Consider the following 144,179-nt stretch of genomic DNA (forward strand, 5'->3'; position numbering starts at 1 on the left):
TTTTGTTGAAAGACAGATTTAAAATACATAAATTGTCAATTTTTAAATCACACTGTATATGTACAGGTAACTTCTGACTGAATGGGTTTCAGAACATCAGTGAGATCCTGGATAAGCTTCGGTGCTACTGGTGGCAGTTGATGAACTGATTCATAATGTCAAAGAAGTTCTCAACTGGATCCAGGTATGGAAGTGTGAAGACCATCTAGTGGTATCAATAATTTCATTATCCAGAACCTGTCTGTACCCGTGAGGCACATGAAGCTGGGCAGTGTCCTGCTGCTCAAGTGCAGGCAGATCTATAACAAGCATCCACAACCCAATCAGAAAATGCCCACAGCATTACTTACAATTGAGAACATCCCCATAGCACTGACACCGTATGACTGACACTACACATGCTAACACTATCTCACACACTATTAGGTCAGCCAGTGACACAGACATTAGTTGGATCTTGTACCTTACAAGTGACCTTTTACTCTATCAGGAAAAGGGTTTCATTACGATTTCATTTTACAATTTTAGTATATACATGCAGGTCCCCAACAACATGGTTCTATATACAGACAGGACCCCCATAGATAGCATATACAGGCAGCTCCCCATAGAGAGTATATACAGGCAGGATCCCATAGACAATATATACAGACAGGACCTACATAGCCAGTATATAAAGAGCAGCCGACAACTCCCATAGCTAGTATATACAGGTAGGATTCCCCCATAGACAGTATATATGGGCAGGACCCCATAGATAGTATATACAGACAATACCCTTTAGACAGTATATATAGCTGGCCTGCAGCCCCACAGGTAGTTAATACAGGGAGGACCATCCATAGAAAGTATATATAGGAGGCCCCCCCATAGACAGTATATACAACCAGGCACACTTAGACAGTACATACAGACAGGCTCACCCTAGATATTATATACTGGCACCTTAGAAAAAAAATGAGACCAATACTCACTCCAGCCCTAGTGCTCCTCAACCACTGTGGCCTCTCTTACTCTTCCTATGCTGCACCGCTCTTCTTGTCAATAACATCAGTGTCCTAGAGATGCGGATGTAATAGATTTTTCTAGCAGTACAGACTTTCCAGCATTTCCATACTGTCAATGATCTGCCGCTCCCCTAAGGGCTATGCAAACTGTTGCCTATTCTCATCCCCTCTCATGGTAGATACAGCCCTGTCTCTTCACACCAAGGAGAATATGCTGATTTTGCTACTGGGTTGATGTCCTTCTATGACCTGTTCAGTTTTCCTTGTGTATTGCCATTATACATGTTCCATGCTGGGAGATACATTAACCCTAATTTTGATGACATGTAGATATGGATGGGCTATCCGTACAACCTCAATGTGCTGCATGTAACTCCTCCCACAGGACCTGTTAGGGATCAGTAACCGGGTATCCACACTGGACATCTGGGGGGTGACCCTGCACCTGGGTTCACCTAGTCTAGTACACCCCAAGGGATACTCTCACACTATAGAGATCCCCTTTGTAATTTTGAGCATTTCTACCGTAGTCCCTCTGATGAAACCGAAGCAGGAGGAAACGCATCAGGGAGGGGGGGATTCGGGGTGTTTAAAAGAGGGAAAATTTCTGGTATTGGCCTTGTAATGGCGGGAGCTCTCTTACTATTTTGGGTGATAGGGACAGCAACAGGTATTGATCACATTCCCACATTGTGTGTCCTACCACATTCAGATACATCTGATGACACATGACGGGATCTGCCACATGTAAGACCATATGGTACATTTTTATCCCCTAATTAATGTCATAGGTACTTATTGATGTGGCATCCACTATAGATGCTTGATTACGCATTTATATCACGGGATAGTAGTGTTAAAAGTATTTCTGTAATTTTAACGCATATCAAATAAAGAATATGGGGCTTATTTACTGAGGGCCCCACAGCTGCATTTGTGTCAGGTTTTCCACCTTTCTCGGGGATCGCGCCGCTGGGACAGGTATCTAGTAGGTATCTACCGCAGGATTTAACTTAAAAATTGTGTCACAAGCAATGCACTTTCATGCACTGGGAGGAAGATGGTGAACTCCAGCGGACCTGAGCGGGGATGCGACACATGCAGATTATCGGGCGCATGATCCTCTTGAATCGTGGCACAGTGCATTGTTGTCGGGCAGGATCTCCTCCGGACCGGGTAAGTAAATCTGCCCCTATGAGTTTTAAATGTTCACTGCCATGCTGGGAGATGTCTTTGAATTCCAGTGAACCATAGATAGATGTTGTAATGAGCTTGGTGAGGTTATTCAACATGAGCCTGCGATGGGGAATAGTGCTGACTTTGTGTAAATCGTCAGTTATAATTCCAGTTAACCCCTTAACGCTCTGCGCCGTAGCTCTATGGCGCAGAGGTATAAGGAGTGTATGAAGAGGGCTCACGGGCTGAGTCCTCTTCATACAAAGGTGGGGGTTTTTGCATTTTGCAGAAAACCCCCACCGCTAATAACAGCGGTCGGTGCTTGCACCGATCGCGGCTATTAACCCTCTCAACGCCGCCGGCAAAGTCGACGGCAGCGTTTAAAAGACGCCGGCGCGCGGCGAGCGTCATCGGGGGGCGGCGATCGGTTGCCATTGTAGCCTCGGGTCTTCTTTTGACACGAGGCTACATGGCTTCTGCAGATTCGTTACAACGAGCCAGTGGCTCATTGTAATGAATGACCTGCAAAAATACAGAAGTATTGCAGTCAGGGGCGTCGCTAGGTCAAATGATCCGGGGCCCGTGCCCCGGATCTTTTGACCTGTGCCCCGAATGTCAGCTGTCCGGGGTGTTTTCCCCACTCTCATCGCTATCTACGTCCTCAGGACGTAGATAGCGATGAGCACTGTAGTGGTGAACGGAGCCGTCAGCTCCATTCATCAGTGCAGGAAGCAGGAGACGCGATCAGACAGCGTCTCCTGCTTCTAGCAGCTCACTACAGCTGCCGGGAGCAGGAGACGCCGGGTGATGACATCACCGCGCCTCAGTGCTGTAGTGAATGGAGAGAAGCCGGAGGGAAGACACGGGTGGGTATGTTTTTGTTTTTCATTCTGTGTGTAGGGGGGGGGATTACTTTAGGCTGGAGGCTATGAGGACATGGAGGGGGGGCTGAGGGGAACTTTTTGGAGGCTGTGGAAAACATTGAGGAGACTGTGGGGACTTCTACAGGGGGTTATGAGGACACGGGGGGGGGGGGGGGGCTGTGGGGCACGTTACCTGCGGCTGAGGACATGAAAGGGGGCTATGAGGACATCAAAGGGGGCTGTGGAGGACATCAAAGGGGGCTGTGGAGGACATGAAAGGGGGCTGCGGAGGACATGAAAGGGGGCTAATTGGCTATGAGGAAATGGGGGACTGTGGAGGACATGATAGGGGGCTGCGAAGGACATGAAAGGGAGCTGCGGAGGACATGAAAGGGGGCTGCGGAGGACATGAAAGGGGGCTGCGGAGGTCATGAAAGGGGGCTGCGGAGGTCATGAAAGGGGGCTGCGGAGGACATGAAAGGGGGCTGCGGAGGACATGAAAGGGCCTGCGGAGGACATGAAAGGGGGCTGCGGAGGACAGGCTGTGGGGCACGTTGCCTGCGGCTGAGGGCTAATTGGGCTATGAGGAAATGGGGGACTGTGGAGGACATGATAGGGGGATGCGGAGGTCATGAAAGGGGGCTGAGGACCTTATTTGGGGCTATGAGGACATTACAGGGGGTTGCAAAGGACATTACAGAGGGCAATTTTGGTGGCATACAGCTGCCATTGGAGTATGGCACCACCGTGCCATCGCTGGAAAAAAGATCTTTCCGTAAAGAACAGCCTGGGTGCACAACTTCATATGGAGAGGGGAGGAGTAAGGAACACTCCCACCTCTTATTCAGCAGTCCTAGCTTACATGTGTGTTTGAAAGGGGTCTTACAGTAAAGAAGAGAAAGTGTTTGAACATAAGATTTCTGTGTGGTAAACTCCACAGGGAGAACCGTGGCTGAAGAGGAGACCTGGTGATGCCCGGCCTAATGGAGAAGATCAAGAAACAACTACACGTCACCTTGTGATAGATGTAATAGGTAGGGATATCTCCTGTGTTATCTGTAGCTGCTAGGTACAGTTGTTATTGGCACAACCACATGTGAAGGGGGTTATGTACAAGATACACTACTCAAAATTTGGTACATATGCATTGGGGCCCGTGCCCCGAATCTTTTGCGACCCTAGCAACGCCCCTGATTGCAGTATATGGTAGGAGCGATCTGACCATCTAGGGTTAATGTACCCTAGATGGTCTAAGAAATAGTGGGGAAAAAAAATAAAAAAAAAAGTTAAAAAAATAAAAAAAATTTATAAAATATTAAAAATTCAAATCACCCCCCTTTCCCTAGAACTGATATAAAACATAATAAACAGTAAAAATCACATAATAAAACATATTAGGTATCGCCGCGTCCCAAAATGCCCGATCTTTCAAAATATAAAAACGGTTACGGCCGGCGGTGACCTCCGAGACGGGAAACGGCGCCCAAATGTCCGAAATGCGACTTTTACACCTTTTTACATCACATAAAAAATGAAATAAAGAATGATCAAAATGTTGCACAGACCTCATAATAGTAGCAATGAAAACGTCGGCTCATTTCGCAAAAAATGACACCTCACACAGCTCCGTGCGCCAAAGTATGAAAAAGTTATTAGCTTCAGAATATGACAAAAAATTTTTTTCTTTTTTGTACACATTCGTTTAATTTTTGAAAATGTATTAAAACACAATAAAACCTGTATAAATTTGGTATCACCGCGATCGCACCGAACCAAAGAATAAGGCGTGTTATTTGGAGCGAAGAGTGAAAGTCGTAAAAACTGAGCCCACAAGAACGTGACGCACATGCGTTTTTTAAAAAATTTTTCCACATTTGGAATTTTTTTTCAGCTTCGCGGTACATGGCATGTTAAAATAAATAACAGTACGGGAAAGTAAAATTTGTTACGCACATAATAAGCCCTCACACAGGTCTGTACACGTAAAAATGAAAAAGTTATGGATTTTTGAAGTTGGAGAGCGAGAAATGAGCGGAAAAACCCTGCGTCCTTAAGGGGTTAAAAATGTTCCTCGACCGAAATCATTAAACCACTATAGACCAATCACGCTGACTTCAGTGGCTATGAAAATCTTGGAAAGACTGGTTATACAGCACTTGTCTAGTGTGGTGAAGGATTTCATCGATCCACTACAATTTGCATATCGCCACGGGTTGGGAGTAGAAGATGCGTTGATCAATTTGATACACAGAGTATGTGCTCATTTGGAAGCCCCAAAAACAGAAGTTCGTCCGACGTTTTTCAATTTCAGCAGCGCATTTAATACTTTCATCCTAGCGCTGTTGGAGTCGAAATTACAGGCTATGCAGGTGGAAACGACTATGATCAAATGGTTGATGACATATCTGAGCTTAAGACTGCAGAGGGTCAAGCTAGGAGATACATGGTCTGATGAGGTGGTGTGCAGCATTGGAGCCCTCCCCTCCAAGGTACGGTGTTAGCTCGCTTTCTGTTTATCCTGTACACCTCAGATTTCAGGAAGAATGATCCAGGTTGATTTCTTCAGAAATACACGGATGACTCTGTATTGGTGGGCTGTATTAAGGAGGGGGATGACAGTGAATATAGACAGACGGTGATCTCATTCACTGATTGGTGTAACTCAAATGGGCTTGTGTTAAATGTCAATAAGACGAAGGAATTGGTTATAAATTTTTCGCGGAGAAGGGGGGATACGTCCCAACCACTGAACATAGCCGGGACAGTAGTGGAGCAGGTTGATAGTTACAAATACCTGGGTGTGGTCATAGACAATAAACTAAGCTGGCGTGAGCACATATGATAAATATGATAGTTTTTTATTTTTACTTAACATGTATTTTCTAAAATGTTTTCATAAACTGGAGCTTGTTAAAGGAAACCTACCACTTGTAGTACCGGGCACCAGCTCAGGGTGAGCTGGTGCCGGAGCTTATTTTCGTTAGTGTTTTAAACCGCGGTATCGCGGTTTAAAACACTTTTTAAACTTTTTAAACTTTATAGCCGGCGCAGGCAGGTACGCGCTCGGTGCTTACCGTGCGCGCGGCTACATAGGAAGTGAATGAGAGCCGCGCGCATGGTAAGCGCCGAGGACGTACCTCCCTGCGCCGGCTATAAAGTTTAAAAAGTGTTTTAAACCGCGATACCGCGGTTTAAAACACTAACGAAAATAAGCTCCCGGAAAATAAGCTCCCGGTATTTCCATCAGAAACCTGCCACTACAAGTGGTAGGTTTCCTTTAAAGTCATGAAAGGAGCCACTTCTAACCTGCAATGGCCTGGAGAAGTAATCAGGGCTTGAACAAACAGAAATTCTAAGTTTTGCTTCTGTCTGTTTCTAATTGTTTTATCATTTATTTGACTGAAGTGGGGTTTTTATTAATCTTTTCCATTGGCATATTCTCTAATATCAACTTTCTGGAGTTAAAATTACAGGCGGTCCCCTACTTAAGGACACCCGACTTACAGACAACCCATAGTTACAGACGGACCCCTCTGCCCACTGTGACCTCTGGTGAAGCTCTCTGGATGCTTTAAAATAGTCCCAGATTGCAATAATCAGCTTAAAATTGTCTGCAATGAAGCTTTATTGATAATTCTTGGTCCTATTACAGCAAAAAAATTTGAAACTCCAATTGTCACTGGAGCAAAAAAAAAAAATTGTCGGGAACTACAATTATAAAGTATACAGTTTCGACTTACATACAAATTCAACTTAAGAACAAACCTACAGTCCCTATCTTGTATGTAACCCGGGGACTGCCTGTAGTTTTATTGCTTTCTGTGATGTTGTTTTATGGCACTCAACGAATTTGTACTGGCCACTTCACAATGCTAAGAGCTTCACCATTTCCAGTAGGAAAGTTTCATGTGAAGGAAAATGTATTATAGTGTCATTTGCATTGGGTATAATTGACCTTTCACCACAGATTTTATTTGCAGGGGTATGTATGCAAATAGACCACAAATTACCAAATTATTTTAATAACCTCATATTTTCTTTTATTAAAACCTAAAAACAATCTGATTTTATGTCTTTCATGAATATATAACAGATGTTAGAATAAGTTGCTGGAAAAAAGGAAAGAACATCCCAGGCTTTTTGGATCTTCTTTAGCTGTATTTTCTTTGGCTTTTTTGTCATTTTATATGGAGGCATTGGGAGAATTATTGTGTATTTTATTGTGTGTCATTTTATGTTCCATCAGATATTGTAAGCACAGAAATGTTGTTCCCTAAAAGAATAGCTCCATAAATTCTGAACCCCCATTCATTGCTGTGTATGGCTGTGAAGTGTCTGGGAGTACAAAAGAATTAAAAAAAATAAAAGGAAACAACACTTTAAACAGTGTTCCCGCAAAACAAGCTAGGCCTTATCCACAGGATAGGGCCTAACCTGCTAATTGGTGGGACCAAATCTGTGATGAAACCCCCCTCAGATCATGGGAACACGAGATGAACGGGAAAGCACGGACATGAGTGACCGGCTGCTACACTCATCTCGGGGAGCAAAAAGGGGTCTGATAGAGGTACCTCAAACCACATTGGACACCCCTATTTGTGTGATCTGTGGTGGTCTCATCTGTAGTGGGAAAACCCCTTTAACAATGCATTGCATTTTTTCTTTTTGCACTCCTATAAACAGGTATAAACAGCTATAAACAGCTGTGGGAAAATGAAAACTGAGCTCTGATTGATTGCTATGGGCAACTATAAAAGTTCTGCTCTCTGCTCTACACTACTGATAAATCTCCCCCATAGTACATAGATAAATCTTTAACTTCTTGTATGTACTTTGTTTCTGTAGAGAACATGAGGCATGTCGGCTAAGACATTTGCATGTGGCACACCTCCATATGTTGCTTCCTTGAGTTCAAATTCCATGTAAGACATATTATAAAAGTTTCCTGAAATATTCACCGGAAGCTCGAAGTAGCACTGGAAGGAGACTATCTCCAATGACATGGGTATGGCCCTGTGGTCCAGTGCACCCTCTCTTGCCCAGTTGGTCTTACTTAGACAACTAGTGTCTACTGTGAAACTGGGCAAGAGAGGTAGCTCCAGACTTCGGTATTAAGGAAATCTATCAGCAGATATATAGACTACTATAAACTTCCCGTTTCTCTTGTGCATGAAACCATTTTTATTACATCCCCGAATCTCGGTATTCTTAAAAAATAGAGTTAAAAATTATACTATAGTTGTGATTACTGAATTCTTCTCAAAATCTTGCTGGTTCGGTCTTTGTTGATGTTGGCACATGGAGTTTCCTGTCATAATTTCTAACAGATGGCCTGATGTACGTTACACTGTAGACCACACAATTAACATCAGAAAAGAATTTCCAGAATGTATAACTCTCCGGTGTATCGCTGGTCAGCAGATCTGCAGCCCTTTTATTGCTTATGTTGCATTTCTAATACAGCAGAGATTTGCAATAAGGTGCATTTATCTTTGAAGAGTAAGCAAGAAAGGTTCCAAATATGCACATATACAATACCAGGCAGCCCTATTGTCTAGTTCATTGAATAATACATAGAATACGAGAAGATGCAATTTGAGTTTAGTGCAGTCAGTTAAATACATTATATAGTAAGTATTCAGTGCCGATTCCAGCCTTTATGGTTTGTGAGGTCAAAATTAAAAAAGACAACCAAATGTGACCACACTGTCCCTCATATACAAAACATCCCCTGTGTAACCCCCCAAAGTGTCATAATATGTATACTATATTCCCCATGAATAAATTAACATATCTGATATATAAAGCTGAGTGGGTGTATGTCCGCTAATGAATCTGCACCTTCGCAATTACAATCAACAAATTTTGCTCAATGACTCAGGGAATGTCATTCAATTTTGAACAAAAATTTTCACCGCTTTCCAAAATCCACTAATTAACCACCATATACAGGAACCATTGTCTGCTGCTGCTGTGACAGTTAGAAGCTGAGCTGTGATTGGTTGCTGTTTTGCCACCGGTCATTATTATGAGCTCTGAGCTTTGATTGGTCACTATAGGTAATGAGTATAAGACAGTTTATGTGTGAGGTAATATGGATAAAGGCAGGGAGACAGATAGAGATAGAGAAAGACTGACGAAAGTCAGTTAAAGAGACTCACAGAGACAGTCAGTCAGAGAGACTGACAGAGACAGTCAGTCACAGAGACAGTCAGTGACAGAGACTGACAGAGAGAGGCTGTGACAGAGACTAACAGTCAGTGACAGAGACTGAGAGAGACAGTCAGTGGCAGAGCACCAGATTCATGAAGAACGTACGCCACAATTCATGAATCTGGCACCCTCTCCACACTACACATAGTGCAGTTTGCACTGTTTTTAGTAATTGAGCCCCAATGTTGACAGCAATGTTATCAGGCAAGTCTCCTCTTCTCAGCTGTTGTGATTCGAAAAGTCATACCTGTATGTCACCGAGGAAGTCATAAGGGGAACGGAGAGTGTAACACTGAAGTCAAGCTCTCCTTGCCTTAAAATTCCCCCTTCACTGTAATTGATGGTCCTACATCCAGGGACATTATCGAGCAGATCTCCTGATGTTTGGTGCATGATGTCAATCACATGGGAAGAGGTGTTCAGAGGTGGGGGGGGGGAGCTTGAGTTCAATGTAAAACTCTCCACCTCCCTGACTTTATACATTTAACTTAAATCTAACTTCAAAGTTGAATTTTTGGATGATGCCATTACACTGGTTTATTATGCCAATTTCTGATGACAGGTTCCCTTTAACTGCCTGTATCTCTGGTTCTTAGCTCACAGAACCATAAACCTGCAATCTGAAAATAGAGATTCTCATCTTTAATATGACACCAAAGCATCTTTCAAGGTAATATAGATCCGAAGATAAAGGCTCAATTTCACATGACTTGAATGAAAATTTCTAGAAAGGACATTTTATCTCCTTCCTGTGGGGGCAAGTAGTTTTTGTGTGGTAAAAGCTGGTTATTGGGGTCCTGTAGGGATGGAAGGATCTGTAGCTAATAGATGTGATTCCTAATTGATGGGTCCATTTCTATTTACTTGCTATTATTACAGGATGGTACAATATTTCTTCCTTTTTGTTGTTAAAATATAATTATAAAACATTTGGCAGAGAATTGCTTGAAGCTTTTGAATCAGTATTTGGGAAAATCGTGCTGCATATTTCCAAGTGACCCTAATTGACCAAAGCTTGCTAGATATTTTTTCCAGGAACAGAAATAGTTGGCATCATCTAATTCAACACATGATCTGAAGGAGTAATGCTTAACATCATTATATGAAATATTTGTATTCTCTGTGTCTGTAGGTTTTTTAAATGGAAACTTTTTTTTAAGTTAGTTACTTGATGCTGTACATACAAATTCAGCACTAAATCACAAATAAAGGGACATTTGAAGTGAACCAACGTCCTTACAAATAATGCAGACGGCATGTTGTAGAGAAGGAGCAGAGCACATTAACCTCTTCAAGACCGTTTTTTTAATTTTTACATTTGTTTTACTCTTTCCACATGCCATATCATTAAGATTTTTTCCATTTGTAAAGTTATGTGACAGCTTGTTATCTGGAAGACAAATTAAACTTTCCAATTTCTACCTTTAATATTCTGTGCTATGTATTTTTTTCTTAAATGTAGTGGAATTGGGAAAAACAAATGCAGTTGTGCCATTTTCGGATAAGCTTTGTTTTTATGGATTTTACTGTGCTGTCCAGATGGCGCAAAGCTTTATTCTTTGGGTACGTACAATCTCAGAAATACCAAATTTATAAAGTTCAGTTATGTCTTAATACATAAGAATGGAAAAACTTTGCATAAAAACCTTGTGTCGCCATATAACTATATCATACTTTAGTGTACTTTGGACGTTTGGAATTTGGAAATGTGAAAGTCTATTTCTGTTACCGCATTCACAGCATGAAATAATAGAATTTTTATATTTTGATAAATCTGATATTTTGAAAAATCTAAAATGTTTTGAGGCAGCCTGTAATAAAGTCTGCAAAATGGCAGATATTGGAGACTCTTATAGGCTTGCAAATGTTATGGCAACTGATGATGTTCTCAGGGCACCAATGATCAGCCAAGACAGCGGCAAACAGGTTACCTGCCATGATCACTGCTGGAAGTTAGGGGAAGATTTAAGCTGTATAAAAGATTGGTCATAAAAGATTAAGTAAAGTTTTCAATTTTTAGTCTATGGTATATATATATAGTATATACAGTATATATATAGTATATACATACATAGTATATACAGTATATATACCAAAAAAGAAAGTCCACAGCTGCGCAGTGTCCAAGATAGCCCCACCAAGGGGTTTTGGGCAGGGGGGGGGGTACAAAAACTATCATACTTACCCTGGTAAAGATTCAACATAGTCATTGGGACCAGGACGTCCTGTGACATCCTGTGTCCTACTGGCTTCTGGCTGATGGTGATGTCACAACAGTATACACGCCACCCTCCATGACAACCAATAGTAGTAATTGGAGGGTTTAGCCAAAGACATCCATATGTTCCTCCAATCACTGATTGCTATCATGGAGGGGACATACATAAAGTAATGGCTGCAGGTTCCCTCCATCTGCTGCGATCCCAACAACTACACAAAAACTTGCAAACTAGTAAAGTATTGAATAAGTGACATGTTGGGCCCGAATGCAACATGTGTATGAGCCCCGCAACTGTAATGTATTGTTTATACAGTATTGGTCCCCCCTTATGTAAATGTACTGCACCACCTTCATTTTTTACCTTGTTGGTTGGTGTTAGAATAAGGATGGGATGAACCACGCTATGAATAAGATATGTAAATATGGACACATTTTAATATTTAGGTTACCAATTAGGCACTGACCTACATGAATCTGTGTGGCCATCGTAACTCACCTATACTATCATCACTGTAAAATTTATATGGATCAGATTTACCATATTTTATGTCCTATTTATCAGTATCTGGTTCCTTGTATTTCTATTCTCCGGATGAGCCAGGATAGAAGTAAAACGTACTCAGCAAAAATGCACAAAACCTACACAATATATTTCTTTGTGAATAAGGCTGTAAGATGGGCTATGTGTTAAATGCCAGCTCTGTTAAAGTGCACAGCATGCAGGGAGAAACCTATTTTAGATGTTCTGCCATTAGCCGTAAAATGCTCGCTTCAAAAAGTAATGATCTGCTAACTAAAAATAAATAACAGATGCTCAAAAATGGCCGATGTGCTGAGGTTTATTTTTATTTGATTCTTTCTATGACCTTACATTTCAGCTGTGCTTATGCCACATTTAATTGTCTACAAGAAAGTGTTAAACTACATTGTAACATAAATGGAAACTGTTACCAACAGGTAACAAAGAACCAAATCAATTTTTTTCTAAAAAAAAAAAAAAATGTAACATTTAGTTCATCAATGTAAAAGTCTTTATTGTGAACTTTAACTTTTTGACTTTTTTTTGATCACGGATGCACAAATCCATTCTGAATACAGATGTGTCCATCTTTATCTGTCTTCTTGGTTTACATACAGGGGTTCATCAGCCATTAGGCGAGTTGAGCCTTTTGCCTGAGACAGCACCATTTGCAGCAAGTTAGGGGGGGGAGCAGCATCAGACGTGTGGTCACCTGCTACAAACCATGGCCTGACACTTAAAAATACTCTTTATACCATGTCAGCATGGGTTAAATATGCTGCATGGAAAACCCACTTTCTAAAAAAAATGGGATTAAGGGGGTGCAGTTTTAAACAAAAAAAAACATGGTCTGAAATATTCAGACCCTTTGCACAGCTAAAATAACAAAGCAGAGCAACAACTCTAACAATTCTTGACTGGCCCATCCAGAGCCCTTTCCTAAACTCAATTGAGCATCTCTGGAGAGACTAGATGAAAATGGCTTCCACGAACATTCACCATCCAACCTGAGGGAAAGGGAGAGGATCTGCAAGGAAGAGTGGCAAAGGATCCCCAAATCCAGGGGTGAAAAACTTGTTGCATCATTCCCAAGAAGACTACTGGCTGTACCAGCTCCAAAGCTGCTTCTACTCAACACTGAGCAAAGGGGCTGAATACTTTGAATATTTCATTTTTCTTGATTGCAGTTCCATCAATAAATTTGAATGGGAGCCTCCAATCCAGTGTTCAGTGGGATTCCCTATAGTTGGGCCTTCAAAGATAATATTGAAACCCCATATCATAAAAATATGGCATTATGCCATTAAGGGTGTATAAGGAACACTCACAGGCACAGCATTCCCTCAGCAGGGTAGGTGTTTGCTATATTATACTGATCATGGCAGTCATCCAATTCAGTTTCCATGTACACCTCTCTGAGGCTTCCATGGCTGTCATTCAGCATATGCTATTACAGCCTGCCAGAGGCTTGATATTTTAAACTATAAAAATTATTATTCCATACATTGAACACCATAAGGAAAAAGAAAACAACCAAATATCCAAATGCTGCTTTTTTGCCATAAAAATATTTTTTTATTAAAAGTAATCAAAAGGTTGTAACTCGTAGGAAACCCTGCGTACATTATTCTGATCCGAGTTGTGTTTGAAACTCATTGGGGCAGATTTACTTACCCGGTCCATTCACGATCCAGCGGCGCGTTCTTTGCGGTGGATTCGGGTCCAGCCGAGATTCATTAAGGCAGTTCCTCCGACGTCCACCAGGTGGCGCTGCTGCGCTGAAGAGCATCGGAACGCACTCAAGTTCACCGCCCTATTCCTAGTGAAGGTAAGTGCAAGCTCCGCGGCACTTTTCTTTTTTTAAATGCGGAGGTTTTTCCAAATCTGTCGGGTTTCCGTTTGGCCACGCCCCACGATTTCCGTCATGTGCATGCCAGCGCCGATGCGCCACAATCCGATCGCGTGCGCCAAAATCCCAGGGCAATTCAGGGGAAATCGGCGCAAATCGGAAATATTTGGGTAACACGTCGGGAAAACGCGAATCGGGCCCTTAGTAAATTACCCCCATTGAGGTCAATAATAGTGTGAAAAAATAGTAGGGCACATTTACTTACCATGTCCCCGGAGTTCACCAAAAGTGCATTATCTGACTGCAATGCACTGTGCCACGATTCACTAAGTTGGTGCGCCCGATATCGGTTACCCACTCATATCCGACAGAGTTCACCATCTTTTTAGTGGTCTATCTAAGTGCTTGGGCTTGAGACACAATTTGAAAGTTAAATCCCGCGCTCAGTCCGAATCAGTTGGATGGTCCGACGGTATGTCTCCCAATTTGTGTCACATGGAAGCCAGTGCAGCCACTTGCTAAATACCTGTGCAAGCCGTGTAATCCACGAAAAAGGCTCACAGTCTGACAAAAATGAGCAGCGCAACCCTTAGTAAATGAGCCCCACTGAGTGCACTTGTTTACAATCCTAGTGCAGTAAGTTTTTCACTCACATGGCTGAAGGAAGTAGCTCAGAGAAAATCGGATGTCAAAATTTAATACAACTAGGTTGACGCTATTTAACCAAAATCATACGATTTGACACTCGATATGTGTGAAACTGGCTTAACTGGTTTCAGAAGACATGGCCCCTGCAAGTTTAAATTGGATTATACCAGTTAAGGGGGTGTTACCTTTAATTTACATGAAGCACATGAATGCTGCCCCATTGGCTAATAGGGGCTAATTTGCATACAAACTGCTAACGGGGCCAAGGCATCTGAAGGAGTAGTAGTAGTCAATTTTTTAAAAAACAAACACCCAACATAACTCACTCTGCCCAGATAGTTATAGGGGGGTGTAGTGTACAAATGTGTCAGGTTTTGCTGAATTTTGATCTTCCTATGATGTACACCTACTTTGGCATTTTGGAAACAGTTTCATTGGCTTGCTCATTTAAATTTTTAGGGCAGCATGGTGGCTCAGTGGTTAGCACTACTGGGGTCCTGGGTTCAAGCCTTATCCAGGACAACATCTGCAAAGAGTATGTTCTCTCCGTATTTGCCCATGTTTCCTCCAGGTACTCCGGTTTCCTCCCACACTCTAAAACATACTGGTAAGTTGATTAGATTGTGAGCTCCCATGGGGACAGGGATTGATTTGGCAAGCTCTGCAGAATATGTTGGCGCTATATAAATATATAAATAAAAGAATTATTATTATTTTCTAAAAATGTCAAGTTTAGATAGATGTCTCCAATTGTCTCTCTAAAATTCCCCTGCGTGTGTTACCAAGCAAAACGGTTCACTCACATGGCTGCTATGGGGGCCGTGATCTGGTCACATGATTTGTGACCAAATCACAGCCCCTCTAGATTTCTGTAACTCCAGGTCGCGGTGAGTAAACTATGCATCACCGTCCTGTGAACGTGTTGGGCCACTTTTCAGCCTATGGAGGGAGAGGGGGTAACGAGCACTCCCCCTTACCCCCTCCTCCTCTTGGCCCTGTGCTGGTAACTGGGAAACATTGTCGTTCAGGTACTTTCCTCATCTCTAATTGTGAGTTAATGTAATAATTTAACCCCTCTACAACAATTTAGCGTGTAAAATTCCCCAAACTCTCACTGATGGCATGGCCTAAATGTTATGCTTTATCATAGGACACACACAAATCCATAAAAAGAATCAAACATCACTTCTTACAATATATATTTATTATATTATCTCTAATAGAAAATGCAACACAGAAGCAAGTTTAATTACAAGAATGTGACTAACACAAAGTGTTGTGAAGGTAACAATTATAGTATGTAACCGCACAATTCCAGCTGCAGCATCTTTGACCTTTAGAAGGCAACATTTTCCTCACATAAACACGTTTTATAAGTGACATCTTAATACCAACATGTGGTAATAACATTGAGAATCACCATTTTCCAATGAAAAATGGACAGCGTGTAATAATAAAAGTGAATGCACATTAATTGCATTATAAACTACTTTGCTGTACACTTCCTGGCCTGCAGGAATATTTGCCAGGCTATTAAAAAAAACACCAAAAAGTTCCAAACTTTAAGTAAATTCATCCACCATAAAAAATATAAAAAGTAATAATCCTACTCAAATATGAACAATATTTACAAAATACAAACCCTAAATACCATTTTTCAACAAAATATTGTTTTATATAGAAATAGCAGCAATAAATGATCCACTGCAAATATAAACTATACATGTTAAACCGGGTTGTACAGTCTCGACAATGCATCTTTTTTTTTGTGTTTGTGGTGAGACTTTTTCGGGGATTTCTGAAGTTTTTTCCTGCCACTTATCTGTTGAATAGTGGCATCTGGAAGGGGGATATAGTGTTATACGTCAGTGATCCCAATAAATGGCTGGAACAGGAATAAAAGGATGGTCTGGGAAAAAAAGCTGCTGTTTGTTAGGTCAAAACCTTAAATTTGACCAAAAATGGAAATGATCCTCTTTCCGCAGCAGAGTTCAAGTCCCGTAAATTCCATTGTAAAATGGAAGTTGCAAATTTTGGACTTTCCGGAGGAGATGATATGAGGAGGTCACTTCTTAGAAGCATTGTTATAAGTGTGTGAGAGCAATATTTCAGGGGAAGACATTGAACAGCTTGACTTAGGCTACTTCATGATCCCTGGGAAATATCTTAGACAATGTCATGGAAATGCTGTCACCAAGTCTAAAATTTCAGCTGCCATTTTTTAAGGAGTCAGAGGACCAAAAATTCTGCATAGGAGGCAGCATAATTCCTGGGTTATTTACTACAGATTACCAATGTATAGTAACATTTTTATTTCAAAATGTTTGTGACCAGTATTGGCCGGGTGGAGGTTGGAATGGTGAGTGCTCCTCACACCTCCTATGCTGCTGCACAACAAATCAGGGCAGAAGTAGGACATGCTCTACCCTTTGTGGCCTAGCCATGCACAATAGACTTCAGTGAGAGCTATTTGCCATACAATGCCGGGAGCTATCTGCCGGTTTGCAGTCAGCTCGTGTCTGACATTTATGGCCGTGAGCCCTAACTTCTCCAAAAATCTTTTGCCATGTGACAAACCTATTTTTTCAACATTTAATTTCAGCTTGGAAGTTGTTCTTTCTGTTTTGGATACTAGCTGTGGTTCAAAGTTTAAAGGGAACCTGTCATCAGGAGCCCTTTTTATGGCTTACCCATGACCCAATAGAGTTGAGTCTACACATTGCCAAAGAGTATAAAAAAAACTGTCTTTTTCCGAAAAAGAGATCGATTAGGTGAAAGTTTACCTTTCTGTTTGCAAAGTTGTGTCCCTAGTCCCATGGGAGTGGCCAGTGAAGAGTGGGACAGACATGCATGACCTACTAAGGGGGAAGTGATGGGGGGGCCAAAATATGGGGGGAGGCATGTTTTTCTTTTTTTAATTTGAAATCGATGTATGATGGAGCTGTTTCCGCGAGGGTGTTGCGGAAACCACTCCTCACTGTCCACTCCCAATGGACTAGGGACTGCATAAAGAAAGGTAAAATTTGATCTGACTTATTTTTTATTTTTTCGGAAAAAGGCAGTTTTACTATATAAAAACTCCTTGGCTATGTGTAAACTATTCTCTATGGGAACATGGGGGAGCCAGAAAAATGGCTTCTGATGACATGTGCCCTTTAAAAGTTCTTTATTATTTTGTGAAGAAACACAAAAATATCCAGTAGGCAACATTTTGGAATATTGAAGTTCTAGAAGTCACAAAAAAGTCAGCAAGTCCAACCTAAGACCAATATTCTTAACAAAGATGAATTTGTTCATCTATGTATCATTTTCTAATCTAAAAAAAATGCCATGAAATGTACAATATTAGGTTACTTAATTCTGTATAGAAGCGGAGATATTTTAGGAACAGGTCAACAGCTCTTGGATATGGTATAACTTTGTTAAATATTAATTTTAAATAAAATGTATGTTACTGTACAAACTGACCAAAGAGTTTCATAGACTGAACCCCTTCATTGGTGATCTGTTTGGGATCCCAGCTGGGCAACTTCATTTTCTGCTTACTATCGCAATCAAAGTGACCCTACCTATAAACCCCAGGATCACCCAAGATTTTTAATCTTCCCGATGTGGTTCCTTCAGGTGCCAGTACTTTTTTTAGTTCTGTAAAATGGACATGAGGCTCTTGCCATGACTACTACATGGACACTGTGTTTTGGCATCCTGAGACATTACAAGTTGTTCTTGGATGGACCAATCGAGAACAGAGGGAAATGTTTCAGACCACCAAAGCATAGTGTACACAGAGTAATGTGAGACATAAGCGGCCATTTTTCAGGACTAAAAGGAACCGTAAATCAAAGAAACCGTGTCGGAAAGAAAGGATTGCAGGAATTGCATGCATTACATGTTTTGGGTCCTCCAGAAAGGAAAACTTTTGTAACCCTAATCCATTTGTCCTGAATTGAGGGACAGTTTCTACTAACTCAGGACCACAAAATGGTTAATAGTGTTTTTTCTAAGCCAACCCCCCCCCATTATCCCTATCCTATCCCCTCTCCTACTTGTCGTGTTGTTGTGTTGGGGCAACACTTTTAAAAGAAAAACTAGCATCAAAATCAAGCATAATAAACCAAAGGCACTAATAACGCTAATCAGAATGTGTCAAGGACAATAGTCCCTCAGTGCTGTAGCTTTACAGGCTGTTACACTGTGCAGGAGCACTTCCTCCTACTACTGTGTGAGATTACAGCAGGCAGCAGGCTGGGGAAATGCAGAGGGAGCATGGGGAGGGTGAGACAGTGTAACAGCCTGTGAAGCTACAAAGCTACAGCAAGGAGAGGCTTTTGAGCCCTTAAAGTTCTTTAGCCTAATTATAAAAGTTGACTTTAGAAGGAATGGATAACAAATGTAAGAAGATTACCACAGTCTCACAATGCCTGGATCTATGAGTAAGTGTCCCTGGTTTATCATGATGCATTATTTATTTTTCTATCTCTTTTCAGATCAAATACATGTATATAAAGTGGTTTGAAGTGATCCCAAATGCAGAGAGATCTTCACTTGTTTTTACCATGCAATTGGTGCACCATTTACCATCTCTTGCCAAGTACTTCTTATCATGCCTTATTAATAGTGTTCTGCTGTATTGTTGAAACTAGACCCAAGAGGATGTACTGGACCAGCACCGAAATGCTTACAGACATATAAATAAAAATGAATACATTCCTTAGAAATTCAGTTCTCTTCACCTACACAGCCACATGGTTTGTTTTTATGTGGTTCAGAATCTAAAAGTTTCCCTTTAAGGGCTGACATTACGGAATTCCTCGAAATAGAATTTTCTTTGCTGGGTTAATATTTTCATTTTGTGTTTCCTTTTGCTATTATAAAACTCAATCCAATGCACTGGATGCATTACAATATAAAGAGATGGTTTTGACTATACCAGTGGATCCATATACTATAGCTTGAATGCCAAGAGGGGGTCAGATACAGCAGGAATTAATAAAATTCTAAAGAGTTAATATTCTATAATGAATACAGCCTCATTGTACTATGATCCACAAGTGTTCTTATAATAGATAACATGGACTGTACAATAATACAATTTTATACAAATAGTAAGACATGTTCTTTTGGACTTCTCAACTTTTTTCTCCGATTTCATCTTAGATGACAGCAAATATTCTAAATGCCTTGCTTCCCAGCGGGTTGTGTAAACTGCAAAAGAAAGAAAGCTTACAATTATTCATTATTTTGGAGGAACAGAATAAATATTCAATGTCAGTATGTCAATGGGATTCCTTTACGGATCATTGGGATTCTGGGATTCTTTTGAAGGTGGATCCATTATCTCGGCCACAGGTCAGTAGGACCAGAGCCGAATACGTCATTTACAGTATGTGTGTAATCCACATGGAGAAACAGTAATTACAGAACTACAGAAATAATTGAGTAGTAGCAGAAACTTTGTGGACTTAGGTATGGTGTTTCATCCAAGACCACATCCACTTTGGATAAGCCGCAACACTCTCCAGTTACGACATGATAGTCATAAAAATATCTAAAAAGTGTCTCCATTTGTTGCTAAATATGGTGCAAAGCATTTTTTCTAATGGGGAAATGGGGATTTATGAGTGCAAGTCATGAAATAATCAGAATTCCTAGAGAACCAGGAATTTACCAGGAGTTATGATTATTTTCTCCATTACACAACCTCCACGCAAAGTGGCATAGAAGGGGGGAAGGAGACCAGGGGAGTAGCTAGAAGAGGTAGGGCTCTATAGCAGACTTTTGAAAGTGGCCCCTCTTTAGCCCTGAAAGAATCTGCATATTGTATACTGTATATACTCGCACATTTATGCACTGATGTATACACTTATGCAGTACAATCCCAGTATCTGCTGACCACATGGAAGAAGTAGACTACAGGAAGGATTCGAGATTTCTAGTCCTGCTGTCCCTCTCTCCCAACATTTCGACTCAGCTGCGTATTGTGGATGATATGCACATATACCATATACATATTGGGGCAGATTTACTTACCCACTCCCGTTCGCGATCCCACGATGCCTTGTCCGACGAGGATTCAGGTCCGGCGCAATTCACTAAGATTGTGCGTCCGAGTTCCTGCATGTGTCGCTGCTGCGCCGAAGTCCGCCGGAGTTCACCTGCTTCTTCCTGGTGCATTTAAGTGCTTGATCTTGTGACACATTTCCTTTTTTAAATGCAGCGGTTTGTCCAAATCGGTCGGGTAGTCCGATGACCACGACCCCCGATTTCTGTCGCATGCAAGCCGACGCCGATGCGCCACAATCCAATCGCATGCGCCAAAAACCCGGGGCAATTCAGGGCAAAAGAGAAATATTTGGGAAACCCGATGAAAGTGCGGCGCTCAGACCCTTAGTAAATGAGCCCCATTATGTTGTAGTGTACACTATGTCAGGTTGGGCCCCAGATGGACACTGTTGGCCACATAGCAGCTGCTATGGCTGCTACCCCTGTAGTTACACCCTGAAGGAGACCTTGGTGAGCAGTGGAGTGGGCTATAGCCTGCCCCTTCAGGCACAGGCTATAGCGCAATTCTACGCCACCTCTACGTGTTTCATCGCATATCCATAATACATGCTCAGAATCAAAAGGGGTGGCCACTTTAATTTTGTTTTTTTTTGTAATGTCCGGGAGTAAGTATATTAGTTAATTTAACAATATATGTATATTAAAATGTCTGCATCACTGATATGTAAAGCCCCTGGTTCAGAAATGTATTTTATCTCATCAGCTGTCATTTCTGTCCATAAATTTGCCCAATTTACCTTCCAGGACCTTAAAGAGAACCTGTCACCAGGAGACCCATTGGTAGCACTCCCCCAGTCCCCACAGAGCATAGTACATACACTGCCAAAGAGTTTTTGTATTAAAAATTGGTTTTACAGGAAAAAAGATATGTTATATTGTACCCTTCATTAGCATCTGCTGTGTGACTAGGCAGTTGCCAATTGGGAGGGGCTGGAAAGGAGCAGTTCCCCCCACCCTTGGGAAACATGTGACCTTTTCAAATATATGAATAACTCCCCACACTCGGGATTGGCTGTAGAGGAGCAGGGGGCGTCGCTAAACCCAGTGATAGGTGTTTTCATATATTTGAAAAGGTCACATGGAGAAGCTGTTCCCCAAGGGTGTGGGGGGGGACAGCTCCTTTCCAGACCCTCCCAAAAGGCAACTGCCTAGTCACACAGCAGATGCTAATGAAAGGTACAATATAACATATCTTTTATTCTGTAAAACCAATTTTTTATTAAAAAAAAACACTTTGGCAGTGTATGTACTATGCTCTGTGGGGACTGGGGGAGTGCTAAAAATGGGTCTCCTGGTGACAGGTTCCCTTTAAGATTCTATTCATACTTGCATAAGATCCTGGTAGGGAGATTGGTAGTGAACAGTTATGATCACATGATCCGCCATTTGTAGCAAATTAATGGAGAGGAATGGCAGCTGGTGAGGTAAATAATAAGTAAGTATATATAGTAAGTAAATAATAAGGAGGCTTCAATTTATATATCAATAAAGCAGAGGAGAACTATTAATAGACATATACTGGTAAGTTACCTAATATGTGCTCGTCCCCACACATTAAAGAAAATCTAAAATAAGTCCTTTAAGGTTTTAGTTATAAATGGGTTTTCTGCCCATATTTAGTATATGAACTATTTCAATATAAATTCTAAGTCTTTTAGTGAAACAAACCTCTTAGGGGAGATTTATCAGAAGTGTCTGAAAGCAGAACTGTTCTAGTTGCCCATCTCAATCAATCAGAGCTCAGCTTTTATTTTCCCACAGTTGTTTGTAAAATTAAATCTGAGCTCTGATTGGTTTCCATGGGCAACTAGAACAGTTTTACCTCAGAAACTTCTGATAAATCTCCCCCAACTCCTATGGCTGATTAAGCCTTGAAAAATTTAGGCCTCCAGATTTTACTTGCATTATGAAACCATAATATAACATTTGCTCATTATGGGTAAACGGGAAGATGGCTCACATCCAAGAAACCCTGGATGGAAAAGGGCATGACCTCACAAAAAATAGGCTTTGTGCCAGAAAATTCAGTCTATGCACCAGAATATTCAATAGTGTGGTGCAGCAAACTAGCCCAACTAATGGAAGGTGCAAAGTAGAACTCGCCAGTCTTATACTGCACCAGATGAATCATCAAGCATCAGGCACAGGGATCAAGCTGGAGAAGCAGAGACCTGTCTAGTCCTACTCCGCACTGGACTAATGACCAACACATTAATACATCTCCCTCCAATGTCATCTTTTCACCTTCATAGAGCAAAAAATGTGTGTATATAAGGTATTATACAAATACATGGTGTGTGCACCAAGTAGAATAAGCCGGTCATTGTTATTTCTTAAATTGTGTAACTGATGGTATTTAGTGAACCCAGTAGAAGCTGTGGTACCACAACTGCTTGTCTCCCGTAATCCCATAAATCATACACGAACAAGCTGCTTACAGGTCAGACAAGCTCTGTTATTTATTCCTCCGCTGCGTATAATGTAATATTTGATTCAATACTTTCTACTAAGAATCTAAAACTGCTTCACCATAGGCACGCAATGGGTGAAAATGTGATTATAGACTGCAGCTCAGAGTCTCTGCTTACTGCAAGATTCCTAAAATGACTATAAGCGGATCGGATAAGCCGTAATTCCTGATATTTATAAACTTGCTCTTTAGAATATGTTGACAATCAATGTAGCATTCGCTTCTAAGCGTTAAAGAGAAAGTACCAGACAAAGAAAGAACATTTTATATGTTAGTTTTCCAATCCCAGTCCTAAGTCGCCAAACTGTCTAAAAATGGTCTAAAACTTCCAATAAATTTGCTGCATGACCATTGCTTCAGCAATATAAATTAAGATGATTATTAAAGTGATATGAAAGCATTGTACAATTGCAACATTTATTAAAGGAAACCTACCACTTTAAAATGGCCCTTCTGACCCACAAATACCTTAAGCTAGCTCAGGATGAGCTGATGCCGGACCATATTTTCAATTAAACCAGAAACCGCTGTATTTGTAGAAAAATGATTTTCTTGTGGTAGTAAAATCTCTCTTCGGCGCTTCTGTAAGCGTCATACGGCGCGCACCCCGGACCCTGCTCCGCGGTCACGCTCTCGTCAGCGCCGCTCCCGTCACTAATTTTGCTGTGCCCGAGAGCCGGTGACGTCACCGAGCTCTCGGGCACACTAGCGCATGTGCACCACCTCCTCCCGGCGCGTCGCGGCCGGATCCCATTGCGCATGCGCGAAGTCCCGAAGCCTCGTAGTATCGCGAGGCTTCGGAGAGAAGACCGTGGGGGTGAGAGAACACTATGCTCGCCGCTCCCACCAACGAAAGGGGGGGCTCCCTCCACTGCCACTACGAGGCTTCGGGACTTCGCCCATGCGCAATGGGATCCGGCCGCGACGCGCCAGGAGGAGGTGGTGCGCATGCGCTAGTGTGCCCGAGAGCTCGGTGACGTCACCGGCTCTCGGGCACAGCGAAATTAGTGACGGGAGCGGCGCTGACGAGAGCGTGACCGCGGAGCAGGGTCCGGGGTGCGCGCTGTATGACGCTTATAGAAGCGCCGAAGAGAGATTTTACTACCACAAGAAAATCATTTTTCTACAAATACAGCGGTTTCTGGTTTAATTGAAAATATGGTCCGGCATCAGCTCATCCTGAGCTAGCTTAAGGTATTTGTGGGTCAGAAGGGTCATTTTAAAGTGGTAGGTTTCCTTTAAATACTAATATAAAAATAATATTAAAAAGAACCTGCCAGGATTATTTGTGACACTAAACTTCCCAGAGGTCCTCAAGGATTTCGTTCCCCAAATTACTCTGGTCCACATTTATTAAAGCTCCTGCACCAGTTTTTTGTCTGACTTTGCACGTTCTTTCCAGTGCAATCTGCTTGAACTAACTTGATAAAATTCCTTTATTTGCCAAATCAGTCCCTGTCCCCAATGGTGATAACAATCTAATCAACCTACCAGTATGTTTTGGAGTGTGGGAAGAAACCCACAAAAACATGGAGAGAACATACAAACTTTTGGAATGAAGCTGGGTTGCACTACACTGGCTACTTTTAAGCATTGTGCAGCCACTGGGAGCACCGGAGATGAGTCAGGCACAAGTGGCCTGTGCATACAATGTGCACTCTTCACAGTACAGTGCACACTGATGTTATAACCCATTGCAGGGAGAGGACTGTGCATGCAGCAGCCTGGAGAATTTCCAAACCTTAGCAGAACACCCGACCTATCAATCACTACCAAGGGGCGCATAAGAGTTTTCTGACAATAGTCAGACCCAGGCTGGGGACCACCCTTGGAGTAATTGTAAGTATATCTGCATGTGGAATTACAACTCTTTTTCCCAACAGCGCTAACTATATCTGTGACGATGAAGGTATTTTGTACATGTGCTCAAGTTCCCTACTGGACATTTCACAACAGCCAATGTCATTGATGGCCTAACCATGTAGCGCATCAGCATGCTGAGTCCTCCATAGTTATCTATAAGACCAGTCTGAGACCAGTCTCCGCTTTGGTTAGTAGCTGGGGAATTTTCTAAAAAGACTTAACTGCTAAACAGAATTTTAAATATACCTTTCGGAAGAAATTCCATTCTGGGTTGATCCAAAATAGTGTCTCTTTTTATCAATCGGCATTATGTCCACATAGCCTCCTTGGAGATTACGGACCACTCCAGCGTGAAGAGCTGCTTTGCAGATACTTGATATCTTTGAAAGTAATCAGACAAAAAAAAGAAACACATTAGATACAATTCTTACATGTAATTACAATGACATAAATGCCAAATGTATGAATTTCTTCCAATACTGTAAATCCCGAATAATCTTATAACCTCATTTTGCATGGTCCGTTTACAAACCAATAGGACGCAAATGATCTGGAAATTCATTGTCCTAGTTAAGCTAAAAAGTTGTGAATTGTGGTGAAAGCCATATGGAAAGTATACTTTGCAACTTTTTGCTCTGCTCAATATTTAAGAAACAGGAGAAGTAGGAATATTTTATCAGGAGGGAGTATGGACAAGAGTTTAAAGAGTTTAAAGCTAGATGATAGCTTTATTATATATAACCAAAAATTTTACAGATTTTCAAAACTGTAAACTGATGAGGTCTTGGTTTACACTATTGCAATAAAATGTGCATTTTTGTCCGTAAGTGGCTGGGTAAATTTTCAAATATGTATTATTACATAAATTTTATGCTTTCAGACCCACATATCTTAGATCTCGTATCAGCTGTATGTCAAAGGTCAACGTGTCTCCGACTTTGGGGCATTAAGGGAAAGCTTTAACATGCATTGACCTGAAATCCTTGGTGGAATACCAGATTCAGACTGGGACACGTATCAAATATCATTAGACTGCACTTTTGCTTGGACAGTCTGTTATTAGAGCACAGCAGGTGTTTTAGACAGTAATCTCTTATAAAGCTGTCAAAGATATTCTAAGACCACTGCACTTAACTGTCAAAACAGACCTTTACAGTATGTGCCAGGAACACATTCACCCACCAGTTCTCCAGCAAAACCTAAATATTTTAATTTATCCAATTATGGGTTATAAATAGAGATGAGCGAACATGCTCGTCCGAGCTTGATGCTCGGTCGAGCATTAGGGTACTCGAAACTGCTCGTTACTCGGACAAATACTTCGCCCGCTCGAGAAAATGGCAGCTCCCGCCGTTTTGCTTTTTGGCGGCCAGAAACAGAGCCAATCACAAGCCAGGAGACTCTGCACTCCACCCAGCATGACGTGGTACCCTTACACGTCGATAGCAGTGGTTGGCTGGCCAGATCAGGTGACCCTGGGATAGACTAGCCGCTGGCCGCGCTGCTCGGATCATTCTGTCTCTGGATGCCGCTAGGGAGAGAGCTGCTGCTGGTCAGGGAAAGCGTTAGGGTGTTCTATTAGCTTACTGTTAGGCAGGAGTGATTCTCAAAGAACCCAACAGCCCTTCTTAGGGCTACAATAACGTTCTACTTTTTTTATTTTAATTTGCATCTTTTACCATTTTGTGAGGAATTAGCAGGGGGACTTGCTACCGTTGTGTTTAGCTCTTAGTGGCACACATATCCATAGCAAAGGCCGAAGTGGCAAAATTCAGTAGGGGTTGGATTTCTATTAGGCAATAACTCAGTGTCATCTCATCTGGCATAGTAGTGTGCTTCCTTTGATACTTGGCTAGAAAATAGCCATAGGAGAATACAAACAGCTTCTTGAAGCCTACAGTAGCGTTCTATATATTTGATTTCTGGTTGATCTGCTGGTGGCTGTAGTTTCTGCAGTGCATGTACTTGCCAATTCTGAGCAATTTGTAGTGAGACTTGCGACCGCTGTGTTCTGCGCTTAGTGGCGCACATATCCATAGCAAAGGCCGAAGTGGCAAAATTCAGTAGGGGTTGGATTTCTATTAGGCAATAACTCAGTGTCATCTCATCTGGCATAGTAGTGTGCTTCCTTTGATACTTGGCTAGAAAATAGCCATAGGAGAATACAAACAGCTTCTTGAAGCCTACAGTAGCGTTCTATATATTTGATTTCTGGTTGATCTGCTGGTGGCTGTAGTTTCTGCAGTGCATGTACTTGCCAATTCTGAGCAATTTGTAGTGAGACTTGCGACCACTGTGTTCTGCGCTTAGTGGCGCACATATCCATAGCAAAGGCCGAAGTGGCAAAATTCAGTAGGGGTTGGATTTCTATTAGGCAATAACTCAGTGTCATCTCATCTGGCATAGTAGTGTGCTTCCTTTGATACTTGGCTAGAAAATAGCCATAGGAGAATACAAACAGCTTCTTGAAGCCTACAGTAGCGTTCTATATATTTGATTTCTGGTTGATCTGCTGGTGGCTGTAGTTTCTGCAGTGCATGTACTTGCCAATTCTGAGCAATTTGTAGTGAGACTTGCGACCGCTGTGTTCTGCGCTTAGTGGCGCACATATCCATAGCAAAGGCCGAAGTGGCAAAATTCAGTAGGGGTTGGATTTCTATTAGGCAATAACTCAGTGTCATCTCATCTGGCATAGTAGTGTGCTTCCTTTGATACTTGGCTAGAAAATAGCCATAGGAGAATACAAACAGCTTCTTGAAGCCTACAGTAGCGTTCTATATATTTGATTTCTGGTTGATCTGCTGGTGGCTGTAGTTTCTGCAGTGCATGTACTTGCCAATTCTGAGCAATTTGTAGTGAGACTTGCGACCGCTGTGTTCTGCGCTTAGTGGCGCACATATCCATAGCAAAGGCCGAAGTGGCAAAATTCAGTAGGGGTTGGATTTCTATTAGGCAATAACTCAGTGTCATCTCATCTGGCATAGTAGTGTGCTTCCTTTGATACTTGGCTAGAAAATAGCCATAGGAGAATACAAACAGCTTCTTGAAGCCTACAGTAGCGTTCTATATATTTGATTTCTGGTTGATCTGCTGGTGGCTGTAGTTTCTGCAGTGCATGTACTTGCCAATTCTGAGCAATTTGTAGTGAGACTTGCGACCGCTGTGTTCTGCGCTTAGTGGCGCACATATCCATAGCAAAGGCCGAAGTGGCAAAATTCAGTAGGGGTTGGATTTCTATTAGGCAATAACTCAGTGTCATCTCATCTGGCATAGTAGTGTGCTTCCTTTGATACTTGGCTAGAAAATAGCCATAGGAGAATACAAACAGCTTCTTGAAGCCTACAGTAGCGTTCTATATATTTGATTTCTGGTTGATCTGCTGGTGGCTGTAGTTTCTGCAGTGCATGTACTTGCCAATTCTGAGCAATTTGTAGTGAGACTTGCGACCGCTGTGTTCTGCGCTTAGTGGCGCACATATCCATAGCAAAGGCCGAAGTGGCAAAATTCAGTAGGGGTTGGATTTCTATTAGGCAATAACTCAGTGTCATCTCATCTGGCATAGTAGTGTGCTTCCTTTGATACTTGGCTAGAAAATAGCCATAGGAGAATACAAACAGCTTCTTGAAGCCTACAGTAGCGTTCTATATATTTGATTTCTGGTTGATCTGCTGGTGGCTGTAGTTTCTGCAGTGCATGTACTTGCCAATTCTGAGCAATTTGTAGTGAGACTTGCGACCGCTGTGTTCTGCGCTTAGTGGCGCACATATCCATAGCAAAGGCCGAAGTGGCAAAATTCAGTAGGGGTTGGATTTCTATTAGGCAATAACTCAGTGTCATCTCATCTGGCATAGTAGTGTGCTTCCTTTGATACTTGGCTAGAAAATAGCCATAGCAATAGGATAGGATTGTTTGGTTTTAAAAACTCAAAAAAAAACAAAAAACACAAAAAAAAAAAAAACACAAAAAAACACCAAAAAAAACAAAAAGAAGTAAAAAAAAAAAAAAAGTTATAACTCTCATTTTAAAAATGTTTAACCCGAGGGCTAGGGGTAGAGGACGAGGGCGGGGACGTGGGCGTCCAACTACTGCAGGGGTCAGAGGCCGTGGTCCTGGGCGGGGTGAGACACCACCTGCTGATGAGGGAGCAGGGGAACGCCGCAGAGCTACACTCCCTAGGTTCATGTCTGAAGTTACTGGGACTCGTGGTAGAGCACTGTTGAGGCCAGAACAGTGCGAACAGGTGATGTCGTGGATTGCTGACAATGCTTCGAGCAATTTGTCCACCACCAGTCAGTCTTCCACGCAGTCCACCCATGTCACCGAAATCCCCACTCCTCCAGCTCCTGCACCTCAGCCTCCTCCCCCCCAGTCTGCCCCCTCCCAGGAAAATTTGGCATTTGAACCGGCATACTCTGAGGAACTGTTTTCTGGACCCTTCCCACAGTCACAAACCACTTGTCCGGTTGCTGCTGAGCAATTTTCCGATGCCCAGGTTTTCCACCAGTCACAGTCTGTGGGTGATGATGACCTTCTTGACGTAGTGGAAGTGTGTAAAGAGGTGTCCGACGATGAGGAGACACGGTTGTCAGACAGTGGGGAAGTTGTTGTCAGGGCAGGAAGTCCGAGGGGGGAGCAGACTGAGGGATCGGAGGATGATGAGGTGACAGACCCAAGCTGGGTTGAGAGGCCGGGTGAACACAGTGCTTCTGAGACGGAGGAGAGTCCTCGACCTGAACAGGTTGGAAGAGGCAGTGGTGGGGCCAGACGGAGAGGCAGGGCCAGAGCTGGTGCATCAGCGCCACTGTCAACTAGTGAAGCTCCCGTGGTGAGGGCTCTTGCGGCGAGGGCTAGATCTTCAGAAGTGTGGAGGTTCTTTAAGGAAACACCGGATGACCGACGGACTGTGGTGTGCAACATTTGCCAAACCAGGCTCAGCAGGGGTTCCACCACTACTAGCTTAACTACCACCAGTATGCGCAGGCATATGAATGCTAAGCACCCCACTCAGTGGCAACAAGCCCGTTCACCTCCGGCCGTGCACACCACTGCTCCTTCCCCTGTGTCAGCTGCTAGTCAGCCCCCTGCCCAGGACCCTGGCACAAAAACCCCATCGTCGCCTCCACGATCCTCCACAGCATCCACCAGCGTTCAGCTCTCCATACCCCAGACGCTGGAGCGGAAACGCAAATATAGTGCAACCCACCCGCACGCCCAAGCCCTTAATGTGCACATCTCCAGATTGCTTAGCCTGGAGATGCTGCCCTATAGGCTAGTAGAGACCGAGGCCTTTCGCAACCTCATGGCGGCGGCCGCCCCTCGGTATTCGGTCCCCAGCCGCCACTACTTTTCCCGATGTGCCGTCCCAGCCCTGCACCAGCACGTGTCAGACAACATCATCCGTGCCCTGACCAACGCCGTTTCTGACAAGGTCCACCTGACCACGGACACGTGGACGAGTGCTGCCGGGCAGGGCCACTATATATCGCTGACGGCACATTGGGTTAACTTGGTGGAGGCTGGGACCGAGTCTGACCCTGGGGCTGCTCATATACTGCCGACGCCGAGGATTGCGGGGCCTACCTCGGTCCAGGTGTTTCAGGCCTACTATGCCTCCTCCTCCTCCCACCCCTCCTCCACCTCCTCCTCCGAACTACCATCCGTGGGCACGGCGCCATCAGTCGGTAGCTCTAGGCACAGCAGCAGTGCCGTCGCTAAGCGACAGCAGGCGGTGCTCAAACTGCTGAGCCTAGGCGACAAAAGGCACACCGCCCAAGAGCTATTACAGGGCATCACGGCGCAGACTGATCTGTGGCTGGCACCGCTGAACCTCAAGCCGGGAATGGTTGTGTGTGACAACGGCCGTAACCTGGTGGCGGCTCTGCAACTCGGCAGACTGACACATGTGCCATGCCTGGCCCATGTGTTAAATCTGATAGTGCAGCGTTTCCTCAAGACATACCCCAATCTGTCTGATTTGCTCACGAAGGTGCGCCGCATCTGTGCGCATTTCAGGAAGTCCAGCCCAGATGCTGCCACTCTCAGGGCAGCGCAGCGCCGCCTCCAACTGCCCGCTCACCGACTGTTGTGCGACGTGCCCACGAGGTGGAATTCAACACTGACCATGTTATCCAGAGTTTACCAGCAGCGCAGAGCGATTGTAGACTGCCAGATGTCAACTTCCACCAGAACTGGTAGTCAGGTCAGTCAGCTTCCTCAAGTCTACAATGAGGAGTGGACGTGGATGTCTGATATCTGTCAGGTGCTGAGTAACTTTGAGGAGTCAACACAGATGGTCAGTGGCGATGCCGCCATCATCAGCCTCACCATCCCGCTGCTTGGCCTGTTGAAAAACTCTCTGGTCAGCATGAAGTCGGAAGCTTTGCGCTCGTCACAAGAGACGGGGGAAGAAGATTCCCTTGTTGATAGCCAAAGCACCCTGAGGTCTGTTTCTCAGCGCATATCGGAGGAGGTGGAGGTGGAGGAGGATGAGGAGGAAGAGGAGGAGAATGTTGGCGAGACACAAGAGGGGACCATTGTTGAGTCCTTCACTGTTCAGCGTGTATGGGCAGAAGAAGAGGAGTTGGAGGAGTTGGAGGAGGAGGAAATGGACAGTCAGGCCAGTGAGGGGAGTGAATTCTTACGCGTTGGTACTCTGGCGCATATGGCAGATTTCATGCTAGGCTGCCTATCCCGTGACCCTCGCGTTCAAAGAATTTATTCCAGCACCGATTACTGGGTGTTCACTCTCCTGGACCCACGGTACAAGCAAAATCTTCCCACTCTCATCCCTGGAGAGGAAAGGAGTGTGAGAATGCATGAATACCAGCAGGCCCTGGTGCACAAGCTGAAACAGTATTTCCCTTCTGACAGCGCTAGCGGCAGAGTGCGTAGTTCTGCGGGACAAGTAGCGAGGGAGAGTAGGCGAGCAGGCAGCTTGTCCAGCACTGGCAAGGGTACGCTTTACAAGGCTTTTGCCAGCTTTATGTCACCCCAGCAAGACACTGTCACCTGTCCCCAGTCTCGGCAGAGTAGGGCTGATCTTTACAGAAAGATGGTGAGGGAGTACGTAGCTGACCATACCATCGTCCTAAATGATCACACAGCTCCCTACAACTACTGGGTTTCAAAGCTGGACATGTGGCACGAACTGGCGCTGTACGCCTTGGAGGTTCTTGCCTGCCCTGCCGCTAGCGTCTTGTCCGAGCGGGTTTTCAGTGCAGCTGGTGGCATCATCACCGATAAGCGTACACGCCTGTCGACTGACAGCGCTGACAGGCTGACGCTTATTAAAATGAATAAAGGCTGGATTTCTCAGAATTTCCAATCTCCACCAGGTGAAGGAAGCTCAACCTGAATAATTGATCCACTCCTCCTCCTCCTCCTCATTTTCCTCCTTCTCCTCCTCTTTGTACAGTAAAGCAGAGGAAAATGGCTATTTTTTGACAGGGCCCACTGGCTCTTGCTATAGTACTTCATGCATTTAATTTTTCTGGAGGGCCACCTACCCGGTCCTCTGTTTGAAACAATTTTTGTGAGTGCCACATACAGGCACTCAATCTATTCCATTTTTCTGGAGGGCCACCTACCCGGTCCTCTGTTTTAAAAAATTTTTGGGACTGCCACATACAGGCACTCAATCTATTCCATTTTACTGCAGGGCCACCTACCTGCTCCTCTGGTTTGAACAATTTTTGGGACTGCCACATACAGGCACTCAATCTATTCCATTTTACTGGAGGGCCACCTACCTGCTCCTCTGGTTTGAAACATTTTTGGGACTGCCACATACAGGCACTCAATCTATTCCATTTTACTGCAGGGCCACCTACCTGCTCCTCTGGTTTGAACAATTTTTGGGACTGCCACATACAGGCACTCAATCTATTCCATTTTACTGCAGGGCCACCTACCTGCTCCTCTGGTTTGAACAATTTTTGGGACTGCCACATACAGGCACTCAATCTATTCCATTTTACTGGAGGGCCACCTACCTGCTCCTCTGGTTTGAAACATTTTTGGGACTGCCACATACAGGCACTCAATCTATCCCATTTTACTGGAGGGCCACCTACCTGCTCCTCTGGTTTGAAAAATGTTTGGGACTGCCACATACAGGCACTATCCAAATTAAATTGTCTCCATAGCAGCCTCCACACGTTGTCTCCATTGCTACCTCCAAAAGTCGTCCATATAGCTGCCTCCATACATCGTCCCTTTATCAAACGAGGTGTGTCAGGCAGAAATTTGGGTTGTTTTCATGGATTCCACATCAAAGTTGTTAACTTTGTCGCCACCCTGCTGTGTTATCCACAAAATATACTGGCAAACTTTTACCATTTAGGGATATTATTTCAGCGCTTCTTGCGCATCTGTTTACATTCCCCTCACCCGGCATATCCTAAACTTATAAGAACGCTACTACACTTGATCTTATACAAAAGGTTCTTAGAAGTGCTGTTTGGGGAGTAGCCTAGAGACAGGGGCTTGGATTGGCGAAAGCTCGCCTGGCAGCGGAACGCCAGCTCCATGCGCATCATGCGCTTCTTGCGCATCTGTTTACATTCCCCTCACCCGCCATATCCCAAACTTATAAGAACGCTACTACACTTAACTTGGTGCAGGCTGGGACCGAGTCTGACCCTGGGGCTGGTCATATACTGCCGACGCAGAGAATTGTGGGGCCTACCTCGGTCCAGGTCTCAAAGGCCTACTATACCTCCTCCCACCCCTCCTCCACCTCCTCCTCCTCCGAATTACCATCCGTGGGCATGGCGCCATCAGTCGGTAGCTCTAGGCACAGCAGCAGTGCCGTCGCTAAGCGACAGCAGGCGGTGCTGAAACTGCTGAGCCTAGGCGATAAAAGGCACACCGCCCAAGAGCTATTACAGGGCATTCCACATCAAAGTTGTTAACTTTGTCGCCACCCTGCTGTGTAATCCCCAAAATATACTTGCAAACTTTTACCATTTAGGGATATTATTTCAGCGCTTCTTGCGCATCTGTTTACATTCCCCTCACCCGCCATATCCTAAACTTATAAGAACGCTACTACACTTGATCTTATACAAAAGGTTCTTAGAAGTGCTGTTTGGGGAGTAGCCTATAGACAGGGGCTTGGATTGGCGAAAGCTCGCCTGGCAGCGGAGCGCCAGCTCCATGCCAAGATCCAACTAACATAGTTTTAACTGCAGCACCTTTAATCTACTACTAGTTCACTGCCTCCATACATGGTCCCCTTATCAAACGAGCTGTGTCAGGCAGAATTTTGGGTTGTTTTCATGGCTTCCATGTTAACTTTGTCGCCACCCTGCTGTGTAATCCACAAAATATACTGGCAAACTTTTATCATGTACCGATATTATTTGAGCGCTTCTTGCTCACCTCCTTTGGTTCCTCTCTGCCACCCATTGGTTTGAAGCCTGAGTCCATTTAGGGTATGTCGCCATGACACTCTCTAGCCTGCTGCCGCTGCCTCTGCATGCCGTCCCCTATAGTGTCAGGGTCAATTATTGGATGTTTTAGATGCTATCTAGCTTCATTCTGTCACTCTGTCATGGCCATGCTGTTGCCCATAATTTTGGCATAATGGTGCGATTATGCAGCCTCAGAGGCATCCATGCATGCTGCCCCTGCTGTTTCCTGTCCATTTCCGTGGTGTTTCCATCCTTTTCTGAGGTTCCCAGGTGTTTGGCCAAGCTTCCCTGTGCAGAGCCTTGGTCCCCTTGAAAAATGCTCGAGTCTCCCATTGACTTCAATGGGGTTCCTTATTCGAGACGAGCACTCGAGCATCGGGAAAAGTTCGTCTCGAATAACGAGTACCCGAGCATTTTAGTGTTCGCTCATCTCTAGTTATAAACCTGGCTCTAAAAAAGTGTAATGGACAAAACAGTGCTAAGTATTCAGTTCCATCCTTTGATGCATTGTAGTTTCCATGAACATACGTAATTCTTACGGAAATATGGTTATATCACCGAGGTATAAAAACAGGTTAGCAAATGGCGTCATATTCTGCTACAACATATTGACTCTGTGGGTTATCTACGTGCTGTGTTACACATGCTAATATTATTAAGTCATGTACCAGATGTATCATTTCTAGATACCCCAGAGAGTAAATTCTAGGGTCTTTACTTTGCAATACTGGAAAGAATTTGATTAGAACAACTTAGTAGCATATACAAAAGAGATGACCTAATATATATTTTAGATTCGATACAAATCTCACAATTTTCAGGAAGGAAATCCAAATATTTTCTGCTTTACTTTGAACACATTTTTAAAATGGCAGCTAGCTAATACTGTCATTCATGCCAGAGTTAAGGTTACCTTACCGAGTATTGTTTGCGTCAGTGTAGTATTACACTTTGTACTGTTTGTATCAGTGTTACTATTCTAAGTACTGTTTGTTTTTACAGCAACATACAGTGTTCCTTACAATATCATCTGCATTTGCATCAGTGTTACCTTACAGTAATAGTCTTAGTACTATTTTCATTTATAGCATCATACAGTGTCCAATTACACTACCAGTCCTAGTGGCATTTGCATCAGTGTTACCTTACTGTGCCATTCTTTTTAATGTTTGCATCAGTGTTACCTTACAGTAACATTCATTTTTCTATGTGCATCAGGGTTCCTTTACAGTACCAATCTCTGTACAGTTTGCATCAGTGTTACCTTACAGTACTAGTCTTGGTACATTTGCATTTACAGAATCATACAATGTTCCATTACAATTTGCAAGAAGGAGCCAGGTTGTGCAGCGTATACTTGTCGGCCCCAGTAGGCCACATCAAGGTAAGGGTTTGGTCAGACAGTGCCTCAACTTCCATGTTGGTATCTTCGCCATGCTCAACCTCTGTTAGAAGTATAGGACTCACGCCCTCAAAGTCATGGAGCAGTCACTCATGCTGTATGATCACTCTCCTAACTGGGATTCTGTAGCCCAACCACCTTTCCCTGCCCCAATTGCAGACATAGAGTTCCAAGATTCCCAAGAACTTGTGTTGGAGGATGAGGGTAAGAGCAGCGGACCATCACAAGAGATCTACAATGATGACTTTTTGCCTTGTGTTGTGCAGAAGAAGAAGGAGGGCAGCTGTGTGGACACAGCGGTAAAAGATGCCAGAGATGATATAGAGGTCCGAGACTAAACATGGATTGAAGGGAGTGATAGTTTGGATGAAGAGGTGGTGGTCATGAAACCCCAGTCAGTCAGCAAAAAATGCAAGAGGTTGTCAAGGAGTAGCGGTCGGCCAGTAGCCAATACTTTGTGTGCTACTATCCAGTGCACCCAAGTACTCAGCACACAATGGCCGTGCCACAGTGTCTGTAGGAATCTTTTCATGGATTGGGCTATGTCACACACAAGCTCTAGTCCTGAATAAGATCAAATTGATGGCCTTTGAAATATTCCCATTCAGGCTTCTGGAGACAGACAGCTTTAATGTTCTTTTGTTGGAGGCTGTCACAAAGTATGTTACTCCCAGCCACCACTACCATTCTCTGTAGGCCACATCCTGCACCAACAGATTGTGGATAAAATTAAGCATGCACAGCACAATGCCATAAGTCCAAAGGGGCACCGCACAACTGACACGTGGAAAGTAAACATGGGCAGGACATTACATCTCCTTAGCTGTCCACTGGGTTACTTTACTAGTGGCTGGGCCAATGCCGGAAGTGCTTTGGATCACATTCTGCCCCCACCCAGTCATCACTGCTTGGCTCTAGTTACCGCCTCCTACTTTGCTTCATCCTCTCCTGCTTTCTTATACAGTCAGAGCAGCACCTGCACCACCAGTTTTACCAAAGGGAAACCATAGCAGACCATGGCAAATGGCTAACCACTACCCATGAGCTGTGGACTGGGATCCAGTAGCAGATAGATGAGTGGTTGCTGTTGCTGAACCTCAAGCCTGGCAAGTTGATGTGCAACAACAGCTGGAACCTTATAGTGGCTGTGGGTCTAGCCAGGATGACATGCATCCTTTGCTTGCGCCTGTGCTGAACTTGGTGGTGCAAAGTTTCCTCACTGGTTAGACATGCCGGAGCAGCAGAATAAAGTATGTGGCTCGAGTTGCTTATTTATCCTTGCCCAAATGAGCCAAAACATGTTACCTACACAAGATACAAGTTGCCCGGATACTCAATAGTTCCGAATAGTGGGAGGCCACCCTGCCTAGAACCAAGCTTTATTGATTGCTTAGCATCCTTGATTCAACCAATATAGCATGACAAAACTATTGGGTTTTCATCCAAAGTTGAGAGCTCACTTGCAGCATGAAGAGGTGGAAGTCTCTAGTGCAGCAGGGAAACCAGAACCATCTTTGGAGAGACAGTTAGTATTGCCACTATGTGAAACGCCATGTTTAATTCTCTTCCCCTTCCATCACCAACGCATATAGCAAAAACTGACTTGGTGGAAGACTATCTGTCCACACATCTCTGTACTGATGGATGGGTCCTTCCTCTTCAATTTCTGGGTGAGAAAATTGGACACATGGACAGAGCTTGCCTTCTATGCCTTGGAGGTGCTGCCCTGCCCTGCAGCAAGTGTGCTGTCAGAGCTTGTGTTTATCACTGACAAGAGGATTCCCCCTATCCACAGTAAATGTGGACATCCTCACTTTCATTAAGATAAAATAGTAATGGATCCAAAGAAACTTGCAGTAGCTGTGGCAGCACCTGTGTGAGTCTTTAGAGAGTCCAAATTACCGTATATACTCGAATATAAGCCGACCCGAGTATAAGCTGAGACCCCTAATTTTACCACCAAAATCTGGGAAAACCTATTGACTCGAGTATAAGCCGAGGGTGGGAAATGCATTGGTCACAGACTCCCCCAGTATATAGGCAACTATCCCCCTATAGTATACAGCTGCCCCCTGTAGTACACAGCCAGCCCAGCTTGCCCCCAGCAGTATACAACCAGCCTAGCTTACTCCCAGCAGTATACAGCAAGCCCAGCCTGCCCCCAGTAGTATACAGCTTGCCCCCAGTAGTATACAGCCTGCCCCCAGTAGTATAAAGTTTGCCCCCAGTAGTATACAGCACTGCCCCCAGTAGTATACAGCCTGCCCCCAGTAGTATACAGCTTGCCCCCAGTAGTATACAGCCTGCCCCCAGTAGTATAAAGTTTGCCCCCAGTAGTATACAGCCTGCCCCCAGGAGTATACAGCCTGCCCCATGTAATATACAGCCTGCCCCATGTAGTTTACAGCTTGCCCCAAGTAAAATACAGCCCAGCCCAGCATAAAAAAAAATAAACTTATATACTCACCCTCCGGTGGCCCCGATGTGCAGCGCTGCTCCCCCGATGTCCGCGCGGCGTGTCTTCAGGTTTCCGTGCCGTCTTCTTTCTTCTGCAGGGCGCCGACATCGATCTCCCCCGGCCGGCAGGCGCATAGTATGACGCGCCACTGCTCACCTCATACTAGGCGCCGCCCGGGGGAAAAACATGGCGGCACCCAGCAGAAGAAAGAAGACGGCGCAGAAGCAAGAAGACGAGCTGCGCGGACATCAGGGGAGCAGCGCTGCACATCGGGGCCACCGGAGGGTGAGTATATAATTTTATTATTTTTTAACTATTTTTTACTCTTCTTATATTGACTCGTGTATAAGCCGTGGGGACGTTTTTCAGCACATTTTTTGTGCTGAATATACGGTAAGTCAAAATTCACATTCGCTGGATTCAACATTGAAATCCATCAAATACTGCAAAATACTGCAGTAGCTGGATTTTGACCACAGTGAGAGAAGGGTATATGTGTAAATTTGTGTTATTACCACAATTTTTCAGCCCTCTACCCCTTATGTTTTCCATTTTAAAGCCATTTTATTGGGTCCCTATTAAATTCAATGGTATTTTGGGTCAAGCCTGTGTCTTAAACCAAATAGTTTCACAGTGTTTGGATGAAACTGACAAACTCGAATTTCGAACAAGGAATTTGCACAAGGGCAAATCTAGAGATGTCGACTCTGTCGCCATGTTGGACTGCATATGAATTTCCCTTAATGGACCCAGTACCTTCATCTATCCAGATTATATATGTATGGGTGTGATTCATACAGATTAAAATGTGTATGACTGTGTTGACTCAAGAACTGTTCAACCATCAAACTACTTCATAATGAACATGGTCACCTTTAGAGCAAACATAAAGAAAGTCAAGTTGTGCAATGTTAAGTCTCTGTAAGGTCTATCTGGGGAGTTTATCAAACACTTTAGGCCATTGTTATAATAAAAAAAAACATTGTAAATTATGACCTTTGTTATTGAGTAAGTGAGGCTTAGCAGGAGTAGGGGGGCTCTTACAAGAATCAGAGAGACAAGAATCAGAAAGAAAACTCAAAAATTGTCAAATTATACTGATCAACAATTACTTTTTAGATCCACACCGGGAGCGGACAGCATGTTATAATTATTTAGCTGTGAAATTTTGCAGTATTTATATATGAATTTACTTTTTTACCCTAGGCGACCCCTCCTGATTTAGAACACATCCTGTAGTACTATTTGCAGGTACTACTGCTTATTTGCTTGTCAAGGATGAATAAAACTAGATACTTACATCAGAGTAAATACGAGTCCCAAAAACTCGAGCATAATGTGGACTTGCTTGGGCACAGTTACGAGGACAGTACACCCTAAACAAAGAAAACAGATTATTATTAGATCATTCTTTTGGCATACTTATTTTATTTATGACAAAATGTTTATTTGTAGACTACAGGCAATTGGCTATATCAAAATTGCATCCATCTTACATATGGAACAAAGTCAAATTTTGCAGCAAGGCCAGGACACTTTGTGCAACATGAGCTGATCCAGGTGCTAACTTTTGTCAGTGCAATGCAGAGTTTCAACCTTATGTTAGTATTCATGAATACAAGCTTAAAGCAAACCTGTCACCAGGAATCTCATTTTTAGCTGGTGCCTGGTGCCAGTAGCCTATGCTATGCTGATTTTAAAAATGCCTTTATCCACATCCAGAATACTTCCACTACTTTATAAAACTTTATTTAACATTACCTGGCCTCAAGCCAACAGCATCTTGTGAGTTCTGGGGGAAGGGGTTTCAGCTGCTTGTGTCTTAGTCTCCTTATGCATTCCTACTCTCCTTCATACTTATCCAGCTCCCTCCTCACTCCCCTCTTCCTATCATGTATATTGAGCAAGAAGGAGAGGGAGGGGGATGGTATGGAGAGAGGAAGAATTTATCAAGGAGAGCTGCCAGGGGCTGAACAGACGCTGATGGTGAGGAACCAGGTAATGTGAAATAAAGTTTTATAAAGCAGTGGCAGCATTTAGAATGCTGACAAAGCTATTTGTAAAATCAGCATTACATAGGCTATTGGAACTTATCACCAGCTTAAAATTACTTTCTTGGTGACAGGTTGAATTTTAAGGTCCTGGAACAGTGGTGGCGAACCTATGGCATGGGTGCCAGAGGTGGCACTCAGAGCACTTTCTGTGGGCACTCGGCCATCACCAGAGAGGACTCCAGGTATCTTACTGCAGTCCCAGACAGCCCAGGACTTGCTGTGCACAGAGCTATTTTAAAGTGACAGCGCTACCCAGGACTACTAGAGGAGTGGAAGGTGTGGATGGATCTGGATTATCATTGTAGCTCCTGCTCTGGTCCTGACAATTCTTCCACTTTATGGGACCCTGGAGTGAAGGTACAATGGTCATCCAAATTTCTCCTATTTTCTGCATTATTGGTGTTCCCAGGGTGCTGATATAAATAAAAGCTGTAACAGAGTAGGGAGTATAAATCACAAATTAAATTTCTGTGTTGGCACTTTGTGATAAATAAGTACGGTAGATCTTGGTTGTAGTTTGGGCACTCGGTCTCCAAAGGTTTGCCATCACTGTCCTAGAAGGTAGAATGACCATGGACAGTTAGGGATCACATGACCCTCCATCTTCAGTTGTTTTATGGACAGGAATGACTGTAAAAGCCATGTCTGAACCAGGGGCTTTACTTTACATTTCAAGAAAACTGCACAGAACTAATAATATATGAATATCGGCAAATTACCTAGTATCATGTCCCTCACACTTACAAAAAAATTTAAAATTAGTTGGCCAACCCCTTTAAAAACTTGCTTCAATTATAAGAATTATTTTACGCGCAACATTTTTAAAATGAAATTGACCTAAAGTTCCCCACCGGCTGACAATCTTTTCCTAGAGAGTAGAGATAATTGTTTTTAAATTTAGTAACTTATCTAAACCAGGTAATATTTTGTAGGATAACATTTTATTGTATTTTATTTGCATTTAAAATGATTAATTTGTATTTCATTAAAACCCAAATATAACTTTTTTTTATTTTACTGCTAAACACAGCAGTCCCTGTAAGCAGTCTGAACAAGATTTTAAACTACTTGGCGTACAACTTTAGATTCCTTTAGTCTTTAATACAAAATGATATTGGCTTTTATATCTTAATTATATATGCTATTATTACAGGAGCACAGTCTGCTCAGGGCAACCCTAAATCTCCAATTACTTGTCTAGATTTATGGATCATTTCCTTTGAGGCTTGTTTTTTTCCTTCATATAAGCCACAGCCGGCATGTTCACACTCATGTCCCGCACAATCTGTAGGGGAAGGAGGAAAACGCTGGAAATTACAAAGAGCAAAATAAAAATGTCTCCGGATTTCCACTGTTAAGGCAAAACCATTCTTAGATTGCAAGTGTGTATTTAAGCCTGTTCTAATTCAAAAAGCAACATGTCAATTTACTATGGGAAGATCTGAGGCTTGAACCGCTAATGTGCTTCCTAGTTCCTACATGGCGGAGCGCAGGAGAGGAGCAGCACGGATCACGTTGCTTAATTTGAAACTTCATTCAATAGAGAACAGGAAGGCCGAGCACATAAAATAACCTGTGCGTAGGAGGGGATTTCAGCAGACGTATAATCATAACAAATAACATAGTTTCAGATTCCATTTTGCAGAGATTTTGGATCTACTCCACTTTGCCACAAAGGCATTCATGGATTTCTTTTTTACACATTTTGCTAGAGATAAAAGAGCAAATTGTTTCTAAGCATGAAAGTTTGGCTTTAATGTTATTTTCACATCCAGTTATCTGTAAAGTTGCACAAACCCTAAAAAGAACAAAGGCAAACATCTAGACAATTTAAACAACACATGTCCAAATCCTCCGATAATCAATTGTGTAGAGGGATTGGGGCTCTAGTAATTCTTCTGTATAATTTTTAACTTTCACCTTATGCAGGACTTCTAGGCTACCTCGAATACACTACCTCAAATACACTACCTCAAATACACTACCTCAAATACACTACCTCGAATACACTACCTCGAATACACTACCTCAAATACATTACCACAAATACACTACCTCGAATACACTACCTCGAATACACTACCCCGAAAACACTACCTCAAATACACTACCTCAAATACACTACCTCGAATACATCACCTCGAATACACTACCTCGAATACACTACGCTACCTTAAATTCACTACCTCAAAAACACTACCTCGAATACACTACGCTACCTTAAATTCACTACATTGAATACACTACCTCAAATACACTACCTCGAATACACTACCTCGAATACACTACCTCAAATACACTACCTCAAATACACTACCTCGAATACACTACGCTACCTTAAATACACTACCTCAAATACATGACCTTGAATACACTACCTCGAATACACTACCTCGAATACAATACCTCGAATACACTACCTCAAATACACTACCTCAAATACACTACCTCAAATACACTACCTCGAGTACACTGCCTCGAATACACTACCTCAAATACACTGCCTCAAATACACTACCTCGAATACACTACGCTACCTTAAATACACTACCTCAAATACATGACCTTGAATACACTACCTCGAATACACTACCTCGAATACAATACCTCGAATACACTACCTCAAATACACTACCTCAAATACACTACCTCAAATACACTACCTCGAGTACACTGCCTCGAATACACTACCTCAAATACACTGGCTCGAATACACTACTCTACCGTAAATTGACTACCTCGAATACACTACCTCAAATACACTGCCTCGAATACACTACCTCGAATACACTACCTCAAATACACTGCCTCGAATACACTACCTCGAATACACTACCTCAAATACACTACCTTAAATAAACTACCTCGAATACACTACCTCAAATACACTACCTGGAATACACTACCTTGAATACACTACCTTGAATACACTACCTTGAATACACTACCTTAAATACACTACCTCGAACTATAATACTAATACCTAACTACTGAATTTTCCCCTAAAAACCCATATTTTCGGTCAGGTCCATCCCATTTTTGTACTGCATGTCTTTTTCACTTTTATTTTTCTACACCTCCACTGATTTCTCCACCTGTCTCCCCAAAACGTCGGCACACACTTGCCAGATCACCTTCAATGTTGCAGGCGACTTTGCTGACAACATTTTAAGGGAACCTGCCATGAACCACTAATAGTATATAAATAAACAGAGTAACACCTTCTAGTTTTTGTTTCTGTCATGGTCCAGTGTGGTGAAAGGAGCTCTGGAAGCCTCCCCCTCTGTGATTGACATCATGCATCAGAATTCAGGAAATATGGTTAGTGATGTCTCTGGATGCAGAACCATCAGTGAAAAGAGCTGTCTGAAGAAGAGAGAGCTTGACTTCAGTGTTATAATTCCCTCCTCCTTGTCTTTATACAACCAGTTTACATCTCACTTCAAAGTAGATTTTCTGGATGATGCCACCACACTGGACCATGAAAGAAACATGATCTGGAAGGTGTTAAGCTGCTTGCTAACACACTGGTTGTGATTTGTTAGGTCAATATATGCTGACAGGTTCCCTTTAAACAGTGATTTGTGCCAGCAGCAAAGTTCGGATCTGAATCCACGTCTACCTCCCTGTCGTTACCAAACCTAGACCCAGACTTCTAATGAAGTCCAGGGTTGGGTCCAAGAGGACCTGAACTTTTCCATTTAGGTCTGCTCATCCCTAACTGTAAGCTCTTGTGAGCAGGACTCTTATTCCTATTGTTTCATTTGGTTATGTTATTACTCTGTAATGTCTTTGTGTAACCCATGATCTGTAAAGCTCTGAAGAATATGATGCTGCTATAGAAATAAAGCTTTATTATCATTATTATTTCATAGATGTCAAGAACTGGAAAACATGCTTGGCCAGCTGGTCCAAGGACACGTACTTATGGTGAGCCATGCATGTGTCTGGCCACCTTAAAAGAGATTTTCCAAGTTCACACATCCATAGGATAGGTCATCAATATAAGATTGGAGGCAACATCCGTCAACCCCACTGTAAGAAACCCCCTCTATTACTAGTGCTTTTAGCAGTGCTTCTAAAGCATTTATCGCTGTGACCTGAGGCTACAAAGTCTTGGGAAAGATAAAATTTCCAAATATATTGTAATAATAATAAAGTTTTGAGTCAGGATAAGGTGAGGTTTAACAGTAATTATAATTACAGCATTGAATGTGACAACTGCTTGTAAATTTGTAGGCTGAAATAGTTCACTCATAGTATTCCAGCTGTCCCTGAACTCTTACAGTAAGCTAAGAATTCTGGGAAATTGATCTCATAAATTGCACTCCCAGGGGCTCCAAATTGTAAATCTCATCCTCCTTTTCAGCCTTCATCATTTCCTTTCTTGATTGACTAATGACGCAGGTCATTAATTTCTTGTCTATTCTGCCATAGACCACCCTTCCCAAAAGTATTCCCCGGTGTTACTGTAAATGACTCAAAAACATCATTTTCTACTGGCATAAAAATCTGCAACTTGAGGTCATAATAAATTAGGCTACATTACAAATGTGAATTCAAGGAATGTGAAAATCCACCTTGTAATTTTTTTTTCACTAGGAAAAAGATTGGACCTACCACCCTTGGACCTACAACCATGCATGAAGGTTAATCATGAAGGTTACATGAAGGCATAAGGAGGTTTATTGTCCATGCATTGTTTTTCTGGGAGGCTGACAAAAAATTGTTTATGATATTGTATTGTTATATTATATTGTATTGCTATTGTACTGTTATTACTGTTACTACTGTAATTACTGAAAAAATACTCCACTGAAATTTCTTCTAACAAATTGATGGGTCAGTTCATCCATATTTTTCAAACCTAATTATTTTTGTTCTTCTTTGCTGGTTTCAGCATCAAGCATTGTAATTTGCTGAACAAGTATTATCTCCCCGCCACTATATTATACTAACTTACCACATCACATATTTTTGAGGTGCAGCATTCACCAAGAAATCATTATTTGCATTTGTGCCCAAATATACATATGCACAAGGTGAGCAAATTTTATTTTAATGAAAAAATCCATTACTGCAATCAAATTTTCACATATGCCACCGTTGTCTTCTTCTTTCTTTCATTTTAACAATTTTTAACTAGTGCTGAGATGACCCAGCTCAAACCCCCCTGCAATGGGCATCAACCGCTGTTGCAAAGTAGCCAGAGGCATTTAAATGGCTAAACCCTGACAATCCTCCCCAAAATGGCAGCAAACAGCGCTGTCAAAATGTCAGCTCCTAAATGCTGCTCATGACTTTGCCAGCAGCATTTAAAAAGTTAACACCAGTGAATGATGTTGGCATTGATCACAGGTACATTGGTGGGGGGGCCAGACTGAACCCAAATTTTGACAGGTCTGCTCATCACTATTTGTACCCTTTGGACACCTGGTTGATGGGGATGCAGAGAGCTGGGCCACCACTGATTGATTTTGGAGAGGCCATCAATATTAAAGTCCCTGAAAACCCCTCTAGGGATTCCTACAGTGCCCATGAATGAGCCTTTGAATTAATGCCATATGGGCATCAGTGTGCTCGACACATTTAAGATAATTCAAGAGAATGACATCAACACATGAGATATCTTACCTTGGACAATGTGAAGTTGGAGGCTGAAATGGACATAATTGCTCCACTGTAGTCTCACATGTCACAGCCTGAACTACATAAAGAAAAGAAAAGACATGTAATTATTGTATCAAATTTTAAAGAAAACCATCAGTATCCATTCAACAAACTTTGAAGGAAACAGTAACCTCTCTAAGCACTATGCCGGGCTTTATCATTTCTGTAGTCTGCATTTTTAGTTTGCAGTCCACTTGTACTGAGACCTAGCTGCTGTGACTCATTGCTGCCCCTCCCCTATAGTCTGCATTGAACATCTATGTAATTGGACAGCTGAGCAAGCTTCTGTAAATTAGCAAAGTGAAAAGTTGAATTTTAAGATAGCAGGGAAAGTGATAAGAACTACAGTTAGTGGAAGAAGATGGGTTTTATTCTAAAGAAAATATGTTTCTTGTGTTTACTAGTTTGATTGATTTGTTGAAAGTTTCTTGAAAAGTTTCTTGAAAAGTGACCATTTAAGGGACACCTGTCTGGGAAAAAAACAGGATATAGTCCTCTTCCATTAATGCCACTGTCAAAATCATTCTGGTAGCAGAACATACCGATAAGCGCTGCCACACTGCAGCATTTCAGAGTATTCATGAGGGGGCCGTCTAGGGGGCGGTGACTGCAGCATCAAGCCTAGCGAAATGCTGCAGTCACCGCTGGCATCTACCGTGGGAGGGGCGGAGAGACAGAAGAGAGGGGAGTGCCTGGATGTCCCCCTCATGAATACGCCAGAGCACTGCAAGTTATGGCCGGCGATAAGACATAAGGGCCACAGTGTGACGGAGCTTATCGGTATGTTCTGATACTTCCAGGATTTTGACAGTGGCATTAATGAAAGAGGGCTAGGGACAGTTTTTCTTTAGTATGTAAAGCTTGTCTTGTTTTTTTAGCTGACAGGTTCCTTTTAGCTGCAAACAAAATGACTTCACACCAAGATACTCACATGTTACTTTAGACATCGTAAAAGAATTAGCAGATTGGTATTTGCTGTTGGGGAAAAAAAAATATGTTTAGAAATTACAGGTATTTTCATGACCAAAAACATCTCATTTTTGTGTATGGCAAATCTATGTAAAATACGATGAGTTTCTCAGATGTCCCCTGACATTTATTTATGTCTAGGATCTTCTATTTCTTCAGGCTTCTCCACATGATCCAGATGGAGCTTTAGAGCATTCTTTATGGCAGGAACTAGAAGCTTCTGAGCTCCTTTTTTGAAGCTCGGAAGTGCCTATACATTTGCAAGCATTGTTGTTTAGTTTTATTTTACAATTTGTGCATTTTGTGCTTGATTTTCAGTCTTTTTTTATACTCTATGCATTACTGTGCCTTGACTACACAAGACTTTGTTATATGTAGCAGCCCTGATGCCCACCTGATGTCAGTCCATGCTGTGCCCCCTGGTTTATGGCTTTCACTGCTTTTACCTCCACATTCCCACTTCAACCTGAAAGCTCCCCTTCCCTCCATCATTTCACATTTCTTCCCCATACTGCAACCAACTCAGACAATGGACTCTTTTTTGTCTATGACTCTATCAGTTTTCTGAATTATATTAAAATGACATCAGTGACATGCTTCTAGGTGCTATAGAACAGAAGATAGGGGCACCTGAAATGACCTTCACTTGTAGCCTCTAATCTTTACTCATTGCAGGTAAAATAGGACTCTTCTCTGCTCATTGTCAATTAACTTTGGAGGAGAGGTAAATGGATGAGATTTTACATAAAAGAGGGAATTCTAGAAAAGAACATTTCATTCCTGACCTGATAATTTAGTGGGGTAAAAGATGGAGGCATGTTGCCTTTAAGCTAAAGTTTCTATGCAACAATTGTTTAATATTACTGTTTTTGTGCACTACCTTCAGGGTACATCATAGTCTTAATCTTAAATATGTGATGTGGTATAGTAGTATAAGATTGGAAAACATGAAATTTATTCAGGGGCCCTGAAATTCCAAGTGGCGGCCCTGTGTATGAGTAAGGGCAATGATAGTATATGTATACAGGAGACCTTAGCAAGAGAATTATCCGAGAATATTAACGCTATGGTATGTAACAATGCTTTAATAGCCATTTTCCAATGAATAGTAGGTTAAAATTCCCTGAATGCATCCCTCAAATATCATGAGCTATTTATAAAACTACTGCCTGCTTACGTGGCAGAGGGGCTTCTGAGCCCAGGTTATCTATGAAGTCTACTTTCCCACATCGCATATACTGTATAACATTGAAGTCCATGGCAGAGAATCTGTGGATCCTACATAACCACATGGTAGAAAGACTCCTACGGAAATCACCGGTACTTTTACAATTGCCAATGAATTACTCGCATATCTGAAAACATCCATAAAAGTGAATTATTTGCCAAATAAGGCATGATTTCTACGTAATCGTACAACCCCTAGTCACATGAAGACTACAACAATGCTATAAAACTTGACAAGCCTTTTATTAATTTGAAATGAAAGTCTATAGGATACATTACAGACAGAAAAAAAGTTATTTGTAGGTAAAACTCACCCAATTGACTGGACTCCATTTCTGTAAGACTTGATGAAGTAGTTTCTTCTCCCTTGTCGCGTGACATCTACCCATCCACCTTCATTATCTATCACTCCAGAATGTATGGCTGCTCTACAGATACTTGATTGCTGATAATAAAAGAATATTCTCAGTGAACTACATAACAATCTCTAAATATATGACGCATACTACAAAAACAGCATGGATATACAATAGATCTTATGTGTTATGTCAGTCCTTAAAGGAAACCTACAAACTGGAATCTACCTATTAAGTTAGATCTGATGGTAGGGTTTTCCTTTTGTGTTCTGCCCTAAACTGTTTCTTTAATCCTTGGTTGTTGCCATGTCAGTCCTGAAAGGAAACCTACCATCAGGTCTATCTATTAAGTTAAATCTGATGGTAGGGTTTTCCTTTTGTGTTCTGCCCTAAACTGTTTCTTTAATCCTTGGTTGTTGCTATGTCATTCCTGAAAGGAAACCTACCATCAGGTCTATCTATTAAGTTAGATCTGATGGTAGGGTCTTCCTTTTGTGTTCTGCCCTAAACTGTACAAAGCTTGCTAAGTTGGTCCCTGTCCCCATGGGGCTCACAATCTGATCAACCTATTAGTATGTGTTGGCGTGTGTGAGAAAACCAGAGGACCCAGAGGAAGGCCACGCAAACACGGAGAGAACATACAAACTCTTTGCAGATGTTGACCTGGGTGGGACTTGAACCCAGGGTTTTTTGGTTTCTTAAAGGCTTGTACTATTGGCCTCAGTGTCTCAAAATAATAAAAAAGCCCTGGTTCTCTGGTTCTCTGGTCCAGTGATGCATCTAACATTACCACTGGTCTCTGTTAGAATATGTAGTAGACAGCTGTGGCCGTAGGAGAACGTAGTGGATGTGGGATGTTGACATGACACCACCACTGAGCTTCTGTACACCAACACACTCTTGACCTGAGATATGGCCAGAGATAAGTATTACTTTTTTAATATTTTTAAATTATCACCAAGCTATTTATTGTGTCAGTCATTGGGGGAGATTTTTCATCAAGTTAAGGTAAAACTGTTCTATTTGCCCATGGAAACCAATCAGAGCTCAGCTTTAACTTTATAAACAGCTGTAGGAAAATGAAAGCTGAGCTCTGATTGGTTACCATGGGCAACTAGAACAGTTCTGCTGTAGGAGACTTATGATAAATCTTCCCCAATGAATCATTTCCCAATCTATGCTGATTAGCAGTAAATTAGTCATCTCCATGTGATCTCAGTCCATTAAATAGCCAGCATGAGGTTATAGTTGAAGAAAGTCTATTGATGAGAAAGTCTATTGATGAGAAGTACTGAATGAGAAAGGGGTTATCCAAATATGGAAACCCTCTAATGACCTCTAATGGCTATATATTGTGAAAAAGAAACAAATAGTCATGAAGTTTGTCTTACAAAAGAAAAATAAACATTCCATGTTGTAGATTTTCCAGCGTCAAAACTACAGCTGTCATTAGAAATCCAAGACCCCTAGACAATCAGCTGACCATGGAAATGAGAAGACTTTTTGGCTGAGACGGATGATTTCATAATCAATCTGCCCTTAACTGCTAAACATGCCGAGGAGATAGTATGAATAGGAGTATCTTGCTGATACTAAAGAAAAAGTTCAGAATTTAGCAAAAAAATTAAAAATAAAGTCTAATAAAGTGATGTTCTACATCAGTGAACTCCTCCTTCTCCTTTTTCAAAGCTGTGATTCTATAGGAAGTTTCATTGTTTACTTCCTGTGGATAAAAAACAGTTCCTGGTCATGTGACGTCACACAGGTGTGCTTTTATCCACAGGAAGTAAACAATGAAGATCCCTATAGAATGTCAACAAGCAAAGATGTAGTAAACCATGAGCAATTAATACAGAAAGTTTATTGAAATCTTGGATAACTTTTTTTTATATATACACAGTAACATTTATTTGTTAAAAGTGGACAACCAGATGAAGACATTGGCATCAGGATGACTGCTGGTCATGAATCAGTATCACATTTTATAATATTTGTTTCAAATAAAGATCAACCAGAAAACCCTTGAATGGAGACATTACTGCTAACGTCCCTTTTTTACATTACTGGAAAACTTTAGCGAGATAGAGGCTGATGTAAAGGTCTGAAATAAACGCAACTTCTTGTGCTACACCAAAAATTTGATTATTTTTCCATTTATGCCAAATCCACACCAAGGAGGCATGGAGCTGAGGCGTGGTCAGTGGGGGAGTGGGCCAATGCAAGGAAAGGGCTCAGGATAAAGCACAACTCTACGCCAGGCAGGGCATGGATTACATCATATGCTGTGTACCTAGCGCCAGGAAAATGATAAATACCCCCCGGTGACTTTAAAATGACGATTTGGGACACTAAACCACTCGCAGGTCCTTATGGATTAGTGTCCTATATTCTCCTGTTTGAATTTTTGGCATGTAGTAAAAAAATAAAAACCTTAATACTCACCTCGTCCTTTGCCTTCTCCACGCCTGTGCGTTTCAGTAAGTTCCCGAGAAGAGGCGCCGGCACAGGACCTGCTAATGTGAGTCCGATATGTCTCATCGGGCTCACATATGGCTAATTATAAAAATGTATTTTACTTGCATATGAAAACTTCAAAAAGGCAGATTTGGGACCCTAAAGCCCAGGTCCATAAGGACTTGTAGTTGTTTAAGGGTCCTAAATCAACCGGACAGGTCCACTTTAAGGTGATAAATTAAAATATGATACTGAGTTGTATAAAAAGTTGTATAAAAAGAGTTCCTTACCATTTCATAAAATACACTTCCAATAACTTTGCCACTGCTCTCTAAACAGCCAGCTGAACATTCATATCTAAAAAGAAGTAAAATGTAATATAATTCTCCAAAGTAAATGTATAAAAGTGCCATTTTTCCAAAACAAGTAAAGTTATTTATTTAAAGATTGATTAAATTTATGCATAATTTTCCTACTAATAAGTGATGCATTTTCAGTAAGCCGATACATGTACATGTGTAGCATCAACTAGGTCTTTACAACACTTTCCTGCATCCTAAAATGGCTTTATCCACAAAACTGATATGAACAGATCCAATGTTTTTGAAAGTTTCCAGTGAAATAAAAAGCCATTTACTGGTAAATGAGCAATTTTTAACATTGTCTATTTACCAGGCCTGGATATTATATAATAAAAGTAATGCTTTAAACGTGGCCATAACAACTTAGTATTTGTATGTATTTGTAGGTGTTCAATTACCTGTTGCATGTTGTCCCTTTACATTGATCCCTCAGTCTGACTTCACAAGTCACAATCTGAGCTGCAAATGTAACAAAAACAATAACTGTCAAATGTCACATGGTAAACAACCGAATGACAGTATAGCTCAATGTAAACATAACATAAACTTTATAACTTTATTAAACAGTATATAAATGAACTAAGAATAAAACTATAATGAGAATGGAGCCTGTATAAAAGAAGGCTAAAGCGCACCTGTAATAAGATCCCCCAGAATGTATTTGTTTAGAGTTTTTTTCCATAAATCCAAGAGAAACCCCTGAGGATCAAGACAAGGTTGTCCAAAAACAGCATTGGTGGAGTCATCGGCACTGATGACTCCACCTTAAGTGTCAGGGATCACAGGACCAGTTTATACCGATCAGTGCTCTTAGTCTACAGGATGTTACTTGTAACTTAAAGGGAACCTGTCAAGGCTAAACCACCAACAAGTCTCAAATCCCCCTCAATTATTTTTTTTAATTGTGTTTACTTTGAAAAAGAACTCTTTGAAGCAAGTTGCAGATGCCAGGAGCACTAGTGATTAGTCTGATGCATCTTATCTCTATGTTTGTATTAGCACTTGTGTTTTATAGTGGCCAAAGACTTATACTTAAAGGGCGATTTGGGACACTAAACTCGAGGTCCACGAAGACCTGTATTTAGTTTTGTGTCCCCATTTATCCTAAAAGATTCCCTCGATCAACTGATTGGCTAAAGCTCTGCCACTGACCCTTGCCAGTATAGGAAGAAGGACTCGTAAGTTCTTTTTCTTTTTGGTCACTTCTCCCACTAGGGTTTTTTTCCTGAATAAGGTCTTTAAAGGATATCTACCACCAGGATGAATAATTGTACACCAAGCACACTGACATACTGGTGTGTGGCCCCTCTGGCAGGATCAGCTCTTCCTTTAGCTTTTTTTTTTGCCCGTTTTTTTTAAAGCTCTAAATATCAATCAAATGAGCCTGAGGGGTCCGGGTTCCATAGCTGTTAATTGAGCCTGTAGTCCATCAGGGTCATTTGCTTTATTATAAAGCCTTTAGAAAGGGCATAAGAAACTAAAAGATGAGTAAATCCTGCCAGAGAGGGCACACACCAGCATGTAAGTGTGATTGGTTTACAATCTTTGACCGTGGTGGTAGATCAAACTGATCCTGCCTATGGCTAACTATCCCACTGAAATACTAGGGGTCTCTCTATTGGCCTAGTTATGATACAATAATGGTAACAATAAGTGGTAACATAAAAAATAATTTTGATAAACTTGTAACAGACAGAATTATCAGAATATGTGAAATGAACGTAGAGGTAAAGTTAAGATGTTTAACTCACACATTTGTTCAGTACTGATGACTTCATTGCTATCATAACTGTCAGTCCGGGTAGAACTCGTTGGGGAGTGAGTTCGCGCTCTACTCTGTGAGGTTGTGTCAAGTGCCTTTGAACGTTGTCTCTCAATCTCGTTGGTTTCTTCCTCAGGTTCGGGCATTGGATAGTGCAAATCTGTACCATCTGCTGAGAGCAAAACAACCATGTGGACATGTACCCGACACATACAACTTCTATATATTTAGATAAACATAAACACAATATTGGTTAGGGTTAAATCCCACTTTATGGTGTATTTTAAGAAGATGTTATAGCTGAGGTTGTGTGAAGAAATGTATGTTGGGTTTCGTCCCAGAAGTACATTCGACACACTCAAGTGACCTTGTTTGATCTCTAGGAACAAGCATGGCCAGACCAGTAATAAGCATCTTCCCTACACGACTGCCAACTGTGTAAATCTCAACCTAATTACTAGTTGTGGTTTAAAAAAAGAAGACTCTGGTTCACTGGAGACTGAGGTGAGACCACCAAACTATTTCTCCAGGGGACATCAAGATGGCCATTAATCCTCATGTCAGGAGGCATGACTCCAGTGCTGAAATGTCTTACAAACTACGGCTTATACTGTATGAATACACAGCGACCCCAGATACATGGGCCTTTCACAGCAATCGGTAAATATTATTAGCCAGAAGGAAGAGCCAAGTGAGTCGACAAACAATACAGGTACAGGTTATTTTTACCTTTTGCATATTTAATAAAATGATGTACACAGTGGCCAACATTTATCAAAACTAGTGCAGTCTGTACTATGTGCAATTGCCTGTGTAGTGTGCAGGGTGCAGAAGATTCATCAAAACTGGCGCACGTTCTTCATTGATCTGGCGCCACCTGCACTGCTCGGGAAGTCTGCACCATTTCTCCATGCAGAATGTGGTGCAAAGAGAATTGTGGCACACGTCAGTAATAAATGTGACGCCAAATCCAACGTGCCCCTTTTGGTGCAATTTTTTCTGTCTTGTCAGACACAGAGCAGCCGAGACACAAAACTGGAGCAGACACTTTATAAATACATGTGAAAGCAGTTTGCACATTCTTTCTAGTGAAAAGTCAGACAGAAAACTGGTACAAACACTTTAATAAATGGGGGCCATTGCCCCATGTAGTGTGCAGAGTGCAACAGATTTGTAGATTTGTGAATTCTTCAAATCTGGCGCTCCTTGCACTGCTCTGACAGAGTGCACTTTTTTGGTGCACCTTTAACATAGGGAACAGGCACAGTCCGACTGAGCACCAGAACAGCCCTTTCAGTTGCAGAATTTTGTGTTGCGTCAGGTGTGGTGCAGCCACGACACAAATGTGTTGCGGACACTTTATAAATACATGTGAAAGCAGCTTGCACTAAAAAGAATGTGCATAAAAATATAAGAAATTAATACACATGTATGATATTGTGCATATTACATATGTGTTATTAGAAATGTATCAATGTATAAAACTAATGCTATAATAGGATATTTTTTGTACGTATTCATAAACAGTATTTACACCAGTTCTCTGAATGTCACTGCCAGAAAATGTCTTGACTCAAACAGTTTTTTTCCCTCAATAACAGAAACAATATGGCTACCACTACAATTTATACTACTTTTGTAAGAGGAGGGTATCTTTGGAGCATTGTACCTACAGTAAAGTTACGACAATAGAAAGACCATCTATTACAGATGTAAAGTCAAGTCTTTGAATAATCATACTCTTTTTATATAAAATCACTATACTGTACCTCGGAAACAAAGATTTTCCCTGCAACCTCCGCCATAGCTGGGTGGACATGCTGAACAAGGGCGGCCATGTTTATAGGGAGCATGGCCCCACCAATTTCCCCTTTAAAAAGAAATATCAGTATTAATTTACTGCTTAGATTGTAAATGTTTTGAATGTGAACCACTATACTATACTGTGAATTTATTCCATACTTTAAAGGGGTATTCTGGTCATATAAGATTATCCTCTATTTATAGATAGGTGATAACTTGCTTCTCAGTATTGGTATCCTTGCTGACCATGAAAACAGTGCTCTTTTATACCCCCAAATGAATGGCGGCTTTAATAGAAATGCAGGAGATATCCAAGCACTTGACATTTTTGACTCTCCGATAAATAAATCCAAGGTACAAGGACCCCTCCTACCATGAACAATGGGGCCAATGTGATTATTGTACATCTCAACCAATTACCAAATTATGGATATCAGAATACCCCTTTGTGTAACATTTTTACCTCCATAATATATGTACATTGTACAAAATTACAATTAGTTATAAATTTACTTACTTTGGAGAGTAATTGCACACTAGATAAATTGCCTTTGCCCATATTTGACCCCAAACATTCATGTTATGGCACAGATTTATGGCACAACCAATTCTGCTGCTTGTTGCCCAAACCACCTGAGCAAAAAAAAAAACAATAACACAAAGATCATTTCCAACATCATGATAACTATATGAATAAAACTTCAATATGGTATGTCTGGAGTAAAGACTAGGGATGAGCAGACCTGTTCAGGTTTGGTTACCAAACCCAAACTCTCACCTGGCAAAGTCATTTAAATAATGTCATCAGGGAGTAATGATCCATGGGATCCATTGATCATTGAGTTGACACCCATGATCGGTACCAGCACCAATCTAGTGTTACCATGGGGGAAGTAGGTCATATGATGAACCCGAACTGGTTGATGTCCAGGTTTGGGTACCAGCACCTGCAATGTTCAGCACGGACCCAAACATTGCGGTTCGGGTCTGATCATCACTATTAAATGTTAGAGATTATGGCTTACTGCTGGCCCACACTTGTACTTTTCATGGTTTTAAAGGGACGTACAGTATGATTTGTAAGACTAACTACCAGAAAGTCTTTAAGCAGTTTTCTGCCGCAGCAGCTGATCACTTGTTTTCCTTGTTAATTACAGTCAAAGACGTAATGTATACTTAAAGATGAAATTGCATCCTTTCGATGAAAGAGAATCCAATCCCATTCCCACAGTATACACAGTATTCCCAAAGACAATGTCAATTAAAATAGTTTTGGAACAAGGCAGTTTTGACAGAAATTACAGCTTGGATATAGTTGGAATGTACATGTAGCTTTCTACTCACATCTACTCATAATGTACAACTGTTAAGTTTTTTTTCCCCACAAATCAATAGCTCTTGGGGTGTAAAACAACTTTGCCTCTATCTTTGTTACCTATATGCAGCAGTTTCTTTGCTCAAATTACTTCAGCGATTCCTGTCTGTGCTGACCAGTGCCGGTTCTAGACAAAGTGGGGCCCTGGGCAAAACTAAAAGTGGGGCCCCAAAATAAAACTATTTTATGACCAGTCACAGTCAGCAAGAGGCTCCCTTTAGTATGGTAAAACAAACTGTAATTTTGGAGAATTTTATAGAAGATAGCTGATTTTCAAAATAGCATCAAAGAGTTTATAGACATAGGCGCCTTCATGCAACTTTGATTAGAAATGAAACATTTTACAAAAAAATACTTAAAATTTGACTTTGATGGCAAAAAATGTGCTCCAAACAGAAACTATTTACCTTCACATCTCCTAAATGTAATACATGGACATGTGTAGAGTTCACAAATGTCCCATATTGATATGTTCGAGTCATCATAATATCACTAACACTGTAATAACTAGATATCTATCTGCTTTTCAGCTAGAAAATTCACACAAATCTATCATTGTATGTTCCTTACACAATGGTCACCCAAATAAATAACTATATATCCATAAACCAAGCTAATGAGATAATAAAGTCACTTTTAGATGTCGCCAATGTATTATCCGCACAATAACAGAACCCTCCCCGCTTCATAAGAATGAGAGTAAAAACATCATAACATAGGTGTAAATAATGGAGGATGGTGGGAAATAAAAACTTTATTCCAGAACATGTGTGTGTTTTTGGTGTTACATATAGCTTTATGGACATGTTCTGGGTTTGAATGTTCATCGTATCAGTCAATTTTCCCAACAACAAAAAACTATCACAAAATAAAAGGGAATAAGAGAGAAAGTGTGTTCTTAGATAGTTCTGCATAGAGAAGGGTTAAAAACATGAATATTAGTTGATATTATCCCTTCTCAAAATGTAGTAACATATAAAGTGAATATTTCCATTATCTGTGAGGTGCAGCAGCTCCTGTGTCCAGCAAATGCTCCCTGTAGCCGCTGGCTAAGAATCTGGAGGGGGGGGGGGGACAATTCAGAGGGCTATATCTCCCGCTCTGTGACACATAGAACCTTAATTTTTTTTCCTATGAAAGAAGAGAGTCTCCTCTTTTATATGAATCTAAATTTGTGTTTCTAAGTTTTAGGAAAATGGAGATGTTGAACTGCCGTTGGGAGTGATTTTTATATATAAAAATGGCACCTGATATTCTCACTTTAAACCTGAATATCTCTGGATCCCTGGCACCTAGAAACAAAATTCAAGATTCATTTGAAAGAAGAGATTCTCCCCTTTCAGGGGGCCCTGGGCAATTGCCACCTTTGCCTACCCATAGCGCCGGCCCTGGTGCTGACAAGCCCTGGAGTCAGTCTTATAAACAAATCTATGGTCTCATAAGAGATCAGGGGCTGCTGTTCCCTGCTCACAGAGGAAGAGGTCATGTGACAGAGTGAGAAAAGAACTGTGGATGCAGATATCTCCTACACAGAATAGTGGGGTACAATATCTCCCCTGTTCCCTATCAGTCCCTCCATCCCAATCTATGGTTCTACAGAACTTTCTCTGTCTCTCTTTTTACATCATGCTGCTGCCTTCCCCCACCTTGTACTCTGCATTATGAGCTCTGTGCAGGAAAGCTACTAACCCTTAGTACTCACACAGCACAGATTATACACTTCATGTAACTGGTTGACTTATGATTTCTACCACTTATTACATGTTCCCTGCTTCTCTATTTGATGGAAGCTGCTAGGCTAGTCACTATATACATCCTGTATGTACACTATGCAGTTTCCAGTGGATTTACTTGTGGGAAGATAAATGGATTTAATGCTAAATTACTTTTAGAGAGAACACAAGGCACCATGGGATCTGTGGGCAACTTGAATTAGACTCAGCTTTAGGGCAAGTAAAGGAAGACGTTAGTCTCTGCCCACTTCACCTCTGGTGAGAAAGATTTTTGTCAAATACTTTCAGAACAGAAAATACCATATGAGAATTTAGAAAAATCATTATAAGCGTACAGTTCCAACCACTGGGATTCACACCAGCTGCTGGGAGAGGAGTGCTTGGCATCTTTCTGTATTTCCTTGTATCAATATATGAATTGGGATCACACCCTTACCCATTAACATTTTATGGACATGTTATACTCATTTAAAATATGTTTTTATTAAGTAAAATATAATACTTTATTCACCAAATGTTTTCTTACTTATTATTTGATGGCTATTATTATATAAAACATACCTGTGTGTAATGAGTACATACAGGGCCCGAACATCTGAATGGACAGTAAGGGTTACACTCTTGTGGATATGGAAATGTATAATCTCTGACTTCATCATACCAAGCCTGGACATGGTAAGTGGGTGGCCTGTATCTTTATAGGAAGTACAAACAAAAGTCTTAATTTTTAATACATTTCAGATTCTTTTAACGTTCATAGATAATTGTCTTACCTTCCCCAATGGGCACCCAAATTCTGTCCAATTGATGGAAGCAAATTTGCAGGACCATGTTCCCATAGACAAGTCTCAGCCCATGCTTCAGCAGATCGCTCCAATTCTGTATCCCAGACCTTTAGAAAAAAAAGAGATTCTAGCTGAATGAAATAAAACACTGACAAGATTCAAGTTGGTTCTGCCATAGACGGGTTTATAAATCAAAAGAATTTGTAGAATGTATTTTTACTAAATGTAGTCTAGTACCATGAACCAAGGCTGAAATGGACCACCATAGAGATTGCATAGAAAATACTGCACATGCCACTAATTGCTAGCACTGGTAACACCTGTGGGAACTGTATTGTGGTCCATATTGGTTGCCACCTGGATACAAAAACATCTATTCACATTTTGGTTTTCATTTCCAATTTATTTCAGGTTTTATTATTTATATTATTATTATTATTTCAGGTTTAAATTTACGCTACAGAACCCTCTGCATTATTGAAAAGGCAAAGATTGAGGGGTTTTCGAAGACTAATCTACATCCTATCTTAGGTCATTGCTATGATGGAGGTGTGAAACTGGCAAGACCACTGTTGACGTGAAATGACTACAGAAATCGGACGAGAGCTTTGGCCTGTTTGCTGATTACTTATCACTCACAGCGCACTACAGTTCACATTGGCTGAGTTTGTTACTGCAGCTTACCCTCATTCATCTGTATTCATCCAAATAGGCCATGTAACCAATAGATGTGACGTCACTCGCTTGGAGTGCTGTTGCCACTGCAGCTAATTATTGTTAGTGCCCCAACTGATCTATAGCAGTGGAGGTGAACGGTACGGGTGCAAGAGGTGGCACTCGGAGCACTATCTGGGGGCACACAGGCCAATACCCCAACACATAGTTCACCAGACAGAAACTAAGACTCCTCCTACAGTGCCAGACCCCCCTGCACTCACCCCTCACCATTGGAAATAGCATTGCAGGGCCATTTTTACGGACAAAGATAGAGTCTGCTCTATCTTTTTTGTTGCAATGGCCTGATATGGTGAGCACACATTGGGGCTCATTTACTAAGGGTCGCGGATCACACTTTCATCAGACTGTTTGCTGTTTTGGGGGATTGCACGGCTTGGACAGATATTAAAAAGGTGTCTGCACTGAGATTTTGTCGCACACGATCGTTTTTGGGCGCAGGTGCGCTACTTCCATGGGACAGAAATGGGGGGGGCGGCGCAATCGGACGATCCAACTGATTCGGAGTGAGCGCGGGATTTAACTTTCAAAATGTGTCGCAAGACAATGCACTTACATGCGCCAGGAAGAAGGTGAACTCTGGCAGACCTGAGAGGATAAGCAACACATGCAGTATGGGGCGCACAATCTTAGTGAATCGTGGCACAGTGTACTATCATTGGACAATGCACTTTCGGTGAACTCCACGGACATGGTAAGTAAATGTGCCCCATTGTGCTCACGTACCAAACCCGAGCGTCATAGCCATCTGAGGGGACGTAAATCCAGCCACAAACAATGGCCCAGTATCGCCACCCGGAGCCCTTATAGCTCATTAACATAATTGTCACATTGATTTTAGAAGGAAGGAAGCCATGGATTACAAATATAGGAAGATTACCACAGTCACGGTGCCTGGATCTATATTCCCTTATGACAATGAATTCAAACAGTAAAATAAGTAACAACATGTAAACTCTGAACCCCTGAATAAGAAGCAGAAACCTCTAGTATTTCAAAATTTGCTACTAATGTTATTAGATACACCAGGTCACATATGAATAAAAGCTATGGCGTTTGAGTGTGTTCTACATCATTACCATGCCTTTATACCAAAAATATCCATTATCATATGCAAATTAGAAGTTCTGTTGCACCTCGGGGTGTGAATTCTTACAATTCAGTACCTATCATTTAGTCTTGACCTAGCAGGCATTTTTAGTGGTGCACCAAAAAAGTTTTCTCAGAAATCAGGCCGGTTTTATCACGAAAGACGTTTTTTACAATGCAGAACAATCCAGCTATTGGGCCACATACCTAGTTGTGACCCGGAGGTGATAGAGAGCCTCTTACAAGTTTGAGATTGAGAAGTAATTGTTTGTATTACTTTCTACCAGGGCTGTAGTATTTTACTGCTGCGTATAGGTAAAGGATGTTGTTCTTTGGATGTGATTTTAGTTTTTATTTTACAATTCATCTTTCATTAACAAGGCAAGTCTGACAACAAGGTCTATAAGCAGTTCAAAAAATGTTTTAAAATTTATTTAATTTAGTGCTGAGCTTGTCAATTCCTGACACTCCAATTCTATTGAATGGAGCAGCAGGAGTTATGCTGGTCCTACCACTGCACCCTCCATTATCCAGATTGCCAGGAGTCCTGGTTCTCTTGATTGCGTGGGTCCAATTAGTCAGACCCTTCTTATCACCTTGTTAACCAGCAGGGGCGTAACTAAAAGAGGCAGGACCTCATAGCAGGCTTCAAATGCCGAATACAGTTCACATACAGTTCTTCACTCATACACACACATTTATACACTAATTCATGCACGTATAGAGCATATACACTTCAAATATACACACAAATGTAGTGCCATATACAGACTACTGCTGTGGAAGTTGGAAGCTGAGCCGTGATTGGTTGCTATTCTGCCACAGGTCATTAATATGAGCTCAGAGCTTTGATTGGTTGCTATCAGTAATCAGTATAAGATGCTTTTGTGTGAGGTAAGATGGATAGAGACAGAAAGACATGCAGGGAGAGTTAATGACAGACAGGGAGAGTAAGTGACAGAGAGACAGACAGGGAGAGTAAATGACAGAGAGACAGACAGGGAGAGTGAGTGACAGAATTATTATTTTTGTTTTGTTAACTAATTCTATTTTGTCTGGTGATTGGGCCCTCTGACACTGCGGACCCCACTACCCTGTAGTTATGCTCCTGTTAACCGGTATCCTTTGGTTAGGTGATAAAATAAAAAGTTGGGACAACACCTTTAAGTTGGCTATAGTTAACATGCAAATTAATATGTCTGTCACTATTGCAGGATCATTGACACCTTCACCATATGGTGCCAATTTATCCTCCTTGTGTCTGGTTTCCAAATATTAAGAAGCATATGCACTGAAATATCTTTTATGTTCTCTGAAACATCTGCTTTATAAAAAGGACTTTGTGAGGGTCCTGGGCAAGCCATTAAATATACTGTATGTAGTGTTCCCTCTCTGCTCGTAGAGGCAGCATCTAATAAAGGTATACTCTCTTGTTCTTTCATCAATGTCTTTTACTTATGCAATTTCCCGCTCGTTGATTTTTTTCTCCCCCCTAGATCCAGGAAGAGGGTTTTATATTTTGTTTTATACTTATTTTGGCCCTTGTTCCTCACACCAGACCTGTCCTCTTGGCCTCAGAGAAACTTTTCTCACCTCTTCAGCAGTTTCTCTAACTTGAAAAAGTATCTGTCCACTGTTAAATTGCATTAAATCAGAGGAGGAAAAACAAGGGATCAGATTTGGTAGAACTTTACAGCTTGGCTTGCAATTGCTCCCCAATAATATATTTATCACAAAAGTTAAAAAAACTAAACTCATTTTCCCATGGTAAGTCAGCCTCAAATGATATATTTGCACTTAATGGCCCATGTTTATTAAGTGTTTGCACCTGTTTTCTGTCTGACTTGCACTGGAAAGAATATGCAAACTGCTTGGACATATATTTATGACGTGTTTGCACCAGTTTTGTGTTGCGGCTGCAGTGCGCCACAAAATTCTGTACCTAAAGGGGGGTTCCGGTGCCATTTTGGACTGTACCTCACATATATAACTTGTACTCAACAGAATTGAGTCGCACACTCTATGTTAAAGGTGCACCAAAAAAAGTTGGTTCACACTTCGCAAGCAGTGCAAGGGACACCTGATTAATGATGAGCCACATTCAATAACCTTGTACACTTTTCACTTTACTGAGGCAAACTGCAAAATTCTGCCTCCCTATTGATAAAGCCAGGCCAATGGCTTCCAAATACCACACCAGTCCATTTTACAATGGGTATATATACCAACAATACCCCATAGATCTCATTTATGGGGAGTGAATTAAAAAAACAACAAATGGCAAAAAAAACTAAAAATAAAATGCAAAAAAATATAAATTCTTAAAGAAATACTATATAGGTTTGATCTTTCTCATATTAGCTAATGAGCTACTTATGCTTAAAGACCTAATGTAACGAGATTTAACCGATTTAAAGAGAACCAGTCATGCAAAATAACCCCCATAAACTAAATATATTTTCATAAACTGCCATTAGAGAGCATTGCCCCTATCCCTTCATTATCCCTCTACATGCCTGTAACCTTAAGCAACGAGGTCCTAAAGCTGTATGCAAATGACCTGTGAAATGTCCAATGAAGCATTAGCATATTCAAGCTGTCCACTCTATTCATGAGTGGGAGGTACAGCCACACCCCCAGTGCATGACTGACAGCCTGTATAATGATGTGAGGCTGTATAATGTGTGTGTTTAGCAGAGGTACAGCAGCTCCAGGCTGCAGCCATGTTATAGCAGAACATGTCAGAGTCATGTGTAGCTCATGTCTGTGTCTCTCTCCTGTATATTAGGAGGATGCAGCATGTCAGCAGATGCAGCACACACACTAGCAATGCTTTACTATACATTACACACAGACATGAGCAGGGGGAGGAGAGGGGAGGGGTAACAGGGGTGACATCACTGCCTCTGACCATGTGACCAGCCTCATTTACATGATAAAGAATAGATGATTTTACAATGAATAATGTATGAAATAACTAGATAAAGGCTGGGATGGGATCCTTGTGAGCTGCTCCAACAGGTAGAGGTGACAGGACTAGTGGCAGAGACCTGATGATAGGTGTCCTTTAAGCACACGTTTGAAGCTTTGCCCTTCACCTCGCTAAACAGGTCTATTTCACTAATATCCTCTCTCTCTAACAATCCCACAAGGCCCTTTCATAATCTTCACTCCTTACTAACACCAAATGTGCAGCCATCTACTTTAATTCTTCTCGGACCGGAGGTCCAGAGTCTGCAGCGACGTCTTTAGATGTGGCTGCAGTTTTCTACGGGTTCATGGGAGCAGGATCCGGTCTCCGGGTGTCAGAGTCATGGAGACCCTAAGGAGAAGGGAGATGCAGTTTGTTATCGCTTCTCCCTTCTCTGCTCCTCACAGCATCATGCTGAATGAGCGCAATTCATAGAGGAGCAGAGGCAGCGTGCCCGCCGGCTCTATAGACTCGGGGGTCACGTGAACGTCCGATCTAAAGAGCTGCTGGGTTTAATTAGACCCAGTCCAACTCTGATCAGAATCCCCAGTGACAGGGTCTGCTGCTGCAGTGGAACGTGGTAAGCCACGTACCCCGCACCAACACATCAGCTGCTCAACAGATAAGGGACTATGGTACAGTCCAGCACAACTCCTGTATCCTGCATATGTGTCTAATACCCATACAGTATATTGGGAATGTATCAATATATAGTGGAAACATATCAACACGTAGAACTCATATGTGTTTGTCTTAGATATTTATCTTACATGCATATATTATTTCTTTCTCTCTGGTGATTCAATTTACTTGTACTGGTCACTAATTCAGAAACATATGACCTGTTTAAAAATATGATGTGTTTAATATAATATGAATATATTTTTTATACATCTTTTATTTATACAGGCAGTCCCTGGGTTACATACAAGATAGGGTCTGTAGGTTTGTTCTTAAGTTGAATTTGTATGTAAGTCGGAACTGTATATTTTATCATTGTAATCCCAGCCAGAACTTTTTTGGTCTCTGTGACAATTGGATGTTAAAAATGTTGAGTTGTCATAAGAACCAGGAGTAACACTAAAGCTTCATTACAGACGCCTGTGATAACTGTTATAGCTGTTTATTGTAGCCTAGGACTAAAGTACAATAAATTACCAATATCCAGTGGTCCGTTTGTATCTAGGGGTCGTATGTAAGTCGAGTGTTCTTAAGTAGGGGACCGCCTGTATATTGTTTCTATTTATCTGGCAACCTCCACATATTAATTTACTTTTATTGGTCACTAACGATTTCCTCTTAGATTACAGCTGCAATATTCTCCTCCAACTAGATCCCGGTAAGGACAAAAAACGATGTACATCACATAACCAATGTCATATCTGGGGAATTCCATATATGTGATATGTACACACCAAACGGTACACATATGTACACACGATTAGAATGCAGTGATACACAACAAGTCATTGACATTTTAACTGCTAATATCTTATATATTGGTGTGCCTATATGTGTTTAGATTTATTAGTTAGCTATATTTATTAGTTATTAGTTATCACTTAGTTAAGTTCTAGACACACCACTACCTTATTCCAATTCATTTTTATCTGTTTTTACTTTTTAGCACAGTTTTTATTGCCATTTTCTTATTATGTATTTGTAGAATATTTAAGAGCCTGACGAAGGGAGCGGTCCACCCCCAAAACGCGTTGTTCATTAATTGATACTTTGTGAATAAAATTAATTTGTGATCAAACATTGGTTGAGCCTGAAATTGATATAGCAGCACTGAGGAAGCTCAATTTTTTTCTCTTTAATTCACTGTCAGTTGCAAAACGGTCCTTCCAGGAGGAACCGGTAGGAGCAGTGCAGCGCTACATCATCTCTTGACACACTCAGAGTAGTTATGCCTTGAACCAACGGGTGTTTGCCCTATGAGCACCTTTGTGTTCTTTTATTTTTCGTTCCAGTCTACTAACAGATCCTGTGTCCTCTTCCCATCTGTTATCCGGCAAACACCAGATACCAAGAAACAGGCTTCTCTACAGTCCTATTGACTTTGAACTCTGTATATAAGATAGTGGCTAATGGCTGGCTCTAGCAACAGCATCTTTATTTATTAAATTATTTTATTATGTTCCTTGCGAACAGGGCCCTCACTCCTATTGTTCCATCTGACTGTTTGCACTCTGTAATGTTTTATTTTATTTATATATGTCCCCTATGAGTTGTAGAGCATTATGGAATATGATGGTGCCATATAAATAAAGATTATTATTATTATTATTATTATTATTATTATGGACGGTTGGCTAGGGTAGAGCATTCCACTGAATTGGTGACGCTCTGGAGAAGTCCTGAAGACATGAGCAGGAGATTTAAATTAAGAGAATAATCTAAGATCACTGGCAGCTTGGGTGATATACAAAAATGAGAGAGGAGAGATAGGGAGGTGCAGCATTGTGTGCAGCTTTTCGGATGAGGGTGACAATTTTAAACTGTATTCGGAAGGCAGAGAGTGCAGTGAATGACACAGACTGGAGGCATCCATGTAGTGTTTGGTCTGAAAGAAAAGTCTGACTGCGTTTTAGAGGTTTTAATAAATAGAAATAGGCAGATTCTTTAGATGTTTTGAGATGCACTTGGAAAGAGTGTGCAAGTGATTGAATATTTGGTGCAAAGGAGATATAGGACCTGCTGTCTCGGGTTTATAGTGATGCTACAGACAGAAATGGAGAGGTCGGGGTCGGTTACAAAAAGGTGGAAAGACGAGAAGTTCAGTCTAAGAAAGATTAAGTTTCAAGAAGAGAGAAGGCATGATATTAGAGAAAGCAGAGAGAAATCACTTGTTCTCTGAATAAGGCAGGGGTGATGTTACATGCAGAAGTATATAGCTGGGTATTGTCAGCACAAATATGATACTGAAAAGGGAAAAGAGCATAGGAGCTATGACTGAGCCCTGAGGAACCCTGACAGTGAGAAGAAGAGGAGAAGAGAGGCATTTAGAAAATCAGACATTGAAAGTGTGGTCAGAGAGATATAGGAAACCAAGAGAGTGCAGTGTCCTTCAGGCCACTGGAGCAAAGCATCTTTAGGAGGAGCATGTGGTCCACAGTATCAAACACTCCTGAGAGATACAGAAAAAATGAGGAGTGAATAGTCACCTTTGGATTTAGCAGTGAGGAAGTCATTGGAGACTTTGTAAAGAGCAGTGTCGGTGGAATGCAAAGTACGAAAATCAGATTGTAGGGGGTCAAGGAGGGAGTTAGCTGAGATTTAGCGGGTCAGTTGAGAATAGATTGGAAATAAAAAGGGAGATAAATTATCAGCAGAACCAGTCACCCACCTGTCCACACCTATGCTTCTCAGAGAGGAACATGTACCAGAAATTACCAATATGTGGTAGAAATCATAAGCAAACCAGTTACATGAAGTCTAGAGCCTGTGCTGTGTGAGCACTAAGGGTTAATAGCTTATCTGCACAGAGCTGATACTGCCTATGACAAGGTGGGGGAGGGGAGCAGCATGAGGTGCAGAGAGAGACAGAGAAAGGTCTGTAGAATCACAGACTGGGATGGAGGAACTGATAGAGAACAGGGGAGATCTTATATCTCACTATTCTGTGCAGGAGACATCTGTATCCACTGTCTTGGAACACATCCAGCTCTGCTACATACACAGAGAGAGCCCTGCCACATGACCTCCACATCTTTGAGCAGGGAGCAGCAGCATGAAACTGACTGATAAACAAACTATAAACAAAGAACAAATTAATAGGACTTATCAGCATAGGGGGAGGAAGCAGCCGTTGCAGTGCAAAGAAACTACTGGATATAGGTAACAAAGATACAAAGTTGTTTTACATCCCAAGAGTTATTGATTTGTGGGAAAGAAACCTTTACAGTTACTCTTTAACTTTTTAGTCTCTGCTGAATTCTATGTTGCTAGTAAGACAGACAGAAGGTTACAAAGACATAAAATTACATAGAAGTCTAATATGTGCTGGGGGAGGAGTGAGCAGGAACCATGATGAAGAGTAGAAAGACTTGAAATGCATAGCTGCTATATATAGGCTACAGATATTCTATGTAATATTTTAACATGATGTAGAAATAAAACATTTTTCAAAAAGTGCTGGATTTTTGCAGTGGTTTGCCCATGAAAGAAAGCTCTCAAATTCTAACCCCCTAGCGATGCTGTGTCCTGACAATGTGCTTAGATTATCAGGGATCAGGGTTTATTTACACTTGTATTTAGCTTCTAAACATACTACTATCTGACTCATAGAAAAAGAGATGAGACAGATCAGAGATGGGAGAAGGTGAGATCCATGAGACCAATATAAAACCCAATGACCCTCTCAGCTTTTCTCCCTCACCTGTTTATACCTCCCTCATTCTCCCTTGGATAAAGGCATTATCTGTCTGTCATACTGCTTGCTTGCAGGAAGTGCCTGTGTCTGACCTGGTCTTGTAATGCAGGGGGAGGGGCAGTAAGTAGAAAGCACTGTAGTGTGCAGACAAGAGAAGCTATTCATGAGAAGCATCCAACAATAAGATCAGAAGATTTACAGTCGGATCCTGGGGTAACCAAAATTGTAAACAAAATTTGGAATTATATCTGTGAAATGCTGTATTTTGTTAATAACAGTGAATTAGAGAATATGTAATCATTAGTATATTTAAGAATCTTGGCTTCATAGGAATACCCCTTTAACAATTTTTGGAAGCATGTAATTCGCCCTTCAGCCAGAGGACATTTCCTTTTGCACTTAGACTAATGTGGGTCAGAACACAAATACTCACAGGGGTGGCTACCTTCAAGAAGCACAAGACTCCTTCTCTCCTATTGCTCTTAGGAGTGAACAGGAGCTGAGTTCTCCAACCACCAGCTCAGGGTGAGTTGAAAATTGGTAACAAACTGCTAAATATGTATAATACAAGTGAAAATAGCCAGAAACAGTGCAAGCAGACATACAGAGTTTTCACATATTAGTTATATTTTAACCATCTGCTTCGAATGACCTGCATATTGTGGCTGTTATATGTATATCGTATTTGGTCACCTATATTACAAGGATGAGATCAGGGCAAAGTCTTAATAGTACATGCACAGCAGATGTTGCAAGGTATTTATCATAATAGAAAAGTAGATTTTCAAGTGGACTTAGGGTTAAGGGTGTATTCATGTATTCCCACGTTTCCTGCCATCACTATGCACATGTTGCTCTTTCAAGTGCCACATTATGACTGCCACAGTATATGATTGTCCCTTTAATTTTCACTCTGGACCCAGTAAAGCAAATAAAGACAAAAATAATGAACAAAAGCTATGAATACTTAATCAAGCCAAAGTCTTTCAAAGGGAGGACTGTATCCTTTCCAAACAAGTACTGTAGAACGCTCTGTCTGTGCAAGTGAGATTGGAAGTGAATTTAGTATCCTTAAATGTATTCAGCCACAAGTAATAGACTGACAGATAGAAATATAAAAGCTGCAGGATAAGACATCCAAAACAATGACATGCTATTACCATGAATGGGATCCTGTCTGAAAGCATCTCCTGCATCTACCCCGCAGGAAGGAAGTCTTATTTCAAATTTCTAGAATCCTACTTATCTGAATTTATTGGAAGGATCAACTTATTTCTCAGAAGCTTTAGCTGTTTATTCTAATACTTATAAATGTCTTCTAACCTCAAATGTTTCTTTACTTAGCCAAGTCCAGGACAAACAACTCGAATTGAGATTTGTGGCTTCATTTTATTTATTTGCAATGATTTATGAGCAAAGTCAAGGTTGTGTCTTCTGCTCTGAAGGTCCTTTGTGGTCACTGAATGAGACTACGTCATAGTTATTTGTCCAGATAAGTTACTACTAACATTGTTTTCAGATATAATAAACATAATGAATGGTAAAAAAGAAAGAAACTACTGCTACCGGTCTTAGGTTAGTGGTCTTCATTCATTTGGCTGTAGTCAGTGTCGGACTGGTGTACCTTGGGCCAACCAGATAAATTCTGCTGGGGCCCATCCTCCATCCTCCATCAACTTGTAGAAAACACTATGGGGGTCATTTACTAAGGGCCCAATTCGCGTTTTCCCGACGTGTTACCCGAATATTTCCGATTTGCGCCGATTGTACCTGAATTGCCCCGGGATTTTGGCGCACGCGATCAGATTGTGGCGCATCGGCGCATTCCGACGTATTCAGAAAAAACGCCGCATTTAAAAAAATGAAAATGTGTCGCTTGGGAAGCGCTTACCTTCACCTGGTCCAGCTCGGTGTATTCCGGTGTGTTCAGATGATTTTCAGCGCAGCAGCGCCACCTGGTGGACGGTGGAGGAACTACCTTCCTAAATCCCGTCCGGACCCGAATCCTGTGCAGAGAACGCGCCGCTGGATCGCGAATGGGCCGGGTAAGTAAATCTGCCCCTATAAGTCTCAAATTGGGTTGTCTTCTACTGTTCCTCTTGTGCTCTCAGTGGCTAGTCCGACACTGGCGGCAGCAATGTCTACCCTTTCCACTTCCACTGCTCTCAGCTGTCTTGTCTTTAAAAGCAGAGGAATGAGGGTAACCTGAAATGACCTGAACTTATTGGAAAATACTAAAAGTTGAGCACGGTTTGTTGACAGTGGTAAAATACACCAACTATTCTCTACAAATTGGCCTTGAGAGCTCCGACTGCACCTCCCAGCTTCTCTCATATCAGAAGTGCTGGCATTGTGTTCATTCCGCACTTGAGGGTGGAACAAATAATGGCCTCAGCAAGTACATGTGAATAAGGATAAAGTGAAAACCACAAAACCACAGGGTCACAGAATGCAGGAGAAATCAGCATTTGTGGTCCAACAGGTCCAAAAAACATTGGAAACCAAGAGCTTGTGCTGGATACCTCTCCCACAAAAGGTAAATTGCATCTGAAAGACACAAAAACCAGTCTTTTTGGCTGGTGACCAGGAATAACGCAACATTTATCTGTCTCTTTGGAAATGCCTTTCACAATATAAATCTGGTCTGCATGTGCCCAGTTGTTCTGTTCGACTTTTACTTTCAAAAGCATTAAATATAATTTTTACTCAAAGAGAACCTAGGGAGACCTTGGTGCATAGTTTGGAGAATATATAGTTTCATCCAAGTTCTCTGCAACAAGAAACAACTTTCACCAAGAATGAGGAGGTATTTCTTACTATCAGTTCCAATAAATAAAGCCTCCTTTCTTACAACAATGCTCCACTGTCCTTCTTTATCCCTGGTGTTGTTTCAGTGACAGGACTTGACTTTACTTCCGTAACTCCATTAAGGAAAGGAAGAAGTGGCTCTGATTTCACTTCAAGGACAGAGAATCGGTTTTGGAGTTGAAAGCAGGATTGTTTTCTTACAACCTGTATTTGCACTCTTCAAAGCCAGCATTCTGCTTGAGGACTGCTCCATCATGAATCCTAGACGTTAAAGATATTCTCTACTTTAAGCAAAAGAGAAATCTTTAGATTCCAGGTTTTAAAATTAAAATGTTTCCCAATGATTAATGAATTTATCAATTGATCAAAGTGAAGATGTAGCTAATAATGAGTAAAATCAAATAATTTTTTGTAGTCCCTGCACCAGAGGTACAAATCTACACCATTTTTGTCAAGTAGTGATAAGCGAACCCAAACCACAATGTTTGAGTCCCCTGCACCCCACCCGGAACTTCACTAGAACTGTTGCGCCGGGTCTGTTTTTTGTCTTAAACCTCACCCACTCTTAACTATCGTAATGGCACTGATCGTGGGTGGCAACTCCACAATGCCGCTGGCAAAGTCATCAATGGCATTTAAATTTCTAAACCCAGCATGCCATGCCAACATGCCCCTCCAAAATGGCTTAGTCAGCGTTTAAAGGATGTTAGTGTGTGTGTCGCTGCAGTAATATAAATGCCATTGATGACTTTACTAGCAGTATTTAAACAGTTAACACTTACCGGGTAAGTATATGTGCCCCATAATCTTAGATTGTGTGTTGGGAATTGGCATAAAAGGAACTTCCCCCAAGATAGTTGATGTACAGTATACTGCTGTTACAGAATACATTTACTCACTGTCCAAAGGGAAAGTTACAGAAAAATGGGGAGAATATTCAAAAATTTTGTACTAAACAGCCAGTAAAACGTTTTGTGACTTTTTGTGCCGATTTGTAAAATTTTGGAATATTTTGGTTTTTTTACATCGCTCACTGCTATTTTGGAAAGTAGAAGGAAAAGTAGGCATGCCTTCCCTGTTTTGTTGTAGACTATATTTAACAATGTGTTGCAACATAAGTGATTTTTGAAATCTTTTCCATGATAAATCCTTCTACATTTCTCACTAACCTACTGGAACATCTTAAAGAACATTTGCTTAACCGGTCACCGGAGTTCACAGAAATTGCATTGTCCGACACTGTGCCGCGATTCACTAAGATCGTGCCCCCAAAGTAATGCATGTGTTGCTTCCCTGCTCAGGTCCGACAGAGTTCACCATCTGTTTAGTGGTGCATCTAAGTGCTTGGGCTTGAGACACAATTTGAATCCAAGTTAAATCCTACACTCAGTCCGAATCAGTCAGACTGTCCAAAGGCACGCCCCCCCAATTTGTGTCGTATGGAAGCCAGCGCAGCTGCGCCACAAAAAGGGTCGGGTGCAACACAATCCCAGCGCACACACTTATTAAATACCCGTGCAAGCTTTTTTAGAACCGAAAACAGTGCACAGTCTGCCATAGGTGCGCGTGTGACCCTTAGTAAATGATCCCCAATGTCTTTCCTGGTATCTTTACCAAACTCTTCCATCTGAGTGGGATTTAACAATTCAAAGGAAAACATGGCAAACTAAATAGTTAATATATGTCTCACGGGGAGGTGGGGGATTATGACTAGAGATGAGCGAGCACTAAAATGCTCGGGTACTCGTTATTCGAGACGAACTTTTCCCGATGCTCGAGTGCTCGTCTCGAATAACGAGCCCCATTGAAGTCAATGGGAGACTCGAGCATTTTTCAAGGGGACCAAGGCTCTGCACAGGGAAGCTTGGCCAAACACCTGGGAACCTCAGAAAAGGATGGAAACACCACGGAAATGGACAGGAAACAGCAGGGGCAGCATGCATGGATGCCTCTGAGGCTGCTTAAATGCACCATTATGCCAAAATTATGGGCAACAGCATGGCCATGACAGAGTGACAGAATGAAGCTAGATAGCATGTAAAACATCCAATAATTGACCCTGACACTATAGGGGACGGCATGCAGAGGCAGCGGCAGCAGCGGAAGGCTAGAGAGTGGCATGGCGACATACCCTAAATGGACTCAGGCTTCAAACCAATGGGTAGCAGAGAGGAACCAAAGGAGGTGAGCAAGAAGCGCTCAAATAATATTGGTACATGATAAAAGTTTGCCAGTATATTTTGTGGATTACACAGCAGGGTGGCGACAAAGTTAACATGGAAGCCATGAAAACAATCCAAAATTCTGCCTGACACAGCTCGTTTGATAAGGGGACGATGTATGGAGGCAGTGAACTAGTAGTAGATTAAAGGTGCTGCAGTTAAAACTATGTTAGTTGGTTCTTGGCATGGAGCTGGCGCTCCGCTGCCAGGCGAGCTTTCGCCAATCCAAGCCCCTGTCTCTAGGCTACTCCCCAAACAGCACTTCTAAAAACCTTTCGGATAAGATCAAGTGTAGTAGCGTTCTTATAAGTTTGGGATATGGCGGGTGAGGGGAATGTAAACATCTGCGCAAGAAGCGCTGAAATAATATCCGTAAATGAAAAAAGTTTTCCAGTATATTTTGTGGCTTACACAGCAGGGTGGCGACAAAGTTAACAAGTTTGATGTGGAATGCCCTGCAATAGCTCTTGGGCGGTGTGCCTTTTATCACCTAGGCTCAGCAGTTTGAGCACCGCCTGCTGTCGCTTAGCAACGGCACTGCTGCTGTGCCTAGAGCTACCGACTGATGGCGCCATGCCCACGGATGGTAATTCGGAGGAGGAGGAGGTGGAGGAGGGGTGGGAGGATTTGGAGGTATAGTAGGCCTTTGAGACCTGGACCGAGGTAGGCCCCGCAATCCTCTGCGTCGGCAGTATATGACCAGCCCCAGGGTCAGACTCGGTCCCAGCCTGCACCAAGTTAAGTGTAGTAGCGTTCTTATAAGTTTGGGATATGGCGGGTGAGGGGAATGTAAACAGATGCGCAAGAAGCGCATGATGCGCATGGAGCTGGCGCTCCGCTGCTAGGCGAGCTTTCGTCAATCCAAGCCCCTGTCTCTAGGCTACTCCCCAAACAGCACTTCTAAGAACCTTTTGTATAAGATCAAGTGTAGTAGCGTTCTTATAAGTTTAGGATATGGCGGGTGAGGGGAATGTAAACAGATGCGCAAGAAGCGCATGATGCGCATGGAGCTGGTGCTCCGCTGCTAGGCGAGCTTTCGCCAATCCAAGCCCCTGTCTCTAGGCTACTCCCCAAACAGCACTTCTAAGAACCTTTTGTATAAGATCAAGTGTAGTAGCGTTCTTATAAGTTTAGGATATGGCGGGTGAGGGGAATGTAAACAGATGCGCAAGAAGCGCATGATGCGCATGGAGCTGGCGCTCCGCTGCTAGGCGAGCTTTCGCCAATCCAAGCCCCTGTCTCTAGGCTACTCCCCAAACAGCACTTCTAAGAACCTTTTGTATAAGATCAAGTGTAGTAGCGTTCTTATAAGTTTAGGATATGGCGGGTGAGGGGAATGTAAACAGATGCACAAGAAGCGCATGATGCGCATGGAGCTGGCGCTCCGCTGCTAGGCGAGCTTTCGCCAATCCAAGCCCCTGTCTCTAGGCTACTCCCCAAACAGCACTTCTAAGAACCTTTTGTATAAGATCAAGTGTAGTAGCGTTCTTATAAGTTTAGGATATGGCGGGTGAGGGGAATGTAAACAGATGCGCAAGAAGCGCTGAAATAATATCCGTAAATGGTAAAAGTTTACCAGTGTATTTTGTGGATAACACAGCAGGGTGGCGACAAAGTTAACAACTTTGATGTGGAATCCATGAAAACAACCCAAATTTCGGCCTGACAAACCTCGTTTGATAAAGGGACGATGTATGGAGGCAGCTATATGGACGACTTTTGGAGGTAGCAATGGAGACAACGTGTGGAGGCTGCTATGGAGACAATTCAATTTGGATAGTGCCTGTATGTGGCAGTCCAAAAAATTTTTCAAACCAGAGGAGCAGGTAGGTGGCCCTCCAGAAAAATGGAATAGATTGAGTGCCTGTATGTGGCAGTCCAAAAAAGTTTTTAAACCAGAGGAGCAGGTAGGTGGCCCTCCAGAAAAATGGAATAGATTGAGTGCCTGTATGTGGCAGTCCCAAAAAATTGTTTAAAACAGAGGACCGGAAAGGTGGCCCTCCAGAAAAATTGAATAGATTGAGTGCCTGTATGTGGCACTCCCAAAAATTGTTTAAAACAGAGGACCGTGTCGGTGGCCCTCCAGAAAAATTAAATGCATAAAGTACTATACCTAGAGCCAGTGGGCCCTGTCAAAAAACAGCCAGTTTCCTCTGCTTTACTGTAGAAAGAGGAGGAGAAGGAGGAAAATGAGGAGGAGGAGGAGTGGATAAATTATTCAGGTTGAGCTTCCTTCACCTGCTGGAGATTTGAAATTAGGAGAAATCCATGCTTTATTCATCTTGATAAGCGTCAGCCTGTCAGCGCTGTCAGTCGACAGGCGTGTACGCTTATCGGTGATGATGCCACCAGCTGCACTGAAAACCCGCTCTGACAAGACGCTAGCGGCAGGGCAGGCAAGAACCTCCAAGGCGTAGAGCGCCAGTTCGTGCCACATGTCCAGCTTTGAAACCCAGTAGTTGTAGGGAGCTGTGTGATCATTTAGGACGATGGTATGGTCAGCTACGTACTCCCTCACCATCTTTCTGTAAAGATCAGCCCTACTCTGCCGAGACTGGGGACAGGTGACAGTGTCTTGCTGGGGTGACATAAAGCTGGCAAAAGCCTTGTAAAGCGTACCCTTGCCAGTGCTGGACAAGCTGCCTGCTCGCCTACTCTCCCTCGCTACTTGTCCCGCAGAACTACGCACTCTGCCGCTAGCGCTGTCAGAAGGGAAATACTGTTTCAGCTTGTGCACCAGGGCCTGCTGGTATTCATGCATTCTCACACTCCTTTCCTCTCCAGGGATGAGAGTGGAAAGATTTTGCTTGTACCGTGGGTCCAGGAGAGTGAACACCCAGTAATCGGTGCTGGAATAAATTCTTTGAACGCGAGGGTCACGGGATAGGCAGCCTAGCATGAAATCTGCCATATGCGCCAGAGTACCAACGCGTAAGAATTCACTCCCCTCACTGGCCTGACTGTCCATTTCCTCCTCCTCCAACTCCTCCAACTCCTCTTCTTCTGCCCATACACGCTCAACAGTGTAGGACTCAACAATGGTCCCCTCTTGTGTCTCGCCAACATTCTCCTCCTCTTCCTCCTCATCCTCGTCCACCTCCACCTCCTCCGATATGCGCTGAGAAACAGACCTAAGGGTGCTTTGGCTATCAACAAGGGAATCTTCTTCCCCTGTCTCTTGTGAGGAGCGCAAAGCTTCCGACTTCATGCTGACCAGAGAGTTTTTCAACAGGCCAAGCAGCGGGATGGTGAGGCTGATGATGGCGGCATCGCCACTGACCATCTGTGTTGACTCCTCAAAGTTACTCAGCACCTGACAGATATCAGACATCCACGTCCACTCCTCATTGTAGACTTGAGGAAGCTGACTGACCTGACTACCAGTTCTGGTGGAAGTTGACATCTAGCAGTCTACAATCGCTCGGCGCTGCTGGTAAACTCTGGATAACATGGTCAGTGTTGAATTCCACCTCGTGGGCACGTCGCACAACAGTCGGTGAGCGGGCAGTTGGAGGCGGCGCTGCGCTGCCCTGAGAGTGGCAGCATCTGTGCTGGACTTCCTGAAATGCGCACAGATGCGGCGCACCTTCGTGAGCAAATCAGACAGATTGGGGTATGTCTTGAGGAAACGCTGAACTATCAGATTTAACACATGGGCCAGGCATGGCACATGTGTCAGTCTGCCGAGTTGCAGAGCCGCCACCAGGTTACGGCCGTTGTCACACACAACCATGCCTGGCTTCAGGTTCAGCGGTGCCAGCCACAGATCAGTCTGCGCCGTGATGCCCTGTAATAGTTCTTGGGCGGTGTGCCTTTTATCGCCTAGGCTCAGCAGTTTGAGCACCGCCTGCTGTCGCTTAGCGACGGCACTGCTGCTGTGCCTAGAGCTACCGACTGATGGCGCCATGCCCACGGATGGTAATTCGGAGGAGGAGGAGGTGGAGGAGGGGTGGGAGGAGGAGGAGGCATAGTAGGCCTCAAACACCTGGACCGAGGTAGGCCCCGCAATCCTCGGCGTCGGCAGTATATGACCAGCCGCAGGGTCACACTCGGTCCCAGCCTCCACCAAGTTAACCCAATGTGCCGTCAGAGATATATAGTGGCCCTGCCCGGCAGCACTCGTCCACGTGTCCGTGGTCAGGTGGACCTTGTCAGAAACGGCGTTGGTCAGGGCACGGATTATGTTGTCTGACACGTGCTGGTGCAGGGCTGGGACGGCACATCGGGAAAAGTAGTGGCGGCTGGGGACCGAATACCGAGGGGCGGCCGCCGCCATGAGGCTGCGAAAGGCCTCGGTCTCTACTAGCCTATAGGGCAGCATCTCCAGGCTAAGCAATCTGGAAATGTGCACATTAAGGGCTTGGGCGTGCGGGTGGGTTGCACTATATTTGCGTTTCCGCTCCAGCGTCTGGGGTATGGAGAGCTGAACGCTGGTGGATGCTGTGGAGGATCGTGGAGGTGACGATGGGGTTTTTGTGGCAGGGTCCTGGGCAGGGGGCTGACTATCAGCTGACACAGGGGAAGGAGCAGTGGTGTGCATGGCCGGAGGTGAACGCGCTTGTTTCCACTGAGTGGGGTGTTTAGCATTCATATGCCTGCGCATACTGGTGGTAGTTAAGCTAGTAGTGGTGGAACCCCTGCTGATCCTGGTTTGGCAAATGTGGCACACCACAGTCCGTCGGTCATCCGGTGTTTCCTTAAAGAACCTCCAGACTTCTGAAAATCTAGCCCTCGCCGCAGGAGCCCTCGCCACGGGAGCTTCACTAGTTGACACATTTGGCGCTGATGCACCAGCTCTGGCCCTGCCTCTCCGTCTGGCCCCACCACTGCCTCTTCCAACCTGTTCTGGTCGAGGACTCTCCTCCGTCTCAGAAGCACTGTGTTCACCCGGCCTCTCAACCCAGCTTGGGTCTGTCACCTCATCATCCTCCGATCCCTCAGTCTGCTCCCCCCTCGGACTTCCTGCCCTGACAACAACTTCCCCACTGTCTGACAACCGTGTCTCCTCATCGTCGGACACCTCTTTACACACTTCTTCCACTACGTCAACAAGGTCATCATCACCCACAGACTGCGACTGGTGGAAAACCTGGGCATCGGAAAATTGCTCATCAGCAACCGGACAAGTGGTTTGTGACTGTGGGAAGGGTCCAGAAAAAAGTTCCTCAGAGTATGCCGGTTCAAATGGCAAATTTTGCTGGGAGGGGGCAGACTGGGGGGGAGGAGGCTGAGGTGCAGGAGCTGGAGGAGTGCCGATTTCGGTGACATGGGTGGACTGCGTGGAAGACTGACTGGTGGACAAATTGCTCGAAGCATTGTCGGCAATCCACGACATCACCTGTTCGCACTGTTCTGGCCTCAACAGTGCTCTACCACGAGTCCCAGTAACTTCAGACATGAACCTAGGGAGTGTAGCTCTGCGGCGTTCCCCTGCTCCCTCATAAGCAGGTGGTGTCTCACCCCGCCCAGGACCACGGCCTCTGACCCCTGCAGTAGTTGGACGCCCACGTCCCCGCCCTCGTCCTCTACCCCTAGCCCTCGGGTTAAACATTTTGAAAATGAGAGTTATAACTTGTATTTTTTTTTTTACTTTTTTTTTTGTTTGTTTTTTTGTTTTTTTGTGTTTTTTAGTTTTTAAAACCAAACGATGCTATCCTATTGCTATGGCTATTTTCTAGCCAAGTATTACAGCACACTACTATGCCAGATGAGATGACGCTGAGTTATGAAAAAAATAAACGTAAAATAAAAAAGGAAATGGCAGACTGTGCCTAGTTGAAATACAACCCCGGGCCCTAATAAATTTTCCCACTTCGGTCTTTGCGATGGATATGTGCGTCACTAAAACACAGTGGTCGCAAGTCTGACTCCAAATTGCTCCCAATTTGATAGTAGATGCACTGCAGCAAGTACAGCCACCAGCAGATCAACCAGAAATCAAATATATCTAACGCTACTGTAGGCGTAATTAAGACGTTTGTATTCTCCTATGGCTATTTTCTAGCCAAGTATTACAGCACACTACTATGCCAGATGAGATGACGCTGAGTTATGAAAAAAATAAACGTAAAATAAAAAGAAACTGGCAGACTGTGCCTAATTGAAATACAACCCCGGGCCCTAATAAATTTTCCCACTTCGGTCTTTGCGATGGATATGTGCGTCACTAAAACACAGTGGTCGCAAGTCTGACTCCAAATTGCTCCCAATTTGATAGTAGATGCACTGCAGCAAGTACAGCCACCAGCAGATCAACCAGAAATCAAATATATATAACGCTACTGTAGGCGTAATTAAGACGTTTGTATTCTCCTATGGCTATTTTCTAGCCAAGTATTACAGCACACTACTATGCCAGATGAGATGACGCTGAGTTATGAAAAAAATAAACGTAAAATAAAAAGAAACTGGCAGACTCTGCCTAATTGAAATACAACCCCGGGCCCTAATAAATTTTCCCACTTCGGTCTTTGCGATGGATATGTGCGTCACTAAAACACAGTGGTCGCAAGTCTGACTCCAAATTGCTCCCAATTTGATAGTAGATGCACTGCAGCAAGTACAGCCACCAGCAGATCAACCAGAAATCAAATATATATAACGCTACTGTAGGCGCAATTAAGACGTTTGTATTCTCCTATGGCTATTTTCTAGCCAAGTATTACAGCACACTACTATGCCAGATGAGATGACGCTGAGTTATGAAAAAAATAAACGTAAAATAAAAAGAAAATGGCAGACTCTGCCTAATTGAAATACAACCCCGGGCCCTAATAAATTTTCCCACTTCGGTCTTTGCGATGGATATGTGCGTCACTAAAACACAGTGGTCGCAAGTCTGACTCCAAATTGCTCCCAATTTGATAGTAGATGCACTGCAGCAAGTACAGCCACCAGCAGATCAACCAGAAATCAAATATATATAACGCTACTGTAGGCGTAATTAAGACGTTTGTATTCTCCTATGGCTATTTTCTAGCCAAGTATTACAGCACACTACTATGCCAGATGAGATGACGCTGAGTTATGAAAAAAATAAACGTAAAATAAAGAGAAACTGGCAGACTCTGCCTAATTGAAATACAACCCCGGGCCCTAATAAATTTTCCCACTTCGGTCTTTGCGATGGATATGTGCGTCACTAAAACACAGTGGTCGCAAGTCTGACTCCAAATTGCTCCCAATTTGATAGTAGATGCACTGCAGCAAGTACAGCCACCAGCAGATCAACCAGAAATCAAATATATATAACGCTACTGTAGGCGTAATTAAGACGTTTGTATTCTCCTATGGCTATTTTCTAGCCAAGTATTACAGCACACTACTATGCCAGATGAGATGACGCTGAGTTATGAAAAAAATAAACGTAAAATAAAAAGAAACTGGCAGACTCTGCCTAATTGAAATACAACCCCGGGCCCTAATAAATTTTCCCACTTCGGTCTTTGCGATGGATATGTGCGTCACTAAAACACAGTGGTCGCAAGTCTGACTCCAAATTGCTCCCAATTTGATAGTAGATGCACTGCAGCAAGTACAGCCACCAGCAGATCAACCAGAAATCAAATATATATAACGCTACTGTAGGCGTAATTAAGACGTTTGTATTCTCCTATGGCTATTTTCTAGCCAAGTATTACAGCACACTACTATGCCAGATGAGATGACGCTGAGTTATGAAAAAAATAAACGTAAAATAAAAAGAAACTGGCAGACTCTGCCTAATTGAAATACAACCCCGGGCCCTAATAAATTTTCCCACTTCGGTCTTTGCGATGGATATGTGCGTCACTAAAACACAGTGGTCGCAAGTCTGACTCCAAATTGCTCCCAATTTGATAGTAGATGCACTGCAGCAAGTACAGCCACCAGCAGATCAACCAGAAATCAAATATATATAACGCTACTGTAGGCGTAATTAAGACGTTTGTATTCTCCTATGGCTATTTTCTAGCCAAGTATTACAGCACACTACTATGCCAGATGAGATGACGCTGAGTTATGAAAAAAATAAACGTAAAATAAAAAGAAAATGGCAGACTCTGCCTAATTGAAATACAACCCCGGGCCCTAAAAAATTTTCCCACTTCGGTCTTTGCGATGGATATGTGCGTCACTAAAACACAGTGGTCGCAAGTCTGACTCCAAATTGCTCCCAATTTGATAGTAGATGCACTGCAGCAAGTACAGCCACCAGCAGATCAACCAGAAATCAAATATATATAACGCTACTGTAGGCGTAATTAAGACGTTTGTATTCTCATATGGCTATTTTCTAGCCAAGTATTACAGCACACTACTATGCCAGATGAGATGACGCTGAGTTATGAAAAAAATAAATGTAAAATAAAAAGAAACTGGCAGACTCTGCCTAATTCTACTCAAACCCCTAATAAATTTTCCCACTTTGGTGTTTGAGGTGGATATGTGTGTCACTAAGAGCTAAACACAACGGTAGCAAGTCCCCCTGCTAATTCCTCACAATATGGTACTAGCTGCAAATAAAAAAAAAAAAAAATTATAACGTTATTTTAGCCCCAAGAAGGGCTGTTGGGTTCTTTAAGAATCACTCCTGCCTAACAGTAAGCTAATAGAACACCCTAACGCTTTCCCTGAGCAGCAGCAGCTCTCTCCCTAGCGGCATCCAGACAGAGAATGATCCGAGCAGCGCGGGCAGCGGCTAGTCTATCCCAGGGTCACCTGATCTGGCCAGCCAACCACTGCTATCTACGTGTAAGGGTACCACGTCATGCTGGGTGGAGTGCAGAGTCTCCTGGCTTGTGATTGGCTCTGTTTCTGGCCGCCAAAAAGCAAAACGGCGGGAGCTGCCATTTTCTCGAGCGGGCGAAATACTCGTCCGAGCAACGAGCAGTTACGAGTACGCTAATGCTCGATCGAGCATCAAGCTCGGACGAGTATGTTCGCTCATCTCTAATTATGACCCTACCACATTTTTAACTTAAAATTAAAATGTTCAGCTCTGCTTCCATGAACAATTTGATGGGTAAATACTACCATGGACACTGGGTTGTATAAAAATTGTGAGCCCCCTAAAAGTCCAATGTTTTCAATGGTTTGACATTTACTGTCTACATACTGCCTGCCAAAATCAAGCAGGGAATGTAGGGGGAATGTAGGATAGGTTCCTTCAATAATCTTTCAATTCTGCAGTTTAAAGGGCATGTACCATCAGATTCCCCGGTAGGTCATAACCTTTGCAGCAATCTCATTCCAGCATAGATAGGATTTGGCAAAATATTCAAATGAGCCTGAGGTACTCTGCAGAGCACCTCCAAGCTTGTCCATCTTTTAATTTATTCGCTGCTTTCGTCTTTCCTCCAGCCCTCACTCCATGCAGAGAGCTAGTGACGTTATCTAAGCACTGGTGTGGGTGAGATGAGGCACAAGGCAAGTTGAGTAGTGAATAAATGTAAAGACAGACAAGCTCGGAGGTGATCTGCAGGTTCATTTGAAAATTTTAACAGGTCTTCTAAATGCGTCCGTTCCTGTCTATACTGAAATCAGATTACTATAAAGTGAGACGGGACAGGGAGGTGAGTTGTAATCTTCTACCATGGGCTTCTGATGGTAGATATCCTTTAAAGGACTCCTACCACCGGGATGAAGGATGAAAACCCAGCACACTGACATACTAGTGTGTGCCCCCTCTTGCAGGATCTGTCCTTCTTTTAGCTTCTTATGGCCTGGTTCTTTCAAAAAAGCTTTTCAAAATTATGCAAATGTGTCTGAGGGGCTCAAGGCTCCATTGATGTTAATGGAGCTGGAGCCCAACATGCTCATTTGCATATATTTTAAAGCCTATTTTTCTTAAAGCCAAGGGCATATGAAGCTTAAAGAAGAGCAGATTCTGCTAGAGGAACTGCACACTAGTATGTCAGTGTGCTTGGTCTACAATCCTTCATCGTGGTGGTAAATACCCTTGGAAGTCCTGCAAGGCATCTTGTATACATACTGGCACACTTGTATGAGGAATACAGGGCTGGGGGTCTCTTTATTTATTATCTCCATAGGACATTATACAAATTGATATGATGTGGGTGGCAGCCTGAGACCCAAGGCTTCAATGAGGCAAGAGGCCTACCCCCCATGCTGACCATGTTATAATCCATTGCTACTTCCGCATATGTAAAACTTACCTCCTAGACTGTGAGAAAATCTAGGAAGACCTCCTGTATATGTTAGCAGCTAACATACTGATGAAATGTTTTTATTGAATCTGGTCCACCATACAGTTGTGTCAATCCATGGAAAAACATCACCAGGTCAGTAGCTCAGATATCTTTCTTGAGCATAAATTCCAAGGTAGAGCAGATGCTAAGGCACCGATGAGCTAATTTTTACTCAGTGGTGAACTAATTATACTGAACTCTGTGAGTAATGGAAGGAATTGAATAGTATATGAAAATTGAAGGCACATTGCTGGGAGACAAATGAAAAGAAAAAAGACACAGGCGACTGTAGATTCCAAAATTATCACACGCTTCCCATGTCCAAAATATAACTTGTTGATGGATGCAGCCATGGGACCTCTTCCCAACCTTCACTATGCAATATAATAATCACTGTTACTCCTCTGTCCGGTTAAAGAAAGTTAGAATGAATTTAATAGCAAATTGGAAAGACGCATATGTATATTTGGGTTTGTCTGTCGTCACTCATCCAAGGTGAGGATTATTTAGGAGATTTTAGGGGTTGTCTTGTCTTCTTTAGACAAGACATTTTTGAGTTCTTGACCTGTAAGACTGCAGAGCATTAAAGGAAACCTACCACTTGAAGTTGCAGGTTTCAGATGGAAATACCGAGCACCAGCTCAGGGTGAGCTGGTGCCGGAGCTTATTTTCGTTAGTGTTTTAAACCGCGGTATCGCGGTTTAAAACACTTTTTAAACTTTATAGCCGGCGCAGGGAGGTACGCGCTCGGTGCTTACCATGCGCGCGGCTCTCCTTCACTTCCTATGTAGCCGCGCGTACGGTAAGCGCCGAGCGCGTACCTGCCTGCGCCGGCTATAAAGTTTAAAAAGTGTTTTAAACCGCGATACCGTGGTTTAAAACACTAACGAAAATAAGCTCCGGCACCAGCTCACCCTGAGCTGGTGCCCGGTATTTCCATCAGAAACCTGCCACTACAAGTGGTAGGTTTCCTTTAAAGGTTTTTCTTAGGAAAAAAGAAAACTCTCGGTCATAAATGTGAGATTTGGGCACCTAAATTCATGAATGGGATTCCTAGATGTCAACTGGTTCAACCATATAAATAAAGATGAGTCAAAACAAATATACTGAGTTATGGAAGTGATTTTGGATTTCAATCATTCCTCTAACAGAGGATCCCAGATGGGTTTGGTATTGACATTCTATGACTACTGGCAAATATGACATCCACTATGTATGTATTTTGTTCTCCTATCCTTTGTCCATAATAATAATAATAATAATAATAATTCCTTTATTTATATAGCGTACACAGATTATGCAGCGCTACACAGAGCTTCCCAAATCAGTCCCTGTCCCCATGGGGCTCACAATCTACTCAACCTACCAGTATGTTTTGGAGTGTGGGAGGAAATCCACGCAAATGGAGAGAACATACTAGCCATGTTTTTATGACATATTTAGGATCACTACTCCTTGCAAGGTAGGATCCCCATTGAATACTGCTCTCTGGAGTCTAATGATGGAACAGCTTATTTTCAGTGCTGAACGGATGGATGCTTCTTACTAAAGCTTTGTAATAAACAGTCACTGAACTACACCAGCTGTTCTCCAGACTTTTGGGTGGGCCTCACTTATGAGTTCTCGACTTTTATTTAGTGAGATGGTGTGCCCTTCCCCAGGAGTCTGACAGTGGAATGCATACTCCACAGACAGCAGTACATCATGGCTTTACTCGTTACTCATTCAGCTGATCAAACTTGTCTAAGTGACTTCATTAGGTGGACAGTTCTCTCAAATTGATGTTCAGAAGGTTGCGTGTGTCTTTAAAACCACCGAAAGTTTTGGCTAAATTAGTTGCTTCTTTTTCTTAGAAAGTTATCTTAGAAATTACTTAATCCCTGGAAGTTTACACTTGGCAAAAAAAATGGAAAATGGAAAAAAATTAAAGGGTAACTATGTTATGCATATCAAGACTCTCTTCTTTCAAAAGAAGGGTTAAGGAACAAAAGATCCTCTCTTTCTTGGGTGACCATATGACTTATAGGGGGAAGGGTTGTTCCTTACCCATCCTTTTGGCTGGGCTAAGATACATTTATCACAAGAAAAACTGCTTTAAGAAACACAATTTTCCACAGCTAAAACAAACATAGATTCTAATAGTGTCTAATATAATACCACTCATAACTTTGTTGCACTAGTCTCCTGCAGCAGATTTATGGGCACCTTCAAAACCTAGACCCTCAGCTAGTTATAGTCCAACTCAGTGCACCCCCTTCCTCGTCATCAGTACCATCCCAACAAGTTGTAGCAGCCCATTTTGGCCCCCGTTATACATAGGGGTCTTGACTGAGTAATAAGGCCTCTCCCTATCTCACTTAATAATCTACCCATAAAACAGTACCATACCCTTTGAGACATCAAGATAGCCAAAACAATGTGGAAAACCCAGTTAAACATCTGTGACTTAAAAGTAACCTGTCAGGAGAAATTCACCTAATTAACCACTCCCAGTATGTTGTCAGGTAAATACAGATTATTTCAGATCATATGGCACAGCAAAGTAGCAACATCCATCATCAACTTTGAGATGTTCATTTATTGTGCAAAGTCAGGGAACGGAGAGCTCAGCACTGAAGTCAAGTTCTCCCTGCCTCAGAATGTCCCCTCTGCTTTGATTGGCTTAATGCACCTAGCTTCAGGAGAACCGATTAGTGATAACCCTGACCATAAGGGCTTGATTTTAGTGGTAAACTTTACACATCCATAACTTTATATGGCCAGTCAGGGCCGGATTAAGGGTGGTGGGGGCCCCTGGGCGCAAAATCTGGTGGAGGCCCCCACTGAGTGTAGCGTACATACACGTCCTCCTGCTTCCTTTCCACTATCCCAGCAGTAACACAGCTACATACAGCAGCTTCATCCCCAGTAACACAGCTACATACAGCCGCCTCACCCCCAGTAACACAGCTACATACAGCCGCCTCGCCCCCAGTAACACAGCTACATACAGCCGCCTCGCCCCCAGTAACACAGCTACATACAGCCGCCTCGCCCCCAGTAACACAGCTACATACAGCCACCTCGCCACCAGTAACACAGCTACATACAGCCGCCTCGCCCCCAGTAACACAGCTACATACAGCCGCCTCGCCCCCAGTAACACAGCTACATACAGCCGCCTCGCCCCCAGTAACACAGCTACATACAGCCGCCTCGCCCCCAGTAACACAGCTACATACAGCCGCCTCGCCCCCAGTAACACAGCTACATACAGCCGCCTCGCCCCCAGTAACACAGCTACATACAGCCGCCTCACCCCCAGTAACACAGCTACATACAGCCGCCTCGCCCCCCAGTAACACAGCTACATACAGCCCCAGTCACTCATCTTTACATCCTTCACACGTACCAGATATACAGTCCCATATAACATACACCTCAGCCTGCACAGCCACGAGTCCCATTTAACAAACATCTCAGCCTGCATCAGACAAGCAGCCACACCAGCCATGCAGGCCCATGTAACATACACCTCAGCCTGCACAGCCATGCAGTCCCAAGCAGTGGTGTAACTAGGAGAGATTGGGCCCCATAGCAGATTTCTGCATGGGGCCCCCCTTCCCCTTAAAAAAAAAATATATATATATATATACGTCCCCCATACTTTCTTGTGCATGTACCCTGATACAATTACACACCTTTATATACTTATATACACACAAATAAAGTTCTACACACATATACTTGCACCCATATATACACACACAAGTATACACTTACACACACACTATATACACTTCAGTATACAGAGCATATACATACATACCATATACACAGCATATACAAAAACCACATCATTCATATATATAAATGTGCACATATATATGCTTATGTAAATATATGCGTATATAAATATAGTATATGCATCTATACACTGTATATACATATACACACACAGTATATATACATATACACTGTATATACATATACACACACAGTACATATACATATACACTGTATATACATATACACACACAGTATATATACATATACACTGTATATACATATACACACACAGTATATATACATATACACTGTATATACATATACACACACAGTATATATACATATACACTGTATATACATATACACACACAGTATATATACATATACACTGTATATACATATACACACACAGTATATATACATATACACACACTACATATACATATACACTGTATATACATATACACACACTATATATACATATATACACAGTATATACATATGCACACAGTATATACATATGCACACAGTATATATATATATATACACAGTATTTATACATATACACTGTATATACATATACACACAGTATAAATACATATATACACAGTATATATACATATACACTGTATATACATAAATATACACACAGCATATACACATATATACACTGTAAATACATAAATATACACAGACAAATACATATGTATATACTTACCCCCGGTGACCGGCCATGGCGTCAAGGTAGCATTCGGGCGGGTGCTTGTACGGGCAGGCGGGGGGTAGGTCGGTTGCTTGTACGGCCGGGGGGGGGGGAGGGGTTTGCTCGCTCGGCCGGGGAGGAGGGGGGCCATGTGAGCTTGTTCGAGCGCGGGGGTCAGGGACAGGTCGAGCGGGGTTGCTTGTTCGGGCGAGCCGGCTCGGGCATGGCGGGGGATGGGTGGGCCAGGACGCGGTTACCTGTGCCGGTGGGGGGAGGCGGAGTCACATGGGTCGTGCGGCTCCGCCAAGCAGCGGTATGGACGGGCGGGGAGGCCATGCAGGGGGATGGGCGAGCTTGGAAGCAGTTACCTGTGCTGGGGAGGGTGGTTCCGGAGGCGGAGTCACCTGTGCCGTGCGGGGCGGGCGGCGATGTGCGGGGCGGGCGGCGATGGGCGGGCGGCTGAGCCATGCAGCTGTATGGACGGGCGGGGAGGCCATGCAGGGGGATGGGCAAGCTGGAGGGCCGTCACCTGTGCAGGGAGATGGGCAGGGAGGCGGTCCCCTGTGTCTGGGGGCGGCGGGCGGCTCAGAAAGGAGTGCGGGGGAGGAGCGGGGGGTGCGATCTGGTGGGGGCCTCTAGGAGGAGCAAGATGGTGGGGACCCCGGGGCTCTAGCCCCGTGAGCCCCGCCTGTAATCCGGCCCTGTGGCCAGTTGACATCTAACTTCAAAGTTGACTTTCTGGATGATGCCACCACACTGCAAATGAAAGATGCATGACCTTGAGGTTGTTAAGTTGCTTGACAACATACTGCAAAGGGTTTATGAGATCAATTTTTACTTACGGGCCAAATGGAGATCTAAGATCTATGTCACTGTATGGTCTACTGTACTGCTGCACGTATACATGTTGGAAAAAATATGTACACCAAATCCATATCTGAATCAGAATGCTTCATGTGGGTTTGTTACAGATTTTGGTATAAACTCAACTACGCCGCGGTCTTACCACTGTGCGCTGGAGAGGAGGTGACCCCTCCATAGAGAAAAGCAGCACACGGCTCACACACACAGGGAAAGATAGAGCATGTTCTATATTTTCCCCGTGTACGGGGCCATACAAGTGCCATTGCCGTCTATGGGGACGTATAAGCGGCCACAAATTTGCTGCCGCATATACATCCCCGCAGATGGCCGTCTAAATGTACCCTAATTTTGTGTGGTCAATTATAGAGGTGGTCCTATTCCTGCCCAAATATTTGGCACGGGCTCTCATTTTTTGTGTAGATTGGAGAGCTGTAATTACTTCCCGCTTTTCACTCCTCATCTCTACCTGGCTGAGACAGACCCCAAACTCCCCTGTTTGCTTCCCAATTGTGTACACGGGCCTTAGAGGTACAGTTTAGCTTCCACTATAAAAATTGACCTCATGAATTTTGAGTAGGGGATTAACAATGTGAACATTTTTAGAATTTCATAAACCCAATCATTGATTGTCATGACATAAAAAAGGGTAAGAATGATAAAAATTACAGGTAAAAATGGTAAAAACTGTTGTCACACCAGTTATAATAGATGATGGCAATAAGAAAATTTCAGCAGAGGCGTTATTTTTTTCAGTCATTTCATGGAAATACCACCACAATATTTTGTTCCGCAGCCGATTCATGGAAATACCACCATAATATTTTTACTTCAATTTATTATAAAGCCAGAAACCGTAGGAAAAAAAATGGATCTAGAATTACACAAATCCAAGGCTGAAAGTCCTCAAGACCATTTTTTAAGGAAATGAAATTCTATCCACACTGCACATATTTGTTCTTTTTGAGCTCACTTTAAACAAGTGAGCAGAAGTACAATTTTTTTTCCCCCTCAATATTGCCATAAACAAGTCTAAAATGCTGAACATATGTCCCACACACGCACCTACTGGAAAATGTAAGTGCATGAGGAAGATGACAAATAAATGGATAGTAACCGGTGTATATGGAACGGCACATTCATCGATATGTGCGCCTTCTCTCATTCATTAACAGCTCGGAGTGGGATTTGAAAGCCTCAAAACTTTAAGAGGAATTGGATTCTTGTCACGAACATGTTAGCTGGAAGAAATCCAAATGTAATCAGTGGAATTTCCTTTTATAGTTTAACTTAAAAGGGAAGAGCAAATTTTATATTATTTCCTTTCAGGACAAACTCCCTTATTCTATAGGAGAATTAGACTTCATAGACGTGAAACTTTGGGTACCAACGTGCACATCCCACATAGGGATACTGGGACACATTTACTAAGGGTCCGCGGGCCGTACTAGGTGTGACGATTTCCGCTGTACGCCGCATTTAGAATGGGTTTTTGGCGCACGCGACCGGATTTTGGCACATCGGCGCTGGCTTTCACGCAACACAAATCGGGCGGCGGGCCGCCGGACGATCCGACGGATTTGGACAATGCACTGGATTTAACAAAGCAATTTGTGTCGCAAGACACACACTTACAAGTACCGGGAAGAAGGTGAACTCCAGCGGATCTCAGCAGGGGAAGCAACAGATGCAGGAAATCGGGCACACGAGCTACGTGAATTGTGCCGGACTTTATCTTTGTCAGACCACCCAGATTGGGGATCGCGACAGGACCGGGTAAGTAAATTTGCCCCACTATTTTTTTCCCATTTTAAAGGAAATTTGTCAGCAGTTTTGACCATGGAAAATTTGAGAGCAGCCATGGAGAGCTGTTCATTTTTAATTTAAATAGATTTATTTAGCAGGATTTCATTTTTTTCTAATTCATTATGAGCATGTCCTAACACTGCTGTGCTCCAGTTTCTCAGCATTTTTACTTAACCCCAGCCTTTCTCCTCTGCTATCAGTACACGCTGTAATGTTCAACCGGAATCCTGCTGCAGAGACAAAGGGTTGTAAATTAGCTTAAAGAAAAACTGTCACCAGCTTATACTTCACTAAACTTAAACCCACAGGTGAGCACTAGAACAGTTTTACCTTAGACACTTCTGATAATTATTGTTAAAGTGTCTTATTTATCAGCTGTTTTGTTGAAACCCCCAAGCTGTTTTTGTACCCCCAAGCTGAAACTGAACCCTTTGTTTCTGCAGCCTGAGCTGGAACCTTGTCTAGCCTGAACTTGTCCAAACTATGTGTTTTATGAACCTGTTCATAACCCAGTGTACCCTGAACCTGTCCAGAACCCTGTGTAAGCTGTACTTTAGCTACAACCTGTTCTGGAGATACCTTGACCCTATGTCTGTTCCCCAAAGGCAGAGTAAAGATTGTCGACAGAAGCCCCTGACCTTTAGGAATTACAAGGCTTGTTAGGTAGGTGACAGGGATTGTGGGCAAAGTGGCCAACCCCTTTAAGCATAATCAGTAGTCTAAGTTTCATTCGCTTAGTCCCCAGTAAAAAATTTTGACATATAAGATCAAAGCAGTTCTGTCCCTTTCAACTAAACCACACCCCCTTTGTCAAACAAGGATCAAACATTTTCTGAAATAATTTTAAAAATGTGATAAAACACATGTAGTGCAGCTTTTTCCCATGATAAAATTCTCCTTGTTTGCCATATTTCCATTCCTAAAACTTCCCCATTAAAAGGAACCTGTCATCAGAAGCACTTTTTCTGGCTCCCCCATGTCTGCATAGAAAACATTGCCAAAGAGTTTTTATAGTAAAACTGTCTTTGCCCGAAAAAAGATAAATTAGTGAGGAGTGGTTCCCCCCCCCCCCCCCCTCTCGGGAAACGGCTCCATTGTGCATCAAATTCAAATTTTAAAAAAAAACACCCATGTCCCCCATATCTCCTCCCTTCTTCACTTCCCCTATCAGGACAATAAACAGGTCTGCCCAATTCCTCACTGGCCACTCCAAGGGGACTAGGGGCACAGCTAGGTGGACTTTCATCTAACTCATTTTTTTTCGGAAAAAGACAGACAAAAAACTCTTTGGCAATATGTACATTAATCTCCATGGGGAGACAGGTTCCCTTTAAGGAAACATTAAGTTGACTCTCTAATCTAAAAAATGGTATAACCCAGTTGTCAATTCAATTATATAATTCTAGGAGAATGAAGAAAAAATCGGCCATAATTAAAAAGTGAGAAGTTGTCTGTTATTGGAGGAGTAGCAAGTAATTACCAGAAGAAAGGATGAAGCTATGCTTTTCCACATTTCTAGATTAACATGATCCTCACAAGGTTCTCCAACTCTTGTTAGTACTTCACTCTACCTAACACTTGTCGGTGACCTGGACCTGCCGGTATACTTTAAGTTCTCAGTATACTGTTGGTTTTACCGAGGTTCTGCACGTTGTACCTCCACACTATAAACAGCCCTAATGAAGTACTAATATAAGATGGTAATGGAGAGACGTGAATAGTATATTAAATATATACCTGTAATATGATACACCATCAACTACAATATATCTATACATATATAACACTTCTCAATAAAGGAAACTATAAGATTACGTTTCCAACCAAGTTTTTATGTTAAACGATATTTAGGAATTCTTGATAGCTTTTAAACAAGTTCCAATCCAAAATATGTTATTGATAACATGGGCTAAACTAGTGCTAAAAGTGCTATTTTGAGGTGAAAATAAATTTGCACAACCTACTCTGTTAGTGTTTTCTATACAACAGTCAACTGATTTACAGCACAGATAGAGTTACAATATAATATAAAACCTGACTATCGTTATATCACTACTGACAATAGATGATGTCACAGCTTATCTCCTGCCCCTCCCTGTACAATGACCTCTATATAGATAACACTGACCCATCATTACATCACTACTGACAATAGATGATGTCACAGCTTATCTCCTCCCCCTCCCTGTACAATGACCTCCGTATAGATAACACTGACCCATCATCACATAAATACTGACAATAGATGATGTCACAGCTTATCTCCTCCCCCTCCCTGTACAATGACCTCTATATAGATAACACTGACCCATCATTACATCACTACTGACAATAGATGATGTCACAGCTTATCTCCTCCCCCTTCCTGTACAATGACCTCTATATAGATAACACTGACCCATCATTACATCACTACTGACAATAGATGATGTCACAGCTTATCTCCTCCCCTCCATGTACAATGACCTCTATATAGATAACACTGACCCATCATTACATCACTATTGACAATAGATGATGTCACAGCTTATCTCCTCCCCCTCCCTGTACAATGACCTCTATATAGACAACACTGACCCATCATTACATCACTACTGACAATAGATGATGTCACAGCTTATCTCCTCCCTCTCCCTGTACAATGTGCCCTATATAGATAATACTGACCCATCATCACTATTGATAATAGATGATGTCACAGCTTATCTCCTCCCTTCCCTGTGCTATTACCTCTATATAGATAACACTGACCCATCATTACATCACTACTGCCAATAGATGATGTCACAGTTTATCTCCTCCTCCCAGTACAGTGTCCTCTATAATGATAACACTGACCCATCATTACATTACTAATGACAATAGATGATGTCACAGCTTATCTTCCCCTCCCTGCACAATGACCTCTACGTAGATAACACTGAGCCATCATTACATCACTACTGACAATAGATGATGTCACAGCTTATCTCCTCCCCCTCCCTGTACAATGACCTCTGTATAGATAACACTGACCCATCATTACATCACTACTGACAATAGATGATGTCACAGCTTATCTCCTCCTCCTCCCTGTACAATGACCTCTATATAGATAACACTGATCCATCATTACATCACTACTGACAATAGATGATGTCACAGCTTATCTCCTCCCCATCCCTGTACAATGACCTCTATATAGATAACACTGACTCATCATTACATCACTACTGACAATAGATGATGTCACAGTTTATCTCCTCCTCCTCCCTTTACAGTGTCCTCTATATAGATAACACTGACCCATCATTACATCACTACTGACAGTAGATGATGTCACAGCTTATCTCCTCCCCTCCCTGTACAATGAGCTGTCACAGCTTATCTCCTCGTCCTCCATGTACAATGCCTCTATATAGATAACACTGACCCATCATTACATCACTACTGACAATAGATGATGTCACAGCTTATCTCCTCCCCCTCCCTGTACAATAGATGATGTCACAGCTTATCTCCTCCTCCTCCCTGTACAATGACCTCTATATAGATAGCACTGACCCATCATTACATCACTGCTGACAATAGGTTATGTCACAACTTATCTCCTCCCCCTCCCTGTACAATGACCTCTATATAGATAACACTGACCCATCATTACATCACTACTGACAATAGATGATGTCACAGCTAATCTCCTCCCCTCCCTGTACAATGACCTCTCTATAGATAACACTGACCCATCATTACATCACTACTGACAATAGATGATGTCACAGCTTATCTCCTCGTCCTCCATGTACAATGCCTCTATATAGATAACACTGACTCATCATTACATCACTACTGACAATAGATGATGTCACAGCTTATCTCCTCCCCCTCCCTGTACAATAGATGATGTCACAGCTTATCTCCTCCTCCTCCCTGTACAATGACCTCTATATAGATAGCACTGACCCATCATTACATCACTGCTGACAATAGGTTATGTCACAACTTATCTCCTCCCCCTCCCTGTACAATGACCTCTATATAGATAACACTGACCCATCATTACATCACTACTGACAATAGATGATGTCACAGCTAATCTCCTCCCCTCCCTGTACAATGACCTCTCTATAGATAACACTGACCCATCATTACATCACTACTGACAATAGATGATGTCACAGCTTATCTCCTCGTCCTCCATGTACAATGCCTCTATATAGATAACACTGACTCATCATTACATCACTACTGACAATAGATGATGTCACAGCTTATCTCCTCCCTCTCCCTGTACAATGTGCTCTATATAGATAATACTGACCCATCATCACTACTGATAATAGATGATGTCACAGCTTATCTCCTCCCTTCCCTGTGCTATTACCTCTATATAGATAACACTGACCCATCATTACATCACTACTGACAATAGATGATGTCACAGTTTATCTCCTCCTCCTCCCTGTACAGTGTCCTCTATAATGATAACACTGACCCATCATTACATTACTAATGACAATAGATGATGTCACAGCTTATCTTCCCCTCCCTGCACAATGACCTCTACATAGATAACACTGAGCCATCATTACATCACTACTGACAATAGATGATGTCACAGCTTATCACCTCCTCCTCCCTGTACATTGACCTCTATATAGATAATACTGATCCATCATTACATCACTACTGACAATAGTTGATGCCACAGCTTATCTCATCCCCCTCCCTGTACAATGACCTCTATATAGATAACACTGACATATCATTACATCACTACTGACAATAGATGATGTCACAGCTTATCTCCTCCCCCTCCCTGTACAATGACCTCTATATAGATAACACTGACCCATCATTACATCACTACTGACAATAGATGATGTCACAGCTTATCTCCTCCCCTCCCTGTACAATGACCTTTCTATAGATAACACTGACCCATCATTACATCACTACTGACAATAGATGATGTCACAGCAAACCCCCCCCTGTACAATGACCTCTCTATAGATAACACTGACCCATCATTACATCACTACTGACAATAGATGATGTCACAGCTTATCTCCTCGTCCTCCATGTACAATGCCTCTATATAGATAACACTGATCCATCATTACATCACTACTGACAATAGATGATGTCACAGCTTATCTCCTCCCTCTCCCTGTACAATGTGCTCTATATAGATAATACTGACCCATCATCACTACTGATAATAGATGATGTCACAGCTTATCTCCTCCCTTCCCTGTGCTATTACCTCTATATAGATAACACTGACCCATCATTACATCACTACTGACAATAGATGATGTCACAGCTTATCTCCACCCCCTCCCTGTACAATGACCTCTATATAGATAACACTGGCCCATCATTACATCACTACTGACAATAGATGATGTCACAGCTTATCTCCTCCTCCTCCCTGTACAATGACCTCTATATAGATAACACTGACCCATCATTACATCACTACTGACAATAGATGATGTCACAGCTTATCTCCTCCTCCTCCCTGTACAATGACCTCTATATAGGTAACACTGACCCATCATTACATCACTACTGACAATAGATGATGTCACAGTCTATCTTCTCCTCTCTCTATCACAACCACTGGACTTTAGGAGCATGGCATCAATAAAGGTAATCTAAATTATAAACTGAACAAAAAGTTTTTTACACAAGAATCTTAGAAAGATTTTTCCACTGTAGGGTACGCTGTAGGGTATGCTGTGTGAAACCCTCATGATATTTCTTACAGGAACAACTTACACCCAACTTCAGATGTAATGGGACAGACAGTTACATACTAGAGGGCCAACAATGTAAAAACCGTATGTGTAGCTAGTTTTTATCTACCGTATACAATTTTATAATTTAACATATATAAGACAGAGCCATGCTCCATTTAACTCAACAGGTGAAAAACAATTGTTTACGAGAGGACAATACTCTAAAACGTCTAGGCACTGCCATTCAGACTCAAGATAAAATCCCTCCAGGGTCCGACTCCAGATCTATGTCCCCTACCTCTGCACCCTTCTGCAACACCCAAGGTCAATTCTGACCAGCCTTGCCTCGATGGCATCACTCTTCTTGCTATATCCTCTCACCTACAGATCAGATCTAACACCCTGATGGCTTTTGCTTTCCATGGCTTTTTAGGGATAGGTTCATGTTGCACATGTGCAATAGACACCAGACGCCATCACAGTCGTAAATCTGTGTAGGCCTGGAATCTGGCGATAGCGAGGTGACATCAGCGAGCAAAGGCAGACCAGAACTGGCGGTGGGTATTTCTGAAGTGCGGCAGTGGGCTCAGATTTTGCGCTGGAGGCAGTACCCAGAGGGGCTCCAGTAACACCCATGCAGCACTTGAGTCTATTTAGCTTTTTTTTTTTCTCGACTACTTACAGAACTGAGAGATTTAAAAAAACATGAGGCAATCACGAGCTATTGGACTATAGTCTTCATTTTGGGGCTTAAATACCATGAAATATTCCCTTTAAAAGGAGAAACATGTCTTACCATATACTCCATATTGGAGGCAGGAGGATAGACTTCACCTCTTAATTTATTGTGTAAATCCAGGATGAGCTTCATGTCACTGTCAGTGATTGCTCTTTTACCTCTCTGCTTGGCGACCCACCACTCTCCATCCTCGTCCATGTATTTTTCCAAGAGGCCCTCTAATTGGGTGGCATTAGGAATGAGCATTGTAGCAACTGTTTGGACTATGAATAGCAGGACGGTCAGCCGGAGACCTTCTTGTGCTGCACAATTCATGATGAGGGACTTGCAAACTTTGGACTTTAATCTAAAGTTGTATGTATTTGCCCCTAAAATGTTACCTGGATAAAAAATGTAAAAAAAAAAATATTACTAAATAAACTCCATTACAATACAGAAATTATAGAATTTTGATGCTTTCCAGGAAACAACTCATTACAAACAGAGAAAATAACACAGGAACAACTAAAGCTACAAAAACAAGCAACTAAACAAGCAAAGAATAATAAAAAAGCATAATAGTGCGCAAACCTAAATATGAAATACAATATTGTATATGAGCTCAGCTCTTAAGACGTGACCAGGACAGCTTTGCTCGTCTTTGCTGCTCACCTAAATGTAAAATAATAGCACCAGATGAGATTTGAATCTTATTCCCCTAGTGTCACACTGCTTCTATTAGTGGTGAAAGTCCAGACACACCTCTACACTGTCAAGACCCTGGGCACTCCCCCATAGCCACGTGGTTAGGATGTCAATCAGATATTCCTAGTTATTACTCCGGCGCTCCACAGGATCTCACAGCAGCTCATTAAATACTCTGCACTGCAGGAAATGCAAACAAGGAGCAATCTTCAAGGTCCAGATTTATTAACTCAATGAAATACTTTACAGGATACAATTAAAATAAGAAATTTGAATCTGTCCATGTATGACTATTGCATATCTGGCTGGATGCAGAAAACATAAGATAGATAGATAGATAGATAGATATCCAAAAAAGAAGGCAGCACTCCCAATGAAAGGGAAAAAAGTGAGAAGTTTATTACATTTATTGGGAGTGCTCCCTTCTTATTTTTGGATTTCTTGAATTCAGTACTTATTTTTTTGGGTAAGGCTTAAAGATAGCACCCTATCTCCCTGATTTTTCAATTTACTATGCTGCTGTTGCCCAATTATTTTTTAGATAGATAGGTAATTGATATATAGATAAGATACATGATAGATGATAGACCATTTCACACTTTGAATCCCAACTACCTATATACCCTAGAAGAAGACTCTACATCCCATTCTTTAGTAAGTAGTAACTCCGCATCAAGGACGTATTATCTACAATATAGATAACAATAAGACAAACACTTCCAACTATTGAATATGTTGTATCAACTATCACACATCTGATAAACACATGATTGATTCTTACACAATTCTTCACTTACAGAACAATTCATCATTCATGGATTGGATACATTTTACATTCTTTGTATCAGATACATTGCTGGTTCAGCTTTCTGGGATATTCACACTTTAAAACATACTGATAGGTTGATTAGATTGGGAGCCCCATGGGGACAGGGACTGATCTGACAATCTCTGTGCAGCGCTGCATTATATGTGTGCGCTATATAAACAAAGGAGTTATTATTATATTCTTAACATCCAGATTTGCTGCCGAAATTTCTGAATGACTGAAAATTCAATTCCATTTGTCTAAACCGGGTGTTTTGTCCCGTATTCATAACTTGTGCTGTATAGAATAATACTATAATAACATATAACGCGCTGTACTATATCACATATTGTATAGACATTGCTTTGTGGCAAATCTTGATTGTCAGCTTTAGGTGGACATAACTTTCTGTAGTTGGAAGTCTTAGGACTACGGTGCCAAATGCTGCACTGAACAACCCGACCACAAAGTGCTGACTGCATGGATTCAGCTGCTCGGAGGAGAACAGATGAGAGCAGAAATGTTTATATACAACTTTCAAGAATTCAATGAATTCCGTCTGCATATTTCCGTGCGCCTTTCGGAGAAAATCGCCTATGACTATGGCACGGTTCACACATGCAATTCAGAAATAATACAGAATAATATAGAAGTGGAAATCCACAGGAACAGACAAGCACCATATATTCCTCAGTACAGAACAATCCCCTAGACGTGGATAGAGAATAGGAGAATCTAGGAGAATATCTATGTGTTAGTGGATACTTACTACTGTGGAGGGAGCAAGTGCAGGGCTGTGCAGCGGCTTGGTAGTAGGGGGCTCTCTGCCGGGTTCTGGGACTAGCAGCAGAGCCTGTCACTCAGTAATCGCCGGATCAGAGAGCGGGGCTTTCAAAGCAGATCCCAGCTATGGAGGAGGAGTTTGGGGAAAGTGCATTGAGCTCTACCCCCTCTCTCTCTCCTGTCCTGATTGTCATGTGCTTTATGTGCAAGTGTTCAGGTGGGTGGTCGAATATGCTCTAAGCACTGGATTAAAACTTGGAGTTACTTCTCAGTCTCCCTGAGCTTTGGTATGCAGGATTGTAGTGGTGAGAGTGGAGGCACGAATTTTCCTTTTTTTAAACATTAATAAAAAATTAAATTGAAATAATACGTACATATTCCGCTCCGTAAAAACAAATTTTTTTACTTTTCAACTATGCTTTGTGTATTGATTCTACACCCTTTTCAAGATCTCTGTTTGCTGTCAGTGAATGAGAATGCACTGGATTACATAATGACATTAACAACCTGTACAAAGTCATCGGGCTCTTAGTTGATTCCGCATAGATTGTAAGCTCTTGGGAGCAAAATATTCTGACCATGTCTTATTTTGGTTGTACAAGTAGTCCCCGGGTTACTTACAAGATAGGGTCTGTAGGTTTGTTCTTAAGTTGAATTTGTATGTAAGTCGGAACTGTATATATTATAATTATAACCCCAGCCAATTTTTTTTTGGTCTCTGTGACAATTGGATTTAAAAAAATGTTGGATTGTCATCAGAACCAGGATTAACACTAAAACTTAATTGCAGGCACCTTTGATAGCTGTTATAGCTGTTTATTGTAGCCTAGGACTAAAGTACAGTAAATTACCAACTACTAGAGGTCCGTTTGTAACAAGGGGTTGTCTGTAAGTCGGGTGTTCTTAAGTAGGGGACTGTCTGTATATGTACCTCGTGATTGTAAAGCACTGCAGAATATGTTGGTGCTATATAAAGATATATTATTTATACAGATGGTACTAGTTTAGGAAACGATCTGTGACTCTGCGCTGATACATTGTAGCAAACTACCAAAAATGTTTTTGCAGCTTTGCATTGCCCAGACTGGGAATTTCACTTTTGGAATATCCGGCTTCGTCTTCTGTATATACAGTAGAGTGTTCTCATTCCCTGACAGCTAACAGTCCTATTGTAAAGGAAATCACATAAGAAGTTTGTAGAACTTTTCATTCAAATATGGCTTAACTCCTTAATGCCTCAAATCACTTGTATGGTCTAAAAATAACCAGCAGGATTGTGGGGAATTCCAAATTCCCTGAGCTTTGCCCTGCTAAAAACGGATCAGTCAAAACTTGGAGCTTGTTGGAAATGTGAACTGAGGTTTAAAGAATTAGCAAGATACTGGTTACTAAGCACAGTGGTCACTGTATAAAGTAGAACACTACCTCCTATCAGAGAGGGGCACTCAGGCAAGTCAGAATCCATGTGGTCTTCAGCTACTGGGCCGCAGGATAAGAAGACTTGCTGACTGTATACATATGTGTGTATATACATTTATGGCTGTGTGTATGTGATGTGTATATGCTTTATATATGTTTATATGTGATGTGCATAGGCTTTAAATGTGGGCGTATGTTGTTTATATGTTTAATGTGTGTATATGGTGTATGGTTTGTATATACTCTATGTTTCTGTATATGTAATGTGTATATTCTCTGTATGTATGTGTATATGTGATGTGTATATAATGTATGCATTTGTAAATGTGAGGCATTTATGTTCTATATGTGATGTGTAGATGCTGTATGTGTGTATATATTGTATGTGTATAGGCTGTGTGTATATGTGTATAGTATATGTGTATGTGTTTGTATATGTGATTTGTGCAGGGGCGGACTAGGAATTTAAAGTGGCCCTGGAAAAAAATGTAAAAGTGGCCCCATTCTGTGGGTGGTGTCAAAACAAGTAGACGTGGCCATGTGATGTGGGTGGAGTTACTAAACTCCACACAAACTGTGTATAGATGGTCTAAATCAACATGTACAGCCCAGCGAAAGAGACTCATACTGCCTCCCTTATACAGGAATAAAGCTTCTTTTTATAAGAGCTCAACTTAATACTGACTCCCTAAGTAAAATATATTATAATAATGCATTTTATGTACAATAATATAACTACTATAATACTGCCCCCTATGTACAGGAATATAACTACTATAATACTGTCCCCTATGTACAATAATATAACTACTATAATACTGCCCCCCATGTACAGGAATATAACTACTATAATACTGCCCAATATGTACAAGAATATAACTACTATAATACTGTCCCCTATGTACAGGAATATAACTACTATAATACTGCCCCCTATGTACAAGAATATAACTACTATAATACTGCCCCCCATGTACAGGAATATAACCACTATAATACTGCCACGTATGTACAAGAATATAACTACTATAATACTGCCCCCTATGTACAGGAATATAACTACTATAATACTGCCCCCCATGTACAGGAATATAACTACTATAATACTGCCCCATATGTACAAGAATATAACTACAATAATACTGTCCCCTATGTACAGGAATATAACTACTATAATACTGCCCCCTATGTACAAGAATATAACTACTATAATACTGCCCCCCATGTACAGGAATATAACTACTATAATACTGCCCCCTATGTACAAGAATATAACTACTATAATACTGCCCCCTATGTACAAGAATATAACTACTATAATACTGCCCCCCATGTACAGGAATATAACTACTATAATACTGCCCCCTATGTACAAGAATATAACTACTATAATACTGCCCCCTATGTACAAGAATATAACTACTATAATACTGTCCCCTACGTACAGGAATATAACTACTATAATACTGCCCCCTATGTACAAGTATATAACTACTATAATACTGCCCCCTATGTACAAGAATATAACTACTATAATACTGCCCCTATGTACAAGAATATAACTACTATAATACTGCTCCCTTGACAAAAATATAACTGCTAAAATACTGTCCCCTATGTACCAGAATATAACTACTACAATACTGTTCCCTAGGTATGGGAATAGTTACTATAATACTGCCCCATTTATATTGCCAGTCCCCCCAGTATACAGCCAGCCCCCCTGTATATAGCCAGCCAGTCCCCCCAGTATACAGCCGGCTCGCCCTGTATATTGCCAGCCAGTCACCCCAGTAAACAGCCTACCCCCCTGTATATAACCAAACAGCCCCCTCTAGTATACATCCAGCCCCCCTGAATATTGCCAACAAGTACCCCCAGTATACAGCCAGCCCCCCTGTATATAGCCAAACAGCCCCCCCCCACCATACAGCCAGCCCCCTGTATATTGCCTGCCACTACCCCCAGTATACAGCCAACCCCCTGTATATAGCCAAACAGCCCCCCAGTATACAGCCAGCCACCATGTACATAGCCAGACCCCCCAGTATTTAGTCAGAAAGCCCCCCCTCCCTAGTATATAGTCAGAAATCCCCCCGCTCCAGTATACAGCCTGGCGGTCCCCCCATTATACAGCCTGGTGGCCCCCCACCCTCCCTGTGTACATCCAGCCGCCTCCCCCTCTATACCCCTCCCTCCCCCTCCCTGCCCAGCACATTAAATTAATAAAACATCTCAAAAACATCTACTCACCTTCCCAGCATTCCACTGAAGCTCCGTTGCTACAGTCCGGCCAGCGGTGATAGCTCAATGAGCGCTTGCGGCTCACAGAATATGATGTCAGGACCTTGCCGACGTCATATTCTCTGCGACGACGGCACACACGGAGCTTTCACCATCGGCCGGACTATAGCAGTGGTGCTTTGGGGGAACGCCGGAAAGGTAAGTAGATGTTTTTTTTTCTAACCGGCCCACCAGCCCCGGACCGGGATTTTACCCGGTAGGTCATGCGGCCAGTCCGCCCCTGGACATGTGTATGCTCTATATGTGTGTAAATGCTGTATGTGTGAATATGCTGCATGGTGTGTATATACTGTATGTTTGTGTATATAATATATGTTGTGAACATGCTGTAGGTGTGTATATAATGTATGTTTGTTTGTATATGCTGTATGTTTGTGTATATGATGTATGGTATGAAAATTCTGTATGTGTGGTGCATGGTGTGTGTTTATACTGTATGTTTGTGTATAGATTATGTATGCGTGTATACGATGTATAGTGTGAATAAGCTGTATGTGTGTGTATATGGTGTATGAAGTATATACTTGACCTGTGTATGTGGTGTATGCTGTATATACTGCATGTGTGTATATGCTATTTGTCCTTATATGGTACTGTATGTATATATGGTGCATATCAATGTGTGTTTATGCTATATGTGTGTATATGGTGTGTTAATATATAACATATAATATATATATATATATATATATATATATATATATAATATCTATATTAGTATATACATGTGTACAGTAGATACGGAAAGCATTCAGAACCCTTTAAATTTTTCTCTTTGTTTCATTGCAGCCAATTGGAAAGATCAAAAAAGCTCTTTTTTTGTGCATTAATGTACACTCTGCCCCCATCTCGACAGAAGAAAAACAGAAATGTAGATTTTGCTAATTTATTAAACACGAAAAATTGTATCACATGGTTATAAGTATTCAGACCGTTTGCTCCATATTGAGTAGAAGCACCTACTGAGCTAATACAGACAGGAGTCTTCTTGGGAATAATGCAACAAGTTTTTTACACCTGGATCTGGGGATCCTCTGTCACTACTCTGTTTTTTTAGCTGGGTGCTTTTTAGCTGGTCCTTGTCTTGTTGGAAGGTGAACCTTCAGCCCAGTCTGAGGTCCAGAGCACTCTAGGGGAGGTTTTCATCCAGGATATCTATGTACTGGCGACATTCATCTTTCCCATTTCCCTACTGCATCTCTGAAACTCAGCCACAGTGGTCATGGGGTTTTTCTTCTCTCTCACCGTGGCACTTTTCCCATGATTGCTTAGTTTGGCTGGATGGCCAAGTCGAGGAAGAGTTGTGGTCGTCTCAAACCTCTTCTATTTAAGAATTGTGAAGGCTACAGTGCTCTTAGGCATCCTTAGTGCTGCAGAAATTATTTTGCAACCTTGTCCAGATCTGTTCCTTGCTACAATTCTGTCTTGGAGCTCCTTGGGCAGTTCCTTAGACCTCATGATTCATGTGTGCTCTGACATGCACTGTGAGGTCTTATAGACAGGTGTGTGCCTTTCCTAATCAAGGCCAATCGGTTTAATTAAACACAGATGGACTCAAATTAAGGAGTAGGGGCATTTAAAGGAGAATCAGAATCAAATCAAAGAGTTAAATATGAATGTCACAGCAAAGGGTCTGAATACTTATGACCATGTGATATTTCAGTTTTTATCAAAAAATTATCAAAAATATCTACAATTCTGTTTTTTATGTTACCAATTAGGTGCATAAAAGATGTGCATAGTGTATGTATATATGTATATATGAGTGCATAATGTGTGGGAATGGGTGTATAAATGTGTGTATATGCATAATGTATGTATAAATGTATATATATAAGTGCATAAATGTGTGGGAATGGGTGTATAAATGTGGTTATGTGTGTAAGAGTATATACAAATGTGTGCATGAGAGTATAGAAATGTTTAAGAATGTAAAAATGTGTGAGTTCATAAATTTGTACATTTTTTAAGGGGAAGGTGGGACACATGCACAAGTCTATGCTATGGGGTCCAGCTTTTCCTAGTTACGCCCCTGATCTAGGTGTTTTACCATTAACCTAGGAAAGTGATCAATATGAGATTGTTGTGCATTCTCGCCAATTGGTGTGTAGTAAGCAGACAAGTATATTAACCTCTTTGCAATCTACTAGCTACAATTTCAAACATAGAATAGTGTCACTGGTATTGCAGTTTAGCTTCATTCACTTCAGTAAAAGACCATTAGAGAGATCATTTGATTGGACGTTGCAACAGCTTCAAACGATAATATGGGGGTGGCCAAGTGTTGGATCCCTCACCAATCTGATATTGATCACCTTATGTTTCCTAAGGTTAGTACTCATTTATAATGGATGACTTGTGACTGCAGAACAGGTTTTCTTTTAGCCTCTACACTGAACAGGAAAAGGATAATAAGGTTATTACGGGAATCTGCCCGCTATTAGACCATTTCCTACAATCAAAAAATATAAGTGGTCTCCTAGAGGAAATAATCATCAGAATAAACCAAAACTGAAAAGTGCTCTAATACTGCAGAGCTGAGCACAACTAGTAAGGCTTAAAGGAGTTTCTATCTTATTTATATTGAAGAATAACTCCCTAGGTCATCACCATATGTCCACACCTCTCCTCCTCCAGTATAAGATCCTCCACAGACACGGCCCACTAATTCCTATAGTAAAACTACCCAGCACATTCCTCAAAGCCTCTGAGCACCAATGCTCTCAGTGTTCAGACTCCAATAGTAACACAACTGCCCAGAAGCCATAAAACACCTAGAAATAGGGGGGAGGGGGGGGGGGGAAGGACAAAACTAACTGCAGGCTAAGATTATTTAAAGGGCACCTACCACCACAAATCTACCTATAAAGGTAGATCGGCTGGTAGGTGGATCAATGGGACGTGAGGATAGCCCTTTTAAGGGCTAATCCTCACGTCCCCGCACTTCTTTAGTAACTTTTATTTAACTTTTATAGTAATTTTATTATGCGGCTACTGGGGCGTGGAGTAGGCGCATCTGATATTACAAGGGGTCGGCTACTCCACGCCTCGGTAGCCACTTTACCCCTCCTACTCACCATCTTCACCCTCGTCCGACGATCCTGCTGTCTGCGCAGAACAGCAGGCCCGCGCCTGTGCAGCCCCGGCTTCGGAGCAGTGACTGAGCAGGCGCACGTCCCATTGATCCACCTACCACCCGATCTACCTTTATAGGTAGATTTGTGGTGGTAGGTTCCCTTTAAAGGGAATATGTATGCAGTTTTGACTATACAAAACTGCAGACAGTGCTGGGTAATAGCCCAGGAGATCTGTGTAACATAACATTATGTTGTTAGTAGTAAAAGGATTGTGACATTATAATACAGCTCTGCAGCTCTTGCAAGGGCTCTGGGTGGGTCTTTCAGCCTGAAGAGCTTTCAGCTCTCTACAGTGTTCTGATCCAGAGGCACTCCCCTCTGCTAAAGAGTAGGAGCTGTATCAGGATTTGTTTGCTCAGATAATTTGGCAGATGGAGGGGCTGTGGAACAGTTCAATGCAAAGAGCAGAAAGCTCTTCAGGTTGAAACATCTCACCAGAGAACTGGCAGCAGCTGAAAAACCTGGATTTAAAGTTGACTTTTCCCAGACCTGCTGCTGCTTACTACACACACAAAGGTATGGTTATACAGCTCTCCAGGGCCTATACCTGTCTGTAGTTTATTATGGTCAAAGTGATGATGTATTACATTTAAAAAAAATAAAATGAGGGGTTTAGTTATATACTTTTATGTAAAGTCCACCAATGATCCTCCTAATTTTCATGAAATTAGTTATGTATATATCTCAGAGAGCCTCAACTTTCAATATCCACTAAAGAGGGCATAGCTTCAACCTTTCTTTCCTTAGACACACATCAATAATCAGTGACGCATTTGTGGTGTCAATGCAGCATCTCACAACACTTACAATGTAAAAAAGTCAGTGTAAATTTGGTGTGCACAAAAAATAACTCAACGCACAGTCATAAATATCTAAACTGCCTCCAACAAAAGTAAGTACAGTGAAAATTGGTGAAATTGTGCGCTAAGTGTGAATATTTTGCGTGGCCACCATTATTTTCCGTCACTGCCTGAACTCGCTTGGACATGGAGTTCACTAGAGCTTCACAGATTATAGCCAGGGGAATCCTCTTCCATTCCTCTATAACGACATCACAGAGCTGGAGAAAGTTAGAGACCTTGTGCTCCTCCAACTTGTGACACCACTGCACCACAGTGTGTGCATAGGCAGAGGGGCATAGGCTGCCCAATCATCATTAACTACCTTGGGCACTTTACCTATGTGTAAAACTAGGAAATATAATTTCACCTTTAAATAACATAAATAACCACTGGGGCTTCTTGTTGGGTATAAAAGGTCACAGTTTATCTCTTTTTCTCCATAACAGTTGTTGCTTGTTAAATCCCCCAATGAAAAACGTAAGACATATAATAACCTCCGTTTTTTAAACCAAACGCCAAGAGCTGTAAAACATCATCCGAAAACATACACAATAAGGAGGGAGGATGTGGACAGCTTGGCGTGGTGAAGGATCCAAAGAAGAAGTGAACAGGAAACAAGGGATTATGAGGTATTGGAGAGAAATACCAGCCAGTGCAATTTGAGAATTAACACTCTCCCCCACCATCTAGGATTTAAATTGCCCAGAGCCCCACTATTACCCCTTTACTCCAGAGGAGTAACTCTGCCGGCATTGCTGGGAAGCCGGAAGAGCTGAAAAGAGAAGTAGAAGCCGGTGCACGAGGAGAAGAGGAGCTGCAGGGAGTGCCGGAGGTGAATACAGAAAAATTTTTTGTACTCTGGCCTTTTTCAGCATAAATATTGTATAAAATTTAGACTCGCATATATGGTAATATATATTAATGTCCTAAAAACTACTCAGCAAACATAAAGACTTTAATAATAGGGAATATTATTAATTTGCCCAGCACCACCATTGTGATTGTTGGTGTAGTAACCTGTACAGGCTTCTAGTTCCTTTGAACATCACTTTGTGGCTATTTAAGATATAAAATACCAGGATACTTTTCGGCATGCTATTTATATACTATTATATGCCTCTTTACCACAGGTTAACTCTTGTTTGTTTTTTTAGTTGTCAACTCAATTTTTCTACTATGGGATTTTACAGCCTGTGTCTCATAAAGATGAATTTATACTATATTTTGTGGCATATATGTGTGTGTGTGTGTGTTTGTGAACTGTCCATGAGCAATCACCCTGCCAGGACCTTAAGATAGTTTTCATGAATATGAGATTAAGGTCCTGGCAGGGTGATTGTTAATGGACAGATAAGATCAGCTGACCCTCCATCTGCAGCCATTTTATGCCCAGGAATGTCTGACAGGGGGTTTCACTTTACATATGGAGAAATCGTTGCAGAACTTTTAATAGATGTATATTGGTAAATTATCCAACATCCTGCCTCCCACACTTACACACACACACAACTGATTTAAGGTGGTCAACAATAGACTTCAATTGCAAATAGCTAAAAGTAAAATCTGTCCTTTTATCGAAGATCTTCTAAGAGATGTGGTCCACTAGAGGGGTTTCGCTGTGAAAAGAGACAGCTACTTACAATTTTATTGTCTAGATAAGGGAACTAAGAGTTCCAAATTCCCAGCCCCCAAAAAAATTATTGCACTGAACATTTGTAGTTAACACAGTTCCTACAGCTGTGCTCATTTTTTGAGATATTGAGCAGAATGTCAGGACCAGATCCAAGTATTTCAAAGACACTGAGCAGATCTTCTAGCAGCCTTGGGTATAAGCCTACACTGACCACTGACCATCTGTTCTGTGATGCTTGATATACACACAATATTGAAGCGAGACGCTCCAGACCTCCAGACCTCCATTAGCAAGAGGTATAGCCCTACATATGTTACCTAAAAAAAATTGTTCTGTGTGTTTTTGTGTTACGTGATACATTTGAGAAAACACATGAGAAAAAGTATGAAAATTTTTTTCCAAAACATTTGTAATCCATTTCAAAATGCAAAAAAAAACAAAAGCAGATAAAAACCAAGAATAAGCTAAGTGAATCATGTGTGAATAATATCTCATTGGTTACAAATCATTGAAAGGCAACATAACAGTCATTTTGTTCACATGATCAGAACGAAAGAAGGAAGATTGTTAAGCATCAGCAATTAGTACAGAACTGGATCACAGAATCTCAGAATTTCTGAAATGTCCTCAAGATCAGCATCTGTTGGACATGGCGGAAAAAGCCTCACCTGTAGAACTACAGGACTGAGGATGCATTAAGATCATACAGAGGATGATGTTGTCTCCAGTGTAGAAATTGCAGGTTTTTAGTGCTAATGGTACCATCTTTATACACCCTTAAGCTAGATGCACATGGCTGTAGTCTCTATTGTCCTGTGTAGGAGATAAATTCCTTGGTTGCAAATTATTGAGAAGGTCTTATTCCTGGCTAAGTTTGCAGCTTGGGCCATCTCTTATGTATTGTCATCAGTGTCGGACCACTGATGACACACGGGAGACAAACAGTGGACCACCGGACAATGTTTGCAGCCCGTGAAAAACACATGTACACATGTAGGAAAGCTTAAATGAAATCAGTCACCACATTTTCACAAATACAGCTAGTGACAGGTTCCCATAGAGTGCTATTAACTAACCCTGCACCTCCAGTGTGTTCACAACCTGCTGCTTGTTACAATATTCCCTGGCATCATAGGAGGCGTATTCAGCACTTCATGTTATATGACCAAGGTAATGTCATCTTAGGTCCTGTTACATCTGCAACGTCTACCCCATTTATGTATCTGATCATATGAAATCACAGCATGCATGCATCACAGCTGGATATAAGTATAAAAACTTATTATTTAAACATTGCAGCCCTGGATTTAGGGGGGATTGCAGCACTTTTTAATCATTGAGAATATTTAATTTAGATTTGGGTGGGTTAATTTCATTGACCGGTTCTCTGTAAAGGGGTTTGATAGACCCTTGCCCGTATTTCATTGTAAGAGATTTGTAACTCATCTCTCCAGACTTCCCTTTTTAGGGCCAGACCAGAGATACACCTACTGGAGAACTCCATTTCCAGCTTCCGCTTCCCACCAATCCCAGCCTTTTGCTAGGGTGCTCCAGGGTCTGTAATCTTAAAAAGGCTGTCACTGAAGGTCCAATCTATAAACAATATGATCACATAGCAATGTATTTGACATCCCCAACTAGGAATATTATGACTTGGTTTGATATACTTTGTTGAGGCCATGTGATTCACATGTTTTAGATACAGGGCAAAATCCAAATTCCAAAACCAAAAAACTGCAAGTAGTTTAAAGTTCAATTTACCGTCACACGGCAAAACACAATACATTTGCCAACAGCTTTATTATCTGTAAAAATGTAAGTTTTTGCTAATTTAGACAATATATTACTCAATTATCAATATCTATTAATCAAATTCAATTCAAATTAGATGCAGCAGATTGAGTGCAACTCACTTTGATGAGTGTCACTTATACCCAATCATTTCTGGCCACAACCTATCTGTACAGTTTATGCAACTCTTACTATGATTTCCCACAGCAAATTCATGTCCTGATGGAAAACTAGTACATACATATATAGTCCTGTGTCCCCCCATATAAGTAGATTACCTGAAAATAATATGAATTAAGCCACTGGAGTGTAAGTATACTAGCACATTTACATTAACTCCACTGATTCAGAACTAAAGTCCTTCTTTGCAGTGGTAACATAGGGGTATATAGTTAGAGCAGGGTCGGCTCCAGGTTTCTGTAGACCCCTGGGCGACAGAGCCTTAGTGGGCCCCATTGCAGTGAACTCACGTACTGGCACTAAAACTTTGGAAAACAGTCTCCTGTTCCTTAAAATATTCCCCAGTTTATCATCCCAAACAGCCCCCTCATGGTTATTTTATACAACCCTTGATAGTTCTTTATATACAGCCCCCCTTAATCCCTATGGATTCATTATATAAAGCCTTATGTACCCCAGCAGCTCTGGGCCCAAACAATCACCCAGGTATGCCCAATGCTGGCACTGGCCCTGGGTTATAGTATAAGGATACGCTCTTTCATATATGTTTTACAAATGAAACATATTCTGTAATCAAATTAAGGTGCAAAGTAGACAAAACAGGTTTTTTTAAAAGTTGGCATATATCAGACTGGCAAGGGCTGAGTAATCTCTAAAGCTCTAGTATTTCACTGAACCACAAGGAACCGGGCTCATGTAGCCTCAGCTAAGGTCATTGTTTATGATTCCAGCAAAATAACCAGATTGGAATTCATTGGAAAGTAGAAAGGCATAAACCCCCCGACTGTCCTAGAGTAACATCAATGATCATCGAAAACGTGCAAAATAAACCACCTGAATGATTCCAAAGCCCTTTGGATAAAACTCTATGGAAAGATGAGTCAAATGTGAAACTCTTTGGACAATTCAGGTCCTATTATGTCTGGCCTAAAGCAAATAAAACATTCCAGGGGGAGAAGATCATCGTAACGTATGATAATGTCGTGGTGTGAGCATTGTGAAAGAAGAAGCTATAAATGGTCCAGCTGAAACTAAAATGTTATGGAGTAACGTGATACCGTATAGCAAACCCAACATGAATGATCATTTTTTTTCAACAAAATTTGCAGAAATGAATGCTACAAGAGTAAACAAAAAACTACATATTATCTTATAAGAAAATATATCTTATCAAAGAAGAAAGCTTCTTTATCCACTTATTTATCATCTTCCCTTTTTCCCATCTCATCTGCTCACTCTGAAATCTTGCTAGCAAGAGGGACTGAAGCTCACTGAGGTATCACATTACCTAGAGGTTCTATGGAGGAGAGAGGGGGAAGCAGTGATTATCCACCGCAGAGCTCAGAGGGTTGCAAAGTTGCAGACTGAGACTGAAGAAAGGTGTTACACAATGAAGACTACAAGTCATATAATGCCTAGAAATAGTGTTATTTATTTCGTACACAATGGGGCTCATTTACTAAGGGTTTAACTGCGCACTTTTGTGGGACTGTGCACCTTTTTCGTGGCTAAAACGGCATACACAGGTATCTAATTAATGTGTGTGAATGGATTGTGGTGCATGTGACCCTTTTTGGGCGCAGCTGCGCTGGCTTCCATGCAACTCAAATTAGGGGGCGTGCCGTCAGACGATCCAACTGATTCGGACAGAGCGTGGTATTTAACTTTTACATTTTATCGCACACCCTATATGAAAGATGCACCTAAAAAAGATGGTGAATTGTGTCGGAGCGGGGAAGCGACACATTAATAATTTCAGGTGCGCAATCTTAGTGAATCGTCGCACCCAGCATTATAGACGAACAATGTACTTTCAGTGAACTTGGTGGACCCTGTAAGTAAATGTGCCCCACTGTGTTTTAAAAGATAAGGTACATTTCGAAGCAACTAGTCATGGCAGGACCTAAAATAAAGAGTTTCAAAAAGAAACATGGTGCTTTACATGAACATGTCTGTAAACACTATTGAACATAACAAATGTTAGAAAGAACCATAAATAGCATATGGCCTGGCATGGAAGAGGTTAACCGGTTATCAGAGGTATTCGGAGACTAGGACATATCTATGTGGCAGACATTGGATTTAAGAGAAAGAGGAGGAGAAGAAGACATCCTCCACATTCCTGTCTGATAGCTGAGGATGAATCCTGTAGTGGGAGACAAGAGATGGATTTTATCTGTTCTAGTATTTATCATATTAATAAAGATTAAAATATTTCTAGACACACTGGATATTAGATATTAAAGCCTATTTAAAGTGCAACAAATAAATTATCTGAATTCCATCCTCTAGTTTAAGAATTTCTCCTTTCATCTCCATCCAGAAGTGAGAGTCATCTTCCATCACTGTGTTTGGCTTTATACGTAACATGGAGACCTACGCCGCTATATTCTCCCAGACCCCTATTTAAATCATTGCCTGTGACCACATTGGTCTAGACTTGAAATGATGTCGTGTGAGAGCGGAAGCTATTTTTTGGAGCATAGTCGGTCATTACAAGGAAAAAGTCTGCAGTCATGTTTCATTCCATTTGATAATTGTTCACATTGTTCACATAATAATTCATGTTGTGATTCCACAACAGGAAATCACAATAACAGTGCAGGGCTTTCTCTGAGGCACAAGGCACAAAGATCTGGCAGGGTGTGCAGAGGCAGAGAGGCAGGCTTATATAGAATCCTGGGAAAAGTCCAGCGCCAATTAACTGTGCGCTGGCCGTTTAGATTTTCTGAAGCCGATAGCATGTTCAGAGGGGCAAAGGTGAGGCCGAGACCAGAGATATGGGTCGTGGGAGCACCGGTGACAATGTTCTTGTGCCCTTCTTTTTCCTCTGCCTTTCTTCCTTATTTTGTTTGTGTAAATCAGATGTCTCTCCTGTATCCACAGCTGAGAGATAAAGGAACCTAAAGTGTCTAAAGACTTAACGCTTTACAGACAGTCCCTGAAAAGTTACTCTTTAGTCTCCTTATATGTCTAAAATAGATGATTTTCAGATACACTGGCCCCTAATGGAGAAAGAAGGAGAAAAAAGGCACAGAGAAGCTGCATTACTAAATTAAGCATATTACAAAAGTTTACAAATATCACCTGCTTTATGTATAACTGCTGGAGAAACAATTTGCTTCAAGGTTTTAATTATGCTTTAAGTCTTTAAGGTGCCAAATAATTAATTTCTTAAATGGCTTGGAATAGACATTGCAATGTTTGAATTTGAATATCTGACCAGTGGAATCCACCAACGATTGAAGCACATCTACCGCCAGATCAAGGATTGTAAATCAAGCACACTTGTATGCTGGTGTATGCCCCCTTTGGCAGGATCCACTCTTCTTTAACCCCTTACAAACATATGACTTAGTATTACGTCACATGCCGGGTGCGGGTGAATGGAGAGGGCTCGCGGGTGTGCTCTCGCTGATCGCTGCCAGCGCATCAGCGCCGCCATCTTTCCAGGGATCGTCGCTCCCCGTGACGTAATCGGGGAGCGGCAATCCGTCGCCATGGTATCCTCGGGTCTTGTGAAGACCCGAGGCTACTTTGGGTTAACCCATGCATTACAGTGTGCTATCAGCACATTGTAATGTATGAGGAGTAAAATCCCAATATACTGCAATACTGTAGTATGGCAGTATATGATAGGATGGTACAGACAACCTAGGGTTAAAGTACCCTAGGGAGTCTAAAAAATAGTAAAAAAAAAAAATTATAATAAAAAAACCTAAAACCTCAAATCACCCCCCTTTCCCTATAACTGATAAAAATAAACAGTAAAAATCATGAGCACATTAGGTATTGCCACATCCGAAAATGCCCGATCTATAAAAATATGATAAAGGTTTTTCACTTCATTTAACCCCGTAACGGAAAATCGCACCCAAGTCGAAAATGGCTCTATCTATCTTGATAGCTACAGGGCCAGTACCAGCACTAGCTATACCCGGGCAAATGCTGGGTCCAGAGCTGCTGGTGGGCTCACATAAGGCTGTACATAATGAATCCATGGTGGGGAGTGGGGCTGTATCTAATGAATCCATAGGTGGTGAGAAGGCCTTTATATCAAATAACCTAGTGGGGGCTGTTTGTTATGATAAACTAGGGAATATTGAATTTTTAATGCCTCCACATGAGTTCACTGCAAAGGGGCCCACTGAGGCTCTGTCGCCCAGGGGCCTACTGAAACCTGGAGCCGGCCCTAGATAGATAGATAGATAGATAGATAGATAGATAGATAGATAGGTCATAACTTCCTTTGATAATTTTCTACAATCATAACTTCAATACGGTGAAGGTTTTTGTTAGTGTTAGCATTAGAGATAATCCCAGTCCTAATTCTAAACCCTTAACCTAAACCTAACAAATAAAGTTTTAGAAATGGAAAGGAACAATATGGGACCTTTTTATATGAAAACAGGGATATATACACCAGTTTCCACAACAATCACAGCAACATGTGTTCAGACCAATTCAAAACCAAATTCGGCAAAGCTTCAGCGAATCAAATGATTACCAAGAACTATTGAACGTTTATGGGAACCATTATGGCATGCAATTTATGGAAGCAAAATGATCCAGACTTTTGACATATCAGGAATGGATTTAGCCTAAATTATTGTTCTTTATAAGGTGACACACAAGGAACACATGTTCTTGGAATGAAATCCACTAATGAGCAACTATTAATGGATTTGCTAAGTAGTTGTGGAAGTTACATAAACAGTATGTACGTCTCACTCACAGTCAGATACTGAGCACCCAGTCATGACGAGCGGAGTCCCCTCATCCATCTCCTTTCACTTTGATATGCTATTATTTAAATAGCACAAGCCCTCTAATAATAGTTTAATTCTATTATTCCTCCCACAATTTTTCTGATTCCCTCGCTCGACATGGTAGACGGTTGCAAACCTAGATTTATTGTGCATATGGAGCTAGTTTCTTTTTGTGGTAGCTACGTGACAGCACCTTGGCCACGGCAGCAGAGAAACAAGCTAGAGGCTTCAAAATAAACAAGAACATAATTACTATTCTTCCATATAGTGATGGCAGCCATAGACTGAATGGTATTGTGGTTGGAAAGTATGAAAAACCAAGGACTTTCACAAACACTTCTTTGAAGAAAACCAGAGAAACACATGGATGGATTTTTCAAGGACATCAATGAAGTTTGGCAGCGTATCTACAGTGTATCTACAGCATCAGTGATACAGTATCTGCTTGCATGGTTTTACTAGTGCATTTGATGTCTCATAGATTTTAGCTATATTAAAACTAAACTTAAAATATTGCTCATCAATCTACAGGATCAGAAAAAAATGTATTATCACTGGAACCTCTAACTTTTATGGGAACAGGACTCCAATGCTTTTCATTCTAGTGGAACAGAGGTCACCCATACTAACCACCACTCCATACAGTCTATATAGGACTGATGAGATAGCACTTGGCTCTTTGTATGTGTCTGTAACAAACTTATCCATTGCCCCATTCAAATGAAGGACAAAGGGGCACATTTACTTAGGGCTGTAAGACAGTTTTCTGTCGGACTTTGCACATTATTTTTAGTGCAAACTGCTGGCACAGGTATTGCACGAATACACTAGGCATCAAACAACACAAATTAGGGGCCATTCCACTGCACAGTCGGACCGTGCACCAGATTGTTAAAGGAGCACACTCCATGTTAAAGGCTCACCCAAAAAAAAGTGGTGCGGTCTGTCGGGGGGCACCAGATTCATGAAGAACGTGTGCCAGAATTCCTGAATCTGGAGCCCTCTGCACTATACACAGGCAAACTACATATAGTACAGCTTGCACTGGTGTAAGTAAATGTGCCCCAAAGAGTCCCTATTTTCACTTTCTAGGCTGGTTCCAGTGATAGGACAAAGGATCTGTCCTATGGGTTACTGATCATGACTTTTATGGGCTAGCCCCTTAAATTTTTACATTTGTTGTATTTGCTGAACCCAACACCCACTATAACAGAATTCTGCGTGGCAACCTGATACTTTTTCTCCTTCCAGAAATAGCTTCCTCTCTGAAATACTACCAAGGGTACTGTATGTCTGCTAGATCTATCATGAAGTCCAAAAGTTGACCTACTTACTCTGAGTGTAACTACTGTGTTAAAGAGCGTCGTGACTATCCTTTGGCATTAAGAAGAATAATGTTGTCTTATGCTGTGCCCCCCCCCCCCCTGCCGCTTAGATTGCAAGTTATTCATTTCTGTTTGGCTACATATATCCAGATTATGTGTGCAAAGGATCTTTCTTGTAATACTGAGTCTTTAACTTTTAAACCTAGCCTGCATAGTCATTAACCCTGTATGGATAGAGCTCACTGGCTGTGCCTTGCATATACAGAGTGACTATCTCATCTATTAAACGGTAGACCTCCATGATCAACTGTTTAAGTGCCTGCCTTTTAAGAGGGCATCACCATCTTGTCACCGATTGTCACGGCCTGTGATGTTATCAAGGGTCGCTGATTAGTTGCTTTGATACTAGTTGTCAATCAAGTGACAGATTGCGAAACATGTCGGAGCTCCCCTGCCTCCTTTACTGGATATTTAGTAACTGAGGACATCAATAAAAGTAATTTTTAGAATAATGGGTAGAGGGATCAATGATGTATAAAGACATCTTAAAGGTGCTGTGAATGGTTTGAACCTACTCTTTGAACCTGTGATGTTGTTCCACTTCTTATATCTTCTTATAACGATACTCGCATTAAAAAAAAATTTATATTTACTTCTGATCATTAAAATTTCACATACCACCCAGACGTCTAGCAAAACAAGATGAGTCCCAATATTAACTTGTCCCCCCATGTTTGATAGACCTGGGGAACTACAATGCCGGTCGACAGCCATTAGTTTCTTTTTCATATCTTAGCTCTCCCTGAAGATGAAGGGCTGAGGGAGTTATACCGCTAAATCCCCTGAGGAGTCAAAATATTGACGAAACGCGTAGGGAGGGTGGGTATATGTGCATTAAGGGCCAGAATAGCCACCTACAGGGACAGATCCTGGGTACTTTCCTTGTAAGGGACAGATAATAAGAAGGGATAGAGACAAAGCTCCTCGGTACACACCTTCTCCCTGACACTCCTGACCAGGTGGCTTTATGAGGCTGTGGTAAGACCAATCCTTTTTTATTGTGCACAGGTGTAAAGGGTACAAAGACTTTTTACACATATTTTTGTTTGTATGCAAAATTTTAACGATCAGAAGTAAACATTTAGTTTTATTAATGGACGTACCGTGCTTCAGGTATATTTGATTACCCCCGTATTATTTGCTCCATTTGTATCTGTCAAGCAATTGTTGGGCTTTTTCCTTGTTCTTCTTCTTACACTAAGAGCAAGAGAAAAATAGTAAAATTGAAATTTAATAGTCTTCATATTTTTCATGTTTACCTAAATAAAGCACAAGTTATCAAACAACTTAATGCCCCCTACTCTCCCACGTATGACAGTGCTGAACATGTGTACTTTATTTAGCCCCATCACTGTAATAACCAGGTCTGGTTAGAGTGGTAATTTAGAGGATGGATCTCTAGTGATATAATGAAAATACGTTGTATATGTAGAAGAATCTGAATTTTGATGATGGCCTCTTAAGTTACAAATAGGAGATTTAAAGTAACTAGTAACTAGAAGACAATATAAATAAGATGGGTGATATGCCACAAGATGACCTTCAAAACTTAAAATATTTAGTGATATGTTTAATATAAGTTACGCTATACAGTATAAGGCTAACAGGCTGCCTCAAAAGACTTATGTTGGAGCGTGCCTCACTAGCGTTTAGCATCTGCTTCCTGTTTCTCCTTTGGGAGCCCCATCATTGCTTTTCCAACCTTAGTTTAAGAAAAACAACGGACAATTTCAGCATAAAGTTTGTTCAAGTTGGAGATCAGCCGCTCCGTACAATATTTATTATTATTGAGTTGAGTGAATTGCACCAAAATATTACAAGACTCATAAAACATATCGATACAAAACCTTAAAGATCAACCAACTCTGGGCATCCTTTACAAGACATTGGTCCACATTTGTTAAAGTTCCTGCACCAGTTTTTTTCTGACTTTGCACGTTCTTTTTGATGCAAACTGTTTGTATATGTATTAACATTGGTGTCGCAGCTGCACTTTACCCGACACAACACAAAATTCTGCAAGGGGCGTTCCAGTGCACAGTCGGACCGTGTGCCACATTTATCACACAGAGTCCGACAGAAGTGTGTTGCATGCTCTAGTTTAAGGGTGCATTCTTGAAGAACAGGCGCCACAATTCCTGAATCTGGTGCACCCTGCACACTACACTTTTTTTGATAAATATGGGTAATTATTTCATTCACTCTTTCTTTCATGGCTGGGATTATCTCTCCAGAAGTTACTGTTTCCAAGTAATCAATTTGTTTTATCTGTACTGTCAGATGGGTGGAGCCAGCCTGTCTGCTCCTGCTCAGTACCACCCAGCTGACAGTAAAGAGTGTAAACAGTCTTTGCTTCATCCATCTGACAGAAGGGGGATAGAAAAAAAAAATAGAAATTAAGGATTTCCTAAAATTAGTTTCAGATTCAGACTCATAGAATATGCTTTGAAACCTGTCCTGAAAAGTCATGTATATCACTTTCATTTAGGCTTGTAGCAAGACGCTTTAAAATTTTCACCCTTCCAGGACCCTTTCCCATTTTTCGTGTTATTGTTTTTTACTTCACCCTATTCCAAAAGCGACTTTTAACTATTTTATGTCTTCATTTATCTGCAATACAACTTGTTAATTTATCATGTTCGAAGAAATGTACCAGAAATCTAGACAAAAATTCCAAATTTGACAAAAAGGAACTGGATCATGAAGCTGCTGGCTGTGGCTGGGCACTACAGAAGTGTCAAATCTGAAGCTGCTCTGAGGCCTTGGTGCCCATGGGGCCCAATTATTCCTGTATATAAGAAGACATCAGGATTACAAAATGGCACCTGTAGGTGGGGGTACTATGGTAAAAAAAAAGTTTGCGCTCTAGACCTTCAAATTCTGCTTCTGGGCTTTCACAATTTATATGTAGTTTTACTACTGGTTTTTAGTGACACATTTTACATTAATTTATAAAACATCTGAAAACAGTGAGCGTAGCTTTATAAATGCTGTGTCATCACATTTTCTATATGACTTGTGTGTTCTGACCTTTTCTTGATCTTATAACAAATGAATTATACCTCAAGGATCTTACTAAACCGTTAATTGGTGCAGATTAAGCCGAGCCATTGTAAAACTATTGTGTATTGTACATAGTCCTTGTAGAGAGATAAAAGCTGACTCCACCCTAACACATAATAATCTGTATAATCCTTACTTCACTTTTCTGAATTGCATTGATGACATCTACTATGATCATGCACCAGTTATGCCGAATTATTAGGGTGACTGTAACTTTTCATTTTCATTGCAAATGGATTGTAGCCACCTTGTCACTGAATGGTAAAATAGTATTGTTTAAGATAATAACCTCACAGTAATCAGAGGATATCCCCACCCAAAATGTTTTCCTGGTAATTATTGTTTAAGGCATCTTGATAAAAATCCAACTCAACGTGGCACCTTAGTACTGAACAAAATATGAATGTTAGGAAATAGGGCTTTGTTCACATTAATTCCCATTCAGATCCCTAACTGCTAAATATGTCAGAATATTAGGAATATTAGTACTTTATGCAGTGTTTCTTAAAGATTAACTTTATTGACCTCTACAATATCTGTGCCCACATATAACGCCCCTTACAGGTCCCAACAGCATATACTGACCCCACATTGTGTAATGCCCACTTTCAAAGATATTACAGTTAGGTCCATAAATATTCGGAAGCTGACACAAATTTAGTTTTTTGACCTGTTTACTGGAACATATTCAAGTTCATGCTATAGAATGGACATAAAGTGCAGACTTTCTGTTTTCTCTTCAGGTCCTCCATATTAAAATTGGATAAACAGTTTAGCAGTTCCATCTCCTAAACATGTGCAACCCTGTTTTTGAAGTAGTTGGCCGATTAACTGAGCGTCTGTTTCATGGGTAGATATCGGCAACTCCTTTATTATGTAATTCTCAATTATGCAGATAAAGGGCCTGGAGTTGATTTGAAGTGTGGTGCCGGCATTTGGAAGATTTTGCTGTAAAGAAAACATGTGGTTAAAGGAACTCTCCATGCAGGTGAAACAAACTATCCTTAAAGGAAACCTAGCATCAGAAATTCAAACCTCCCATGCACGTCTCCAGGATTTCTCCCAAGTTGCTCCAATTCTCTGGAATGCCCTTCCCCGGACTCTCAGACTAATACCCAACCGCCAAAGCTTAAAACGTGCTCTTAAAACCCATCTCTTTTGACAGGCCTATTACACTCGCTAACTGCATGAAATGTCAACTCTCCCTTTACTAATCCATCTTATGTCCTCCTCCTGTCTGTTATTTGGCAAACAGCAGATATTTACCAAGCTCCAGGCTTCTCTGGAGTCTTTTTCACCTAGGACCCTGTAAATAAGATGGCGGCTGATGGCTGGTTCAAGCAGCAGGATTTTTATTTATTAACTTATTTATTAATTTATTTTATATTGTTCCCTTATTAAGAAAGGCTGGACCATTATACAACCTTTGTGTCGACACCCTCATCCTCATAGACTGTAAGCTCTTGGGAGTAGGGCCCTCACTCCTATTGTTCCATATGACTGTTTGTTCTGTGTATTGTAATATTATATTTGTATATGTCCCCTATGATTTGTAAAGCGCTACGGAATTTGATGTGCCATATAAATAAAAATTATTATTATTATTAAAAATCTGCCTAAGATAGATCTGATGGTAGGTTCCTATTAACCTACTTAGCCCTATTCTATCTTTACCTAGTCTTTGAATGCTTTCTAAGCTAAGCTAAACTTTATCTACCTAATATGCAAATTTTCCAGAAAGACTACTGGGACGTGGTGCAGCCTCTCCGGAAAGTGTGAGCAAAGGCTACTCCACGTCCCAGTAGTCTTTGCTGTCCTTCTATCTGCATGTTCACGGCACGCTCTTCACACTCCTCCGGCTGTTCCCAGCTCCATCTGAGCTCTGTACAGTAGCTCCGACATCAGTATTGAAGTTTCTTCCGTTGACGCTGAAGCCAGAGCTACTGTACATGTGCAGAGCACCTCAATCTAGCGTGATCCGGCCAGCGACTGTGTCTGGTGCTAGCTATGACAGCCAGGACCATAACGCAAAGCTCCATGGCAGTCACAGCAGAATCTGTAAAGGAGCCTGCCGACAGTAGGCTCTTTTACAGATCTATTGAATTTACAACATACTGCAATACTGTAGTATTGAAGTACACTCACCGGCCACTTTATTAGGTACACCATGCTAGTAACGGGTTGGACCCCCTTTTGCCTTTAGAACTGCCTCAATTCTTCATGGCATAGATTCAACAAGGTGCTGGAACCATTCCTCAGAGATTTTGGTCCATATTGACATGATGGCATCACACAGTTGCCGCAGATTTGTCGGCTGCACATCCATGATGCGAATCTCCCGTTCCACCACATCCCAAAGATGCTCTATTGGATTGAGATCTGGTGACTGTGGAGGCCATTTGAGTACAGTGACCTCATTGTCATGTTCAAGAAACCAGTCTTGGATGATTCCAGCTTTATGACATGGTGCTTTATGACATGGTCCCGTTGAAAGTAGCCATCAGATGTTGGGTACATTGTGGTCATAAAGGGATGGACATGGTCAGCAACAATACTCAGGTAGGCTGTGGCGTTGCAACGATGCTCAATTGGTACCAAGGGGCCCAAAGAGTGCCAAGAAAATATTCCCCACACCATGACACCACCACCACCAGCCTGAACCGTTGATACAAGGCAGGATGGATCCATGCTTTCATGTTGTTGACGCCAAATTCTGACCCTACCATCCGAATGTCGCAGCAGAAATCGAGACTCATCAGACCAGGCAACGTTTTTCCAATCTTCTACTGTCCAATTTCCATGAGCTTGTGCAAATTGTAGCCTCAGTTTCCTGTTCTTAGATGAAAGGAGTGGCACCCTGTGTGGTCTTCTGCTGCTGTAGCCCATCTGCCTCAAAGTTCGACGTACTGTGCATTCAGAGATGCTCTTCTGCCTACCTTGGTTGTAACGGGTGGCGATTTGAGTCACTGTTGCCTTTCTATCAGCTCGAACCAGTCTGCCCATTCTCCTCTGACCTCTGGCATCAACAAGGCATTTCCGGCCACAGAACTGCCACTCACTGGATGTTTTTTCTTTTTCTGACCATTCTCTGTAAACCCTAGAGATGGTTGTGCGTGAAAATCCCAGTAGATCAGCAGTTTCTGAAATACTCAGACCAGCCCTTCTGGCACCAACAACCATGCCACGTTCAAAGGCCTCAAATCACCTTTCTTCCCCATACTGATGCTCGGTTTGAACTGCAGGAGATTGCCTTGACCATGTCTACATGCCTAAATGCACTGAGTTGCCGCCATGTGATTGGCTGATTAGAAATTAAGTATTAACGAGCAGTTGGACAGGTGTACCTAATAAAGTGGCCGGTGAGTGTATATTATATAAATAATCAGAGTACTTTAACTCTAGGGGGTTCTGAAAATACAGTAAAAAAAATTCAATTCCAAAAGTTCAAGTCACCCTCTTTCCATATAACACAAATAAAAAAAATAACCTTAAACCTTAAACATGTCTCCGTGTCCTAAAGTTCCGGCTGCAACCTGTAACGTAAAATAACGTCCAAATGTCGAATCAACACTTTTTAACCATTTCACAACACATATAAAACTGGAATAAAAAGTGACCATAAGGTCATCAAGTCCCATAAATGATAGGAATTAAAATGTAAGCTTGTCCCAACAGGTCTCTACTCTGAAGTATGGAAAATTTATTGGTGTCAGAATAGGGCGAAATTAAGAAATTTTTTTTTTTGCACAAAATGTTTTAATTTTTAAATGCCATTAATATCTTGTAAAACCTATACAAATTGGGCATCTCCATGATTTTAGCAACCCAAAGAATAAAGTAGAGGTCTCACATGGACACATGTACTGTCAAAATCTTAATAATGAAGCCCACAAGAAAATGGTGCAATTGTGTCAATTGTGGCTATGGTGCAATTGTGGCTTTTTTTACAGCTGCTACTAGGAAGCACAATTTATGATGCAGAAAATAAGTCCTTACACAGCATCGTACATGATAAAAAAGAAGGTAATGGATTTTTGAAGGTAGGAAGGAAAAAAACTAAACTGGCAGGAAGGGGTAACTGTAACAAGTGTATATACAGTACTGTGCAATGGTATTGTGATCAGGGCTCTGTGGACTCTTCCATGGCTCTTTGTACATCTTTAAGGTAAAACGAGCAACAATATACACAGGGTGTTTGAATAAATATCCTTAGTGAAACATTTTTTTTATTTCATCTGTGTTTAAAAAATGATCATGACGCCATGATAAAATGTGAAAAGCTAAGAGGGAAGCTTTATCTGTTTTTGAGCCTCCTCCATGACAATAAATATCTTATCCCCAAACTGTGTTTAAAAAACTTCTGGCATTAGTGGTTAAAACCATAAGTTATATTCAAGTTTATCTGGCTCCCTGTCAGCTATTGTTCTGTGTCCCTGGGGAGTGTCCAGCATGGAGCAAAGTTCCTCTCCCTCCCTCTGAAAAATACTCGCTACTGAAATACTAGCTGTGAATTCAAAAAATAACCCCTCATCTTCCCAGTCACCTCATTCCAGCATGTCTCCTCTGTATCTGCTAGAGGAGGAAGGGGCTGGGGGCAAGGCATGAATGGGAGGAGGAGGGTTTTTTTAACTCACACATGAACATGCAGTGGGGGGAGAACTCTACTCCGTGCTGAACACACCCAAGGGACACAGGACACAAGGAGGGAGCCAGGTTAAAGGAATTTACCATTTGCTTTTATGCATTATGAACCAAACACACCTTGAGAATCCTGTAGCTACACTGATGCAGATACATATCTTATTAAATCCCTTAACTAAAATTATGATAATGAGGCTCTGTGGCTGCTGTGGCTACCCCGGCACTTTCCTCACCCTAATTATGCACTGATACAGCCTTGTCCTGCTGAGAATACATCATCACTGTGTTGTCCCTGACAGACAGAAGTAATCAATTGCTGCTCCATCACTCAGCTGCTGTGTATGAGTTATCTAGCTCAGGTTGATTAGTCCTATCTGGAGAGTGCAGGCAACTCTTGTTTATCTGGAAGTAATGTGTTTATGTGCAGCAGCCAAAGCACCCAGCTTTCCCAAGGTCCTGAATTTTATGATTGTTTATTGAGCAAAACCACTCAGGGATTAAACAAGATTTGTTTCTGCATCAGTGACACTACAGCATTCTCAAGGTGTGTTTGGTTCACAATGCGTAAAAGTAAATAGTACATTTCCATTAACTTTAATATATATATAAAATTGTTTTAACTTGAGCCAGTAGTTTTATAAAAACAGTTGAGGATATGCTATTTATTGTCTATGGGGACATGGAGGAGGTTCAAAAAGGGAGTCTGCTGACAGGTTCCCTTTAATAAATGAAATTGGCTATATGCATCTATGTTTAGGTTTGTAGTCCTTCATGTATAAAAATGTAATACTTATACATTTGTATATATACAATTGAATTTTTCTAAGTCGAATTTTCCACACTTGCTTCAAACTTTTTGCAAAGTAGTGTATTTTCATTCACTTGAGTGGATACTTTGGAATAAAGATTATCAGCATTCTTTCTTTTAGTGTTTGCATAACTGGTGTTTGTTTATAATGGAGATGATGAATCGCTGCAATGTCTACAATGGAATTAAGACATGTTATAGAGATTTTCTACTCTGAGGATTTCTTGATGTTTATACAGAAATGTTAAGTATGTTTGCCACATGCAGAAAAGAGGACTTAATATTTACTTTAACTGTCTCTTTAACCCCTTAACGCTGAAGCCACTTTTCACCTTCCTGACACGGCCCATTTTTTAAAATCTGACATGTGTCTATTTAAGTGGTTATAACTTTGGAACGCTTTAACATATCCAGTTGATTTTGAGATTGTTTTTTCGTGACACATTGTACTTCATGTTGGTTGAGAAATTTAATCAATATATTTAGTATTTATTTATTAAATAAATGGAAATTTGGCAAAATTTTTGAAAAAAACAATGTTTTCCAAATTCAAAATTTTCTACTTTTTGAAAAGTTGGGCATATCACTAAAATAACTTGATAACTAACATTTTCCATATGTCTGCTTTAACTTGGCATCATTTTTCAAACATCTTTTCCTTTTTTTAGGATGTTAGGAGGCTTATAACTTTAGGTGCAATTTTTCAGATTTTCATGAAAATCATCAAAACCTACTTTTGGAGGGTCAATTTAGTTAGAAGTCACTTTATAAGGCCTACATGACAGGAAACCCCCACAAATGACACCATTTCAGAAACTACACCCCTCAAAATATTCAAAACAACCTTTAGGAATTTTGTTAACCCTATGAGCGTTTCATGAGGGTGGAAGATAAATGAAAGTGAAATTACAGAAATGTAATTTTCTCTTACTATAGATTCATTGAACACTAAAATTTGCACCTTCACAATGGGTTAAAAAGGAAAATGCATTTTACAATGTTGAGGGCAATTCCTCCTGAGTATGCAAATACCCATTTTGTCACTGTACCCTGCTGTACGGGCACAGGGAGGCACTTGGAAGGGAAAGAGCGTTGTTTCGTTTTTGCAGGGCAAATATGGCTGAAAAAGTTTTCATGTGTCAGGATGCATTTGGAGAGCCATAATGGTACCAAAACAGAGGAAAGCCCCAACAAGAGACACCATTTTGGAAAGTACACCCCTTGGAGAGTTTAGCAACGTGTAATTTGTGTAGTTGCCCCAACAGTTGTTTGATTCAATTAGGCCCCAAAAGGGAAAAAAGGTGAACATTTTCTCAAAAAAGTCACTTTTACCCCAAATTTTTGTAAGCCACAAGGGATAAAAAATGAAACAACCCCCATAAATGTGTAAAACTATTTCTCCTAAGCACAGAACTGCACCACTTGTGCATATAAAGTGTTTTATGGGTACACAGTGGGGCTCAGAAGGGAAAGAGGGCCGTTGGCCTTTTAGAAGCCAGATTTCACAATCATCCTTTACATGTGTCAGGATGCATTTGGAGAGCCCTAGTGGTACCAAAACAGAGGGGAACCCCAACAAGTGTCACCATTTTGGAAAGTGTACCCTTTGGAGAATTTAGCAAGGTGTAATATGTGTATTTTCCCCTACAGGTGTTTGCTTCAATTAGGTCCCAAAAAGGAAAAATATGAACATTTTCCCAAAAAAGTCACTTTTACGGCTATTTTTTGTATCCCATAAGGCATTAAAGATAAAACAACCCCAAAAAATGTGTACTAGCATTTCTCCCGAGTATAAAATTGCCCCACACATGCAAATAAAATGTTGTATGGGTACGCAGTGAAGCTCAGAAGGGAAAGAGGGGCGTTGGCCTTTTAGAAGCCAAATTTGACAATCATCCTTTACATGTGTCAGGATGCATTTAGAGAGCCCTAGTGGTACCAAAACAGAGGGGAACCCCAACAAGTGTCACCATTTTGGAAAGCACACCCCTTAGAGAATTTAGCAAGGTGTAATATGTGTATTTGTCCGTAAAGTTGTTTGATTTAATTAGGACTTAAATAGGACAAAGGTGAACATTTTCTTATAAAGGTCATTGTACCCCTAATTTTTTATAGCCACAAGGGATAAAAATATGTAATAACCCCCCAAAATGTGTAGACCTATTTCTCTCGAGTGTAGAAGTACCCCACATGTGTATATAAAATGTTGTATGGGCGCACAGTAAAAGGGAAGGGGGATGTTTGCCTTTTATAAGCCAAATTTGACAGAAATGTTTGACATGCATTTGGAGAACCCTAGTGGTATAAAACAGATAAGAATCTGAAAAGTGACCCTAATTCTTGAATGCACACCCCTTAGAGAATTTTGCAATGTGTAATATATGTATTTGCTCCTACAGGTGAATGATCCAATTAGGCCCTAAACATAAAAAAGGTGAAAATTTTCCTATAAATGTCACTTTACCCCTAATTTTTGTAAGCCACAAGGGATAATATATTAAATAACCCCAAAAAAGGAGTAAAACTATTTCTCCCGAGTGTAGAAGTCCCCCACATGTGCAAATAAAATGCTTTATGGGCGCACGGTAGAGGAAAAGAGGGATGTTTGTCTTTTAGTGGCCAAAATTGACAGAAATCCTTCACATGTGTCAGGATACATTTGGAGAGCCGTAGTGGTACCAAAACAGAGGAAAACCCTAAAAGTGACCCTAATTGTTGAATGTACACCCCTTGGGGAATTTAGCAAGGTGTAATATGTGGTGTAGGGTAATACACGTGGAGAAATGAGCATTTTGAACATATAGGTGATGTGCAATGGAGTCCAAGATGGAAATTGCAATTATTTGTGGAAAGTTCAGTGCCCGTTATGTTGCGCCCCTTATGAAATAATGGAGGGTTATAGGGAGCAACGGGACATAACAGTTGTTACAATTATTCATTTTACCTAAATGAATTCACAACAGGTTGGGCGTGAATTGTGAATGTGTTGCGTATAAGGAGGTAGATGATACCAAGGGACCAACTAAACTTTTGTCACTCTGGAGGTGTCGCAGGTCTCTTAGTAGCATGTAGTGTCCATCCTAACTCCTGTTTTGGAACAGACTCTTTATTGAGTCCTACCATTAGAAGCAGCAGAATTCACCGGGAAAATGCTGTCCTGGCAAAACACAGGAACATCTAAACCAGAGGTACTGGGGCCCTGTCCTTCTTGTCCCAATATTAGTTTCCTAATACCTTCATCTTGAAAACGGAGAAATGATACGGCAGGACCTGCACATTGGAACAGCTCGTAAGAGTTGTACAGCGTAATCTGTACAATGTACACGGCCAGCGCTTTTGTACCATATCTTCGTTTTCCGTAGGGAAATTATCGCCAAGTGTTGCTCTTATTCACCCTAGCGATGCCCATTGTTACGAATATTGCTGCTTTTGGCTGGACCAAATCGACCAGCCAATAACAGCAAACATGGACAGAGGGGGGCAGCAAAACCCTTCTGGAGCACAAGGCACAATTGGTGGCTGCCAGGAACAGCCGCCACCCTGCCCCGATCACCGTGTCTACAGACATGGTGACCGGTATTACTGACGTCATAAGTAAATTCGCTGCTATTGGCTCGTCTGAATTGATGAGCCAATAGCAGCGATCATGAACTGGGGGTGTGTGGGGGGGACGGAACCCTTCTGGTCCATGGGGCAGGATGGATGGCCGTCAGGAACAGCCGCCATCTTGCCCCGATCACTGTGTCTGAACCGTGTTGGCAAGTCACTACCCACCGCACCGTTCTATGACAACGCGCGTTGGGAATAGGCTATACAATCTTTATTTATTTTTTAAGCAATTTAGACAAATAAGGGTTTATTTTTTGCGAGATGAGATGCACTCTAAAAAAACCTTCATTTTAGTGGGTTTTTAGTTTATTGAAGCAATTTTATTAACTTTTTACGTGTGGAGGAAAATAAAATCATCAATTCTTGTTTTGGATTTTTAGCATTTTTTTGGGGGGGTGTTCACTGTAGCATAACAATAATATATTATCTTTATTCTACGGATCACTACGATTGCGGTGATACCTCATTTATATAGTTTTGTTTATATTTGTCCAATTTTATTGAAGGAAAACTAGAATAGAAAAAATTGCATTTGTTTTAGTATTGTCATTTTTATAGCAGCATAACTATAGTATTTTTTGATTGACGGAGCTGGTTGTGAGCTTATTTTTTGCGTGACAAGTTGTTCTTTTCGCTGGTATCATTTTGGCAAGTTTTTGGGGTTTTTTTTCTACCATGTTCACCGAGCGGGTCCAATTATGATTAGGATTTATTGTACAGATTGTTACGGACGCGGCGATACCAAATAAGTGGTTTTTTTTTGTGATTTAGTGTTTTTTATACTTTATTACTTTTGTACAGGGAAATGTGGTGTTTGGGGGGACTTTCACTTTCTTTTATTATTTATTTTTATTAAAAAAAACTTTATTTATTGTTTTAACTTTTTTTTACAGTAACTGACATTTTAGCTTGAACAAGTGATCTTCTGATCACTTGTTCAAGCTCTTTTACAGGTTACACAGTGCAATACAGATGTATTGCACTGTGTAATGTAAGACACTGAGCATGCTGCGCATGCTCAGTGTCTTACAGCCGGGTCCTGCCAGGAGGCACGGACCCGGCACCGGGAGGAAGATCGCGCAGCCCCGGGCACCGGCAGTCCCGGGGCTGCGATCCGAGCTGCGGACCCCCCCGGTAAGTGCCGCGGGGGGGGTCCGATTGACTTCAAATGCCTTTTAAATGCCTCTAACACGCCGCGGTCAGCGCGACCGCGGCGTGTTAGGGGTTAACACCCGCGATCGGAGAAATCTCCGATCGCGGGTGTTAGAGGCGGGTGTCGGCTATAATATATAGCCGACACCCGCAGCTTCTGGCGCCGGCTCCGTTCAGGAGCCGGCGCCAGAAGCTTGACGTAATAGTACTGCATTTTGCGGGAACGCACCTCCCGCCATGCAGTACTATTACGTCAAATGTCGGGAAGGGGTTAAGGGCATATACAGTCATTTGTAAGCATTACCGCTTCTTATATAGTTATCAGTGAAAATATGTACATGTTCTTAGGTGCTGTGTGTAATATTTAACTCTTGTGCTGCAACATGTATAGTAACTTACTCTGTGGACTATTGTTCTGATGTGGAGATTTCACAGATGTCATGAACATAAAGTAGCATAGGTCACCCATAGTACCGTATTGTTAAAAATAAAGAAAAGGATACCATATGGCATATATATTATTTTACTCTTAACAATATACTATGTCAGTGGTGGCGAACCTATGGCACGGGTTCATAGCTCTGCACAGAGTTCACCAGGACTCAAAGAATCTAACTGCAGTTTCACATAAGTCAAGATTTACTGATCTCCTTGCTATTTTAACCCTTTAATCGCCAGGGAAGCATCTTGTATGTCCTCACAGGGTGGCACATCAGTGGCCAAGTATGCATGAGATACATCCCGGAAAATAGGAGCCATAACTTTAGATCCCTGGCACCTAGAATCTCTTGGCAGCTTGGGACTGAAGGAAAAGCGTGAAGGTGTGAAGAGGACCAGAATATCTTTGAAGGTCCTCCTGCTGGCCCACAACTCTTCGTGTACAGCGGGACCCTGGAGAGAAGCTAAAGTGATAGTCCGGATTTGCCCTCCTGCTGTCAATTGTATCAGTGTCCTTAGGAGGCAGGTAGGTTAGGAGAACAGTTCAACAAATAAATAAATAAATTACTGTTTCTATTGGCACTTTGTGATAAATGTGTGGGTTTTGGTTGTAGTCTGGGCACTCGGTTTCAAAAAGGTTCATCATCACTGTACTATGTCATTCCATACAGCAAAAGAATAAATTATATTATAAAATTAGACTGGATGCTGATTCAACTGATTCATACACTTATGATATCATAAAGACATACCAATTGGTTACCGCAGGAACCACTTTCACAATGTAACAAAAAATATAAACATTATAAAACATGAAAATTCTTAATCATAAAATGTTTATGTTATTTATTGTAAACAGATTTAAATTGCAATTGAATGAAAAAAAAGATCAAAAGATTTTGAAAACTATGATCCCATTGAGTATCAAAGTTATAAATATTAGATCCCAGCAAAACAATCCATTTGTGTGTTATAATAATTGTATAAAATTCTGACTTGCAGAATAAAATTAAGATGTCCATAAAGACAAAACCACGAAAAACATTAGTTAAAACACCTTTTCTGAAAAGTTTAATAATGAATTTGTACTGACAACCTATGTATTTTTGTGGGCGGGGTAACAGGGAAGCTTTGCTTTTGTAAGAATTTTTCTAAATTGTGTAAATTTCTTTGGTAAATGACGTCAAAAAAATATGTTTAAGCTAGAAGTGAATGAATGAACAAACCTTCTACATTTACATCCTTGTATAGGGGACCAAGTTTATGTTTATCCAACTGCTTTTACTTTGGAGCTGACCACAAATTTTATTACTGTACTGAAGTTGTGGATGATGTCATGACCAACTCATGACCGCCTTGTAAAACATCCTTACAGTAGACCTTGAATATATCATTTACTGCTGAATAGTCTACAGTAGATGTGTGCACTTACCTAGCTAGGTTATTTAGACCCAACATACTTTTCCAAATCTCACTATTAGCATCCCGGAGACTTTACTGAATGAGATAGATAAAACAGGTGCCAGTAGGAAGCAAGTATTAAAGGCCATCCACCATAAGTTTTACTGATGATAGATGTCTAGCACGTATATACTCCAGTATAAGCCGACCCAAGTATAAGCCGAGACCCCTAATTTTACCACAAAAAAATGGGAAAACCTATTGACTCGAGTATAAGCCGAGGGTGTAGTATACAGCCAGCTAGCCCCCTGTAGTATACAGCCTGTCCCAAGTAGTATACAGCCTGCCCCCAAAAAGTATACAGCCTGCCCCCAAAAAGTATACAGCCTGCCCCAAAAAGTATACAGCCTGCCCCCAAAAAGTATACAGCCTGCCCCAAAAAGTATACAGCCTGCCCCAAAAAGTATACAGCCTGCCCTCAGTATGCCTAGCGAATAATAAAAAAATAAACTTAATACTCACCCTCCGACGATACTCACCTTTGGTGCTAAGTGGCGGCTCCCGGTCCTCGGCGGCGGCTCCCGGTCCTCGGCGGCGGCTCCCGGTCCTCGGCGGCGGCTCCTGGTCCTCGGCGGCGGCTCCCGGTGCTCGGCGGCGGCTCCTGGTCCTCGGCGACAGCTCCCGATCCTCTGCGGCGGCTTCTCTCTTCTATCTTCACGTGCCGGCAGTCGCGTCCACGCGACTTGCCGGCGGACGCACAGTGCGATGCGGCGGTGTCGCCGCTGATGACGTCATCAGCAGCGACACCGCTACATCATATTGTGCGCCCGCCGGCAAGTTGCATAGACGCGACTGCCGGCACGTGAAGATAGAAGAGAGAAGCCGCCGCAGAGGATCGGGAGCTGCCGCCGAGGACCAGGAGCCGCCGCCGAGGACCGGGAGCCGGAGGGTGAGTATTAATTTTTTTTTTTATTAACTCGTGTATTTTTTTTTTTAATTAACTCTTGTATAAGCCGAGATTAGGTTTTTCAGCACATTTTTTGTGCTGAAAAACTCGGCTTATACACGAGTATATACGGTACGTGTCAATTTCTTTATGCACTGAGTAGAACTGTTTTTAGGACATAAAGAAACTTCACACTTTCAAAGAAAGAGTGTTTATAAAATATGTAAATTAGACATCACCTGAGCACCTCTCAGCATCACGGTTTTTTTATTTATGTGTATCCCGCACTTTAATTTTACCTTCTGTGTGTGCACCTTCTCTGTTATATTTAGAAGGCAAGCACATCAATAAGTGCCTCTGGCCAGCTGCCCTTCTTGATTAATTCCCAGCCCCTTCCTGTGTTCCCTGCCGTATCTTTGTGCCTCACAGCCTTAGAAAAAGCTTTGTTTTCATAACCTTTGAGTTGATAGTGATTTCCTGTTGTGACCGTGTTTCCGTTCCAGACTACGCTCCTCTGCTGCCGCATAAGGACAGCAAATTGGACAAGTCAATGCCACCCTGCAGCAACTGTTGGCTACTCAGCACCACCGTCCAGTACCCGCGGTACCTCCCGTTACTAAGACTGCATTGTCTCCTGCTTATCCCAGGCTGCATCTATCCATGCCCTCCAAATATGATGGTGAGGCCAAGTTATGCAGGGGCTTCATTACTCAGTGCTCCCTACATATCGAACTCATGCCTATGCAGTTTGCCACAGAGTGGGCTAAAGTGGCCTTGGGGATCAGTCTTCTTTCCGTAAAAGCCCTGGCATGGGCTACTCCCCTCTGGGACAGGAACGATCCAGTCCTGGCTATTCTCACAGAATTCCTCGCTGAATTCCAGTCCATCTGTGAGGAACCTGTCTAGGCATCTTCAGCTGAGGACACACTGCTGAACCTGCTTCAAGGGTACTCATCCGTTGAGTGACTATGCGGCTCGGTTCCATACTCTGGCCTCTGAGTTAGCCTGAAAGGGAAGCAGTTCTGATTGCAACCTTTAAAAAGGGACTCTCAGGACAATTTAAATACGCGCTGTCTGCACGTGACCTGCCATCTACTCTGAGTATTCTCATCTCACTGGCCACTTGGATTGATATCCGGTTTGCTGAGCAACATTTGGAACAGCTGCAAACCAGGAACCAACGTTTTTCCCGCCTGTCTCCTGTTTTCCAAAGTTCATGTCTGCCACCTGCTGTGTCTGCTACAGATAAACCAATGCAGGTAGATAAAGCTCGTCTGACCCCCGAGGAGTGTTTCAGACGAAGACAGGAGAACCTCTGCCTTTATTGTGCAAGTCCGGAGCACTTTCTTGAGACTTGTTCTGTCCATCCACAGCATCCAGGTAACGCCCGCTCCTAGGGTTGGGAGAAGCGTCCCTGGGTGAGGGCAAAGCTTCTCCGCCTTCCGGGACCCTTGCTCTGCAGGGAATTTCATGGATGCTGCCTTGGTCTCCCAGCATCACTTTATTGTGGTTTGCCTAGAGAAGCCGCTGGTTATTTCTTCCATCAGTGGACAGATTCTCCATGACCCAGTCCAGTATCGTACGGCCCCTCTGTCTCTGCAAATTGGGTCATTGCACAAGGAGAGAGTGTCATTTTATGTGCTCCCCCAGTCTATGTCTTCAGTGCTTTTGGGCCTCCCGTGGTTGCAGCAACACGCTCCAGTGCTCGATTGGCAGACTGGGGAAATCCATCATTGGAGAGAAGAGTACCAATCTTGCTGTCTCATGACTCGCCATCCGGTTCCTGCCATGTTGTCTCCAGACTCCTCCAAGCAGCTGATCTTCCTGCTTCTTAAAAGGACTTTGTGGATGTTTTCTCTGAGAAGCAAGTGGAGATTCTGCCACTGCATCATCTCTATGACTGCCCCATTGACCTGCTGCCAGGTACATCTTACAGCATTATCTGTGCCTGAAACCGTGGCTATGTCGGGATTCATGCCGGGATTCATGCCGGAATGCCGCTGCTGGAATCTTCTTTGTGGCTAAGAAGGATGGTTCTCTCCGTCCAAGTATCGACTACTGCGGCCTAAATAAAGTCATGGTGAATCACCGTTACCTGTTGCCTCTCATCACTGAACTTTTTGATCGAATTCAGGGTGCCAAGGTTTTCACAAAGCTGGATCTGCGGGGGGTATCTAACCTCATCCACATCCGTGATGGCGATGAATGGAAGACAGCCTTCATTACTTGTGATGGACATTTTGAGTATCTTGTAATGCCCTTTGTACTCTGCAATGCTCCAGCAGTGTAATCTAATGGTTAGAAGAAGGTATTCTCTAATGCTCCAGCAGTGTTCCAGGAATGTGTCAACAATATTTTCCAAGACTTGCTTTACACTTGTGTCGTTGTCTACTTGGATGATATACTGGTGTTTTCTCCTGACCTGCAGTCTTATATGGTCCACGTCCGGCAAGTTCTCAAGTGCCTAAGGGCCAATCGCTTGTATGCAAAGTTCTTTATTACGGATCTTCCATCTTCTTCCGGTAATACAGTCATCTGGGTGGTAACGGATAGGTTCTTCAAGATGTCCCACTTTGTGCTTCTGCCTGGTCTTCCATCGGATCCACGTCTTGCCAGCTTGTTCTTTCTTCACATCTTTCGGCTTCATGGGCTTCCCCAAGACATCGTCTTGGATCGAGGGGTCCAGTTTGTTTCCAAGTTCTGGCATTACTCGTGCAGCCAACTGCAAGTTAAGCTGGACTTCTCTTCTGCTTATCATCCGCAGACTAACAGACAAGTGGAAGGTCAACCAGACTCTGGGCTGCTATCTACCGCACTTTGTCTTTGCTCATCAGAATGATTGGTCTACCCTCTTACCTTGAGCAGAATTTTCATATAATTCTCTGGTCTCCGAATCCGCCAGTGCCACTCCCTTATATGTTGTCTTTGGATAACATCCACGCCCACCTCTTCCCCTGTCAGTGCCTTCAGATGTTCCTGGCGTGGAGGAATTGGTTCAAGTCTCAGATCCATCCGGGAGCAAACACTACTTCAGGCGTCCGCCCGCACCAAGACCCAGGCCAACAAGAGACGTAGGTCTCCGCCAGTCTTCTCCCAGGGTAATAAAGTGTGGCTGTCTTCAAAATACATCTGGCTGAAGATTCCCAGCTACAAGCTTGGATCTCGCTATCTGGGTCCTTTTGAGGTGCTGAAACGCATCAACCCTGTGGCCTATAAGCTGCACCTCCTTCCATGTCTCCCTTTTGAAGCATGTCATCCTGAACCGCTTCTCCCAGCAAGTACCACCTCCAGCTCCTGAGGTGGACTCCTCTGATGTCTATGAGGTGAAAGAGGTCCTGGGTATGAAGTCAGTCAGAGGGAGGCGGTTCTTTCTTGTTGAATGGAAGGTTTTCAGGCTGGTGGAAAGGTTTTGGGAGCCAGAAGACAACATTCTGGACTTTTCTGTTCTTCAGAGATTCCTTCACACCAAGAAGAGGGAGAGGGGGTACTGTCACGGGTGCCCCTGCGACCCCTGTCTTGGGTCGCAGGCGCACCTGTGTACCTCCGTGTGTGCCGCTGCGCTCGCCACTACTGCTGCTGCCTGCCTTGACCTGTTGCTACGTCCCGAACTCTGATCCCGTGCTGCCCATCCTGCCCTCCTGCCTGTCCTTATCTACGATTCTGCCTAACATCTCTGTACCTCGCCTTGGCTGCCACTGTGGTCAAAGTCGCACATGTGAAAAGACCTGGTGGTATTGCGCCACACCAAGTCTAATCCGCTTTGCGGTGGGCTCTGGTGAAAACCGGGTGCCACTTAGACTCTGGTCCCAAGTGTCGGCTTATGTCATCGTCCACAGTGGTCCAGTGGGTCCACTACCCTTGGAGCCTGGCAACGCTCCTCCAGTACCCAGCGACCGTGATCCAGACAAAGCCCTAGGCCGTGCTCAGCCAGCCACTCAGGTACCAAAGGGAATACAGCTGCCCCCAAGCCAATTTTTGACTGGTCCCATCCCCTGAATTGCCCATAGCAGTTTTATGGTCTGTCTACATGGTTAGGTACACCACTCAATCATGCATGGATAAAGAGGCAGATGATTAAAAACGGACATGGACAAAAAATATTTTTGAGGAAAATGAGTATCAGAAATCCAGGTGCTTTTTTAATTTTAGTAGAAATTACAGCTGCGTAAACTACTAAAAAAATTGCTAAATTACACAAACAAGTGTACTTGGAATACATTATCTTCCTTCTATTGACTACAGTAAATGGAAGTTACCAAAATCATTCATGATGTGAAAAGTCACTTTAATGCAGTGCAACAAAACTAAAATTCATCATATTAACAATGACATGTTCTGTATTTCCATTTAAAAATAACTGGACACTATTTGCAGGTATATTTTATATGTATTTTGGATTTTAATACCAGTATTTTATTTACTGAAATCCACATCCTAAAATGATATGTAAACATTAAAAAATTCAGTATTCAGTAAAGTATTTTACCCCAGATTACTGTAAACTATTCATCTCCTCTCCCAATGCAAGAAAATAATTTATTTTATTTTTTCTTTATTTTACGTATTTTGCTACAATTATTCTACATAAATGGATACAGTATATGTGATTTGGATCCTGTGAAAACCCTGTGCTCAATGTAGAGGTTGTGGTGTTTGGGAAGACTGCCCCCTAGCAGCAGTAGATGAGTTGAGAATAAAGCTTTTCTCTTTTTCTTGGTCTCATGTACTTAGAAAACCCAACTATAGATTTTTTCTTAATTAAAGGAGATGTAACCTTCAATTTTTAATTAGGATGTGGGTAATATTATATAGACACTGTAAATAACAAATGTTTTAAGGGGTTGACTGACTGAAAACAATTATTGATTGAAGTCTTAGAATTGAAAGGAAACATAGGGTGGCACGTTGGTTAGCATTACAGCCTTGAAGTGCTGGGGTCCTGGGTTCTAGTCCCAGGGTCAACATCTGCAAAGGGTTTGTATGTTCTCTTCATGTTTGCATAGGTTTCTTCTGGGTCCTCCAGTTTCCTCCCACACTCCAAAACATACTTGTAGGTTGATTAGATTGTGAACCCCATTGGCGACAGGGACTGATTTGTCAAGCTCTGTGCAGCGCTGCGTAATCTGTGTGCGCTATATAAATAAAGGATTATTATTATTAAAGCTGTGCCATAGTCTTATACAATACGATGATTTGTACATAATAGACAGATTACAAGAGGGGGAAGATGACTAAATACACTCCATAGAATAGGATGTAAGTGTCTGATTGCTGTTCAATTGCAGGGGGCAATGGGGTACAGAAAGTATTTTCAAATGTCCCAGCACAGCTGCACATACTATTCCAAACTCACCTTTCCCATTCCCACTCAGCAGTTTTCTCTTCCTCCGCTTCTCTTCCACGTCAAGCAGGAATGATGATCATGCCACGTCTGCTGAGAACAGAGCAGTGCATTAACGTGGAAAAGGAGACTGATGCTGAACGAGAAAGGTGAGTATTGGATTTTTTTTATGGAGTTTGGTTGTAACATCAAAAGGTTTATTGAAGGAAGGGGGCAGGAACAATGGAAGCAGAGGGGGCATGCTACATTAAAGGGAATAATAGAAGCAGGTTGCGGTATATAGTTGGAGAGGGGATAATATAAGGGGGGCATTCTGCATTACAGAGGGCAATAGAAACAGGGGGCATGGTGCAGGATAGGGATACATATAAGCAGGGGGAATGTTGCAGGAAAACCAGTAATATAAGCAGGGGGCAGCTGCAGAAAGAGGACAATATATCTTGGGAAACATGTTTTAGGGTGACATATAAGTGGGGACGCTGCTTCAGGAAACTGGACAATATAGGCTGGGCATGCAGGGAGTTAGGGTGAGGCGTGCAAACTTATATTTCTCACTCTGAAACCACTAAGCCACCTCCCCCCACCAATCCTTGATGCTCATATCCGGTCCCTAATCAAAAAAAGGTTGGGACCACAGGACAACTGAATGGAAGGCATTGCACTGAACCATACATGAGTTATTGGCAAGAAAATTCCACATCAGGACTGCACATCTTCAAGCTTCAAAATAATATTTATTGAATTAAAATTAACTAAGTGTTTCAACTATGTACTGGAGTGTTCATCCGGTTCGGTAAAATAACAATAGATCAATAAATGAATAAAAACCTCTTCATACAGTCATGCCTGAGCGTCCATTTTTAAAATGGAAATGTATAAGTCCCGGTACCAAAAGGTCAAACGGATTGTTTCCGGGTCATGCGATAATGCGGCTGATTGGCCGTGCACACTATCCATCAAAACATACAGCTGACGTGCATAGTATGAAGAATAAAGAAAAAACATACATCTGACGTCAAGAAGGGAGTTGAAACGCGTAGATCATTTTAATTCAATAAATATTACTTTGAAGTATTTACTTTGAAGATGCGTAGTCCTAATGTGGAATTTTCTTGCCAATAACTCATGTTTCTGAAACGGTGCACTCAGTATGGTTGATGCCCATGTCTCTTTCCACGGTTTCTGCTGCACTTCAGAAAATATATTGTGATATGCTTAAACTCTAGACTTCTACCAGGTGAGCAAAATACAACCCTAGGAATGATCCCTGGTGTCATGCTTCTACTGTTTGCGCTTTATCTTCTTTTCCCATCTGTATCATAACAAATTATTTGGCGTGACACTCCATGTACTAACACTGAACCATACAGGCAGTATATACAGGCAGTCCCCGGGTTACGTACAAGATAGGGTCTGGAGGTTTGTTCTTAAGTTGAATTTGTATGTAAGTCGAAACTGTATATTTTATAATTGTAGATCAAGATAAAAAAAAAATTGGCCCCAGTGACAATTGGAGTTTAAACCTTTTTTGCTGTAATGGGACCAAGGATTATCAATAAAGCTTCATTACAGACACTTTACAGCTAATTATTGCAATCTGGGACTATAGTAAAGCATTCAGAAGCTTCACCAGAGGTCAGAGGGGTCTGTCTGTAACTATGGGTTGTCTGTAAGTCGGGTGTCCTTAAGTAGGGGACCGCCTGTACTGAACATACAGGCCCACCAGAGTACTAGAGGATCCTACAGTGGGCCCAAATAATTAGACTCAGAGGCTCTCAATTTTCTTAAAGTTTGATGAAGAACAATTTCATCCGGTGGGCCTACATAACCCCAGTCCGACGCTGTTTACAAGAACTCTGGGAGATATATGGCCTTTGTCAAATGCAGCTCTGTGCCATATAACCAGAAAAAGAATTCAACATATTCACAAACTGGAAATATTATTTATATTTACTATGTTTTAATAATGCTGCCTGGTGGTGGACACTTGTTGGGTCAGTTTTTGAATTAATATATGTTCTTTAGGAATGTTTAACCGATAATCAGTGGATATTGTACAAGTTTTACAAGTCTTACCCAGTGGTCCTTTTACTCCCCTGTCCTGGTTGTCTTAAGACTTCTATAGTGTGGTGTGATAAGAGCTAGGAAAATTATCCATTGCTCCCTAATTTGCAATAATATGTTCTTAATTTTATTATAGTGTTGGCACAATATCATCTAGACCACATGCACATGACTTTTGTTGGCGTTCTTCAAGTGCACCTCGGTCTGCACCTTTTGTGGTGTGCCTCATGTATTTTAACTCTCCAGATGTTCCGTGTGACTTTTCACCTTTTTTGCTACTTTTTTGCGACTTTCTAGGCGCAAATCTGCACCTGGTCCAGGGCAGGTGCAAAGGAAGTTTTTTTTTTCATGGAACCGATTTTAACATGTAAATTGGAATTATTTCACATGCTTTAAATGTTTAACATTTTGCACAGTAACCTCTTTTGCCAAAATTCTTAAATTTTGGCTTTTTTTTTTAATTGGTTACCGCTACGTGTGACCTCACACTCATGCTTTTTTAATGCATTTTGAAACTAATTACAACAGCCGAGGAGAGGTGATTTGCCTTATTTCATTACTGTTAACATTTGTATTTACAAAACGCAATATAAACGCCACGTTAATGCATGTGTTAACATTGTGTCTACTATGCTTTTTGTAAATTCAAGTGTTGAAAGTAATGAAATAAGGCGAATTACCTCTCCTCAGCTGTTGTAATTAGTTTCAAAATGCCCTAAAAATGAAACATGTTAAATCCCAAATTAACAGTAGTGTCCACTCCTGCATACAGCCCCCTCACACGGCTTGTATCCTCTCCTGTATATAACCCCCTCACATGGCTTGTGTCCTCTCCTGTATATAACCCCCTCACGTGGCTTATGTCCTCTCCTGTATATAACCCCTCACATGGCTTGTATCCTTTCCTGTATATAACCCCTCACATGAATTGTATCCTCTCCTGTATATAACCCCCTCACATGGCTTGTGTCCTCTCCTGTATATAACCCCTCACATGGCTTGTGTCCACTCCTGTATATAACCCCTCACATGGCTTGTGTCCACTCCTGTATATAACCCCCTCACATGGCTTGTGTCCTCTCCTGTATATAACCCCCTCACATGGCTTGCATCCTCTCCTGTATATAACCCCTCACATGGCTTGTATCCTCTCCTGTATATAACCTCTCACATGGCTTGTATCCTCTCCTGTATATAACCCCTCACATGGCTTGTGTCCTCTCCTGTATATAACCCCTCACATGGCTTGTATCCTCTCCCGTATATAACCCCTCACATGGCTTGTATCCTCTCCTGTATATAACCCCTCACATGGCTTGTGTCCTCTCCTGTATATAACCCCTCACATGGCTTTTATCCTCTCCTGTATATTACCCCTCACATGGCTTGTGTCCTCTCCTGCATATTACCCCCTCACATGGCTTGTGTCCTCTCCTGTATATAACCCCCTCACATGGCTTGTGTCCTCTCCTGTATATAACCCCCTCACGTGGCTTATGTCCTCTCCTGTATATAACCCCTCACATGGCTTGTGTCCTCTCCTGTATATAACCCCTCACATGGCTTGTGTCCACTCCTGCATATAACCCCTCACATGGATTGTGTCCTCTCCTGTATATAACCCCTCACATGGCTTTTATCCTCTCCTGTATATAACCCCTCACATGGCTTGTGTCCTCTCCTGTATATAACCCCCTCACATGGCTTGTGTCCACTCCTGCATGTAACCCCCTCACATGGCTTATGTCCATGCGGATTTGAGACATTTGCAACAAAAAGTCTCAAAAAGAAGCCAAAATTTTCACCTGCCAGGATAGGAAAAACTGAACATGTATCACAAGTCAAAAGACAGGATCATACATAAGGTGCAAAAACTAACCGCCAAAAGTCTCTAAAATTCACCTCATAGAGACCAAAGTATGATACATGTGCCCCGTAGACATCTTAAAGTTCTTCAGACAATCTAAGGCCCCAGGGGATCAAACATAGAAAAAATCCACTCCTTTATTTTTTTTTGTTTTATTTCTAAACTATTAACAAAGTAGAAAAAAGAAGTGTTGCAGGATGTTGCAGGATGCTACTTTCTCTTCCATGGCTTATGTTGGTTATTCAACGATTAGCTGCATATCAAGGTGTATATATAACCATGGAGGTACTTTGTGTAATATTATGTGACTGTTCTTTTAGTGACACCTCTGAGGTAGGGAGGAAGGTATGCTTCATTATGTACCTCAGACTATAGTGTTTACTTAGGAATCAGTTGTGAGGGAGGAATAGCCTTCTAATGTGTGGATGGTACTGGGTGAACATGGGTAGGAGTACACAGTTCTTCCCCCTTGTACAGTGGTGGTGAATCTATGGCAGAGGTGCCTGAGGTGGCACTCCAAGCCCTTTCTCCGGGCACCCAGGCTGTCAACCTTGCAGAGCTCAAGACTCTGTTTGGGGTATGCCAGGACATGGTATAATACATCAATTTTCTCCACTTCCTTTCTACTGCATTTGTGTCCTCAGGACGCTAATACAATTGCAAGCTGTGACAGAGCAGGGAGCAATGGCTGTAGTCAGTTGGTTGCAGTGCATCCAGTATGGCCAGTGTTGTTGTGATGTGCAGGGATGACAGTTACACATCATTACTATGGTAACAGATTAAGGAAAGTGTGTGGGAGCAGAGCGTAAGAGGGAGGAGGAGTTACTGAGAACTAAAGGATCATGGGACTTGTAGTTTGAAGTGGCGGTCATTTTGGTGACAACCCTGCATGCTTTAAGAGGCAATAAAATTTTGTGAATCATAATATCAAACTATTTAAGCTCCATTTTGTGACTAATGACATTGAGTTTTGTTGTATTCATTCATCTATAGCATCATGGGTGTTTGTGTCAGATGTTCATATTCCCGGAATATCCCTTTAATAAAGTACCATTATTATTTCATGATTCTGTTTTGGATTTATTTATTTTGGATGTGCTCTGTTTTATATTGTGTCTTCTGTATGTATGTAAGTCCTTTACCATGATAGCCATCAATCCAAAATTTTTTTTTCGAGATTAACAATATGTCATGAATCTGTCCAGGAATCAGATGTAAAATTAAGCATATTAGGAACATGATGAACATACCTGAGCCATTATAAATGAGCATCCATCCAAAGATTACTATCTGGGTCAAGTTAGTACTATGTTGTCCTGATTTTATTATTCATGTATACAAATACAAATTGGCAACAGCACATTAACATGGTTCTAGTCACTAGAGCTTTTACTTATTCTTTGCACACACAAAGGGCTGATGAGAAGAAATAACCCATTATTTAACTTTTTTTTTTAATTTTTCAATTCTTTATTGATACACATTCTCTCATAAAAGAAATGAAAGAACATCGTAAATGAGATCTAAAATCCAAAAAAATGAGAGTGGGAACGAGATGTTGGGTACAACGGGCTGCTAATTATGTGTGATAGATGCCTTCTTCTCCCATGTTGGAGAGGGATATGACGTCTCGCAGGGGGCGTGTATAATTAGCAGCTATTCTTAGCCGGGGTTTTAAGACTGGCGAAGACAAGCACAGGGATCAAAATGAAGAGGAGCGTAGGTGGGTATTTTTAGTGTTTTTTTTACTTTCTCATACTGGTTGATTTCCTTTAATGACTTTTTCATTTTTTTGCTTCTGTTTTTTGCTCCCCACCTTCAAATATCCATAAATTGTGTGTGAGCTTGTTTTCAGTGATGGAATCTAATATTCCAAATGCAGTAAAATTTTCAAAAAAACATGTTTTTGCCACTTTCTCATAAGCTTTGTATTTATGTCTTTCACTTTTTGTTTCAATTGACTCCTTCAATTTATTCCTTGGGTTGGTACAATCACGAGGATACCAAATGTATATATAGTTTTTTAATATGTTTTAATAGATTTTTTTTTAAAATTAACACTTTTACTATGAAAAAAGATCTTAAATTTGCCATCTTCTGGCATTATTAACTATTTCATACTACAGTGTACAGATATGTGTATGGTCTCATTTTCTGAAATATGAGATGATATTTCATTGTTACTATTTTGGAGACTGAATCGATCACTTTTTAGTAAAATTTCTATAAGTTGCAAAATGGTGAAAAAGTGGCAATACGGACATTTGGGCGCTATTTTCCATTACAGGGTTCAACACCGGGAATAACCGTTTTTATATTTTGATAGATCTGACTTTTTGGGATGCGGTGATACCTAACATGCTTATGATTTTTTTATTCTAGGGAAAGGGAAGTGATTACAACTTTAG

General features: G+C 41.9%; 1 protein-coding gene across 2 annotated transcripts; it reads right to left on the reverse strand.

Annotated features, from left to right (window-relative positions):
* Positions 1-19,536: 19,536 nt before the first annotated feature.
* CRISPLD1 (cysteine rich secretory protein LCCL domain containing 1) lies at positions 19,537-99,138 on the reverse strand. Of its 2 annotated transcripts, none has more exons than XM_072151691.1 (15): positions 98,968-99,138; positions 96,764-97,086; positions 58,705-58,823; positions 58,493-58,625; positions 55,341-55,456; positions 54,790-54,890; positions 53,010-53,192; positions 51,657-51,717; positions 51,187-51,253; positions 48,401-48,531; positions 46,822-46,865; positions 45,855-45,927; positions 39,467-39,542; positions 25,140-25,273; positions 19,537-19,702 (listed from the first exon to the last, which is right to left on the reverse strand). In XM_072151691.1, the coding sequence occupies exons 2-15, from the start codon at positions 97,019-97,021 to the stop codon at positions 19,651-19,653; spliced, it is 1,548 nt and encodes a 515-aa protein (XP_072007792.1). In that variant the 5' UTR covers positions 97,022-97,086; positions 98,968-99,138; the 3' UTR covers positions 19,537-19,650. The 2 variants fall into 2 exon arrangements, with proteins under 2 accessions (XP_072007792.1, XP_072007793.1); XM_072151692.1 differs by having other exon boundaries at positions 53,010-53,189; positions 98,968-99,135.
* Between the last annotated feature and the right edge of the window lie 45,041 nt (positions 99,139-144,179).

This window comes from Engystomops pustulosus, chromosome 5 (assembly GCF_040894005.1).
Source record: "Engystomops pustulosus chromosome 5, aEngPut4.maternal, whole genome shotgun sequence".
In the NCBI taxonomy this organism is placed as follows: domain Eukaryota; kingdom Metazoa; phylum Chordata; class Amphibia; order Anura; family Leptodactylidae; genus Engystomops; species Engystomops pustulosus.

Coding starts and splice junctions, on each gene's coding strand:
- CRISPLD1 (XM_072151691.1), bottom strand. CDS start 97,021: ATGAATTGTGCAGCACAAGAAGGTCTCCGGCTGACCGTCCTGCTATTC. Junction 51,254..51,656: donor AAAGGGACAACATGCAACAG/GTAATTGAACAC, acceptor ACTTCTTTTTAG/ATATGAATGTTCAGCTGGCT. Junction 25,274..39,466: donor GGACTCGTATTTACTCTGAT/GTAAGTATCTAG, acceptor TTACTTTCAAAG/ATATCAAGTATCTGCAAAGC.